General features: G+C 40.5%; 4 protein-coding genes across 8 annotated transcripts in view; 3 read left to right on the forward strand and 1 right to left on the reverse strand.

Annotated features, from left to right (window-relative positions):
• FBXO11 (F-box protein 11) overlaps positions 1–40,305 on the reverse strand; it is a 56,361-nt gene extending 16,056 nt beyond the window's left edge. The window contains exons 1-7 of one of the 2 annotated variants that reach the window (XM_067097106.1): positions 40,092–40,305; positions 17,728–18,147; positions 8,009–8,168; positions 7,508–7,685; positions 5,311–5,467; positions 4,935–5,150; positions 3,137–3,381 (exon numbers count right to left, since the gene is read on the reverse strand). In XM_067097106.1, the coding sequence (XP_066953207.1) occupies positions 3,137–3,381; positions 4,935–5,150; positions 5,311–5,467; positions 7,508–7,685; positions 8,009–8,168; positions 17,728–18,147; positions 40,092–40,197 (1,482 nt within the window). In that variant the 5' untranslated portion in view covers positions 40,198–40,305. Of the gene's footprint in view, positions 1–3,136; positions 3,382–4,934; positions 5,151–5,310; positions 5,468–7,507; positions 7,686–8,008; positions 8,169–17,727; positions 18,148–39,781; positions 40,054–40,091 lie in introns of those variants that run through there. The other variant, XM_067097112.1, reaches the window with a different exon arrangement.
• A 34,476-nt stretch (positions 40,306–74,781) lies between these two features.
• On the forward strand, positions 74,782–104,677 carry LOC136834525 (uncharacterized). 4 transcript variants are annotated; one of them, XM_067097118.1, is made up of 4 exons: positions 75,089–75,223; positions 92,951–93,070; positions 93,278–93,452; positions 102,772–104,677. In XM_067097118.1, exons 2-4 carry the CDS (start codon positions 93,053–93,055, stop codon positions 103,776–103,778), a joined length of 1,200 nt encoding a protein of 399 aa, XP_066953219.1. In that variant the 5' UTR covers positions 75,089–75,223; positions 92,951–93,052; the 3' UTR covers positions 103,779–104,677. The 4 variants fall into 4 exon arrangements, with proteins under 4 accessions (XP_066953226.1, XP_066953219.1, XP_066953236.1 ...); XM_067097135.1 differs by having other exon boundaries at positions 75,093–75,223; positions 92,951–93,144; XM_067097125.1 differs by lacking the exon at positions 92,951–93,070 and having other exon boundaries at positions 74,782–75,223.
• LOC136837691 (nucleolar and coiled-body phosphoprotein 1-like) lies at positions 104,677–108,055 on the forward strand. The gene is made up of 2 exons (XM_067102567.1): positions 104,677–107,002; positions 107,103–108,055. Exons 1-2 carry the CDS (start codon positions 104,677–104,679, stop codon positions 108,053–108,055), a joined length of 3,279 nt encoding a protein of 1,092 aa, XP_066958668.1.
• Positions 108,056–116,997: 8,942 nt separating this feature from the next.
• LOC136837695 (uncharacterized) lies at positions 116,998–117,588 on the forward strand. The gene has a single exon (XM_067102583.1). The coding sequence runs from the start codon at positions 116,998–117,000 to the stop codon at positions 117,586–117,588; it is 591 nt and encodes a 196-aa protein (XP_066958684.1).
• The last annotated feature ends 7,000 nt before the right edge of the window (positions 117,589–124,588 follow it).

The raw sequence follows: 124,588 nt of genomic DNA on the forward strand, positions 1-124,588 counted from the left end.
ACCATCACAGAAGGTCCCTTCTCACCTTTGCAGATAGAGCACTTGGAATAGAGGTGAATCCTTTGCAGGGGACCAGAACTCTTTCAGTCTCCATTGGAAAGATCAAAGGTGGAGACAGTGTGGGGAACGAGTTTTTCCAGTGACATTAAGAGGCCTAGAATTACCTGCCACTGATGTGCTGGCTGCTTCTGTTCGGATAGAAAGGACTGGCCCACTTTCCTGAACTTCTTGGTTCACTGGTCCAATGGAAATACCCTTGACAACACTACAGTCAACCCTCATTAAGACTAAGACAGACTAATTGGGGGCCAGGGTGTCCGTCTTAGCCGATAGTCCAGTGGCAGCTTAAATTTAGCTGTATATTTCCCTGATGATCTTTTATCCATACCAAATAAGGGTATAATGTAAAAATATATCAGTCCTATTCTACTTAATGTCATTTGTGCCATAACCTATGATAATTGTTTATTACCGTACGATGGTTGAAATACAGGTAAACGGGGCTGTTGTTATCCGATTCGGTTATAAGCAAAACAACAGTTTCTTGGTCGGTTGTTTATGGCTGTATGCATTTACCCAAGGGTATAACGTTACTAACAATACTTTTATAATTTTCTTTTACTTTTTTAACTAGAAGATGGGATAAAGAGATGGAGGAAAAGTTGTCTATTGTAATTTGGTCTCTCTCACTGCCTGATTACACTGCTGCCTGCGCCCTCTCGTAATTTAAAAATATTCTATAAATAATATTCTCCTATTGGTATTAATTGCTTACCCCATTGCAAAATCGAATTATCGTAAGGTGAATTATCGTAACTCGAGCATTACCTGAGTATTTTGATAGTTTCATCACAAAAAGTGCAGTCACGAAAATGAGATGAAAATACACCATTTTCCGCAAATAATGGGTAGATACATTCCAAAGAGAAATCCGTGAATATGAGAGTCCGCGAATTGTGAAAACACGAATACAGGGGGTTTACTGTAAATGACTTTTATCAATTAAAGAAAGATTTATGAAGAAAAAGACCTAACTGAAACAGGTATGTGAGACGCTGAACGGGAAGTACACTTTTAAGAAATGGTAACAAACCTAAGCAAAGACTGGAGTCTGTAATAAGGTTTCCTATTATAAACTGTCAATTATAAAATGCCCGTAATAATCGGCATAAAAATAAAAGGACTCGGGTCATGTGGCATATTTACAATAATGTCTTGCATTTTAAAGGATGCTTGCATAATATACAGATTTTAAAGGATGCTTGCATAATATACAGTATACTGTTTATTCAAAACAAGAAATTTTACATCAGATAAGTACAGACTGTCACACTGGGATAAAAGCAATAGCAGTTTACTTTCAGCTGAAGCTCTGAATCTGAAAGTTAGGTTAGAAAATTTCCTATGGCCCTCCTTCTCTGGTTGTTTGTATATGTTTAACAGTATCTCTCACTGGTACTTATTTTTTACACATTATTATGGCCCAGGTATATCTGTCGTAACTCCAAAGGGCATATTTATCCTTAAGTTATTTTTGTGCATTTTGTGTAATCCTGTGTCTTCCATTAAGTAAGTGCTTTGGTATAAATTCAAAGTCTATTTGTTTAAGTTTCAATAAGATGGAATTATGCCAATCAGCAGCCAATATCATTAGCAGTGTTGCCATGACAAACTGTTAATGACGACAATATTACAATAACAGATCAGCTGACACCAACTATACTTTCCCTTACTTAGGGGAAAAAAAGGTGTATCACCTGAGAATTTGGGATAACCATTTTGAAGTTTCTATATAGTTCGTATCACCTGAGAATTTAGGATAGCCATTTTGAAGTTTCTATAAAGTCCACCTAGAGATAATAAAATCTGCTTGTTGATGCTTTGAAAGTAACCTCATAAAACCCTTTGTTATTTTAAAGTATAAAATAAAAAGTGATTTGAGTGAACGGGAACTCATTCCTGAGCACTAATCAAATAATCACATGTTACTTATACAAAAAATATGGTATTTACCCTATTTTTGGAAAAAGTGCAAACTATGGTCAAAGCACCATGGACGAAGGTAAGGAGAAGCAAATACTTCAAAAATAAAAAAATAAAATTTTTCATAACAAGCCAGCTATTCACAGTATTTTCTGCTTACATCATCCATGAAAAGACAATGCCTTGACATAACAGTAGATGAAAAAATCACTTTTATCACATAAAAAACCAGATTTATATTTTCAATGAGAAAACATAGACAGTAGTCAGTGCTGGAGAACCAACCTGCAAAGGAAACACTTAAGGAATGTGAACAGAGCTATTAACAAAATTTGGTTGATATTTACATGACGATCAAGAGGGCTAGCAGTGCATCTACCTTATTCTTCTGGTGTCCAATAAAAAAAAAAAAGTAAAAAATGCACCCAAGAAACTTCAGACCATTGTGCTTTATAATGCTGTATGAAACTTTCAGCCACAGCCCATGAAACTTAGCCGCAGCCCAGTGGTGGCCTTATGTTGTTAGTAGCTATGGTGGTACCAGATGTATGATTGTGGCTAACTTGAACCTTAAATAAAATAAAAACTACTGAGCTTAGAGAGCTGCAATTTGGTATGTTTGATGGTTGGAGCTGGATTATCAACATAAAAATTTGCAGCCCTCTAGCCTCAGTAGTTTTTAAGATCTAAGGGCAGAAAGAAAAAGTGCAGACTGGCAGACAGAGCCATCTCAATAGTTTTCTCTTACAAAAAACTAAAAGTGACCCAGGGAACACTCACGACACAAATATAAACTCATGCACGATTAAAGGAGTCGAGATGGAACAAACAGCACTTAATACATCAGATGCATATTGTGCATAATTAATGCTCTTTATAAAATTAATAATTATACTACCATCAACAATAAATACCAATCACTTCTAAAGCAACAGGCTTCACTGATCTCCCTCATTTGCAAAAATATACATATTAAAATGAAGATCCACATACACTATCTTAGGACTTTTCCTATCATAATATAATTTAAATAGTCATTTTCTGAAGCATTTCCATTAAAGCTAATGTCTGCAAAATACCTGACAGCTGTTATTGAAGATCTTTGACAACTATGACTTAAAGGAATAAAGCATACAGGAGATATTGTACTTACTTGGCCCCCATCAAAACAGAAAATACCAACATCCTTCCCGTGATGGATATGGTTTCTTCTCATTATAGGATTGGCAAAATTCTTGACCCATATTCCAGCTAATGCATTCCGGCTAATTTCGTTGTCCTCATAGTGACCCTGTGCTCTGTCTGTGATGATCAGCCCAACATTTTCACAATCACTGATTTCACAATAACGAATTACTGGTTCTGCACCTGGACCACTAACACTTACAGCTGCTCCCACTGAAATGTGTGGAAAAATTAAGTGGATTTTATAAAACATAACATCTACTGAAAAGAGAATTCTGCTGAAGCATAACATTTCGACATACCTACATAGTATAATCTATACAAGTTATGACAAAATTTTATACATAAATGCAAGTTTAAACCCTTGTGAAAACCGCTGCAAAACTTACTGTATATATAAAGTGTACAAAAATCTAGCAACTAAGAATATGGCTGTTTTCTCAAGTTGCAATAACAGGTCTTCAATATTATGTCATTCAATGCTGAATTATAGCTCAGGAGTCAATTTCAAATGACAACAAAAATCAATTAGATAAAAAATCAAAATTACATAGAACAAAGGGAGAGAAAGAAATCCATATAAGCGTCATATATGTAAGAAGTTGAGGCATAATCTCCTCAGAAGCCCTCCAATGGGAAAGTCCTGATGTGAAACCAAGTGAGAAAGCCCCCTGAACCCCCCCTCATCAGGCAGACATGGAAGCCAACTTCATATTCTCCCCCACAACAAAACTCAACCCAGGGAAGCCCTCAGGAGATGTTTCAGAAGCCCAAATGTTCCCAGCTACTCAGATAAGCGAGGCCATCATGTGCACCCAGAATCCTCACAAACACACCCTACTCTTTCAGTTATTTTTCTGTCTTTCCTGTTTAACTTAAATCTGCAACAATACTACTGAAAAAGCAGTGACTTGAAAATTTTAACTAAAGCACTGGACCCAATCTGAAAGCTTCCTTCCCATTTTAATTCTAATCTGAATACCAATTTTCATCTATGAATTTGTCCCCCACATTGATTATGCAAAAAAAAAAAATGGAGCCACAGGTTTGCATTATTTTTTCTAAAACAGCCTCATAACAGCAAATCTAAGGCTGAAAACAAGGTTTAATCAACTGACTGTTATACCACTATACATAAATGTAAGATTATGAGCACCCACAAGAAGAACATGTCATAGCCCAAAATCAAGATCTCTCTGCTATATGATGTTACAATCTACCAATGACTGACCTTTGAAATGTACCTTTCAGTACACAACATTGCATTTGAAAATTCAAAACATTCCAGTAACTTTTACATATTTTCTTCAATCTTGAAAATGAACAAATTAAAATTTTATTTATATTTCTATAAGGAACACAGTACAGTACACTGAAAAATACAGTTATCAAATGGAAGTTTAGGAGGGTTTACATATTTCTTAATCAAAATGTCATTAATATGTGTAAGCTAGTTTCAAATTACCTTTGGGAAGATTTAATTGTACTGTACACTGTACAAAAATGAAGGACCCTGCACGGCTTATTCTGTAACAAACTCATCATACGGAAATCTAGTTTGCCAAATTCTTCACCATCCCATACTGTGGCCAACAACAAATGGCCTACCCACACATACCTAATTTGCTTCTATCAAGGTTTGAAGGAACACACACACACACACACACACAGAGAGAGAGAGAGAGAGAGAGAGAGAGAGAGAGAGAGAGAGAGAGAGAGAGAGAGAGAGAGAGAGAGAGAGAGTTTCTTAAAAAAATAATACTTACAGTGAGAGAAACTTCGAATAATGCAATGCTCTATGGTTGGTGAACAATTTTCTTGAATTTCTAACGCATAGTGTTTGTGGTGCTGCATAGTATCAGTGCAACTTGGTGGTGAAAACTTGATGGTTACATAGCCTAGATATGCCCGTTGAGCCCCTTCCATAAACATTACTGTAGATTCACATTCTCGTTCCAAAATTACATTTTCTGCCACATTTCCTGAAGAAATAGTTCTATTATATTTCTGAATACCTTTGGAAAATTAGCCGAATATTTTTTTTACACTGAACCTATAAAACACTGATATGTAATTTCATTATGACAAAAAATGTGAAGAAAAACAAATTCTCTACTCAGGTAGAAAGATAAATTAACATACCAGGCGCAGCTCCAATGAAGGCAATATTGGTTTCAATAACAATAAGTTCTCCACAATAAACACCTGAGTGAATTAAAACCAGAGGTCTCTCAGCATCATCACAATAATCAAAAGCAGACTGGATAGTGTCGAAGTACGCAACGGATCGACCGGCTTCCTGTGAAAACAAATATCTCAAAATATTACATCTACTGCTTGACATGCATGCAACACATGCACATACATACACAAATATGCAGTATCACTATAAATTTAATCCAAATTTCATTAAGAGTCCCTAACCTTAAAAAAATTTTCTGCCAGTTAAAAAATGAATTCTACAGTAACCCATCTCACAAACTATATTAACATATTCATTAACCCTTATACTCCAAAATGCTATGATCAAACCACTGCTGAAAGAAGCTGAATTGTCATGATCATGGTGAAGCTCAAACTTAGCACCTTTCACTTGAGTTTTACACCAGGAAAGTAAATGGGTGTGAGTTCCTTCGCAACTCAAGTCAACCAATAAAGTTTTAGTCATATTCTTTCCTAGAGAGGAGATATGTTTTGTTCATGAGAATTTTCCAACAAGGATGACAGAAAATGTTTTATGAAAAACCAGCTATAATTATGAAATTAACACAGTAAGAGTTATTTAATATGAAGAATAGAATGTATTAATTGTATTGTAATTTTATTTTTCATGTGCAATTTTTTTCAGCGCTAACCAAGGCTAAGGCAATCACATTTGCTAGTAGAAATGAAATGAACTCCGAAATTTAGCTTGTGATTCAATCATGTCCTCGCAAAAGGTAGGAATATATAATTACAATACTGTTTTTATGCTATTCAAAGTAAAAGTAATAGAATGAGCAGATCTTTGGCATTGTTTTTCCATTTATTTGTGTAACTTTCTTTCATTGTTAGCCTTGGCTATCAAGAGCATGTCTATTGTGGAAGAGAAATACAACTCTGGTAGCTTACATTTTTGTTGACAATATTTGAATTTCAATACTTTAATTAATTATAAAGATCATGTCTTTACCTTTATTCTGACTTGTAATTATACAAACTTACTGTATATAATAACTAAGCAAAACTAATAAATATTTTTGTTTACAGGATATTACCCCCTCCAGGCATAAGAGTTAATAATGACTAAAATCTTCAGCCCATATTCTGTGCTCCTCATAAAGTCATATTTTGTTATCACTCTAGCAGTATCCAAGGACTCAAAATACACATCCCCTGTGGATACTGTGACAGTGGGGTAGCACTTTTTATTCCAGAGTACCTTAACCCTTAAGGGACGGCATAATTTATCAATGTGCAGCACCCCAGACCGGGGAAACTTTGAGGTCGGCAAAATAAAAAAAAACAATCATATCAATGGAAAGAGAATGACACGTACATTCACACTGTATAAGTTAAAATATTCTAAAAAATTTTCCCCACCTTCCACAAGAAGTTGAAAATGACTATTTACAAACCCTTGTGGGGCCTCATTTACAAGACAATCATAAATTTTACCAACTTATATATGTTTTTCTAATAAATAAATTTTTTGTATTTTGTAAAATTATTATTACTGCTCACACAATATCAAAACAGATAAGAAATAAAAGCAGTAACAAATTTTTGGCATATTTGTTGTAAAATATTTACGTAAATTTACAAGAAGGAAGATTCAGTAACCTTTTTTTTTTACTTTTACTTGCTTTTTCTAATATTTACAACCGACATACTATTGTAAAAGACAAAAACATAAAACAACAGCAACCCCTTCGTATATTTACAAGCAAATTTACGAGAAAACTCATGTGAGAGAAAAATGCAGTACTTTCCACCTTGAAGTCACAAGCATTACTGATACTGGCCTAACTCTCACGTCTGTATAAAAGTTACCATTAGTGAATTTATAGCATATAGAAGTATTGGCACCTTTGTTTCAAATCATTATTACCATAACAGTGGTGCGTAATTCTGCTTCACACTGAAGCTCAATCCGTCCACCTCCCCAAACCTGTTTTACTTCACACTGAGGATCAATCCGTCCCTTAAGGGTTAATGGAGATATTTACCGTAAGTCTAACCTTTAAAATACTCTGCACTAAACAAAGGATGAAAAAGACATAAAAGACAAAAACTAAGAGTCCAGATCCACATGAAACATGTAATCAACTTCCAAAAAATAAAGTAATCAATTACAAACCTTGGCAACGTGTTTTTGATGTCCTGGCCGAACATGTACCCCATGATATAATTGCTTGAAGCTTTCTTTCCATGGGTTATCATAATCACAGTCCTCTGGCTGGACAAAGTCAAACTTGCAAGGGGCTGGGTTAAATAATGGTAGGTCATACTCATATAAACTCTGATATAGGTTTTTCCTGTAATGACAACAATAAAAATTATCAGACTAAATTTTCAGAGCTCAAAGAAATACAGCATGGTATTAAGTAATATGAAAAGCAATACGTTATTTATAATTTTGTTGGATGCATCAAACTTTAAAATTATACAGTTTGCTTGGAATTTATTGAAATTTTCATTATCATTCTATGAGTGACATGAATGTATCACACTCAAAGTCTATATCGCATTCTGAGAGAATTTTTTGTATTATGGGAAAAAGCTAAAGAAAAAAAATTTTTTTCATTAAGGATAATTTAGTCACTGTGGTCATTTACCAAACTTCACTGAAGACACTTACCAAAGTTCATTATCATTTGCTATTGTGTAGAAACGCTTGCATACTTGTGCTACATGACAGAGGTCCCTCTCATACAGGTAAGAAAATATAGTGAGTAGCACCTCGTCAGGAAGTTCATATAGAAGGTAATGCGCTGCTGTGGATAAAGTGCATCCCAACCCTATAGATCATAAAAGTGTACTGTATTAACATTTCTATGAAACAGTAGGCAAATGGAGAAAAATTTTTTTTTTTTTTAAATAATTTTCAAGTCTGCCATTATCAGAAGTTGTACTGTAACACTGGAGATCAGATTTTCCCTATTGCACAGTCAGCCAACCTAAGTGCTGTTATTAACATGCTAGCTAACAATATAGCTGTTTCCTTACACAATAAAACAGATCAAATGCTCTCATGAGTAAACAATACATACCTCACTAAGATAACCCGTTCCTTACTGCTGCAGTGAATGTTAACTACAGTAATTCTTACAATTTTAGGTGCTTTGTTATTGTATTAAGCTCCCAAGACTCTAATGACGAGAGGATACTGAAGCATGAGACTTCACGGTCACATAAAAGTTAAAATTATGGAATGTGGATGCTGGATTCACTAGAAAGATATCCAAATACAACTTGGGTATCTCAGCTAAATATTAAATGAAGAAAAAATATGGCATGTCCATCAGTTTTCCATTCCAAAGGACAACTTCTATTAGAAGCTACACACACAAAATCAAAATGAGACCAATAACTACACAGAGGCAAAAAATGCTCTAAAAAGCTAAGAAGATAACAAGCCCCTTTGCTTTTTGAGGTGGCTTGGCAACAAAACTTAGGGATCATCATCTCATCAGGTAAATAAACTAATGAAAGAAAAACTGCAGTCCACAAAGTTTTTGAACACTACATAATATACTTCTCAGCACGATATTTGTGCACAAATTAAACCCAAGTCTACTTTGTATCCCAACGAGTGCCTTAAAGGACTTGAAAATGCTTGACGAAAGTTAGGTATTGTTTGTAAGCCCTCATATATTTACAAGTGATAAAATTAGCGCAACCTGTTCAGGTCATTTGTACGTCCTTTACTGGAATACTGTTCTCTGGTGTCATGAATTAGACCATCGACAGATGGTCTCTTGTTTATCATCTTTTCATAAGTAGTATTTCAACAGAGATCTTTCACGTTCACAATTGATCCCTCATCCCCTTTATCTGGTGAGAGCACCCAGATTCGCTTAAAAATGTGCCTCGCTGTCGAAGTTCTCAGTTCTAGAGGTCCTTTATTTCTCACACTGTTGGACTGTGGAACAGCCTCCCTGAAGATGTCATGCAGTTGGAACTTCAGAAGTTCAAGCAAAAATGCAATGCATTACTTCCCTAATACTATTCTTTTTTAATAAGTGGGATCTCTTCTTTGTGTGTTTCCCTGTACTTCCTCTTACTTCTTCCTAATGAACACCATATTCTTTGGAAGCTTCAATTTCAAGTCAATAGTCCCAGTGGGCTTGTTTCATATGAATAGGTTTCATCTACTGAACAACAACAATAATAAAAATAATAATAATAATAATTACGGGAAAAAGCTACCAAAGGTTTTAAAAAAAGCAGACTGGTTAATTGTACTTTAGTGCCAAATCTTCCAGAAGAAACAAATTTCTGTGAGAATGAAAACATTATAATAATTTGATTGTAATGACTAAATCCCAAGGTACTGCATGGATGACATTACCTAGTTTTTAATTAATGGTTTAAAAACCAACTAACCTCAACAGTTATGAAAAACTGTTAGATCTAACTGAAGATTGAAATCTGTGCTATTGATCGAGTTATTCACTTTTGGAAAATAAATAAGATCTCAGAAAGACCCAAGGTGGCTGAATATTGTGATGTGAAAAGAAAAGGACCATAAGTTAGATGTCATGGAAATGACATGATACCAACCACTGGGTAGGCCTTAGAAATCAAAGGGAATTGTGTAGTTGAGGAACTCAGCCAGATGCAATTCTTCAAATAAAAAACAAATGATAAAAGAGATGGAATAAAATCCATCTGATATCTAACTTTTAAAGAGAAAACCCAATAAAAGAGCAAAACAATGCAGGTGAAGAAGTGCAGCACTGAACCAAACCTCACCATCTAGTTTTATTTAGTCATTATTGCACAACATTTATGACATGTATCCATAAAAATTAGAAATATATATTTATAACCATTAAAAGAAAATTATATATATATATATATATAAATAAATATATATATATATATATATATATATATATATATATATATATATATATATATATTTATCTATATGTAGTATAGTATATGGTGGAGTGCTGTTGCAGTGAAATTATGATAAATATAAAAAAACATTATACAAAAAATCAGCAAGTGTGACAGACAACCTCCAAGATTAACCTGAATTTAAATACCTAATGAAGGTCCTTTAAAATACAGCAATTGTGGTCTCTAAATGCAATTTTTTTTTTTTTGAGGTTATTATGTGTTCAAAGTGTAGTTCAGAATAGTCTGGGTAGTTGAACAATACTCTTGTCAATCAGAACTTTTAAACACAATGGCATAAGTTTATTGAACTTCTTACTGCTAGGTAAGCGACCTCAGTCCTCTATGAAAGAATGCTGTCATGGCTTTTACAATAATAGCTTTAATAATTCTCATTTTAACACTGTGAAACTTGGTATGTAACCCCCATAAGATTAATGAGACTTTACACAAACTGAAACCCTGGTATGTTACCCCCAAGATTAATGAGACTTTATACAAATTGAAACCCAAGCTGAATTTAAACAACTCTCCAATCAACAGTAGTGTTCTAATTTAACCTTATTTTTACTAAATTCTAGTATACCAATATATTTTATGGTTTACTGCTTTCTTTAACTGGGTGTAAATGTATATTACCAATTTTGACAGAACCTGAATATGGACAAGAAATGTTGTACAATATAGACCAAATAAAACAAAATGAAAATTTTGAGGCTTTGGAGCTGCGGTTCCTCACCCAAAACATGATTTTATCTGAATCTTACACAACTTCAATCAAAAACACAATGAAATGATGAGGGTGAAAAATGACATTTTTATAATAAAGTTTTATATATACTTACCCAGTAATTACATTACCTAAGAGTTTCTCTTGCCTCAGCAGCTTAAATTGAAAAATTCGCGGGTTAGCGCTTCAATTTAGTGCGGGTGACTGGTCTCGCCCACTAACGAGAGTATCAGGAACTACTGGTAAACATTCGCCATTTCGTTTATGCTTTATGTCCATGCGCGGGGAGGAGGGAGGGCTCTGTCCGTAATTACTGGGTAAGTATACATAAAACTTTATTTCATTAAAAAAATGTCATTTTTATATATGTAACTTACCCAGTAGTTACATTAGCTGATTCCACTTTGAAAGGTGGTGGGGAATCATGGACAAATTCTGTTCCCAACCATTAATTTATGTAATGATTTGAGATAATAGATAAGTTGCCAGCATTCTTTGTAGTTCCTTGTTAGTTAAGAGAGCCTGCAGTAAAGAACTGCCTCTGGTTGTTGCTGAACTTAACCTGTAGCAGCGTGGCAGTAAAGCCAGGAGTACTTCTACTTAAGTGGAACACTTTGCAGCGAAGGAATACTCCGATGGCTGACGAAGTATAAGATTAAGCTTTGCGACGAAGGTGTACACAAATGGCCGACAAAGCATAAATAATTGCCCTTGCCCTGGGTGCAGTACCAATAAAAACAACCAGATATGACTGTCACTTTCACTGAAAAACAGACCATGACCCATTCACTGACAGTGATGGGAGCTCCAGGTAAACTGTAGCCTCCGGCTCTCACTAGTCTCGGCACCTTGCTACAAGGTGAATAGATAGTAGGAGAGAATCCTATGCTTCCTTCTACGATGCCATGCCAGTTACTAATAATGATCACATGGTACTGCCAGAATCTAACACTGTTTAACTTTCTTCGAAAGGCGAGTAGTGAAGATCGATTACACTTCCCGAAGGACAATTGTCGAATGGACGTCAGGGGCAAAAGTTGCCTGAAAACTAAGGAGGTAGAAGCTGATCTGACATACTTAGCCTCCCTAAAAAGGAGCAAAATGCTTTCTTATTTCTCAGAGCATCTTGGAGAAGGTTGATTATTGACCGGACATCAGGGGCACACAGTGCCTGAAAGCTATGAGGGGAGGTTGTACTGATGTGTCTAGCTTCCACTAAAGGTAAGCCAATAGCTCTCCAGAAATGATGAGTGGCGCCAGAAAAAGCAAGTCCAATCACAAGAGAGGACCATATGTTCTTAGCCGGAGGGTGCTAGAACACTAAAGGTCATGAAAACCTCCTATGCTTCCAATCCTGCTTAGGTCATACCGTAAAACTCCAACAGAAAATGAGCTTCCAACTCTTCTCCAGAGCCAGGGATGCAGGAGAGTTGGCGTTAGACCACTGGAATGTGGTGCCGGGTGTACTGAGCTGGTGCCAGGCTGTGGGTGGGACCAGCAGAGCTGGTCGTCGGCTAACTAACTGGTCGGCAGCTGGTGGGCGCTCCTAGAAGCTCGGGGTAGAGCTGGCACCTGGCTGTAGCTGGCGCTAGGTGAGGTGAAAGTCAGGTGAAGAAAAAACAACTCGGGCTGATGGGTGCTCCTGGGAGCCTGGAGCCCAATCCCTGGGTGTCAAAACCTTCCTCTCTTCCATCAAGTTCTCGAGAGAGAGAGATAAAGAACGGATCCAGGTCATGGAAGGGTCTTCGATCTCAGCAAAAATTCCTTTATTTCTGAAGTTATTGGAAAGACATGGGTGTCCTGATGAACTTTCCGATCCCAACAAGCTCTTAAGTAAAACTGGAGAGATCTCATGTGAAGTCTCCCTAGTCTTACGAATTTCTCCAGAGAAGTCAGCGTTCCCAAGAGATTCATCCACTGGGTGGTGGAGCAAGAACGAAGCGATAGGAAGAGGTCTACCTTTCCTCAGACAGTCTTCCACTCTTCTGAGTGACGGAGAAGCCAGAAAACTCAGAACTTTCAGAACTCCCAAATAAAGAATCTTTTGAGTGGGATTCATTTGTGACTTATCAAAGTTCATTGTTAGTCCTAATTCCTGGGTCAAGAGAAGAGTTTTGTAAGCCCTTTGTGCACTGATTCTTCGTAGGTGATCAAATTAGCCAATTGTCCAGACATAGTGAGATCCTCACTCCCGCTAAATGTAGCCAACCCGCCACAGGATTCAACACTCGAGTGAAGACTTGTGGGGCCTTCGAGAAGCCGAAACAAAGTGCCCGAAATTGAAAGATCTGGTCCCCAAAAATGAAAAGTAGACATTTCCTCGAATCCGGGTGAGCCAGAACATGGAAATAAGCATCCTGCATGTCCAAGGATATCTGTACTTTTCACTAATTCTATTGCCTTTTTGTTCAGAAGAGAGGACACTTCCTTCGACAAGGCCGAATGCTTCTCCTAACCGATGGAGTAAGCTGTCAATACAACAGGAGTGTCGGTCAATGGTGGATTCTCCTTGAAGGGGATAGCGTATCCCTCTTTTAAAAACTTTGACTACCCACTGATCTGCTCCTCTTTTGCTCCATCTCTCCCAAAAGACATGAAGCCTGACCCCCACAGGAGCATGAAGGGCTAAATCCTCACTTGCGAGAGGAAGATCTTGTGGAAATAAAAGCTGTTTATCCAGAGGGGAAAGCACAAGGGCCGATTTCTGTGGGGTCGAAACCCTTCGCTGTAAACGAGATCCACAGTTCGCGCTTCTTCGGGACGCCCATGACATACAGGGCAGCTACTTCAAGCGATCCACCTCTGACGGCTCTACCTGCACAAGAGAGAAAATTCCCCAGGTCTGCGGCTTCAGCACACAAGAAAGAAGATTCTTGAAGCTTCTTGGCGACTGCTCCCAAACACCAGTCAAGAAAACTCAACACCTTGAAGGCCTTAAAAATACTCTTCAACAGGTGATCCATCTCCTGAGCTGAAAAGAACGTTTTGGTCGATGCGTGAGCCGATCTCTGTCCCGAGTCAATGAGCGCAGAAAAGTCCCCCTGGGAGGAGTCAGGCACTCCCAGGGAAGGAGCTTCTCCTGTTGAATACGACAAGTACCGCCTATGTGAGAGATGAGAGGGGGAAAACACTAAAACAAGCCCTTCCTTGATCATCTTGTCAGAAAGCCATTCCTCTAATAGGAGAAGAGCTTTCTTTGAAGATTTAGAAAGAACCATCTTAGGAAGACTAGTTGAATCCACAGGCTGATAGCTCATCATGCAAGACAAGCCTGGAGAAGAAGAGGAAGGAGTGAAAAAATTCAGGAACTGCTGAAGAAGGCACTTAAGGAGTGCTGCATACGGCGCAGCAGACGTATCCTTCTCCTTTTCTCCCTCAACAGAAGAAATTGGAGATGTCATCAAATCTGATCCAGGGGCAGTCTGCGCTGCAGGTTTCTGTAAAAGATGAAGGATATTATCCAGTTTTTTGTTGCCAAGGTTTGAGCGCTGGGTCCAAAGCAGAAGGCTTATCCGAAGCTGCAGGGCGCTTGGAAACCTGATGAAGTTCAAGTGTTATCAGAAGTTCAGCAGCTTCAGGGTGCTCCGACAAAAGAGAACACCTGACCCTCTCGGTGCGCCAGACTGCATCAGGGCGCTTGGCCGCATCAGGGCGCCTGGCTGCTACAGGACACTTGTCTGCTCCAAGGCGCTCAACATGACATCCCACCGAAACAGGATGTTCCGAGGAAACAGGGCGCTTCGTGAAACTTGGAGCTGCTCTCCCGAGAGGTGTAGGGAGCTAAAACCTCACTCCTGGTGCTGAAAGGAGAAAACACTCTGGAGTTGGACCCAACTTGCTGTACAAAGGTTGAGGACTGAAGGAGGGCTCCCTCATTCTCTTGTAAGGGAGATGTGGGGACTGATCTTTACCCGAGAAGCGTCTCTGAGTGGGCAAGAATCCTACGTAAAATGACGAAGATGGCTCCTATGAGGCGGCACTTCTTCAGAACTTGACAAAGTCGATGCACTTCTGAGACGCCTTTTCAGTGGCTGTCCCTGGTCACCTGGGATGTAACAGGTTGGACTAAGGCGATGACTGCCCATGGGCAGACCCCACTGACCTCCCTTGGGCTCCCGGTATGTCTCCTCCCAGGTAGAGGGGAGTATGGCAGTGAACTGCGCCTAGGAGAATCAGTCGATGCACTTCCGAGACGCCTTTCCAGTGGCTGTCTCTCGTCGCAACCTGGGATGCAACAGGTTGGACTGAGGAGACGACTGCCCATGGGCAGAACCCACTGACCTCCCTTGGGCTACCGGTATGTCTCCTCCCAGGTAGAGGGGAGTATGGCAGTGACCTGCGCCTAGGAGAATCAGCAGGATGAGCAGCCGCCCCTCCACTACACATCCAGAAAGACGCCTTCCCAGGCTGTCTGTTGATACCTGGGACAGGCAACAGGCTCAACTGAGGGGACGAATACCTGTGTGTAACCCCCCGACCTCCCTTGGACTTCTAGTATGTCTCCTCCCGGTGTATGGGAGTATGACAGGGACCTTCGTCTAAGAGATTTGAGGGACGAGTAGACACCTCCTCCACTGCACAATACTTCACTATCACAAGGTTAACATCTGTTAACCTAAAACAAGACTGGTAATGGCACGAGAAGGAAGCGAGGGAGCCAGGTGTGGAAGCAAGTGGATGAAATGGGCAGGAAGGTTAGCAGTAGGAGAGAGATGAATTAGATGGCGCCAGGGTACCAGTAACTGGTGCTGAGCGCCCGAGAGTGAATGCCGAGGCACCAGAGAGTGAGCCCCGAGCGCCCGAAAGCTGGCACTGAGCATTCTGCAGTTGGCGGCCGTGGAGCCAGTAGCTCGTGCCGGCACTGAGCGCTCCGCAGTTGGCAGCCGCCAAGCCAGTGGCTTGAGCAGGCGCCAAGGGTTCTGCAGTTGGCGGCCGTTGAGGCAGTAGCTCGAGCAGGCGCCAAACGCTCTGCAGTTGGCTGTCGTTGAGCCAGTAGCTCAAGCAGGCGCCGAGCGCTCTGCAGTTGCTGCCGTCGAGCCAGAAGCTCAAGCAGACACTGAGCGTTCTGCAGCTGGCAGCCGTCGAGCCAGTAGCTCAAGCAGACGCCGAGCGTTCTGCAGTTGGAGCAGGAGAGTGCTACTGGGCACTCGTAGAAGGAGCTAAGAAATGTGTAACTTTTCACGATTCCTGTCATACTCCGAAAGCATGTTGTAACCAAAACAATGAGCACAATTCTCTCCCACTGTATTCCTGCCCTTACACTTTTCAGTTCTCTGCAAAGGAAAGTGTAATATGTTCAATTAATTTTTTAAAGAACAAATTTATGAAGAACACAAAGTACCATTATACAGATATCTCAATTCCTTTAACATACATATCTCAATACTAATTAAACATTATTTGAGACTCGGTGCATTTCACTCTCAAAAAATCCGGATTACACTTCAGTTCTCTGCAAAGGAAAGTGTAATATGTTCAATTAATTTTTTTTTTTTTTCAAGAGCAAATTTATGAAGAACACAGAGTACCATTATACAGACATCTCAATTCCTTTAACATAGATATCTCAATATTCATTAAACATTATTTGAGACTCGCTGGTGCATTTCTTCTAAAAAAATCGGTCCGGAGCGAATAAAAGGTTACGTTTATTCCACTACTCGAAAAGGAAAGTTAACCTTTACGGACCAAGATGATATCTACGTCTCAATTCCTGTCAAACGTTTGAGATTTACAGTTATGCCTTTCAAAAACGAAAATATTGGTTGGGTAGATAACGCAACATTAATATTTTACGCTAAAGAAGAGGCAGCGAACTCAAAACTGTAATAATGTGTTTGGTAGCAAACACATTATATGCTATTCCAGACAAAGTACACACTGTATCATCGTACATACAAGTCTCAAATTCTAATTAAGACTGAGAATTGCAGATAAGAAACAAAATCATCTTACTGGTTTGGCAACAAGCACAATATTTACATTCAACGGTAAAGGTGAAATCGTTGGTTAAACTACGCTGTCGGTAGTTAACACTTGATTATGAGTTCACTACTGTTGTGAAATATGCCAAATTAAACAAAACAATCAAAAACTGTCCTGAATGCTGTAAGCTTGAAGGGTCCCGAAATCGGCAATAAGACATCACCAAAATCCGGTCTCTGACTGGCAAATTTAAGAACAAAGCTGACAAAGACGCTCTGTGTTGACTCGAGCATCAGCAGAAACGTAATGACGAATGTTTGCCGAGTAGTTCCTGATACTCTTGTTAGTGGGCGAGACCAGTCACCTGCACTAAATTGAAGTGCTAACCTGCGAATTTTTGAATTTAAGCTGCTGAGGCAAGAGAAACTCTTAGGTAATGCAATTACTGGGTAAGTTACATATATAAAACTAAACAATATTCTCTATTTAGAAGACATTATGTACTCATTTTTTAAAAATAACTAGAATAAATATGTAACTTAAATCTTCAATAAAATAGGAAACCGTATCTGATCAAAGTACTGTACATTAAGTGACTTCTGCGTTAGGTAGAGCAGTGCAGTGCATTTGTACATCAACTGTAATTTCCTACTTTTGTTAATTTCAATTTGCATTTGAAAATCAAGTACACTGGTTGTAAGTTGGGGATACTGTATGCTCATGTTCAAACAAGCTGATGATTCCTTGGAGACTCACTCCTGGACTTACTGTAATTCAACAGCAAGACAAAAACTCACCTGTGGAAGATTCCCCCGCAGAATACGTTCTTCGGGGTCTTTTGCGGGCAGGTAACATGGAAGGACAGTATGCAGTCGTTGCCGTTAATGCAACAGGAGGTGATAATACAGGTGTGTTACTTGTAGCAGCAGAAGGTAAACCAGCTGTCACTGCCGACGCTCCCGCTGAAGCGGCTGTGCTTGGAGTGTCCGTGACTGAGATGGCTCCTAAGGTAGTAGGGGGACTAACAGGGTGAGTGGGTGACTTTCTACGTAAGTGGTATGGAGGGTGGTGGTGTAACGATGAGGTGGTAGAGGAGGAGGAGGCAGTGGGAACGGAAGAGGGGCCTGCACCTGCCGCTGCAGCAGCCGCTCCCCCGCCCACCAGATCAAAAAGGGCCAGTGGTGGTCCACCTACTAAAGGAGCCTCACAGTCATCGTCTGAAATACAACAAAAATACAAAGTTAAAATCTTTATTATTGCCTTTTAAACTATGTAATTTATATATTATCTATCCTTCAGGGTAAGGTCACACACATCCCAATGTCACATCTTTATTGTTTTTCAATCCAGCTTAGCTATCAGAGGGCACTCATTACCTGTGTCACTGACCTTCAAATAAACCAGGAAAAGCCTTAGCTAAACTGTTATTAGCTGGCCTACACTTACCCTAAAAAAGTAGAATAAGACGGCTTGCACTTATATGTACAAGGTTTCTTTGTTATTTAAAGACAGAGCACAATAGAAAGAACATGCTTTCCTTCAAAACCAGTTTTTTTTATATCCACTGCACTTACAAAATATTGAAATGAGTGGCTAGTTTAAGGAACAATACCAAATGTGTAACAAAATCACATATAACCTATATATATCTTAATACTGTACAGTGTTGAAGAAACTGTTGAACATATATGGTATGAACAATACCTGTAGACAATTTCTGAGGGGAAACTTACCCTCTATCATTAACTCTGTCCGCAGCTACTTGGCATGGGGGAATTGAATTGGCAGCTAACGATAGAGGGTAAGTACCTTAAAAATTGATTTTATCATAAAAATAATTATTTTTAAGGTGAAATTTACCCACTATCATTAGCTGCCAATGGCCCAGTGCCAAGTAGCCACAGTTAAAGCTAATGATAGAGAGCAAGTACCAAAAAAATTGATTTTATCATACAAATCATTTTACCTGTAATTCCCAAAGACAAAACAGTCCACTACCTTGCAAAAGTACTTAGATAAATTTACAAATGGATGGCTTACCATAGTGATAAAACAGAATGTATCATATGTGCAGTAAATAAAACCATGAATGGCCTATCATCTGGTATATCTGAGTTGGTAAAAAGGATTAGATTAAATTCAATATTACCGAATTAACTTCCTTGCTGAATATTAAAATCTAATACTGTTCCTTTACAATATATTCTAATGCAATCACTCTGAAAATACTGTATAGTAGCTGTATTAATATATAATGCATCTTACGGACACGTATGCCATGTAATTACCTTAAAAGAACCACTGGCGATTCAATTATAACCACTGAGACAAGCATAACCTTACACCAGTTTTGGCAATACAAAAAATACTTGTATGGTTTGTTATAAGGTTACAGACGTGAGTGGCTTTCAAAGTACAGTATTTCTGGAATACAATTGTACTGTCAGTAAATATGTTAAGGCTGGATGGCGATCCACTAGAACTCCTTGGATGTCTAGAGCTGGAGGCCAAGAAATCAACTCCTTTGGTCTAAGAGCAAAAAAAGTACATTTTCTTTGGCATTTAGATACAGTGTTATGGAATATTCTTTCTGGTGTCTAAGCACTACGCAATGAATGCTCATATTATAGACTCCAAAGAAATGCAAACGAGTACACTATACTTTGCAACCCAATATGATCAAACAACCCTGCTTAAGTTCTGTGTAAGAAATCCTAGCCTCAACAACCTTCTGTATAAGGATGAAAAGGTCCCTACTGTGCAACTTCATGGAGTAAATTACTTCCTCCTTTAGCTCTCCCAGTTCTCCATTTCCAGGCTTTAACCATTGTATAACTTTTTAATTTTTCATTATCCACTTTTCTCTTTCCCAGTGCTCTATTCTTCACTGTTGCTCTCATTCTGTTAGGATGGGTGACTTTCTTGTAATTACTGTACAAGACCATTTCACTCCCCTTTCAATATCACAATAACACTATAAGGCAGTCCCTGCTCACCGGCAGCATCGGTTAATGGTGATCTGGTTTTACAGTGATTGTCTAGTGATGGTATTAACTGGATTTCTGGAACTGATCTCCCAGCAGCGTCGCCAATATCCAGTTACGGCGCCATTAAGAGGCCGGGAACAGAATCCCTGCCATTAACCGGGACTGCCTTGTTTGTTTTCCATTTTTTTTTTAATATTAGTATTACTGTAAGTTCTACTTTACAAATTAGGTTTAATGCACATTTTGTAATATTTTGGTAAACTTAAATTTTAATATTTTTCTGCATTACTCATGTCTGGCTAATGTATAGCAGCTGTGGACTACTCAAGTCTATAGTGTTTGGATCCAAAACTTCAGGTCCCTAGGCTATTGTTAACCATGTCTGTTCTGACCTGACTTCCTGCAATGTCTCTGAATACTTGTCTGCATTTACCCCCACCCTGACCTGTAACTCTTTCAATTCTTTTTTAAACAAGGACCGTCATCTGCTGTGTTTAACTTGCCAAGCCAATGGTGTCTGCTGCAACAAATATGTAATGACTGCAAAGACGGGACCATGGACCCATGGTTTCTTTTTCACTCATAAGCAAACATTTAAACAGAGCACTTCTAAAAGTACCTGTTGATGCTTCCTCTGACTCCCCTGTCAGCAACATCAAGGAATGTTTCTCTTCAGATGATGCTCTTGTGCTTATGATGCTACATCCCTTAGTGAAGCCTTAGGACTGTGCCACAGAGAAGAAATCAAAGTCTGCAAGACCTCTTTCCTATATCTTCCCAGCCTTTGAAGGCTCAGACCCCCATTAAAAGTCTGATGACCTTTCCAGTCCTTTGCCGCTAACTCTACATTGAGATATTCCTTCTTTGGCTGCTTAGCCTTTCTCTACCTCAGTGCTGCCTATGCCTCTTCCAATTTGCTCCAGTAAGTTTTCTTCCCATACTGAGATGTTTCCACAAACTGCAGACCTGACCTTTACAGATTCCCTCTAACAGCAAGTTTTTCACTGATTCAAAGCCAATTGTGGTCTATCCTTAGATCCTCTATTAAAATTCTAAACCAGCTGAGGACTTTGTCCCCCTCTCCCTCATTTCACTGGCACTCCACAACCCATCTTGTCTCTCCTGTGGTATATACTGAATGCCCAACAGCCCTCCTGATGGGGCTGTTCCTATGGTCTTGCTGCATCGTATGACATTCCTCTGGTAGTTCAGATTTCCCTTGTGTCTGTAGCCCATGTTGTGGTGGAAACTCATCCTCCACCTTCTGGGATTATAGAGGCATCTTAGGCCGATCATTCTTCTTTGCCAGACTGACATAATATATTTCATAAATGGTCAAACCAAGCCCCATGGCAATTTGGACTATTCAGCACTTAAGAAGGTAGAAAAAAAAGAGCACCAGAAAATAAGGATGAAGTACAAAGACCTCAAGGTGGAACTGGGAGAAATCCACACAGTTGCACTTAGAAGTAAATGAAAATAGTGAAACTTCTCACAAGCATTCATGCTCCTCTGCTAGGTCTGATCATTGGCATACATACAAAAGTGATTCAGGTGATTCTGATTGACAGTTGGCATTCCTGACTTTCAAGACCCTCTACATTGTTCCTCCTCGCAGACTGGTTGCCTGGTAACCCATGGTCACATGCTCGACTCACTCCTACAGCCATGGACCCTACAGAAATATGTATCTGTCTTGAAGGAGAAAATGATCTCCCTCTACTCTCCTAACCAGGCCAAAGTAGGTTCCTGATGGTGCTACTCCTAACCAGGTCAAAACAGGTTCTTGATGGTGTCAGTGTCCTTGTAACAGATGAGGAACACTCCCAGGAAGATGTTATCAAGGTATGGTGTATGATTCTGTCTTTCAGTACAGCTTCCATTCTTCACTAATTACTGTATTTTCATATTTTCATGACTAAATGCACTTTTTGTGATAAAACTATTAAAATACTCAGGTATAAGCATTTTTTGAGGGTTTTTCTTGTGTTTAAACTATCAAAATAGGCAGTTATAAGTGTTTTTAGAGGGGTTTAAAGTATTCGCGGGTTTTAGCTATTCACCGGGGGTGGGGTGCAGTATGCATCCCCGCAAAATATGGGGTCTACTGTATATCTGTATATTTCTTTTCTTTAATCACATTGGCATGGCATTTCTGGTCTTCTCTCTTTCATTGTTCTCATCTTGCATTCTTCATTCGTATTACTAGCTTCTCCTTAGTCTTACAACTACCGTCCCTTGCATTCTGCATCAGCTCTCATGACAAAACCTGCATAGGAGATTAGCAATTAAGCAAAGGGACACACTAGCTTTTGTTTGCATATTTTTTTCTTAATTACAATTAGGCTGTCCACTTTCTCCACATGCTGATTCAGGACATTAAATTATAAAATAGGCTTCAAAAGATATCTATCAAATACATGTTTCTGTTTCCCTCTGTCGCTGTAACATTCTTTATCATATGTTTTCTCCTCCCTTATTCGCTCCTTATGTCTGATATTTAACAGTTACATCAAACAACCATGTCCAACAACAGCAATATATACTGTACATCCTAGCTCAAGAAAAAGCCATTAAAACCACTTCGCAAACCAAGCCATAACTCAAAGCATACACAAGAAAGCAAATAAGGTAAACAAAATATGAAGCAAAACTCTACTCTGCCAAGGATACAGAAAAAAATAACAAGACCTACAATTTCAGAGAACATTTTACCTTATTTGAACTTATCAGCCTGATTATCAGTAATGTTTACTTTACATATCAACTGCTAGGCATATCTAATCAACTTGCAAATTTCACCCAAGAATTCCTTTGGCAACAAATTTAGTACTGTACATACATCGATGTACAGCAAGCTAACCTAAGCACTGCTGCTCTTATACCAGTTTCTTATCATACACGTACCTTTCTATAAAAAAAAAATGACTGCTCTTTCACTTCTTCAACATGTTTTCAATGCAAAACATTCATACTATTTACTGTCCTCCTTTTTAAATGCAAAGGTGTTGCCTAGGTCACTTATATAAACTGTTGAATCTATTTAGTAAACCCATTGCTTTCGCAAAATATAAATGTTTTGGTATAGTGTAAACATTCACTATACACTGTAAAAAATTTGCCAGCTAGGCAAGTAATTCCAAACAATGAAAGACTAATCATACAGTACTTCTACTACGACTCAACAGGCCTTTTATGATTTCCCAGAAGTCAAGTGTTGAAATTAAGGTCAGACACCAGGAATGCATCCCTTAAAAGTGTTCATCTGCATTTCCACCCTACATCAAAATGATTTCTGCAATGCAGTGTTGAACCACAAATTATTTTCACCCTGAACAATCCTACAACTGTTTGGGTGTGTAAACAGGTAAATACGACATTTTTATAATAAAATAAAGTTTTCTATATACTTAGCGCTTTAGATGGTATCACTTGGTAATTTTCTAAAGACTTTTACCATGCATCAGGGTAAACATTCCATATTTTGGAGGTACAAATTTGGAAACTGGTCATTTATCTAGGATGTGATGGCAGGTAATTTTAGAAGTTGGATAATTCATAGAGTGACTTTGCCAAATTTGATACTTGTTTCTGCAGGAAATGTCTGTTCAGCTCATTACATACAAACCCTATGACTATCAGTGAATTCAGCTTTAGTCAGGTTAGGTGGGGAGGAAGGAGCAGAGGATATCCATTTCCTTTTGACCTTTTGGTATACACTGTACAGCTATGCCTTGTATAACATCAGTAATTGGTTAAAAACTTGCGATAAAAAACATAAATTAACCACTTAAAAAAAACCTAGACCCCATATACACACCTCATATAACATCATTAACAGCATCATCATATATAATTAAAGAAAACTTTCAATAAATCAACCTTTACGTAATGTTTTTAGTAAAAGGATACACTTTCCCTCATACTAATATAAAGAATAATCAAAACAATTCAGCAACCAACGGCCAGAAGTAGCCTTAACAACCAATAATGATGCTGACTTGAATAAACCAATAGAATGCAACATTTATTTTTCTATCATTATTTAATGAAAACTGCTGTAAATTTGAAAATGACTTAACCTGAATCACCTTGAGGCGAAGTAGGATACGATTAAACTGACAATGATAACATAAGCAAGGTACTATTTATATTTACAACTGAACATTTTTCTAATTTCATGCTAATTGGGCCACGATAGCTGGAGGGTCCGAGGAGGTGAAAGTAAGCCTCACCCATCCAGACAGGATGCACTGTCCTAGGCTGGGCAGGATGCATACCAGATTCACTGTCCATGATTTATGGCACACTAGGTTAGATGGGTTATGTACCCCAAAATATTGTACCTCATTTCTCAGTTATTTCCCATTGCTGTATTGTTAGATCAGGTTGGTGTGTCCTTGGGTTTATTCAATACTATTTCTATTGCTTCATTCCAGTATGTGTGTACCGCTGGCTACAAACTTCACATTCTAATAAATTTCCTTATTTTGATGTACCAAAAGCACAACAAAGAAGTGCTCTTGTTCTCTAGTTTAAAACAATTAACATAGCCTACATATCTTTACAATATGACCTCTACTGCTGCATTTTCCAATCATATGGAAAATGATATTTTCATAATAAAATTAAGTTTCATATACTGTATACTTACCAAGTAATTACATAGCTATAGTTTCTAACTCACATGGCAGCCTTTGTTTTAAAATACTGCATAGCACTTCAATAGTTTAGTGCAGGTGAAAGGTCCCACCCAATAACAGGAGTACTGGAAACGACTTAGCAGAAACCCTCATTCTGTTTGTGCCCTTATGGCATGAGAGGGGAGGAGGGTGGGCTCCAATTCTGTTATTACTTGGTAAATATACATGAAACTTAATTATGAAAATATCATTTTCATGTAAGTAACTTAACAAGTAATTACATAGCCAAATCCCACACTGAATGGAGGTGGGATACATGGACATGTTCCACTCCAAAACATTAAGGCATGGTAATGACTTTGAAACAGAAAAAGTTGCTGGCATTGACACACTCTTCTTCTCTCTCACTGTTATCCCTATGCTAAGGGGTTGGTTGCCTGATGCGCCTTCTCCATTGCCTTCTATCAAAGGCATCATCCTCCACCAAACCTCTTCTCTCCATACCTTCCTTCACCTTATCTCGTAATCTAAATCTGTCTCCCTCTCGATCTTCTTCCTCTAACAGGTTCCCCCCCCAGCCCTCTTCACTCCCTCCTTGTCATCCATCCTTAACACATGCCCATACCATCTCAATCATGACTCTCTTATCACATCTGTTATCTTTACTAAGCCTGCTCTTCTTATTTCATAATTTTCCAATCTCTCAAGCAGTGATATTCCCATAATCCACCTCAGCATTCTCATCTCTGTTCTCTCAAGTTTTACTTCCTCTTTTCTTCTTAGAACCCATGTTTCTGCTCCAAACATTAACACTGGTCTTTTCACTGTGCTATAGATCTTGACTTTTAGCTTGATTGGCATTTTCTTATCGCATACAACTCCAGCCACCTCTCCACTTCCCCCACACTACTTTTATCCTACTGTCCACTTCAGCCTCACATCCTCCCTCTTGGCTTAAAGTAGATCCTAAATATTTAAACTTTTCCACCTGTTTTATAATCAAGCCTCTTTTTTCTTGTATTACTATTCTGTCTCTATCTTTCCTACTACTCACTAAAATCTCTGTGTTATTCACATTCACCCTTAAGCCACCCCTCTCTAAAGACTCCTGCCACTCTCCAACCATTTTCTTTAGGTCCTCCTCATCTTCAGCAGTAATCACCAGATCACCAGCATACAATAACTCCACAGCACTTCATTTCTGATCTCTTCACTCAACACATCCATAACCAGCACAAACAAAAATGCTGACCCCCAATGTAATCCAACACTAACTTTAAAGTTTTCTGTTTCCCCAACTTGTGTTATTACTTTTGTGCTCGTTCTCTAATATACCATCTTGACCAGCCTAACCAACTTTTCTGGGGTTTTCCTCTTCCTCAAACACCAAAACATCACTTCTCTTGGGATTCTATTGTATGCTTTCTCCAGATCTATAAATGCACATTAAAGCTCCTGGTTTCCCTCTAGCCTCTTACTATGAAGATGGCATCCACCATCCCTCTTCCTCTCATGAATCCACACTGCCGTTTCCCGATCTTTACAATTTCTCTTAATCTCTCATCCACTATCCTCTCTAAAACTTTCAATCCATGCTCTGTTAGTTCAATTCCTCTGTAGTTACCACAATCCATGACATCTCCCTTCTGCTTGTATATATATACCATCAGACTATTCTCCCAGTCCCTTGGCATTTCCTCCTCCTCCCATATAGCTTTTAATAAATCCAGCATCCATTTCTCCCCCTCTGTACCTAGTAATTAGATCATTTCAATTTGGAACTCCGATGGACCTGGTGTTTTACAATTCTTCATTTTACTTAATGCTCTCTTCACTTCTCTATCCAATATCTCCATCACTGGACCCTCCACCCTCTGTGCTTCCCCCATCTACTCTCTCTCATTTTCAGTGTTTAAAAGTTGTTCAAAATACCCTCTTCATCTCTTCTTAATGTCTTCATCCCTATACAATATATTTCCATCTCTATCCTTGATGACACCCAATTTACCCAAATCCTGTCTATGCCTTTTTCCTCAAGTTTGAAATCTTATAGATATCCTTTTCTCCTCTTCTTCCTAGTCTTTCATTCAACTGCTCTGTCACCCTTCCAATAGCCATACCTACCCTCCTACTTTTATCTCTTTCCCCTTCTCTGTACCATTCCTCTGCATTCTGCGCATGCCTTACTTTCCAGTCCTTAAATGCTTTTGATTTTCTTTTAACTGATTCTTGCACCTCTCCATTCCACCACCACTTTTCTCCTCTCGACACTCCATATCCGCTGGTTCTTCCCACCAGTTCCTCTGCTTCCCCCGCACATATTTCTCTCATGTCTGCCCACATATTTTCAACTCTGTTACCCTGTCCAACTACTATGTTCCCCATCTCCTGCCATCCCTCTCTCACAATCCTCCTAAATTGCTCCCCCTTTTCTCCTTAAGTTCCCAAATCTCAATTCCAGATCTTCTCTTCTTTTTGGGTTTCCTCTCTCTCATTTTCAAATCTATCACCACCAACCTATGTTGTTTACCACATGCTTCTCCCAAGATCACTTTGCAGTTCGTCACATTGCTTTTGTCGGCTCCTCTAACCAGGCTGTAATCTATTTGGCTTTGCACTCCTCCACTTTCATACATTATCAAGCACTTATCCAATTTCTGAAACCACGTGTTCATACACACCAATTCAAAACTCTGAGCCATCTCCAATATATAATCCCCATCTTCATTTCTAATTCCAAACCCATGGCCTCTGTGTACCTCCTCCTACCCATCTCTTCTCTTTCCCACCCTGCCATTTATATCAGCTCCTATTATTAGTTTCTCCTCCTTCCTCACTGTTCTAATGACAGCCTCAAACTCTTGTCTAAATAATTCTTTCTCTTGCTCTTGGCACCCAATCTGAAGTGCATACGCTGATATTATATTTACTACTTTGTCCCCTATTATTATTGGAATCTTTAAGCCTATCATTTTCTCTCTTTTTCCTTCCAGTTGTTACTTACTATAATTCCATTTCTTGACATAGACACAATGCTTGTTGTTTCCTTACGTGGTAAGAGAGCTAATGCAAGTGAATACTGCCTCTGGTTAGTGTTCATCTTAACCTGTAGTGGCGTAGGGGTTGAGCTGTGGGTCGCCCCTACCTAAGTGGGAGCCTTGCAGTGGAGGACAGGCCTGAACACTGACAAAGCATAAACAATTGCCCTTGCCCTGGTCACAGTACCAATATAAAAAATATAACCAGACAACACTGTCACCTACACTGAAAACACCACAACCCATCCACTTAGACTGGTGGGTACTCCAGCTAGGCTACATTGTACCCCCTGGCCCCCAAAAACTCGACATCTTATTCAAAGCGAAGAGATAGTAGGAGAAAAAGAGAGATTCCTATGCTTCATCCCTCAAATACTATGTCACCCACTGAAAATGGCCCCAATTTACTGCAATTTTCAAACACTGTTTCAACTTCTTTCAAATAGTGAGACACGAAGATCGGTTCGCACTTCCAAAAGGCGGACTGCAGAATGGAAGTGAGGGACATATTGTGCCTGAGAGTTAATGAGGTAGAGACTGCCCTGACCTCATGAGCTTTCACTTTAAAAGTATGCAAAATGTCTTCCTGAATCTGAGAGTGCGCCTTTCATGAACAAGGAAAATGCGTTCTTAGTCAGAGGGTGAGACGGGTTCTTGACAGAGCACCAGAGGTTACTGGATGGTCCTCTGATCTTCTCGGTCCTGCTCAGGTAATACCTTAAAGCCCTAATGGGACAAAGAACTTCCACAGAGCAAAGGTGTCTGTTAAGTTCTTAATGGAGGAAGAACGGGGCCAGGGCTCGGATGGGTTCTCATTCTTGGCTAAAAATCCAAGGGTAAAGTAGCAAACTGTGTCTCCTTGTGAAAACCTACCCTTTAATCAATGGCTTGGATCTCGCTAATATGTTATCGGTAGCCAAGGCCACGAGGAAGAGTGTCTTCTGAGTAAGGTTTCTCTGAGAAGAGAAATGTAGGGGTTCAAAAGAGGGATCTGTCAGCCACTTCAACACTACGTCCAGGTTCCAGGAGACCAGATCTTCCTTTCTTTGCTTGGATGTATCAAAGGACTTGATGACATTTGACGGAAGATCCAGGACCCCTGTGTTTAAACACTGAGCTAAGCACAGCTCGATACCTCTTAATGGTGGAGAGCGAGAGATTCCTAGATCTCCTCGGATTGAGGAGGAAATCCACAATTTGGGTCACAGATGTCTCAGAAGAAGAAACGTTGAGACTGAGACATCAGCTTCCGAAAAGCGCCCAATTAGCCTGGTAGATGCGGCTAGGAAATCGAAGACTGCATCTTGCAATAGCCTCTGCAGCACGTCTTGAAAACTCTTTTGTTCTGACAAGCTTCTGGAAGGTTTGAAGCCTGTTAGGGGAAGAGCAGACAGCCCTTTTGGTATCTCTTGAAGTGAGATTGTCAGAGTAGACACGGTTTTTGGGGATGGAGTCTCAGAAAGTCCACCCCGCCGTAGCGGGTCCTACAACCATTCTTTCATGGGCCAGAATGGGGCTGTGAGAGTAATTGTAACATTGTGATGAGCCCTGACCATGTTGAAAGGTGGAAAGGTGCAGAGGTCCAAGTTGGACCAATCTTGCAGCATGGTGTCTGTTGCCCATTTGTCCAGCTTGTTTCCCTGTCTCAGTTGTCCTTGGGGTAGAATTGCAAAACTCTTACATGAAGTTTGCCTAATTTGACAAACGTCTTGATGGACAAGAGTCCCCAGTAGGCTCATCCACTGAAGGGCCAAGCAAGACGAAAGGGGTAGAAACTTGTGGACTGTCTGAAGGTAGCTGGTGATTCTCTTGGCAGACAGAAAAGCCCAAAAAGTTTGAGAGTTGAGACTCATCCTGAAAAAAGAATCTCTTGCAAAGGGGCCAACTGGGATTTCTGAAGGTTGATGATATATCCCAGTTCCTGAGTGAGGAGATGTTTAAGTCCTTTGTGCACTTTTCCCATAAAGGAGATCGAAGAGGCCAGTCATCCAGATATAGACTGACATTTACACCTTAGAAATGAAGTAATTTGCTAGAGGAGTGGGGACTCAAGTGGACACTTGAGGTGCTGTAGAGAAGCCGAAGCAGAGCCTCAAAACTGGAAGATTTAGCTGGTACCGGGCACTCCAAAAGGAGACAGGTGTTTAGACGCTGACGTGGGACATCTGAGAGTGTCCTGGGGGACGAACCTTAGATACCTCCTGGAGTCCAGATGGATGGGGACGTGGAAGTATGCGTCCTGCACATCCAAAGTTATAATCCAATTGCCCTGGTGAATCGATGAAAAGACTGACCGGTTCATCACCATCTTGAACTTCGTCTTCCAGGCGAAGAGACTGAGTTCACTTACGCTGAGGACTGGTATCCAATCCTGGATGATTTGGGGACCACAAACAGATGGTTGTAGAAGCCCTCTGAGTTGCTGTCCTCGACTTCTATGGCTCTCTTTCCAAGGAGAGAGGAGACCTCCTCCAAAATGGCAGAATGTTTCTCCGAGCCTCTTGAGTGGGCCATCAAAATGATGGGAAAAGTGATTAAAAGGGGGGGGGGCCTCTCCATGAATGGAATGGAGTAGCCCTCCCTAAGAGCCTTGACATTCCACTGTTCTGTGCCTATGACACTCCACTTCTCCCAACTCGAGAAGTCTGGCTCCCACCTGTGCACGGAGGACTTCTTCCTCATATCTTGGGCAAGGATTTAAGCTCCTCTTGATAGTTCTGGCCAAGAAGCGGACATTGAGGCGGGTCCTAGACTGTGACTAGGGCTTACTCCCACAACAGGGATGTTGCTGGATAATAAAGACCGTATTAGGAACAAACTCACATGAATCCTAGGGGCATTTGGAAGAATGAGCCAGAAAATCCTAAGTTGACTTCTTTAGGAGGCCCGACTCTTGGGTCAGAGTGACTCCTTTAGTGGGAAGGGAGCACCATAATTCTCTTTTCTTCTAAACCCCCAGAGAATAGAGCAGCAAGCTCAAGTGAGCCATCCTTGATGGTCCTGTCTGCACAAGAAAGGACTCCTAGTCATTCTGGGATAAAGTCTTCAGTTAAATCATCGCAATCTTCTTGGATAGCGCTCCCAACGTCCAGTCCAAAAAACTGAAAACTTCAAACACCTCACAGAGGTCTTGACAAGGTGGTCAAGTTCTGCTGGCGAAAACATAGTTTTCACTGATGAAAACACCAAATGTCGAAAAAAGCTTCCCTGGTGGCGTAGGAGATACCTCCTATGGACTAAGCATGAGGGAGGAATGGCGAAGGAAGCCTTACCTTGTTCCCTCTTAGCAGAAAGCCAATCTTCAATTTCCTATGGTGCCTTCCTAGAAGATGACAAAGCACCATTGTGGGGAGCCTGGATCTGTCATTTGGATGGCTCCTCATCAGGAAGGTCAAGACAGGCAAGACTGGGGCTCGCTGGAGCCAAAAAAAGTAGGAAAGCTCGCCAGCAAATATTGAGGGTGAGCTGCATAGGCTAGGAGACCCGCAGTCGGAAGCAGGTGCTTGGTGCTTCGAGCAGGAGACTGATACTGAGGAGTTGGCGGCGGGTGCTTGGGAGTTGGTGGTGGGAGCTCGGAAGCAGGCAGCAGGCGTTAGGCAACTGGTGTCAGGCGCTCATGAGGAGATGGCAGCGGGTGCTGGGGAGCTGGCGTCAGGCGCTTGGACAAAGACGACGGGCATCTGAAAGGGATGATGGAGTGTTTGGGAGCCAAAGACTGGTGCCCAACAGCAGGACACTCAAGAGAGAAAAACTCCGGACTGTCCCATGCGCTGCAAGAAGGATGAGGTTTGTGACTCGGCTCCTTAAACCACTTACTGGGCAGCAGAGAAGAGTGGCCAGCATTGTCTGCATGCCTCTTCAGTGGACAAGATGAGCCTAGAAATAGCTTTCTGTGTTTACAGACCGGGCTGGAGTCCTGAGAGTTGGACGATACTGGTGCACAACCAAGACACCCAGCGGCTGTCTGTCAAAACCTGGGATATGAGTGCAAACGGCTTGACTGAGGGGGCAGCTACCCGTAGGCAAACCTCACCAGCTTCCCTTGGACTTCCATCCAGGTTCAGGGAAGCAGGACAGAGACCTTTGTCTAGGAGAACCGGCGGACGAGAAGCCACTTCCTCCACTTGCATAACACTGTCTCGTGTCAAGATGCCTTTCCAGTGGCTGTCTGCCAATACCTAAGAATGCGCAACAGGTTCGACTGAGGGGGCAGCTACCCGTGGGCCAACCCCACCCGCCTCCACTGGACTTCAGGTATGTCTTCTCCCAGGTTCAGGGAAGCAGGACCGTGACCTTCGTCTAGGAGAACTGGCAGGATGAGTAGCCACCTCCTCCACTGTTTTCACTTCTAGGTTAAGTTTCTTGTTAAACCTAGACTCGAGACTAGCAATGGCAAGGGTTGGAAGCAAGGGAGCCAGACGTGGGAGTAGGTGGATTAAAAGTAAGAGGGCTAGCAGCAGGAGAAAAAGCAGGAAGGGGGGAAGAAGCAACAGCAGGTATCTTCTAACCTTGGCTTAGGTATAGATTTTAGGCTAAGAGAAGCATATTTCTCGGCACTAGAGGTTGCATTCTTCTTCCTGTCACTTACTTGTCTAGGTGAGACGTAAGTACCTTCCACTTATGCTCATTTGCCGCCAGGTGCTTGAGAGCTGGTGCTGGCTGCTCGGGACAATCATTACATTCAGCACAACTTCTCTCCTTACTACATTACTGTTCCCTACACTTGCTGCAAATTATATGAGGATATGATCAATCTGGTTTTGCAACCAGTGAAAACTAGATGAACTTAAATCAGACATAATAATAACACTAGAAAAACTGAAAGCTATCGAAGCTTGAAGGCTACTCAAAATAAGTGATAATCCTTCACTAGAATCCAGCTATTCAACCAAAAACCCATGAACAAAAGCTGCTGCACACCCCCCTATGTTTACTCGAGAGCTGGCAGAAACAGAATGAAGTTTCCCGCTAAGTCGTTTCCTGTACTCCTGTTAGTGGGCAGGGCCTGTCACCTACACTAAACTATTGAAGTACCACCACAATTTTTTATGTGAAAGGCTGCCGTGCAAGTCAGAAACTATAGCTATGTAATTACTGGTAAGTTACTTACAGTAGGACCTTGATTCGCAAACACATTAACCCATGAACAAGAACTCATTTTTGAAACACGAACATGGTCCAATAGCCAAAATTTGAAAGATGCAGGCAATCACTCATCTCACATGGGTGCCACTATGGGGGCCACCATCTTGTTATTGTAGGGTACCATACATCTATGAACCTCCCATGCATCTCCACCCACACTCAGTCTGTTTTGAATAGGCGCACGTTCAATACCTTCAAACTCTGTACTTTTTGCGTAAACTTGATGAAGAGGACGACAGGGTGGAAGCTACAGATGCCGGCAGTGAATTGATTAAATCCACAATGGTAAAGTAGAGTGATGTGCAGAGTTTCCTGAGTTGTACCATCCAAACAAAATTGTTACGAACAGGATTGTGAACATGGTCCATGAAAATTTAATGAATCATTTTAGAAGAGTTATGCAAGGAAGGAAAAGGCAACAGACATTGGATAACTTTGTGATTTAAAAAAAAAAAAAAAAAAAAAATCTCCGGAACGAGATCTCCCCAACCTGGATACAGGGGATCTCCTCCCCAACCACCCTCCTCTTCTCTCGTCTGTCAAGCCAGAGGTTGCGTCAGCCAACGTAAGTGTTCACTTTTTAAATGTTGTTTGAGTTTTAATTTACTATTATATATGTATTATATTATTAGATATATTACAGTTTTTCACACTTTAATAGTGTAAAATAAAACAAAATAGATGATTTATAGTGGTTCGTTGCAGTCATGAACAAATTAATCATATTCCCATTAAGCCTCATGGGGAAATTAACTTTAGGTCACGAACATATTGGAACACGAACAAAGTTTAGGAATGAATTGTGTTCATGAATCAAGGTACTAATGTATATGAAAATGATATTTTAATGATAAAATAAAGTTTGTTCATACTTACCTGGCAGATATATATATAGCTGAATATATATATCTGCCAGGTAAGTCTCATGAACAAAATGATATTTTAATGATAAAATAAAGTTTGTTCATACTTACCTGGCAGATATATATATTCAGCTATATATATATCTGGCAGGTAAGTCTCATGAACAAAATATGGTTTCCTCCCAACAATAATTTAAACTTGTCAGCTCCAAATAAAAGCAACATTTTCCATGTTGAATGCACTTCTAGCTCATGCATGATTTATATTTTTATGCCCAACCTAGAGTTTTTTAATCAATTCGTACTTCATAACTTCCCATGATCATGTTCAAGGGTATTTTCAGAGTGCTCCCAGTCTTCACCAACCACCAGATACTTCATTCAACAATGACTACCTTAACAATGAAAGCCATCATTAACAAATCTAATGACTAAAGAGAGGAAATATGACTTCTGAACATGGACTTATCCATGTGGTCACATACTGACCTAAAAAGCCATCAAATTTCATTTTTGACCTCAAGTAAATTGGTGGCCTAGTGATTCTGTAAATAAAAGTTCTCAACTAGGCAAAATATCATACATATTATTTTTCCCTAATTGTATGCAGCCTAAGAGAACTCTTATGGAAAATAGAAAAAGTACAAGAGGGAAGACTGGCTGCATTAACTTCTCATGAAAGTCATCAAACTATGTCATCTAAATAGCCCTCATTCACCCAAACTTAACCCTTTGAGTTTCTTAAGAAGTCATAAGGTTTCAAGTAAATTTCATTCCTGAGATTCTATTTATGCAAAAACAAAATAATTCAATATAATGTCTACTAAAACAGTTCAATAACATCTTTTTTATCTTTTTCTTATTATTCTATGAGCAATTATAAGTTTAATAGCAGCTAATGTATGTATTATTAGATGGAAAATTTATCCAATTTTCCAAGGCACAAGAATGATAGATTTTCATCAAATGTTTTAACCTATTATGGCAATACAGGCTTTTTTTTTTGTTAGCATTAACTCGTAATGAAAGTGTTTGTTGATTTTATTTCCCATGCACAAAATTATTTCCCTTAAAATAAGACCAAAACCAACATTAAATCATCATGAAAAATAAACTTATAACATGCAACTGCCTCCTTACCCAAGAATTAAAAGAAAGGATGGGGGGGAGGGGGTTTAAAGCCTCATGGTCAGGTAGAACAAGCACCATAGATTGGTTAGGATGCATCACACTTTGATCCAAGGTCATGTGGGTTTAGGGGGTTCACCTCCTGCCTTGTAAAACAAGGTCCCTCTAGGTTTGGTTAAGGAAGGTCAGGGTAGGATTCATTTCTGTAACTGTACTTGCCAAATCTTCACGCTTTATAATGAACTATCTTGGACTCTCTGATTACACACATGCCCACATCTTACTTATTTTCCTTGACTGCTTATCTTGCGATTTATGCATTTTAGCCATTTATGTTGCAGCAATTCACTTATCTCTGGTTTTACCGACCCAAAAATCTGTTTCCCAATGGGGTCCTAAAATATTTTTTTGATAGCCTATGCTTTAGGGGTAGAGAAGCAGAGAAAACACAATAATGACAGTACTCACAAAACACAGTAAAGGCTAAACTGTTGAAAAAATATATGGGTTATGTATACAGCATGAAATTGAGCTATGATTCTATCCTATACCATGCTGGTTTGTCCTCATGGTAGCTCCAATATATTAAATGACAAAAAATTATGTAGGATATGAATGTGTTGAGTAGTATCATAAGAAATTCACATAAGGTACGTATTTTCCGAAGGCATCAATCATGAGGGATAAAACTGAGCTGCATGACAAATTACAAATCAAAATGCAAGAATTGGTGTGCCTTAAAAACTCATATCTTTTGAAGAAAACTGACTCACTGAAAGCTGAAAAGCTATTCAAGAGAACGGTGACAGGTTATGTACTGACTTGCTTTTCCTGTCACATTTGGTCACACTGAGGATGACAGGACAGCTCACCACCATTTACATATGGTCAACAGACCATCATATCTTCTGCCTCAAGGGGATGAGGCATTGGTAAGGAGTATGAATATATAGGTAGTAGACCCTCTTTTATACAAGCGGCACTGAAGGTGATAGCTGCATCAGCAGCATTCAGTCTGTATAGTTTTCTCTATTTTTCTAATAATTGATTTTTGTAGGTTACTGCATTCTGCCAGTAACATCCCAATATTTGTCATATATTTGGAAAGGAAAGCAGGTTGCAGAAATGACATTTTTATAATAAAATAAAGTTTTATATATACTTACCAAGTAATTATTTAGCTAACGATTATGCCCGCCATGCGAGCATAATCGTTAGCTAAGTAATTACTTGGTAAGTGACTGTACTGTACATGTATTAAATTGGATAGTTTTTTTCCAATGAATACAGTACAGGTAGCCTATATCAGTAATGGAATACTGAAATCAAGAGTTCATTCTCCAAAAAGTTGTCCTTCAGTAGAAAGTCTTCAGGAGATGAAGGACAGTCTTCTTTAGTGTTAATCAAGGCCACGTTTCACTCAGGCTCCACTGACCCTGTTCATGCCAAAAGACGGGAATACACTGACATTCAATGTGAATCTTGCTTGTTAGGCCTATACATGAGAAGGTCAACGGGGGATAAAATTAGGCTGCCTGCTTATTGGCTGTGGAGAAAAATTCATGCTGGGACTGGCTGGCAAGATTTTTCGCTAGCCCTTATTAAATACCACCCAAGAGGTATTTCCTCCTGCCTACCAGCAAGTGGCTTATTGCTCCTGTAGCTGACAGACCAGTGCAGACACCTCAAAAAGCGACAATCCTGAACGAGAAACTCACAATAATGTTGGAGATCCTGCAAGCCACCCGGCATGCAATCAGAATATTCATTGGGAAATACCAGAGAATGACGTCACACACCAGCCCCACCCCTCAGCAAGGCTCCAGCAGAGACCATCAGCGATAAATTTTTGACTTGCGAGGAAATCTAGACAGCCAATCCCAGCATGAATTTTTCTCCTCAGCCAATCAGCGGGCAGCTTAATTTGACCCCCTGCTAACCTTCTCATATATAACGAGCAAGACTTACATCAAATGTTAGTCTACTCCCATCTTTTGGTGTGAACATGCCTGAGCGAAATGTGCCCTCGATTAACACTACAGAAGACTTTCTCCTGAAATACAACTCAACAGAAGACTTTCTCCTGAAGGACAACTCTACAGAGGATGAACTCCCGGTTTCAGTATTCTGTTACTGATATAGGTTACAGTATTCACTGGAAATAAACTATCCAATTCTGGAACCTGCTTTCCTCTCCAAATATACCAAATATCGGCATGTTACTGGCAGAATACAGTAACCTACAAAAACCAATTATTAGAAAAATAGAAAAAACTCTAAACAAACTAATTGCCGTTGAAGCAGCTATCACCTTCAACACCACGAGTATGAATATAGTAATCTCTACTGCAGCATTAAGTTACCTTATAGGCTATCTAACAAGCTGAAATAGTCAGAAGTCGACCTCACTACTGAACACAAAACTCAAAATGATAATGCAAAAGTCACTAAAATTTTTGTGATTGCAATTCTTAAAAAGACTAGGCCTAATTTATTTTGCTTTACTTTATACAGGCAGTCCCCGGTTCTGTTTCTGAGGGTGTGATGATAACCGAAAATCGGCGCTAACCGAAAATCAGCGATTTCGGGGGTTATCGGCGCCTCTGTTAGATATGTATCGGCGCCAATACCCAATTAGGCTACTGGTGCCAATAAGCGGAAATCGGCGATTTTCGGCGAAAATTGCCAATTTTCGTCGCTAAACAAGCCCCATAAAACCAGATCGCTGTTAACTGGGGACTGCCTGTAGCAAATCAATGTTTTTAGGTAATGAAGAGAGAAATCCAATCTGCATCTAAATGTATTTTCAACGGTTAATATTCATTTTATATACAGTAATCATTATCAGAATGGTATTCAGTAAGATGCAATAGTGTATGCATGGTACAAGACTGGGCTCTGGGAAGGGCAAATTAACTATGCAGCTGTGTGACCTAACCGGAGTAATGACAATTGGAAATACATTTGATCTTAATTCTATATTTAAAGTTATAGTTGCTGATTTTAGAACCGTACTAATATCTACCTTAGGGTAAGATGCACGTCACCCAGGCTTTCCCAACCACCCACACTATGCCAGTAATTGGCCATGATAGTAAGCTAATGATTTTCGCAACCCTGGGGGAGGAACAAACCCTTCATCTTCAAGTAGAAGTCCAAGACACTCACCCCTACACTATAGAAAAGCATGAAATAAAAATATCTCAAGATACTATTTTTGGTAAATTTTTACCTAAGACCAAGCCCACTCACAGGAACACCATGTTTACCACCAGCCCCAAGGGTATGAACACTGAAACAAACAAATGATGGTATATATCTCAGTAAATTGTAACAAACCTTAGTATGCTTTTAGTATTAAGCATATGAAGGAGTTACCAAAAAGTAAACAACTCTCAAGAAATTATATTAAAAGTAATAAAATACAGTACCTACTTTTTCAACAGTATGATGTTTACAATATATGAATGAATGCAATACCACGTGTTACTGTTTATTCATATAATCTCTCAATATCACAGAATGGAATAAATACAGTACCAAGTTTTTACTACTCATTGAATGTTCATACAGCACTTAGAACCAGTTCATAGAATGATAGTGCCAACAGTCAATGTCAGTACCTTGTTTACGCTTTTGCCCAACAGGTCTTGAATACAACAGAATGTCACTACTTTAATACTCATGAAAAAATTGCATTTATTTATATAGAGAAGCATCCTCTAGGTAATCTAACATCCAGCCAGAGATCCCATAACTTCTCACTGCCTATTTGAGGCCTGCCCTGGGGCAAAGTTGACTACATGTATGTATAGAAGGTGGTGTGTTGATTAGGGCAGCGAGTCATCTAGACCTGACACTGAGAAAGAATGAATGTTAAAAAATTACGAAGTTCTTGGTAATTGGGATGGTAACCATGTAACAAAAGAACATACTACATATTTTGCTAAATGTAGGCCTATCACCTTTATTAAAGAGAAAACAAGAAGAAAAGATACTAAGGTATTATTTCACTTATGGACATTAATTGCTTTCAACATAAAATATAGGTTTTTCTGTTATATTATGATGTGATTTGAATGATTTTGAGGTTTATTTCCAAATGATATACCAAATGCAAAATGTAATCTTATCCAGTTTTCCCGGCAAATGATGCGTAATTTTATTAATTTTGTATACAGTATATCATTTGGGAAGGATAAGTATTCATTTGCGATGGAAATAAACCTCAAAATCATTCAAATCACATCATAATACAACAGAAAAACCTATATTTTATGTTGAAAGCAATTAATGTCCATAAGTGAAATAATACCGATACTAAACATAGGGTAACCTTGAGATGCTGCTAAGTTTTGGATGCAGGAATAGCCTAGTGTAACCACAAACACTGATCAGGAATAGGCTATGTTGAATGTACTAGGGCTCAACCAGGCTTAGAGCAGCATTATTGTTGAATATTGAGATACAGGAGTATTGTCAATTTAAGCTGTACAGATTATGCAACGCAATTCAGTGGCTGAAAATAGTCTATGTGTAGCCTATATGAAAGTAAGAGTGAAGGTCTTCCAAAGAGCATTCAGCAGCGGAGATCTGACAAGAAATCTGGCGAAGGGTAAACAGCATGCTAAGCTACCAATAACCCTGTGCTCAAGATGGCTGGAGATGTCCCTAATCTACAGTGGCATAGGTTTAGACTTACATTAGATCAAGCCATCTGTACTGTACCTAGGTTAGGCCTATTCACAGATAGACTAGGCTATTCTACTTGGGCATTTATTCAAGGCCTGGGCATAAAATAGCTGGCTTGATAAAACACTTTATGCTTAACAGCTTAGCAGTGGGTTATTTGAGCCTCTAGGCATTGCGTAAAGGCCCCCCTTGCCCAATGCATCACCCCACCACAAGCCAGGCCAGGCTATTGACCACTGCAGCCAACCCTGGCATTAGGCACGATACTTTGTATATAACGTGTACGGCGGGTTATCCCTGAAAACATTAGACTAAAACGAATCACCAAATCAATTAGTCAGGTGCTTTAACATACAGGTAAAAGGCAGAGGGGTGAAACTCCATAATACACTACAACGAATTCCAGGAATTTCTTCTGATGCATCGTCGTACAAGTCACTGTAAACACACTTCCATTTTTTTAATGTTTATATTTATCTTGACCTGTAACAGATCCCTTAGACTCCGAATCAAATATTCCGTAGATGAAACCATGTATGTGGTAAGAGTTGAGCCGCCTACAGCATATCTAAATGAAATGAAATAACGAAAAACATCTGAACGATTGCTCAACACAAATTCGATAGCAATGAAAACAATTGGCCATCACAAGAGGCGCTGCTCACCATTATTTCGTCGATTTATAGGATTCCCTCGTCTCACTATTTTCTTTTTGGTTAGTTTTCGTTTTCTCAGTTGTGATATACGTGTTCTGAATGTGGGATTTGACATTTTAAGCTCTAAATTAGGTCCAAATTCGCAAGCACAAAGACAAAGACCATGGCACCTCACTCCTCACACTGAGCCACTGATCCAGCCATTTTGTTGGGCCTATATTATGCTGCGTTCCAACATCTGGTCCTCGCGGTACGTTTCAGTCGGTAAAGGTGCGTTTTTTATGAAAAAATAAACATAAAAGTAAATATTATCGTTATTTTGTAGTTATAAAGACCTTATATCGTTGAAACATCCTTTATGTCATCAAATTTTAAAATAATTAATATAAATATCAAATTTGTTACGAAATCTTACATTTTACGAAAATACCTATCAGCGCACATAGGTAAATTGCTAAAAATTCCTGAGCCTTGGTAATCACTAGAGAATATTTACAATTAATTGAAATGATATGTTTTTCGTATTTAATGATAATATGACTGCTAATTTATGACTATTTTCATGGAATAATGGTTTATTTACAAATTTTCCTCTCAAAATGAACGACTCTTTGCCTTCTATTCACTCCTACGTGAGCACTCCGAGCATACAAAGATTATTGTTAGAGGCGGAAGAGCAATTCACCAATCAGATGCCGTCTTTAGATCACGTGACAATGTTAGGCGAGCCCGAACGCGAAACATATGATTTCAAATACAGTTTTTAGGCTCCTAACATTAACTTTATCATAAGAAAATGTATTTATATCTATAAAATATAATTAAATTTGATAAATAAATGTATATGATAGTCAACTATTACAAATTTTTATTATGTTTACGAATCAAAATGCATTACTGGAACATAACCTTGATTTCAGATATCAGATAATTTGCATTTCTCCAATCTATACTATTGAATGTGTTAGGAGCTTCAAGAAATATACATCATCAGCACATGGGTCAGACTATTTAGAGGTGTTTGGTGAGATTCCTATTATATATCATCCTACAGAGACTGGCTATATATTGATCATATTTTAATCCATAGAAAACGTCAAGAACACATGTAAACAAAGAAGCAATTTTCTTTCGGTGTTCTGCTGGCGAGGAGGAAACAAGAAAAATAAACCTATAAACGTCTACGTTAGAACTTTAGAACGAATACATAATGGAAATGAGCTTTTAACCAGTTGAAGCTTAAATTCGTCAGACTTGGCTCTGTATTAAAATACAAGATAATTAAAAGTAGCGAAGCCTTCCTGTAGGCGGGGCTTTAATGATCAGCTGAGCGGCAGAAGAACTCTGATAATGAAGCAAACATACTGAATGCACTTAACATTGCCGCCAGACTTAAAACCCATATTTTCATTTGTTACATTACCAGATAATGACATCACTACGTCGTAATATAAAAATATACAAAAGTAGACAAACATATCGCTAAATAACAAAAAAACTAAACACAGGCTTCTAAATGTCTAGTGAGATTCTGGCCGTGAGCGGATGTAGAGTGCTCAGGCATCGTGGGAAGCTTGTGACGAACTTGGAAAACAACAAAATATATGATTATTTATAGACTGATATGGAAAATGTCAATGGCAAATTTATGTATAAAAACTGTTAGAAAAATGGATCGAACTTGTAGGTGGTGACTGTAATATGGTAAAATGGATCTTGCGTCAAACTGAACCAAAAACGACACACACACACACACATACACACACAAGTAAAAAGTGTAGTGAAAATGCTTGATAGAGATAGATAACACAGGAGTGAAGAACAATATGAAACCTTGATATGAAGAACCATAAAATAGATTTTCTCAAGAAATACACATTGTAGTATGGGCAGAAAAACTACTGTGTATGATGTAAAGCATGATGAAGGTAAAACAAAAAGTAATTTGACTTTGTTTGGACACTCCATCAATTCACTCTGTAGAAGTGGCTTCATGTGTATTAACTATATTGATTTAAGTTTTTGACGAGCTTTGCATCCTTATTTTTCGTGTAATAGGATAGCATCCAACGTCCTCTTCCCGGTTAGCTAAAACACCCTATGTGTGGCAGCAAATTCGTTCCCGTGTCCTAATATGGTTACAAATTTGAGAGCTATAAGAGCACAGCAGCATTTAATAATTAAACTAGGTTGCTCGTTGCATCTCGAATGCAATGGATGAAAGAAGCAACAGCTAGTGCCAGAGAGAAACCAACGAAAATACAAATGAAAAACAAGTTGTCTTCCTATTAGCTGAGTCCATAACCAAAGAAAATGAACATAACAAAAACATGTCAGCGACTCCAGGGATTCCAACTGAGTGACTATAACTGGCTCAAGACGGTCACATTCTTATGAAATCTGCAAACTGTTAAGAGCAAGATTCATGATCAAAAGATGAGATTATGATTACTGTTAACGAAAAGAGAACAAAAAACCCTTGCGAATTGACAACAAATGTCCAGGGTAGTGATGATGATGATGAAAACATCACTTGATATCTAAAAGACAGGAATCTCCGGCACAAAAGTCTTATCAGTAATGGAAAGGATTTTACGACAGCTTCATTATCAAAACTAGAGATCCTAAGTATTGCTAACATGATCGTGGGTAAGTAGTGATAGAAAAGATAAATAGAAAACAATGAAATGATGCCAGCTACCCGTGAATTTTGCATGAAACCTAATTATTGAAGCCCCTAAGGTCCTAAAATCTACATGAAGTAACAAAGCACATTCGTGACCGAGAACTTTCTCGAAAGCTTATTCTAACACGGCACACTTGGTCGTGGTAAATGTAACTTTGCTCTGAAATGACGCTCTTTGTCAGAGATCTGGAACTTATTTCCGATTACTTCGCTCGTCTAGGAAGGGAGAGAATTTCAATCTTTGTTCATTCCATTCAACCTTCATGTAAATTCTTTGAGTCAAACCCAATCAGAGGACAAGTTTTCTCTGGTATTTTCTCAGGAGTAGACTTACCTATTACCATGTGAAGTGAAAGATACAGAGCCTGTGTGAGGTTTTATTGACCATATTTCAACGTTCGGTATCTGAAAGAGAAAGATAAATGTTGCGACAAAATTTTATCAATAACGAAATTCTACATAATATTATGGTGTTGTACATATTTACATTTACAGATAACTCATTGCATTCATCACTCCTTACGGCATAAATGTAACAATGCAAATAGACTGCGGAGGGCGGGGGGGTGGGGGGAGTTCACAACTAAGGCCGCACATTACAGAAAGGGTAGTGAGCAATGAGTACTTATCAGGTGTCAGTGTGAGTTTGTCATCTTCATTAGCTTACAGAGAGGGACGGATGGTAGCCGTCAGTCGCTGAACTAGTATTATTCGTCGCGCTGTCCAACGAAATGAGACTGTCATCAATTCCCTCTTCAAGTTTACTGTGCATCATCTCGTAATTTCTAGTTGGCTGGCAAGTCTTAAATGAAAAATGACATATTGAGACAGTCATTTCGTGTCTGTCTGCGAGAAGAACGTGTCATAATCTGAATTAGTGGGGAGGAGTTCTACATCATCTACCATTGGAACATATTTGTTCTTTTGGGCAATTCTCGTAAGGAGAGTCTGGCCAACTATAGTCAACCAGGTTAGTATTGCTAGACCACTGGTGACTTTTCTTGCAGGTAAACATCCTTTTATAAAGGGAATAATTAGTTGATGTGCACAGTCAGACCAACTTAAATACAAGACTTCAGGGAGACCCGCCTACCGTTGAGTTTTGTCACGTTCTTTGGTCTTTATGACAAAATTTATTGTCTTTCATTTAATTCCATTATAGCATTCCACACTGCCATTTCATCGAGGATATAGGGTGCAGCAGGACCGGAGGAAATGCCCCTCTGATAGAGTATGGAAGGACAAAGCGGGCTAGCCATGATACTCCAGGATGACACAGATAGTGTAGAGAATGCAGTTCAGTATTGAGGATAACACACACTCAAGACAGGATATCAACTACTTAATTTTACTTTTCTCGGAGATATTCATTATTATGGTATAGGTAGGCTAACTGTGGTCACGACCATATTATTTTCTAGATTTTATATTACTAGCAGGTTTTATACCAAACATGAAGGCAACCAACTCTTGATCTGTGATAAGTTTGAACTGACGACCTTGTAAAAAGTCATTCCATTTTCTGAGTGCTTCATCAAAAACTTACACCTTCTGAATTGAGGAGTGTCTCTATTCATTAACTAATAGTGTAGCGGAAAAGAAGGTAACAGGACACCCAAGCTGGCTGAGTGTCGCACAAATAGTGAAATTAAAATTTTCTTGTCTCAGCAATGTGGAGGACTCATGGATGGACTTCTGCTGTAATAAGAGATTCAGTACCTTCATTTTTTATATTGATGTAGGCCTCCATAGCAGCAGGTGAGAGACGCCAAGAAGTAAATTATTGTCGAAGCACTCAGAAAATGACGTCACTTCTTAATGGATAGACAGTTCAAAAGTAACATAGATCAAGAGTTGGTTACCTTCATGTTTGTCACAAAACATGCAAGTAATGAGTGAGTGGATGTCTTTTAAGAAGTCAGAAATTCGCTGAGAATAATGAACAAACATTCCCATAGCTTAACGCAATTAAGTTCGATTTAGTGGAGATTTGTGGATCTGACTGAGAACACAGGGTTTTCTGTGCTTGGGGCAAGATTAACATTCTCATGGCTTCCATGAATCACTCTAGGTTTTTTTTTATCACACTCCTCTTGGTTGGAGATCCACATCATCAGTATATACATGAGTCTTTTCTGACCCCAGATAGGATTTGCAATTTGGTGTATAGATGTCCACAGGCTTCAAGCACCGCCACTTCTTTTCATCATCTCTAATCGGTATTTAGATAATACTCAAATTAATTGTACTGAAAACTTTGTTTCAGGCAACTTTTGTCATACCGTTGCCAATTATCAGTTATAGGTAATAGGCAACTAGTCTATTTAATTCCAACTGTCAACTCACTAACGTAGGTTTTTAGTTAGATGTAGCAGTACGCTTAGCTAAGTCGCGATTTCCGATATCGTAGTCTTACTGTGATAAAGATGTAAATTATTTCTTCAGTAATTCATCTGAATTCTCATATATGCGAAGAACCATCACACCTTCTAATATATATCGATTAATGTAATATAACAATACAAGCACACGAAAAATGAATGTGTATCATATAGTCTACGCAGATCAAACAAGAGCGATGGGCTTTCAATAATTATGCTTTACCTCACTGTAGTAAATAAAAAAGACGCCTGGCTATACGAGTGTGAATAAATGGCGTTTTAACAATTTCTTTGCCCGTAAATTACATGGGTAGGGAAATATTCGAAATAATACGCAATATTGTTGTCTGAGGTTGTCTGGGGAAGGTAAAAAGAACAGGAACTGCAACATTGGTTAGGAGGCAGAAAATTTAAAATAATGCACGGCAAGGTTGTTACAGTTATTTTCTCAGAATACTTTGGTTATTTGTATAATTATTTTCTTGAGCATACAGATCATTATAATAATCCACTGATGGGCAATTTCATGAGTATTTTGCCAACTAATTTATCGAGAAAAAGTTGGAAATCTCATTGAGTTCCCCTCAACCTTTGTGTGTTGATGACAAATACGGCATAAAAGGTTACCCTATACTTATTTTTTTAAAGCATTGGAACGATACTCAAATAGAATAAATAAAGGTTACCATAAAAAAGTAATTTCGACTTGTATGAAATGAAAATGTGCCTAAAAGAAGATCAGTAAAATAAAATATCTGGTGAATCAATAGTATAGCCCTATCTAACGCTTGCCAGAGCTTCGTGTTCTAGCAGTCAACATCTTTAAAGATTATTTTTCCAGTTTACTTACGGGGATATAACTTTGGTATCGTAATGAAGTTATTTTCATATTCATGCAATGAAACTGTACAAGAATAAAGTTTGAATGATAAGGAAATCTTGTGATCTGAACAGTTTGTGGTTATATGTCATGTGTAGCCTGGGCTGTACCAGTGAGATAAAGCATAATTATTGAAAGCACATCCGTCGTTTGTGTTTGACTGAATAGACTGTTTGATAAAAGCTCGCCTGTCTTGTGCTTGTATATGTATATTATCGATAAAAATGTGTGGGTATGTTTAAGATTTGTAAAAGGTGTCAGGGTTGTTGTGCATATAAACATTCAAATATTTTACTGAAGAAAGTTTTCATATGTCACAATGGGCCAACGAAAACCGGCTGTAGCAATGTAAAACAGTTTATGGTTTGAGTTAGTCGAGAACAGTGAATCACTAAACTTCTATTATGGCCCTCATTCCCTGTCACCAGGGCCTGGACTCCCCAGGGTCATTTACTAGGCTCAATAATACCCTCTTTCAACAGGCCTGTAAAGTGGCTGCGGATTGGAGAAACATTGCGGGGGATACATAATCATGACAGAGAAGTCACAAACAAACAGGTGGATATGGCCCCCGAGAGAGATCTCAACACTGGTATGATGCTTAAGGAAATTGTGGCAAGGATAATATCAAGAATAATATCACGGCATAAATCACCAAGCACAAACATCCGGACGTTTGTATAATGATCATTATTTAAGTTTGATTATGGCTACCAAAAATGGCGTGACAGCATCTAGGTTATTGACGCCGTCATTATTTAGGTCAGCCTCAACAAAGCAAGGGCCCAATTGTTGTCATGAGCAAACTGGATCTGGCAAAACCTTCCAAGCTTCTTGTGCTGATGAGAGTCTTTACTGAGAATTTATTTTGGTATCAACTGTAGCCCTTGCCAAGTATCCTTGAGAAAACTGCAGTCGTTGCATCAGGAGTGGAGATAGAGAAAGCACAAGATGAATCAGGATGCGCCTGTGGGATTGGCAGATCTCGGCTTAATGATCTTCCTTTTTGTGACACTTGTAGTATACATTATTAGCAGGATAATGTTTATTGAACCGGCAGAAGAAAAGAGGACCTGAAGTTGATGTAGTAACTAGACCTCGAGTATGCCAGCCACATGATGACCCTAGAGATGGAGATGTTTCAGTGTACATGGTTGCATTTATCATTGGCATGAATTGTGTTTAAGAGTCAACTTGTTTCTGAGCCATTTCGAGAGAGAAAGCTTGATCATCAGCTGTTTGAAGAAGAGACACAGTATTATCCAGCAATTATTGATGTATGAGAGAATGTAATGCCATTAATAAATGAATCCAGTATGAACACTTATGAGCCTCTTCATCTGTAACTGCTATAAAATTACGATCCTTACTCGAATTTCAGATCTTGAAGTTATTGGTCAAGGGTTCCCCAAAATGCCTGCCATTGTGTGGTGATCAAATACCTTGTAAACACCTTGTTTTTCTTCTTGATTAAAAGTGCTTCGGGAATGCTGATGATATAACAGGATGAACATTCTGCTATGCACCTCGGATGGAGGGACTAACATTAGGTAAAAAGAAGGTTGAGTACGTTAACATAAGATCCTCTATCAGCAGGAGCAATATCTGAGAGGAAGGGGTAGACTGTTCTGTGACAGTGAATCCATTGTTTCATTGCAGATAATGAACTAAGATCAGTGTTAAACAATTCTGGTTTCAGGGTCTTCTTCGTGATGATTGAAGTAAGTATTCAATAAATTGAAGTAAGGAATAAAGAACCTGTGTAAGGTTTCAATGTAAGCAATCTATCACAAAGTACCTGAGACTGAAAAAATATATAGCATAGAACTTCATTAACAAGAATGTTTCACACATTTTTTTTCGACAGCCTGAATTTCATAAACCAGATCGATGCGAAATGCAGATATTTCATAAGACCGATCTCGGTTAAGCTCTATGCAAGGATATAGCGTGCAAAATGCCAGCAATCTCTTAATATCAAACTTAGTGGCTTCTTGCTCGTCCTTAGCTTGGATATTGCAACAGGCATTTAAAGAATGACTAGAATACCAGCATTTGCTATTTGATCTTTTGAATAATCACTTCGATTTTCCACCATAGTTAGATAATATATATTTCTATTTTAGTAAGGAAGTATATTAAAAGCAAGATCTAGACAGAGATTTGGTGTTAATAGGCAACTTTATTATTGAATAATTAGGACCACATTTTACGATAATGACTGATAGAAAAACAGACATCATCATTGTGATCTATGCACACACAAAGGCACACACACACACACACACACACACACACACACACACACACACACACACACACACACACACACACACATATATATATATATATATATATATATATATATATATATATATACATATACGTGTATGCGTGTGTGTACCGGTGCATTGCAAGCGATTGGGAAGAAACGTGGAATCTATGTCAAAGTATAATGTACTAGATGATCAGTTTCCTTTGTTTAGCTCTCCCTTTAATACTGTTTTCTATTTTGACGTTAGAGAGCAGACGGCATCTAATTCTCTGTAGGCTATCATTCTGGAACGATTATCAAAAGTTGTTCATTTAATTTAGTTGCTTATTCTTTTTGAACTGAATGTTAGTAAGATGTTAGCGAGATTTCGCCAAGTTTATTGATGTTAAAACCACTTTCATTACGATGATTTTAGAGGTTTTGCATTTTTTTCTTTAAGATGTTTCCAGACCGCCCGAGTCGGTCAGAATTACGTAACTACTGCTTTGTGTGCGTAGCAGAGCGTGAACCAGATTATCCGAGGGAGAACTGCGGACGGCAGTATATATTTAGCTAAGGAGCAGAAAAGACCGACAAGCAGACAACAGAGCAGACAAAATGAAGGCAACTTAATCACAACTTTAAGAAGAATTTACTCTAGCGACAGCTGAGAGTGAGGAGCCGTTGTATGGACAAGGTGTGATACATTTCATACTTACTGTAAAACTTTCCTAAGTGTTTTGATCACAACATTATAAACCCAAAAGGACACTTCTTCCACAACGCCTCTCTCACACAAATCGTGGCGCAAGGGAATCAAAGGTTAAACGAAATCGGACAATTTCAAAGATATCTTATTGTCTAGCAATGGTTCCTGAACATCCGTTCAACTTCATTCAAAACTGTAAGAAATGAGATGAAAACCATTAGGATTTACCTCGTTTTAATGTGATGCCAATCAAAAATCCTTCTGTAGCGAATTTTGGTTCAGTGATTTTTTCTATCCAGGATTAATAGTGTACTCTATTAATCCTGGTTCTGTCGACGTTGGAGCGATGGTGGTTGCTTCAGCACGGACCCCCCTTCTATGTTAGTTTCAGGTACTTCACCTTCCATGTCAGGTTCATCTACTTCTGCTTCTGTGCCAAGCTCATCTACTGCAACATATATGTCATTTTCATTCTCTGGAATTTTATGGTCAGGTTACTTCATCACCATACGAAGCTGAATCCCGGCTAGTATCAGCCATTAGGATCTCCATAAACTGACGATTTTTTTCGCGTTCATTCATAAATCATGAGAAGATTGTGTGTGTGTGTATGTATGTATATATATATATATATATATATATATATATATATATATATATATATATAATCTCATGATTTATTGATTTATTGAATGCTATATATATATATATATATATATATATATATATATATATATATATATATATATATATATATATATATATATATATGTTTATACACGTGTGTGTGCATGGAGCCTGTATACTGTAGAATTTCATTATTAAAGGCGTTTGAAATGTCATCCCTGAAAACCATTCAAAATTTTGTGGTATTTATTTTACATCAAAGCAAACACAATCTCAAACAACCGTAAGTGTAACTATCAAATCAGTGGCTGTGAATGTTAAATCCCAGCTTGGAAAATATCGTGCAAATTAGTACCTACTAGTGCGCACGCTTACGTTTACATGAATGTACATATTCTCTCACACTTGCATACTATCAATGTTCGGTGCAAAGTAAATGATCAGGTGCGTTGTGCACAAGCGCTAATAAACATGAAAGAAGCCAGACATTCGCGCGCATGCGCTCACTCATACGGCTGAGAAATAAATTGCAGCCCACTTCACTTTACTGCATTTTGAAACACGAATCTGTTTTCAAAATATAAACAAGCAATATTTGGACACGCACTTAACTGTGGATGGAAATGTGTGAAGATTTACGCCACAGCAGAGATTACCCTTTTATACAAAACAGTAACTTACGGATTTTTTACTCTACGGGAAAGGATGCCTTTTTTATTTTGTTTTTTGTACTTCCAGTTTTTTACTCCTCGCCACAGGTTGCCTTTTTTATGTACTATGGCTCAAACTTACTGGGTTTCACGCCACGACACAGGATACCAAAAAGAACCTGTCTGATTACAAAAAGATCACTTACTTGGCATCGGAAACACCAAGCGAGTTGCTTCTGTCTGTAACCAGAAGCCCACTCATCTGGCTTAGAGAACTCCGTAAAGATTGAATCCATTAACTAGAAGCTCACTAACTCGGCTCTGGGACCCCAAAATAGATTGTTTCTAGTTGTATCTGGAAATTCACTTGCCAGACCAAGGAACAACGATAAGATTATTTGTGGTTTAAAGTAGAAGCCTACTTACCTGGCTCAAAAACACCTAAATGATTTCTTCTGGGTATAACCAGAACTATTTTCCTAGTCAGGGTCACCACAAAAAGATTGCTTCCGGTTGTAACTAGAAGTCCACTTACCTGGACAGGGGTCACCAAACAGATCGCTTCTGGTTGTAACCAGAAGTCTACTCACCTGGCTCAAGAAACACCAAAAAGATTGCTACTGGTTGTAACTAGAAATCTTCTTACCTGGATCAGGGAGCATCAAACAGGTTGCTTCTGTGTAACCAGAAGTCTACCTACCTGGGTCAGAGAACACCAAACAGATTGCTTCTGGTTGTAACCAGAAGTCTACTTACCTGGCTCTGGGAACACCAGATTGCTTCTGATTATAACTGGAAGTCTACTTACCTGGCTCAGGGAACACTAAACAGATTGCTTCTGTTTGTAATCAGAAGTCTACTTACCTGGCAAAGGGAACACCAAAAAGATTGCTTCTGGTTATAACCAGAAGTTTACTTATCTGGCTCAGGGAATACCAAAAAGATTGCTTCTGGTTATAACCAGATGCCTACTTACCTGGGTCAGGGAACACCAATAAGATTGCTTCTGATTGTAACCAGAAGTCTACTAACCTGGCTCAGGGAATACCAAAAAGATTGCTTCTGGTTATAACCAGAAGCCTACTTACTTGGCTTAGGGAACACCACAACGATTGCTTCTGGTTATAACCAGAAGTCTACTTACCTGGCTCAGGGAATACCAAAAAGATTGCTTCTGGTTGTAAACAGAGGTCTACTTACCTGGCTTAGGGAACACCAAACAGATTGTTTCTGGTTATAACCAGAAGTCTACTTACCTGGGTCAGAGAACACCAAACAGACTGCTTCTGGTTGTAATGAGAAGCCCACTTACCTGGCTCAGGGAACACCATAAAGATTCTGGGTTTTACCAGAAGTCTACTTACCTGACCAAGGGAACACCAAAAAAGATTGCCTCTGGCTGTTGCCAAAGTCTACTTACCTGACCAAGGGAACACCAAAAACGATTGCCTCTGGTTATAGCCAAAGTCTACTTACCTGACCAAGGGAACACCAAAAAAGATTGCTTCTGGTTGTAGCCAAAGTCTACTTACCTGGCTCAGGGAACATAAAAAAAGATTGCTTCTGGTTGTAACCAGAAGACTACTGACCTGGCAAAGGGAACACCAAAAAGATTGCTTCTGGTTGTAACCAAAGTCTACTTACATGGCTCAGGGAATACCAAAAAGATTGCTTTTGTTTATAACCAGAAGCCTACTTACCTTGCTCAGGGAACATCAAAAAAGATTGCCTCTGGTTGTGGTCAAAGTCTACTTACCGGCTCAAGGAACACCAAAAAGACTGCTTCTGGTTATGACCGGAAGCCTACTTACCTGGCTCAGGGAACACCAAAAAAGATTGCTTCTAGCTGTAGTCAAAGTCTACTTACCTGGCTCAAGGAACACCAAAAAGACTGTTTCTGGTTATAACCAGAAGCCTACTTACCTGGCTCAGGGATCACCTAACAGATCGCTTCTGGTTGTGACTAGAAGCCTACTTACCTGGCTAAGGGAACACCAAACAAATTGCTTCTGGCTGTAAAATTTTATTCTTGACTAGACAGAACTACTTTTGTCTAACTTTATTTTGGCCCTTCATATTCCTTTCCACTGACAAACTAGGTAATGGGTTCACTCAGTTTTATTGTCCTAAATTTCGTTTGTAGAGGAAGGGTCATAACACTTTACCATCTCTTTCCACTTATTTGATTATTATTTCTTACTCCATTCTTGCTGTTTCTTTTTCTTCTTGGCTTAATCAGTAGTCGATGTCTCTCTTTTTAGTGAGCCTCAGCTAACTGTTTCTACCCTGAACTTTTCATTTCGAAATTGGTTTGCTAGATATTTTATGGACGGATGCCCCTCCTGACTTCAATCCTCCCAATTTATCCAGGCTTGGGAATGGCAGTGAGTTATAATAATTCCTATTTTCGTCTTACAATCTCTTCTTCTGCGGATTCTAAGTTTTTTTTTTATTTCCCCTCCCGAATCTCATATTTCAGTCTCTCGATCTTTTTCCTTCTAGAAGATCCTATTTTCATTATATTTCTTGTCTTCTAAATATTCCTTCGTCTTTTCCTTTTCTTTCTCAAAAATGTCCATCTTCTTTCCAGTTCATCTGACTCTCTTCCCTTTCCTTTGTTTTCTTTTTGTACCAATTCAAAATCTTCTGATATCTTGAATGTTTTTTCTTGCGTATTCCTGTCTTACTAATATGTAGCCTTGCAGATGCCTGCAGTCTAGGATTTCCATCTACATCTCACATCTGTTCTTCAGGTCTTCGGCTTATTTCGCATAGCAACCCTTTGAAACAGCAGATTCGTCGTCGCCCTCTTCTGTTGTTCTTTTCTCTGAACTCGCCTTTACTCTGGATTTCGAGTCAGACACATACCATCTGTGAAGGCTTCTAGTTGCCCTCTAAGGATCTCGAAGCTAATATCTGGAGCCATTGGATGTACTGGCAAAGGATTCAAAGAGAAGTCCATTTATAACTAACTCTCTTTCATCCGTCTATTAATCAATCAGTGTTAATCTTATTTCCTTAGACTTTCTTGGGTCAGGCCAACTGGGTACCTAGAGTCGGAGCCGAAAGATTTCTAAAATGACATCAGGGAAAACCCTCCGAAGGCATGAGATGAATTCTAATTATTTTTGTTGCATTCAGTTCTTTTGCATAGTGTCTCCTTAAAGAGAGCAAGTCCAGGAGATTTTTATGACTAAAATAATACAAGAAAAGCAGAACGACTGAACACTAGATAATACCTAGTGTTGAATATATTAAAAAAATTCATAGAAAAATGTTTTTGTTTGCTAGGTGGTGGTTGATTACTGTTCTCTGCCATCTTTGCTGTCTTACATTTGAAGCTCACCTGACACAGCTGGATGAGAAGAAGAGCAATGAAATGAACCTTTTGGTCAGCAACAAGAATGAACTTTTGGGAACATATGCCGGAAGCATGATGATGCTGTGTTGGTCATAAGTACGTTAGAATAGTGTGACAGGATTAACAGTGAAGTGTTGGTATTGAATTCAAATGAAAGATAGGATGTGGAAGGTGTATGGAGGATGTGTTTTGAGTAATAATTGTGGTATAATAAGATCTGAAAGGGTGGGAAATGTGAAGATCCTTAGGAGTGGTAAACAGGTTAACCCAGGTTAAAGTAGCTTTTGTGCGGGTAGGACGTGTCTGTGAAGTGCTCTGTGAAAAGTGACTGATTTGCGTGATGTTCAAAGTGAATATGAAGAACAGGAAGGGAAAAGAGAAAATAAATACGGTAGAAATTAAATCAAGTAAAGGGAAGATCAAATTATCATACGAACATTATCTCATAATTACCGAAGCAGCGCATAAAGATGGAACACTAAAGAAAATACTGGAGGAGGATGAGTCAACCTAAATCGAGAGAGAGTCAGCAACCTGCTGACATTGCTCTGGGGAAGTTGATGAGGAAGGAACTTGCTGTGAAATGTGTGACATATGGTTCCGTTATGTATGTTCAGATATCGAGTTCAGATACACACCCATACTTCATAGTGATAGCATATTGTACATCTGTAATAATTGAAAAAGGCCTGAACAAAGAACACACAAAAAACTCATTGAAGATGAACTTGAAGAAATAGAAGAAAACACAGGGATATTAACAAAGTTGATTCAGGATTCGGCTCAGAAAACTAGTGACGTAATGATTAACATAGATGAAATCCAAAACAAAATTGATGATGTTGATAAAGATATAAAGACCATGACAAACATGGACAAAACTTATGCTGAATCACTAAAGAAAAAAAATGCTTCTGATCAAATCTACAAACGAAGAGAGCACCACTGCTAATGAAAAGAGACAAATTATGAGTAAAATAACAGCGCCAGTTGAACAGGTCAAAACAACAAGAGATGGACACTTATTTGTAAGATTTCCAGACAGGAAAAACTTAGAAAAATGGAGATTCAGGAAATCAACAATATATCAGTAAATGAGAAGGGTAAACTTAAACCAAAAATAAAAGTAGTCTATGTCCCTAAGGATGAAGATGACATTGTCAATAACATTGTAAAGAAAAATCCACGGATAGGTAACCTCATTTCTGAAAATGACGAACACCACAGATACGAAAGGCTATGATAGATGTGACAAATTGTGCACTGTATAGCTGTTGCAAAGTATATGACTGTTACATGCCCTATGATGTAAATGTCAGGAATTTGGTCACAGCGCAAAAAATTGTAGAAATGACCAAGCTTGACCTAGATGTGGTGAAAATTACAAGTCAAATGAATGTGCTAGTAACATCTTCAATTGTAAAAATTGTGTAAAGAAAGGTCATAGTGATACTAAACATAAAACAAACGATGGTAATAAGTGCACAGTATATAAACAATGTGTCAAAGGTGAAAAATAATACGGATCAAGGCACTGACTAATAATCTGCTATGCAATTTAATATTAGAAGAAAGCAAATTTGAAAAAGAACTAAAGACTCTCCTATTCTGCAGGAGCTACGATACTGACGAGAAAACACTGAAAGAAAATTATAAAATATAAGAAGCACCTTGTTTTGAAAATGTACAAGGGCCCGCCAGGGAGGGAATTATCCCTGTGGAGGGCTGTACATAAAACCAAACAAAGTGAAACAAAGTGAAAGTGAAATGATGGGTAAGTCCTTTTCAATGTTTTGATCAGGTGGAAAGAAAGGGGATGTTAGGTGCGTGAAACGAATATGCAATTCGGAAGTGTCAGGAGGAGGGGAAGGCTTGAAAAGGGATTGAAAGATGGCATTCAAAAAGTATTGGACAGGAGAGGCTTTCAACACTAAGAAATGACAGTGTGTGTGTGTGTTTGAAAGATAATTTGAACTTCAAATTGGGGCTTGTTGTGTATTGTGTGTGTATTAACTGGCTGCTGTTGTAGAAGTTTTCTGCACAAGGTCGTCATCCACAATTCAGCTTAGATGAGAATGTGGCAGCAATCACTGTCTTTTCTTTCTTGGGAGCCACTCCCTGTTAGGGAAAAATGGCTTGATGGTATATATATTATTATAATATGATTTTGAGATGCTGTTTTTTCTTTCTTACAGATGACATATGTATTATGTATTCTGATGTAATTTTTCTTTCAGCTGTTTCATATGTTGTGAGATATAATGAGGTGGCTTTGTAATACATGTAATTGTTTCATGGGAGTTAAAAGGTAGAGCGAGATATATTTTGGAACCATTATCAGATAACCACATCCTGTGTTGACACAGCTGCATGGGACCAAAGGGAAGGCATATAGGAAGGGCCACTTTGCCTATCTTTGACAAGTGACAGTTCTTGGTCCGAGTCCTTATTACATGATTATCATGTACATCTGTTCTGTAATTATTATTTTTCTCTATTCCTTATTATGTATTCCATAATCTAAGTAGAAGGATAAGGGAGGGGAGATAAGGTCTGACATGTTGACAGGGCTCTTAGCCAAAGCGCTTGCAAATTTATTTCTGTTTACCCTGCTGGTTAACTAAGAACAGGAAGTGTCAATCATTCAAGATAGGCACCCATACTCTTTTCCAAGTTTGTGTATACTCTGTGTGTATGTTTCATGTATATACTGTGTGTATACCCTATGAGTATACTTTGTGTATTCTGTATTCTAGGAGGTGTTCTAAAATGTAGAATGAAGGGGCTCAGGTTGTTCTAAGATTTGAAGTGACTAATTGGCAACTTAATTTGAGGATAAAAACAGGATTACTGGACTAACAGAGTTAGTCTGTTAAGAGGTCACAAAGACACAGGAAGTTCTCTCTCTCTCTCTCTCTCTCTCTCTCTCTCTCTCTCTCTCTCAATTAACATAGAAGGTTATAAATTGGTTGCTCTCCTGAAATATTCTATATGTTTTGTAAAACTTTCCCACAAAATGTAATATTTTGTGTATGGTTCCAAAATATTTGTGTTCTTCAACCATTGTGTTATATATTACAAAAGGAGTAAGGTAATGTGCTTATTTGCTTGTATTGTAATTATGTTGAAAACTGAAGTGTTGTCGTTGAGGAAGTTGTAGAAAGACGTGAATTTAGCCTTTTTAAAAAGTGAAGGTAATCTTTTGAGAGACTGATACAACCTTTAATCATATTTTGTCTTAGTGAAATTGCTGTTGGTATATTTCCATTTTTGCATATTTTGTTCTTATATGTCTGTGTTTTCATATTACTCTCACAAGATTATGTGTTTATAATTTCAGTGTTACCCAAAGTTTTGCGTTGGTGATTACTTAGTGTTTTGTGGATGTTAGTTTGCATTATTGAGATTTCAGTGAATACCTGTATTGATTCCATTTATTAATGTTTTGATGAACACTTGGGGTAATTGCAGATGTTCAGATTTATATTTAAAACTTGAGCGAGAGTTAATGGTTTGAATTTTACTTAATTAAAATTGATTCCATGATAAATTAAAGTTTTGTGAATTAATTTTGGTTAAGAAATACTTAAATCTTACACTGTTGTCAAGTAATAGTAAATCTTTTTGAGATTGTGAACTCAGCTTATAATTTTGAACTTAGAAATAAATTTGTATGTTTAAAATTTTAAAAGCACAGTGTTTCATTTTGACCACCAGTGATTAGAAATATTGGTGTGTATGTTCAAGGTAAGTCGTATGTCTGTCTAGTTCTCTTTTATCAAAGTGAGGTAGAACAAGGGATAACAATTACAGTATTTGTTGGAGTGATGCCCTTTTTCCCTAGTCTGTTTATAGATTATCAGTTGTTACCTCACCCATAACTTGATAAATTTAGATTAAATTTTCAAGTGTTAAGAAAGTTTTAAGGGATCACTGTACCCTTTAGAGTATTCAGTCTTAATATTTTTGTTATGAGGTTTCAAGTGTCTGGCTGAAGTGAGGTAAACTTTTTGGTCTTATTATTTGTAATAATAACCAGGTACAATATATATATTGATCACTATATATAACAATATATATATATATATATATATATATATATATATATAGTGTGTGTGTATGTACTTACCTACTACGACTTAATCGGTATGCTCATACTTTCATGCTTGTGTTTGCTATGCCTATTTTAGTACTAGCTTCCCTTAAAAGACTGAAGAATTAACACTGAATTCATGTTTATTTCCATAAGTTTTGGATTACAAAGGGAATTATAGATTAATGGGAGATTCGTTTTAATAATCATGTCAACTCCCTTATCATTTTTTTTAAAGAGAATTTTATAAATTTTATCAAACATTTTTGCAACACCATTTATATGTGCCTGCACAAACTTCTTATATATAATGAATACTATAGGGGTTCACCTTATCTAACTGTTTATTGTAATAGGTATTTTTATTTTCTGTAAATTTATGGTGGAAAGAAAGGCACATAACGTCAGAAAATCAACATTATTGCTCAAGTGTATAAACACTACAGCAGACAGAATTAATGTTTTTATTTCTACATATAGTACACATTGTCCTCGCTAAATGCTGCAAAGATCATTTACTAATCTTTAAAGACTACTGAGAAAATTGGCTGTCAATGCAGCATGATCATAATGTTGTGACATCACCATATGGCTTAACTGTAGAAAAAATATACCAGCAAAATTAAATGTTTTTATTTCTGCATACAGTACATATTGTATTTAGTAATTGGTGCATAAATCATTTGACAGTCTTGAAGGATGAGAAAACACATTAGAGAGGATAGTGTTTCACACTAGGTTGCTTAAGTTGCGTCATTGTTTACATAATAATCCACACATTGCAATGGCGCCAGGCAGTGCACGTCCCAAATGGTTTGGCTATTGTAGGCTGTCCAATCTCCCTCCATATCTATGCTCGGAACCTCCGCCAGAGGTTATATGAGGCTTCAGTGAAAATCAGTACATCAGGAAACTTGAAGCAAAGGATTCTTGCTCGATAATGAAGGCTAAGATGAATATGTCAGACTTGAATGCTGACTTACGGGGAAAATACAAGAGAAGTTTGTGATTTCTGCCGAAAGGAGGAGGACAACTCTGTAGTGTATGTGTTCCTTAATGTTTGAAAAGGAACAGTTTTCTGTAATGTGTTGTATCCGTAACTCTTGGGAACATTCAGGCTTCAGCATGTTGCCACCTTTTTGTTGGTTTGGTCGTAGGCCGTAGCTGCCGAGTCGCAGACTTGCACAGAGAGAAGCGGGATACTTGAGGGATAACAGTTGTCCAGAAAAATGTAAGTAGTTTCATCTCAGCCATCCTCCATAACCTTGCCGAGTCAAGGTACAAATCCTATAATGGCGAAGAGGATATATCACCAGGATATATTTTTTGAGGTGACAAGAACCTGTTAAACCAGAAAACGGAAGAACTGTAGGCGCCGGCAAGAGCAGACAGCATAGGCTAACGTGAGTAACTTAACGGTAGACGACTCGAGTTAGGCTAAGGGAAGCCATGGCTACGCCACCCCAGGTAACGCCCCTAGCAGCATATTCCCCCGAAGAGACGTCAAATGTGGCACAGAAATGGTCAGACTGGAAGGCGTCTATTATCTACTAAATAGAAGGTAGTAGAGTCACTGAAGATGGCCAAAAGAAGGCTATATTGCTCCACCAAGTAGGTATGGAGGTACAACGTAATTTTAGAACCCTGACTGTGGCTGGAGATAGTTTTGATGATGCAGTTACAGCGTGATAATCATTTTATGCCTAAAAAGAGTGTAACATATGAGAGGCATGTTTTCAGGCAGGCTTGCCAGGGTCCGTCGGAAAATATAGATTCTTACCTGACTAGGCTAAGAAATTTGATTAAATCTTATGAGTATCCCACAGCTGAAGTGAATTCTAATCTTAGATATCAGATAATTGAAAAGTGTTGTTCTGAGAAGTTAAGACTTAGATTTTTGAGAGAGAGAAACTTGACATTAGATAACAAAGTAGAAATGGCAAGGGCTCATGAAATGGCTGAGAGCCAGGCAAGGCAAATTGAAGAAGATTCTGTGAGATCTAGGCAAGATAATAATCTCAGAGTAAATAGGTAACGTTACCAGCCCCAAGGCAGTAGAACTGTTCATGCAAAAAGGGGAGGAGGTACAGGCAATTTGGTGCATTCTAATTGGCCAAGAAGTAATTCGGGTAGGCCTGGTATGAATCAAAGTTGTTGGCATTGTGGTCTACAAGGTCATTGGCAGAGTGATTTGAGTATTTCAAAAAATAAAACGTGCAGGAAATGTGTTAAGATAGGTCATTTAGCTCGTGTTTGTAGGTACAACATAGTTTCTTATCCTACCAGTAACTTCACTTTGTTTGGTTTTATGTACACCCCTCTACAGGGATAATTCCCTCTCTGGCGGGCCCTTGCACGTTTTCGAAATAAGGGGCTTCTTGTATTTTATAATCGTCTTTCAGTGTTTTCTCGTTAGTATCGTAGCTCCAGCAGAATAGAGAGTCTTTAGTTACTTTTTAAATTTGCATTCTTCTTGTATGCTCTCCACTTTCGGCGGTATTTTGTTGTATAGTCTTGGTGCGTAGTGTTCAAATGCTCTCTCGCTTGACTTACAATTTGTTCTAGGTTCAAATAGCCTATAAGCTTCACTTGCATGTCTGATTACAATATTCATTTCGGATCTAAAGAAGCTTAAGCAATTTATCAGGTATGTTGGTTCATCATATTTTAGTGTTTTAAAAACTGTAAGTAGTATTTTATACTTTATTCTAGCTTTTACTGGTAGCCAGTGTAGCTCAATTAGTGCTGGGGTTATTCTGCCACGGGAACGTAGTCCTTTTATTACCCTGGCGGCTCTATTTTGCACTCCTTGCAATTTTCTTAGTAGGTAGTAAGGGAAACCGTAGTATATAACGTTGCAGTAGTCAAGCCTCGAAAGTATTTGGTTGCAAATTGCTGTTTTCAGAGTATCTTCGTTTAGGTATTTTCTAATAAATGCAACGTTTCTAATATAATAGTTACAGGTTTTTATAATATGCAATATATGGTTCTTCATCGACAGTTTATTATCAGTAAATACGCCTAAGTTCCTCACTGTTGCTACAATATTTATTGTTGACGAACAAATAGTTATTCTTTTGAAGTGTTCATATTTTCGTAGTGCTCTGTCAGATTCAAATAGCATACACTCAGTTTTGTCTTCATTAAGTTTCAATTTCTTCGCCGACATCCATTTTTTTATATCTTTCATTATTGCATCAGTTTTACTAATGGTGTGTTCTACCGTTTCGACAGGAAAATAGAACTGGGTATCATCAGCATACAGTTTATACTTTACCTTGTACTTATTTAGAATTCTAGATAATTCGATTGTGTAAATGCCAAATAGCAGTGGACCCAGAACGCTGCCTTGGGGCACTCCTTTTGTAAGGCTTTTCTTTTCTGATTTCACATTTGATATAACCACTGTAACCTTCCTATTTTCTAAGTAACTTTTGTACCATTTGTGTACGCCATCTTCGATGCCTACTGCTCTCAGGTCTTCAAGCAGTAGATTATGGTCAACTGTGTCAAATGCTGCACTTAGGTCAAGCATAACCAGGATGCCACATTTTCCATTTGCTATAATTTCTACCATATTATTTATAATTGCACACAGTGAAGCCTCTGTCGAGTGGTTTTTTCTGTATGCTGACTGATCATCAGGTATGATATTGAGTTGTTTCAAGTGTTTCCATGTTTGTTTGTGAACTTCAGCTTCTATAAGTTTTGATAAGTACGATAGGTTCGATATTGGTCTATAGAAGCTTAGATTTTCTTTATCACCTTTTCCTTTATAGGCCGGCTTTATACAAGCAAGCTTCTCACTGTTTGGGAAAGATGCATGTGCTAGACTCATGTTGACAATATAAAAATGTAGCTCCCGCAACTAATCAAAGTTTTTTGCCTCTTTAATATCACTCATGGGAGACGGGTCATTTTCACAGTAGGTGTTTTTTTACTTTTCTTATCATTTTGTCAAAGTCATTCATGTTCAGTTCTTTAAGCTTACTGAATTTGCTATTTCTCATTACGATCCCGGGAGATCAGGAGGAATCCCCTTATCTAAACTATGACAGATTCTTTCAATTTTGTCTTCAAAGTAGTTCTGTCGGTCAGGTTTTTGTAGTCACTAGTCACGTCAGGTAGAACTTTTTCTTTTTCGAGTCCCAATATTCCGGCTAAATTGTCATGGATTTTTTGGGGATTTTTCTCTGCACTAAACATTTTATTGTAATATGTTTTCTTGGTTTTCGTAATCAAGTCGTTGTAATGATTTCTAGCTGTTTTATACAGTGACCAGTTTTCACTGCTTCTTGATTCTTTCGATCTTTTCTATAGATCTTCCATTTTTCTTTTCTTTTTCTTAGCTTCGCGTAATCCACTGTTGAACCATTTGGCATTTTCTTTAACTGTTATTTGCCTTGTTACTTCTGGACATTTATCGTTGTAGCTTGACGCCAATTTACTTTTGCTATAGAATGTAAAACAGGTTACACATACTTGGTTGCCTGTCAAGGTATTCCCTAAATTAGACCTGCACTTCTGGTTCTTTTCTCTTATTTTCTTTAAGCTCTCATCAATAAATTCATCAGCTTTAAAGTTGGTTTTGTTTCTGTAAATGATAGTTTTTTTCAGTGTATAAGCTTTCCAGATATTTATACTAAATATAACTAGTTTATGTACTGGAGATATCACGCATTCAGGCTCAACCTGTATGTCATTCACAATCTCATTGTTTTTGTTTTGTATCACTAGGTCAGTTGCATGGTTCCATACTGATGTAGGTTTGTTCACAACATTTTCGAGGTCGTGGCTTTCAAGTAGCTCTATAGAGTCTTTGACATATTTGTCATCATTATCATCCAGATCAGAAAGTGCAACCTGGTATGAAAATGTCCATGGGAGGAAGTGTCGGTACTAGGACTTATACCAGGGACCAATGAAGTCAACCTAGGCATAATCAGCATGTTAATGTAGTAAAAGATTTACAGGCTGATACACAAAACGTTGGTCATTATGAGGATCATTATCTATTTTATGTCAAAAATGTAAATAAAATATCTACTATATTTAGATTTAATATCAATGTATCTGTTGAATTTTCTAATTGATTCTGGTGCTTCCTGTAATATTACTGCAAATGATTTTGAAAAGTTAAGTGTGTCTGTAATTTTGACAGACTGTAAAAAGCATTTATATCCTTATGGTGTGAAGACCCCATTAAAGATAAGAGGGGAATTTAGGGCAAAGATTGAGCTCCCATCTGGGAGAGCATGTGTTGAAACAGATTTCATTGTTGTTGAGAAAAGTGATGTCATTGATAATAACTTACTTGGCACAGATACAGCCATAGCATTAAATATGTTAAGAATTGGTAAGGATGTTAACCAAATTAAAACAAGTATTGTATGTGATGAATATACAAATTTAAAGGTGGAGTATGAATCTTGTTTTTCAGGTCTGGGTAAATTGACTGATTTCCAATTGAAGTTGCATGTAAACCCTAATGTGAAACCTGTAGCACAATCTGTGAGGAGAATCCCTTTTAATATAAGGGAAGGGGTTGAGAAAACTGTTCCTTTTAAAACTATAAGATTTTGATTCTAGTGTCACATACTTCCCTAGTAATTCAAGACCATTACACTTCCTTTTAAACGATACCACTTAAGATTAATTCTTTGTAACCAAACATATTGCTAATCTCATGAACCTGATCAACTCCCAAATAAAAATAATAGATTTACTACACTGTTTATCTTTTTTACCGAAAACTGATGTGTAGCTGCTTTGCTCACTTTTAAACTGAAAGCCATTCTGTTACTTCCTTGCCTAATTTCTAATTGACTTCCAGGAAAATATGTGTTCAGTAATGTCTTATTCAGTTATGACATTTCCCCCTGAAGTTCACCTTCAGGTCGAGCATATTGAGTTTCATGTTTCGTATGTTTCATCGTAGTGCCAGCATCCTTGGCTTCATGATATATAATGTATTGATTCTTATTGAATTCTTCCATGAACCCCAGTGGTTCATTTCATTCCCCCTTCTCTCCAAGGTCTTATTATTCTCCCTAATATGTCCTTTTTCAGTGCTTCCTTTATTTCCTGTGAGGGGGGGGGCTAAAATTTGCTCTGACATCTCACAAATATACTCATCAGCTCCACCTCCCACCAACCCAAGGCCTTGACTACCTTTTGGACATTTATGTTCCCAATATATTAATTTTCCCTTGCTTATGTCCGAAACCTTTGCATTTGATTATTATTATTATTATATATATATATATATATATATATATATATATATATATATATATATATATATATATATATAATATTAAGCGTATGAGGTTCAAGAAATGTCAGGTGTGAAGGACTGATTTTTATTATTCTCGACAGGTGTTTATAAGACAAAAAGCGGACGGAAAGGTAGCCGGCGACCCGAGGCCCCCCTCTGCGTCAATACACGATTTGTGTTTTCTGGCAAGCATAAAAATACGTACAATATTCGTTACATGGCATATAAAAGGTAGATATACATATCTGCGGAAAGGCCGTACAATGATACATAAGATGAGGTACCTAAAGCTCTGAAATAAAGACAGGTAAAATACATGACGTGATTAATGTACATCTGAAAGGAGAAACACAAGGAAGGAGAGGCGTGATTTGTCGCCCTTACAAATACTCCCCCCCCAAGACAATAATTAGATGAGCAATTATTGGATGAAGCAATATTAATCATGGAGGTGCTGGGGCAGTCAGAATGGGGCCCTGCTTCTGGAGAACTGTGGCCGTGGGATGGAGCTGATGCCTGGGGTTGGCTGGATGCATTTCCTGGGCTGTCCCAGGCCCTGCCTTGGTGGGGAAGCGGGTGCGTCTGCAGGCAGGTATTGTGGGGAAACTCTTGGGGCGCCTGCCTACTTCTTCGCAAACTTCGCTGTCCAACAGGAATGCGGGTTTCAGTCTGTAGATGGTGATCCAGTCCTCCTGGCCTTGGATGTCGAGGAGGAATGCTTTACTGGCCTGCCTGATGACTCGGTGGGGCCCCCTGTAGGACCTGGTTAAGGGCGGGCGGTGAGCGTCCACCCTGACGAAGACGTAGGCACAGGAGTGTAAGGCGGGTGGGCTGTAGGCGATGGTTCTGTCAGTGAAGGTCTTGTGGCAGGGCGCGAACTTTTGTGTGAGTTCCCTCAACCTCGGGAGCGGGGTGTCATTGCCAATGGCGGGAAGAATTCTCCGGGTACGGCCATTGTTTCTCCGTAGACTTTCTCAGCAGGGGAAGTGTCACCATTTGCTTTCGGTGTGGTTGTAAAGTCACCACATCGGCGCCAGCGTAGTGTTTCGGCGGCGCCGTTAAGTAAGTCTCCGCTGAGCATGTTTTCTTTGGTGACTTCCCATTTTCTTCAAACTCAATTAGTCACGCCTAAAACGTGCCAGGTCACGCATTTTAACCATTTTTTACTTTATACGTATTTATACAAATGTCACACATTGTGTATCACATGTTTCTTCATTCACAGACATCAAGACTGTATCCATATTGTAGTTCTGTATGTTTTGTATTGTAATTTGTACTTGTTCACTGCATATTATTGTTTATTGTTTCGACCTCAGGTCACAGTCAATTCCATTGTCTTTCGCGGGCCGGCGTCAGTCGGCCGCTATATAAACTGCCTGGATCTGTAATAAAGTAGCAGTAACTTTTACCTGCTCGTTTCTTTGGCACCTTACATGGTGTGGAGACCCAGCAGGACCCAGGGCAGCTGTTCCTTCCACCTTCCGTCGGTGCAGCGTGCCATGAGAGCTGCTTTAAGAGAGCGGTGCTCCCTCTCGACCATGCCATTCGCTGCGGAGTTGTATGCCGTTGTGCTGTGTAGAGTTGTGCCCATCAGGCGTGCCAGGGAGACCCAGAGCTCTGACAGGAAGGCAGGTTCCCTGTCCATAGTGGTGCTGTCTGGTACTCTGAAGCGGCTTATCCAACTGGAGAGGAGGGCCTCTGCGCATGATGTTGTTGACGCTTCATCCATGGGGGTTGATTGGGCCAGCGAATGGAGCAGTCTATGACCGTCAGGAGGTATCTGGCTTTCCCCGACTGCAGAAGGGCCCGACGATGTCGATGTGGATGTGGCTGAACCGCCAACAAGGCTGGGAAAAATCACCGACCCCAGACTCTGTGTACCGGGATGTTTTGCTCATCTGGCACGAGATGCAGCTCCTTGCCCACTGGCGGATGTCCTTGTTGATGCCGTGCCAGACAAATTTGTTAGTCATGAGGCGTGCTGTTGTGCGCCCCGATGGATGGGAGAGACTGTGGACTATGTTGAACACTTGTTTTCTCCTCCATGCGGGCACCAGGAGGCGTGGGCGGCCTGTGTTGGTGTTGCAGAGGAGAGTTGTGTCCGAGTTTGCTAAGGGCACGTCTTCCCATTTGAGAGCTGGTCCTGTAGCCTGCCATCTCTGGGTCCGCTGCTTGTTCTCTCGCGAGGTCTTCGTAGTTGATGCCGAGGTGAAGGGAATTGATCTCTATTCTTGACAGAGCATTGGCCACTGGGTTTTTCTTGCCAGGGACGTAGTTGATGGTGCAACCGAACTTGGAGATGGTGGTTAGGTGCCGCTGTTGCCTTGCAGACATGCGTCCCCCTGTTTTGCAAATGCGTGAACCAAGGGTTAGTGATCTGTTAGGATTGTGAATTCGGTTCCCTCCAGCAGGTACTTGAAGTGCCTCACAGCCTGGTGGATAGCCAGCAGCTCTCTGTCGAAGGCACTGTAGTGGGTCTCCGCTGGCGAAAACTTGCGGCTGAAGAAGGCCAAGGGCTTGGGATTGCTGTTCACCAGCTGCTCAAGTACTGCATCGCAGGCGATATTGCTGGCGTCCGTTGTCAGCCTGAGGGCAGCGGCAGGGTTGTGGTGAGTTAAGGTGGTGGCACTGGAGAGGGCCCTTTTTGTCTGAATGATTACCTGCTGCTGCGGAGCTTCCCACATTAGTGTTTTTGGTTTCCCCTTCGGGATTGACGTCAGGGGTACATGATGTGGGCGACATCTGGGATGAAGCGCCGGTAGTAGTTTATTATCCCAAGAAACTCCTGAACAGCCTTGATGATTTGTGGTTCCGGGAAATTTTCTATAGCTTTTACTTTAGAGGCTGTGGGGCGCACTCCTGCTGGGGAAATCTCGTGGCCAAGGAAGTCTACTTTTTCTTTCCCGAAAATGCACTTGTCGAACCTGTTCTGCAGGCGTTTCACAATGGTGCGGACGTGGCGAAGGTGTTCCTCTGGGGACATGGAAAAAATGAGGATGTTGCCGATGTAGCAGATGCAGAAGGGCAGATCTCCCAAGATGGTATCCATCAGGCGCTGGAAAGTGGCGCCTGCATTCCTGAGACCAAAAGTGGAATAGGAAAATATGTAGCTTCCGAAGGGCGTGATGATGGCGGTCTTTGGGGCATCGTCGGGATGTGCAGGGACTTGGAAGTATGACTTCAGTAGGTCCATCTTGGAGAAAATTTTGGCTCCATGGAGGGCACCTGTCAGGTCTTGCAAGTTAGGGAGGGGGTAGTGGTCTGGTGTTGTTACCAAGTTCAGGCGCTGATAGTCCCCACAGGGCCTCCATGAACAATCGGATTTCTTTACCATGTCGAGGGGGGACGCCCACCCACGGGCTTGATGCCTTTTCACAGATGCCCGTGCGTTCCATTTCTGCGAAGGCCATTTTGTTGTCTTGTAACTTCTGGGGGGACAGATGTCGGAACTTGGCATGGGTTGGTGGGCCCGTTGTGGTGATGTGGTGGAAGATGCCGTGCTTTGCTGAAGCCCCAGGTGACTGGTGTAGTTCTGGTTTGAACATGTCTGGGAACTCCTGTAGGAGGGACGTGTAGCTGTTGGGAGCTGTGGAGCAGATGGAGGGCACACCGGGTCCGGTGGAGAGCTGACGGGAATGGCACATCCCTGTGTCGAGGAGGCGTTGTCTGGTGACGTTGACTAGAAGTCCATGGTGTCATAGGAAGTCCGCGCCCAGCAGAGGGAACTTAACATCCGCTATGACGAAAGGCCAGTGGTATCTGCACCCCAGGATTGAGATAGCCCGGGTCGTTGTGCCATAAGTGTGGATGGGAGTTCTGTTTGCTGCTATGAGGGAGAGTAGTGAGTCAGGTATTTTTTCTAAACCTTCCCTGGATGGCGGGAAAACCGACTGCATTACCCCCGTATCAACCAGCAGGTGGCGTTTGGAAATCTCGTCTGTGATGAAAAACCCTGCTGGGTGCGGGGGGGAGGGGGCGGAGTTGGGTTTTGCGGCCACAGCTGTTACTTGTGGCTGCCTATGTCATTTTTTGTGAAAGAACACGGAGGCCTGCAGGTTCTGGCCTTGGTCCCAAACTTTCTATGGTAGAAACTCCACGCTGGGTTTGGCCACGTCTTGTGCTCTCTGAGTGGTGGTCTCTTCTTATAAACGGCATTGATGTCTCCGTCGTCGTCGCTGTCTTCCTTAGACAGGTTGTAGGCTCCCAGGGCGGCGGCTGTGAGGGCGGTGGCATGTGTCGAGGCCTTGGTGGCCTCATATAGTTTCTGGGTGTTGTCAACTAAGCCATCCATGTTCAGGTTCTCTGCATCCCTTATCTGATGCCGAACTTCCCGCGGGAGGCGCCAAAGGAAAATTGCTTTTCTTAGGTCTATTGTCCTTTTCCTCCCATTCTCTTCGCAACCTGGGAGGGTTATCAACCCCCGCAGCTGGTCCCAGGCTTCCCTGGGTGATGCATCTCTGAGGGGCTGGGATAACAGGTCAAATGCACGCTGCACTCTCTCAGACACGGGCATGGAGTAGGAATTCAACAGTTTGTTCTTTAAGTCCGTGTATGTGACTTTGTCTGGTTGCGCGTCCAGCCAGGGGGAGATTCTGTTGGATACTTCTTCTGGGAGCGCCGTCATGACTATGTCTGATTTTGTAGCATCGTCTGAGATGCGTGCCATGCGAAAATGCACGTCTGCTCGCCGTAATCATGATGCCATGTTTTGCTGCGAGAACGGGGGAAGTTTGACTGTGTCTGGCTTTGTTGGTGAGAGAGGCTTCCAGACAATGCTCACGGGTTCGCATTGAGGTTCTGCTTCTGACATTTTTACTTCTCACGCACCAAAACACAGGAAAATGCTTTGTATTGAGTCCATTAATGGCGCTGATTTGTTTGAGAGTTGAACAAAGTGCCAGAACGTGCCCTTTTGGCTACGCTGTATTTAGTCTGTTAATGGCACAGTTTCCGCCAGGGAGGGTGCTATCAGAGGCCTAAACTTTACGCTGTAGTTAGTCCGCTAAAGGCTTTCTGATGGTAGGGTGTGGCCGTAGTTAGTCCGTTAATGGCTGGGCCAAAACCGCGCTACCTGTCCCTGACCCGGGGTCAGCAGAGTGACATTCAAGAAATATCAGGAGTGAAAGACTGATTCTTTATCACTTTTGACAGGTGTTTATAAGACAAAAAGAATTTGTGTTTTCTGGCAAGCATAAAAATACTTACAATGTTCGTCACATGGCATATAAAAGTAGATATACATATCGGCAGAAAGGCTGTACAATGATACATAAGATGAGGTACATAAAGAATCTGAAATAAAGGCAGGTAAAATACATGACGTGATTAATGTACATCTGAAAGGAGAAACACAAGGAAGGAGAGGCGTGATTTGTCGCCCTTACAACCGCACACACAAAATTTTTTATAACATTGTATTTCATACTACAGTTGAGCAAAATAACAGCAGAAGAGAAGAGAGATTAATTATTGGTGATGACATGAATGGACATGTAGGAAAGACCAGAGAGGGTATTGAGAGGGTGCATGGTGGCTGACCAGTTGGAGAGAGAAATGACGAGGGAGAGAGGGTTGTGGAGTGCGCATGTCACTTGATTTGGCTATTGTCAACACCTGGTTTGAAAAGAAAGAAAATCAATATATCACATACAAGAGTGGAGCAAGAGAAAGCCAAATTGACTTCCTTATGTGCAGAAGATCACATCTGAGAGAGGTGAGAAATTGTAAAATTTTAAATGGAGGGTGTGTGTGGCAGCACAGCACAGGATGGTGGTAATGGACTTGGAAATAAAGGACACAGTAAAAGGTAAGCCTGCACATGTCCCATCAACAGTCAAGTGGTGGAAGCTGACGCAAGAGGAGGAAGCGAGGCAGGACTTTAAGGAGAGTGTATTGAGGGAAGTTAGATTCCTAGAGGGAGTGCAAGAATGTGGAATCTCAACAGTATGGTGATAAAGAGAGTGGGTGGAGAGGTGTTGGGAAAGACATCTGGAAAGAAACCTTGTGACGATAAGTAAACCTGGTGGTGGAATGATGAAGTGAAAGAGGTGGTGAAAGCCAAAAAAGATTTGAGAAAAGTATGGACAGCAAGAGGATAAGGAGAGGTACCAAAGGCATAAGAAACAAGTAAAGAAGGCAGTTGTAAAAGAAAAGGCACGAGCATTAGGTGACATGTACAAAGAGCTGGAAACACCTGAAGGGGAGAGAAAAATTCACAGAATTGCAAAGTCGAGGGAAAGAACATCGAAGACTACTCCCATATAAGTTAAGTTAAGTATACCTTAGTTTTACCAGACCACTGAGCTGATTAACAGCTCTCCTAGGGCTGGCCCGAAGGATTAGACTTATTTTACATGGCTAAGAACCAATTGGTTACTTAGCAACGGGACCTACAGTTTATTGTGGAATCCGAACCACATTATAGCGAGAAATGAATTTCTATCAACAGAAATAAATTCCTCTAACTCTTCATCAGCTGGAAGCGGGAATTGAACTCCAGCCCATCGAGTGACAGTCAAGCTCAACCGAGTCGGCCAACAAAGGGCTTACTCCCATATAAAACAGGTTAAGGGTGGGTGGGAATGGAGTGGTTTTATGCAACGAGGATAAGATAGAGAAGAGATGGTAGGAATATTATGAACACCTGTTAAATGAAGAAAATCCTAGAAAATTATTTGAAAAATAGATTCCAGAACCTTGGTATGACACATATTATTAGCAGGAAGGAAGTAAAGAATGCACTAAAGACGATGAAAAATGGTAAATCCATAGGACCAGATGGAATTCCTGCAGAGGTGTGGAAGAGCCTGGGAGAAAAAGGAATAGATTTGCTGTGGGATCTAGCAAAGAAAATATACAGTCAGGAAAAGATACCAAAGGAATGGAGAGAAAGCTTAATTGTTCCTATCTATAAAGAGAAGGGTGACATCCAGGACTGTGCAAACTACAGAGGAATAAAGTTATTGTCTCACACCATGAAAGTCTGGGAAAGAATAATGGATCAAAGAATTCGAGAAGAAACATCTGTAGTGAAGAACAGTTTGGTTTCATGCCAGGAAGAGGAACGGCAGATGCAGTGTTTGCCCTCCGACGGATGATGGAAAAACAGGGAAAAGCAGAAAGGACTGCACATAGTATTCATAAATTTGGAAAAGGCATACGACAGAATGCCACGCCAAGAGGTTTAGAGCAAAGTCTAATAAAAGATAAGTGTTCGCGCGCAGGTGGTGACGTCACGGAGGCCCGAGTATCGTAACTTATAGAAAACGGAGTGATTGATGGGGGACTTATGTTTATCTGTTATTTTGTCCACTTCTCAGTCACACTATTTAACTTTATTAATTTCAAGTATGTCATTCGTATTTCAAGAAAAAAAAATAATATAAATAGTATGATTAAAATATATACGTAATGTTTCTGTCTATTCTTGTTATAGCTTACTTACAATTAATAATATTGGTGAGGAGTGGCCAGTTTACATTGTACTCTACCAGTAAATTACTGTGTAACCGTATAAATGACTGTGTATTATTATTATTATTTTTAGACTGAAGTAATTACTTAGTAATTTATAAGAAGTTACTGCAGTAAATGAGTAGAAATAAGAGAGAGAAATGAACAAAGCATCTTACACATTATAATGTAGGCCTAATTTGGCATTTAATTAGATAATTAACCTTTAAACTGTAAGCTTCTATCCTCATGTCTTTTTTTGTAGATTTTCCAGCTTACCTTCTGTAGTGGAATAATTGGCATTGATATGGCTACATAACTTGTGAAGTTGATGCAGAAAGGGATGAAATAACACCGAGTATATATAATGTGTAAGTGGGCATTATGTTAAATAAGAGTAACAGTGAGACTTTGACATCTTTCATCATAAAATTAGCAGCAAACTATTATAATGTTCATAGTGAAGAATTCAGTCAGGTTTAAAGTTGTTGAAGACAGAATGAAACCAGACGAGTAGGACAGGGATTGAAGACATAGATTATTTTCGTAATTGGATGTGCAGGCACTAACAGCACAATTGCTATGCATGTTTGATTGCCGCTGCCAGAGTTCTACACACAACACCGGCTGGTTGGTGACTGACTCAGTTTCATGTAACGGACCCAGCATTTTGGGACTAGATGACGTCATTGCGCGGCTCGTGCTACTTTTTCGCAGCAAGTGAACAAACTTATCTTTTATTAGACTTTGGTTTGGAGGTGCATGCGAGTAAAGGGAACACCGGAGAAGTATGTGAGGTTGGTCCAAGATATGTATGAAGGAGCAAAAACGCAGGTTAGAAGCAGTGTTGGGTTAACTGAATGGATACCAGTAGGAGTTGGTTTACATATGGGATCTGCTGTAAGTCCATATCTTTTTGACCTGATAACGGATGTACTATCTCAAGGAATAAGAGATCAATCCCCCTGGTGCATGTTGTTTGCTGATGACATCGTGTTATGCAGCACCAACAGAGGGGTAGTGGAGTCAAAACTAGAGCAATGGAGGAAGGTACTGGAAGACAGAGGTTTAAAGATCAGTAGGAAGAAGACTGAATACCTAAGTTTTAATGAATATCAAGACTCCGAGATTAATATGGAAGGGACAAGGTTGAACCGAGTAGAGAATTTTAAGAATCTTGGTTCAACAGTGGCTGATGATGGAAATTTGGATGTAGAAATAACACACACAGTGCAGGCTGAATGGAAAAATTTGGAGAAAGATGTCAGGTGTCTTTGATGTGTGGACCAGAAACATGGCCGACAAAGAGATTGCAAGAGAATAAATTGGTTGCGGTAGAGATGAAAAATGCTCAGTTGGATGTGTGGAGTAACAAAAATGGACAGGATAAAAAATGAAAGAACAAGAAGAATTACTAAAGTCGTAGAACTATCAAAGAAGGCCCTGGAAAGAAGACTGCAGTGGTATGGCCATGTGATGAGAAGGGATGAGACATATGTAGAGAGGAGAGTGATGCAGCTGGAGGTGCCTGGTGGGAGAGCAAGAGGAAGACCAAAGCGAAGGTTGATGGATGTAGTTAGAGAATATCTGAGAGACAAACAATTGTCTGAGGACGATGTGTTTGACCGAGCCAGGTGGAGGAAAGCTGTCAGAGACATCGACCCCACATAGAGGTGGGAAAAGATGCAGAGAAAGAAGAAGAAGATTTCGTACTATTGGTCTTTGAATTCCAAGTTGTATCTCCCATGGATGGCCATCCTCATCATTCGCTCAGATCACTGAGCTAAGGATTCTTGTCTTATAGCATTTGTGATGATGTGTCCTTCATTATCATTTGGAGCATCTGCTAACATAATCCGAATGGTATTTTTACATCCACATCTATACTTATTTTGATTTTTGCATTCACTTGCACTCAAGCTCAATTAGAATTATTCAAATCACTGAAATAATGCTTTTCTTGTCAGCACAGGTCAAGCTACGGGGGGATGCTGATTTGAACTAAGGTGCCCTCCGTCTTCAATTTGTTTGTATTACCAACTGCTTGCAGTTTTTGATGTTTTCTTACTATTTGTTCATTCATCCTATTATAGCTTACACACTGTTAGAGTTAGACATCGTCTTTCTGATTTCACCCACCACATTCAAGAGTCAGCGCAACCCTGTTGAATGTTTAGTGTTTGTTGACCTTTTATAACCTTAAGTTTCTCAACAAGCAAGGTAATCAAACGCATATTTTTTATGTATTTATTTATTTTGTACTTCATCAGAATTCCATAATTAAATGCATTCCTGCACTTCTATTGCAAGGTGGTTCCACAGATCTAAAAGATCACACTAGATCGTGATGATATCTTGTTTTGCGCGGGCTGATCAAGTTTTAAGTCCCAGACTCCTCATAGCTTCCCAGGATCCTGTAGCTACCTACACTCACGTTACTTTGCCGTTTATCTCTTTCAGACTTTAAAGAAAGTTTAACCCTTTCCGGGTATACATATAATTTCTGTTTTTTTTTTATTTATCAGAAAATTTGCACGTTAGCTTGTTTCATGTCGAGAAAAAATACAAATTTCGTGATTGAGCAACGCTACATCTAAAATGTGTAAATCACAAATTCTACAAGCTTTCATTTGAATTACTGGTTCGAAGCCTCCAATTATAAAGTTTTTATTGTCGAATTTCCATCAGTATCAATTTTTTTTTATCATTTTACTAGTTGTAGTGAATCTAACTCGTCCATTTTCTTGTTTAAGTGGAAATCATGATAACTTATCATTATTAATCATTCGTTTATTAATTTCCAAATAAAGCTTTCGATGGAAAAATGTAGCCATAAGGGTCGTGTAATAAGAAACAGAAAAGACAAATCTTAGACGGAACTAGAGAAAGGGTGTTGACATTAATCAACACAAATGGCAGTGAATCCCACCCATGGTGAGAAATCAACCGTAAAATATACTACACACTATATATAAATATTTAATAGAAAACAAACAGGAATACTTGTATCAATCTGTGTGGATGAGAACGGTCATCCAATTAATATTTATATAAATATGTCCGTGCCCTCCATCTAACTTGTACGAGCCGCCCGACACTTGGAACCTCAAATCATTGGCACGTTCTATTGACAGTTCTATGTTAAAATGATTTCTTAGCCAACGTCTTATGAATTATGATAAATGCAGCGTTTTTTCTTTAGTGTGCAAATATTCTTAGTTTTTACAACTTCTCTTTCCGTCTAAATGAAATATGTTAAAATACCCCACATAATAATTAGGATCCAATAATCCCGAATCACATTTGAATTCCACAATTTTCAGGACAGCAACGAAGCGGGCAATATTTATGCTTGCATTCACCTCACGGCAAGCTGGCTTCAAACTACCTATAAGAACTGTAATACACTATTTAATCGGTGGAATGGGTCGCATCGGATCTAAAATATTTATATTTCCATTCACCTCACCGTAAACTGGCTTTAAAGCAATATATAACAACTATAATGCAAATTTTTATCAGAAGGATGGGTCACTGGAATTTATTTTTCATGGCATAGTATTATGGCGAGTAAGGTGTACCGTGTCATGCTATCTAATGTTTATACTTCTGATTCGTAGATTATTCCCCTACATCCGAAGTCGTAGTTTGCTGTAGGTGTAAACAAGTGTTCAAAATTGCCCAGGATAACGATAACTACAGTTTTGTAGTCAACATTCGTTTCCTCGAGTGATTCATTTCTTTAATGTGTCCGACGTAGTAGTAACGGTATGGAGCATCTCTTATTATACGCTTTAGTAGTTTTATAGATGCTACTCTGGTAAAATGGTCTGTAATAGGCCTAGGCCTTGGCGTAACTTAGTAGGTAGAACTATATGTCTACATTGTTCCTACACAACATACAAACCTTTCGGTCTTTAAATAGGATTTACCTTCAGCGAAGCTGGAACCGACCGTTAAACTTTTAACAAGGTGGTAAGTTAGTTAACTACCTAGGCTAACGCCCGGATGGGCGAACGTCACTTTAGGCTACTTTCGGCGGTAATTCTATATATGACCTTTTCAACTAGTTTTGTTCTACACTTTTAGGGGTTCTGATACTGGCGGTGTATCTGTTTGTTGTCGGCCAAATGGAATGTCCCTTCGCTGTGTTTAGTACTGGCTGGGCCGGGGGGGGGGAGCATTAGTGCATTACCCATACGTTAACAAGTTATTGCACTTGCCGGACGGGATATGAACCGTTCGTAACAGACGTAGCCGTGCTCTGTCTTGTGAAGATTGCGAATGGAAACCCCTTGTTGGATGGACTTCATGGGTTAATTACACTTGAGCCCCAAAAATTAAAGGTAAATTCATAATTAGCAACCAAAAAACTGTAGAAAAAGTTGTTAGAAGGCAGTCGCCGCCGCGGCGAGCTACTATATAGTTCTACCCTTTCGGCCGTCATTGTTAGTACTCAGGTTTGTTTAGGAAAAATACAAATTTCGGTAGAACTATAGGGTAGCTCCGTGTCGCTGACGGCACTATAACTTGACTTTTTCTACAGTTTTTTGGTTGCTAATTATAAAATTACCTTTCATTTTTGGTGCTTGAGTCTAATTAACCTGTAATTAACCCCCGAAGTCCATCCAACAAGGGTTTTCCATACACGATCTTCACAAGACAGAGCACAGGTACGTCTGTTTCGAACGGTTCATATCCCGTCCGGCAAGTGCAATAACTTGTTAACATATGGGTACCCAACCGCCCCCGGCCAGTACTAAACACAGCGAAGGGACATTCGATTTGGCTGACAACAAACAGATGCATTGCCAGTATCAGAACCCCTAAAAGTGTAGAAAAAACAATTGAAAAGGTGAAAACAGGCGCAGAGCTAATATATAGAATTAGCCAAATTTCTTATAAAATTTACATCATCATTGAGTGGTAGGTTTGCCCATGTTTGTAGAAATTGAAAGTTTTGACCCCCAGTAGGCAGCTTGTCTAACTAGCCTATATTCAGGAGAATATATCTTAGCATAGCCTCAAAATTGGAGAGGGAATGTTAAAGTTAGCCTAATGTACTAGGTCAGTATTAGGCCTGATCCAGGAACTAACCTTAGTTAGGTTAGGCTGTTTGAACTTGTGGAAGTACAGACCATCGCCAAGTTGTTTGCAGAACAAAGGGACTACCTCTGAACAGAAGCTAAGTCCATTGTCTGCTGTGTTTGGTGTCATGGTAAATCTAACATCTAAGTAACAGCTCTGCCATGGACTATTACCTTGGAAATTGATTTTTCCTATACTTTTAGCGTTGCTGATGAAGGAGGTGGTGGTGTTTATTGTCGGTCAATTATTATTAACCTCATATCTACCCCACATGGTTGGGAACTCCTTGGGAACAATGTTGGGTTTTGGGTGGCGGAAAACATTGGGAGAAAGACCAGACTGCCATGTTGTTGTTATGGAATGGTTCCGCGCATGTACAAGTGATTAGGGAGCCATATGTTAAAGAAGGGATTGGCTAAGGAAACCTATTATAAAAGGAACTATACTAACCTAACGTACCCTAACCTAACCTAACCTAGCAGGCCGTGTTACCTAGCAGGGGCATGTGCGATAGCAATAGAGGATGGACAGCATACAACTTCTAAGGTTAATTACAGGTTAATATCAGTCGACCGACAAAAAATAACGGCAAATTATTGATAAGCAACCAAAATACTATGGGAAAACTTAATTTCCAAAGTCATACCCCATGCGGAGCTATTGCTTAGTTCTACCAGTGTTACTTGAGGGGGAGGGTTCCAGGGAGGGCAAAGCCCCCCCATCCAGGTCAGGGCATGGCAAGGTAATGTCTGGTTAGGTCAGGACCTGGCATTCTAGGAAAGGTTAGGTTTGCTTACATCTCTGGAACATGTCCTGTTGTCCCCCCCCCCATTCCAACCCCTTGACGAGGTTGGGGGTTGGGCTTAGGCGTCCACTAAAGGACTAGTATGCTCTTTTACGCCAACTCTCTCTGCTGTAGATTCAACCAGACATTGAGACCTGTATAACCTTTTTACTCATCCTCATATTAATTTTCCCCTTCCCTTCTTCCTCTTTTGTTGATGACTTTGGCATGCCATTGGATAACGGAATTCACTGCTCTTTTAACTTGATGGAGAGTGGAGTTGGAAGGCATGCTGCTCCACCCGTAAAACTAGAGTACCTGACATGGACGAGCGAGTGGAAATTTTTATGCCAATCCGTGCCATCAGTGCTGGGTCTGATCTCGACAGACTGCCAACCCTCAAGGCACTGTGGGTATGGTGTATATCCAGGTGAGGATACCAGGACAGTTACCATTGTGAGTAACAGTATTGCTCCTCCCCCAGTTGGGCCTCCTTGGTGAGAGGGACCTCATCCTGGACGAAATTTATATTTTTCTCTTCATGGCGAACTCCTCAAACCTCCCTACAACTTTGGCACGGATATGGACTGTTATAAGGAAAACTCAAATCACAAAAGTCAGAGGGATATTAAAACATTAATACCATTTAGTAGACCCAAAAAACCTAAGTACCGTCACGACCCAACCTTGACTCACTTTGGCTCTCTCTTTGGAAGTGGAAGCTGGTCAAGGTTTCTAACCATGGAAGCTAACCAAAATATTTCGGCTTTAAAATTAGAAAATGATTTATTAAATAGGCATCCAACGATAGAAATGTTGTTCAGACAAATAAAGGAGAAGACTTGGCTTATAGGAGCCACAACAAAAAGTCAGTCCAAAGACTATTTGTCTCTGAAAAATATAGAAAATATTAATGTAAAAGTGGGAAAACACGATACTATGAACAGCATTCGGGGTACCATTGTACTTCCTAAAAACAACAATGAACCAGTCGATAAGAAAATGCTATTAGACTCTCAAATACAGATAACCCAAGGTCCAGGATTGTGAGTGTATGTTGTACCAAGTAAAAAAAGCAGTAAACAAATATTAAAAATAGCAAAAATAAAATTTGAAGGTGAAGATTACCTCAAAAAATTAAAATTTGAGGCCAAAACAGAGAGTTAAGACCCTATGTCCCAAAGCCACTGCAGTTTCAAAATTGGAGTAAGTATGAGCACAAAAAGAAAAATTGTCGTAATGAACTGGAATGTGCTTATTATGGATCTACTGAACATACCACACTGTGGAAGTGCAGTGAACCTAAGTGTGTAAACTGTGGGTAGAATCATCATGCAAGATCCAAAGAATGGATGTATTACATATACAATACGGAATTGAAAATGTTACAGGAAAGAACAGGGATGTCAATAAAAGAGGCTCTGAAAGTGAGAGGAGTTCAAGATCCTGGTAAGAAACTTAAATATTCCTCGATAACAAGAACCAATAATGAAACAAAAACACATGCAGATAGAAGTAACAAAACACAGCAAAATAAACCTCGAGGAGAAATTAATGATATACAAAAAAAAACTAAAATAGTAAAGAATGCAAATAGAAGAACAAGAAAATACTACCACAGAGGTAGAAGAAGAAAGATGTGATGGACCGGAAATTAAAGATAAAAAGGACCTTTGGAGAGAACTTCACCCAAAGTGAAAAAACCAATTATTATTAGAGAAACAGAGGTTAAAGCAAAGACAAAGAATAAGAAGAAAGAACAGAAAGAAAAACAAGCTAAGAATATACCTTTATCTCCTAAAATAATAGTAAAACCTATAGATGTAGATATCCAAAACACTGAAGAAGTGAAAGGAAACCATACCATAGATGAGAATGATTATGTCAAGGGAGAAGAGATTACTCCATCACCAATAGGCTAATTGGTACAAGAAGAGAATTGAAACAAGAAATGCACATAAAACACATGTGGATGCAATGATTGTTCATTGAAATATGCAGTAATAACAAAAACAACAAGAGATGGTTTAACAAACATTATAAGAAATTTTATAAGATATAGAAAAAAAGAAACTACAGCAGCTCGTCGAAATAACGGATTAAAGCATCCGAGCCTACCCTGCTATAAAAGAAACTCTGATATTTTGTTGTATATGTACTTGAATGTGTGTTTTTGCTATAAAGTACTGGTATATTTATACCCTGTACCCCATAAACTACTGTAAAATGCTATAACTGCCAATTTTAACAGTTCACTGCCTAATTTGATAGTTCAAACATAAATATACCATAAATTATCATACTAAAACAATTTAGAATCATTTAAAACAAAATTACACCCAAAACCATCCAAAAACACCCAAGTCATCGTATATTAGCAGCTAATTAAGTTACCCCTTTATACATAAGCATAGGTGTTTTTGCTCATAGTACTGTTTCGTTTTCTTTTTTGCGATAAAGTGTATACTATTTGTATAAACAAATAGTACCCGTAAATTGAGATAAAAGCTTTGTTGTTAATGTAAATTGCAGGACAGTAAAAGCTTTAGCATAAATTTTAGAATTGAAAGCAATGTAAATTAATAAAGAAACCGTAACAATAACAAATTTTACCTAGCTATACAATAAACATGGAAAATATTGGAGTAAAATAACAAATAAAAATTACTGTATATCGTGATTTTACCATGTATCTCATGTACTGACCTCTTTTCCTCCATCTCTTTATCCCATCTTCTAGTTAAATAAGTTAAAAAGGTATAAGAGAATGGTAACAGTATTGTTAGTAGCATTATGCTCGTTGCGTAAACACGTACAGCCATAAACAACTGAAGGAGAAACAGCAGCTATGCTAAGAACAAATGAATTGGATAACAACAGCTGTTTTACGTGCATTTCAGCCATCTTACAATAGTAAACAATTACCACAGTTGTGTTACAAATGACGTTAAGTAGAATAGGACTGATATATTTTTACGTTTTACCCTTAATTTCTATGGAGAAAGATTGGCAAGGAAATATGCAGGCATTCCCTGGATATCGGTGGGCTTGGTTATCGGTGATTCAGTTTTACGGCGCTTTTCTAGCGATGAAAATCGCCAATTTTTGGCGCCAATTTGCGCCGATAATCGGATATTGGCTCCAATATATACCTACCAGAGGTGCCGATCTCTGACTGTCTATAAGCCCAAAAATTGTCGATTTTTGGCTATTGGCAGTTTTCGCTTATCGTCACGCCGTCAGAACGGAACCCCTGCTGATAAATGGGGACTGCCTGTACGTGTCTACAAAATTAAGCTGCAAGTTGTAGCTGAAGCTGAGAAAACAATGTTCAAGCTGCCAATGACTACAAATTATCATGCATTGGCAATATGGGTGAAATAAAAATTACAGGGCATGAAAGAACACATTTTACTGTTATTTTCACGCCGATAAAAGATAAATACGTAAAGCTCGTTATTATGATGAAGTCAAATGAAAACAGCAATGGGACTCTGTTGATATATTTACACAATTACCCTCAGCTGATTTAAAACCAAAACATTGATTGCTATGTTTGTATTTTATAATACGATACTAATATAATAATGGGAAAACTATAGAAATATGTTGGATCCCTGTCCAAGTAGGGGTTAAGGGAAATGAAGAAGCTGATAAAGCAGCTAAAGACAAGATCGAATGTAAATATCCCGTTAACGATCATATAACACACATAAAAGTAGGTATTATAAACAAAGGGCAAAATAAATGGAATGAAGAATCTGAAAATAAGTTGAAGCAAAGAAAACCTGGAGTTAAAAAATGAAGTTCATCATACCAAAGAGAGAGTCATATGCAAATAACTCTGACATGTCTGCGAATAGGCCATACTTGTCTGACACATGGACACTTAACGATCAGCCCACATGAACCAGCTCCTGAATGCTCAGAATGCAAAGTGATGATAACGGTTAAACGTGTTATGGAAGTGTCCAAAGTATAACCAACATGGGTTATCAACTTTTGGAAATGGATCGATTGGTGAAGTTTCATCAGAGTCACCAACATTTTCAGTTGACCCAATTTTAATATTCATGAGGAAATGAAAATTAATTGATAAAGTATAAAAAGTAATTTATGGAAATACAAAAGCCCATAGGGCAACTAATATAAAAAAATGGAGTTTTCAAAGTCTTAAGTTATTCTGATTTTTATCATTACTCAGTTTTATTTATTACTTTTTATTGTGCAGATGGAAACTTGATAAATGTATTTGATGTGTCCATGTGCTCTAGTGTGGGAACATATGCCTTTTTGCATATTTTTAGTCCTTGTGCTTGCTTAGCCTATGGCTTAGACCTGGTACTACATTTCATTTTAATCCTTCAGGCCAGCCCTGTGAGAGCTGTTAATCAGCGCAGTGGTCTGGTTAAACTATTTTAATAGTAATAGTAATCTACACTGGCCTCCCCCCATTGCCTTTTATTTAGCCGTGGTCATTGGAATGGGCTGGGAACGATCATTGAAGCAGTTGCATGGACTACTACTGTGGCTTGGTACCTGCCAGTCACCAATCAGAATGTTTACTGCCTTTTATTTATGCTTTTCATTATGTATGTCTTCACTTCTGTCCATTGAAGCTTGGTAACAAGGTGGTTAACCTAATTGCTGGGTGTATCCTATGCTTCTTAACTACTAGGCTAGGCTATAACCTGGGCTTGATGTTGCAGCTATAAGGGAGAGGAAACATGTAGGCTAGCCTAGCTTAGTGGGTTAGTAAAAGGCTAGATGTAAGGATGATCAATGCATAGGAGACAGACACAAATATATTCATTTATATAATTTTTTGGGTAAACGTTATAGAAAATGGTGTACATAATGCAGTAAGGCGAGATAATTTGAGAAATCCACTGAGATAATGAGACAGCCACCCTGTTTAGTACCAGGCCCTTGGGGATGGAAGTAATGTCTCATTATCTCAGTGGATTTCTCAAATTATCTCACCTTTACTTTTATTTCCAAGGGGCTGGTACTAAACATGGCTGTCCTGTTGGGGGGGTAGTGCTGTCGGTACACCTCATGCGGTGCACTATAGGCATTACTTTAGGTTCTTTGCAGCATCCCTTTGGCCCCTAGCTGCAACCCTATTCAGTCCTTTTACTGTACCTCGGTTCATATTCTCTCTTTTCCATCTTTCCCACCTCTCCTTGCAATTGATTTATTGTGCAACTGCAAGGTTTTCTTCCTGTTACACCCTTAAAACTTTTTTACTCTCAGTTTCCTTTAAGTGCTGAATGACCTCGCTGGTCCAAGTACTTGGCCTTTTAGCCTGAATTTTATATTCCATTCCATTCCTAAACATGGCAGAAACTCTGCAGGGTGCCATGTTTAGTACCAACTCCTCGGGGATGAACCTGAAAATATAAACATAAGACAGTAAATACTCTATATCAGTAGATTTCTGATCTGTGGATCCCCAAAGTTTTGTTTGTTATGCAGGGTAGGTCCTGCAGCACTAACTTCCTCTATAAGAAATGTGCCAGTTAATCTCCATCATCATTTAAAAGGTTAGGCAGTGAGCAGAGGAAGGCCAAAGGATGTTCACTGGTGTCTTTAGGGGAACGGGAATACCCCACTTTTGATACCTCTAAATCTTTTTATCTTCTTCACTCAAGATTTCCTTCCCTTTCTCCCTGTCCCTTCTCATTCTTCTCTGGATTGCCCAAACTCAGATGAATTTAAAAATATTGAAGTTTAAGTGACAGTGCCAGTATGCCACAAAGTACATTTATTGATATAAATTTGAGTACAATACTTCTAAAAGGAACTCGATTGATATGAGCAAGCATCTACATGCAGAAGGTAAAAAGATGAAAGCACATGCTCTCCATTATTATTGACCCAGGTGTGTGTACCAAATTCTCTCCAGTGAGACCATGGTTTTTGGCACATGGTTCATCACTGCCTACTCTGGTTTCATTACCTGCTCTTCATATTTGTTTTGCTGGAGTATTTGCAGATGTGGCTGTTTGTTGGTATTCCAGGCAAATTGTCCTTTACTGTGCTCTTGGCCACTTTGGTTTCAGTCTCTTGTTGATTGCATAGCAACTCTGAAAGCTTGGTTTAGTCAGTCATCACTACCCTTAGTGCTGTAGCTACTTCATATAAAACATATAAAACAGTAGTATGTAGCTTGTATAAATATGCAACTGTTCCTACAAGACATACAAACCATCGGCTCTTTACATTAGGAATTACTTAAAGCGCAGCTGGAAACGGCCACTGAACTTTCAAACAAGGTGGTTAGGCAGTTAACTACCGTCTGGTAGGCGGGAGTCCCGCCTGCCCGGATGTGAACATTCCAATTTGCTTTTAACCATTGTGTGGTGCAGACTTGTTTCTTCCCTCTCTGCCCTGACTGTCGTTGTGCTGTTTTTTCCCAGTGGGATCTTCCTTTCTTTGTTTTGTTTGTTGGATATATGTGTGTTTGTGATTTATAAGATGCAAACCCATGAATCAGACAAGCCTATTTGCAAGGCCACCTTCCCTCAGTGTGTGTCCTGGGGTTGGTGGTAAGAAATTTGGGAGTTTCCGCTCATATGTTGATGTTGATCCTCACACCCTCTGTTTCTTCTGCAGGGGGCATGTGTGCTCACATAACTCTACTTGTGCTGGGTGTTGTTCCTGGTCGGCTGAGCAGTGGGTGGAGTTTGAAGGGAGGAAACGGTATTGGAGGAAGGCTGCCAAGCTGTCTTCTGAGGGTTATACACCCCCTACTATGCCCTTGCTGGCTAACCCTTCTTCCTCATTTCTCTCTCCCATCCAGGTTCCCCTTCTGGCTAACTCTCCTTTGTCTTCTTCGCTCGCTTCATTGAGCATGGAATGGCAGAGGGGAGCGGATGATCAAGACAACCTCCTCTCTGGGGCCTTCCCTAACCCGACCTTTTCTTCTTCCAGTATGGCTGTCGAGTCTTTCCTTGGTTAGCAAGAGAGTGATCTGAAGGCAGCCTGGTTCTCCCTGGGTCTTGCAGGCACTCCATCCCTGCAGGGCCTCCTGTCCCACCTGTTTGAGCGCTTCAGTGGTAACCCACGCTGCCACTACCACTACGACATCCACGGTTACTGTCTCTTCTCACTTTGATACTCAAGTGACTGCTGTCCTGGCATCTCAGCACGCAGTGCCCCTGCCTCCAGGTTTTGCCATGGCCCCGCCATCCCAGGCTGCACTGTCGATGATGGTAACCTCCACTGTGCTCCATATGATGGTTCCTGCCCTTGTTGCTCCTGTGGTCTCTTGATGTCTGGGCTGCTGTTGCTACTCCACTTGCCATGGCTGTCCCGGCTGCTCCCGTTGCTGCTCCGGTTACCTATGTTCCTGCTGCTCATGTTGCTCTGGCTGCCCCGGCTGCTCTTGTGATGTCTGCTGGTCCCTCTTGGATGGGGGACTTGACCACCATCCTGAAGAAGATGACAAAGAAGTCGAGGAAGAGGTCCCGTAGTGTAGTCATCGTCTTCGTCTTCATCTTTGCCATCTGTTACCTCCTCCCCTTCCTCTTCCAAGGCTCATCAGCCGAAGAAGAAGAAGGCTGTCTTTCTGCCCCAAGAAGCCCTGCTCTGGGACTTGTAAGGGGCTGTGTCCCTCCATAGGGGAAGCTGTGGGATCTCATGTCGGCTCTTCCCGTCCCTTGGGTTCAGGAACTGGATCGCTTACCTCTCCTGGGTCTAGCATTTCGGGAGCCATGGGCGCCACAGACCTTGGTTTGCTCTCCTGTCGCCAGTCCTCAGAAGTCCACTTGGAAGGCTGGTGCTGTGTTGGGTGCTTGTTCATGAGTCACTCTGAGTACTCAAGTCTCTAAGGAGGCTCGAGTATCCCGAACCGGTGCTGGAGAGACCTCTCACCATCCCGCTTTAGGCACAGGGTGAGAGAAAGAGTTGATACATGCAAGTGTCTCGTCTCTTCCTGCTGGCACTTCCACTAGTGCTTGGCCAGGTTCCCAACCTCGTGCCTCAGTCCTTAGAGTCTGAACACCTGGAGAGACAGAGAGGAGGTCCCCTGTTCAGTCTTCTTCTCGAGGTCTTGGCCTCGAAGAAGAGTGGGGCATGTCGAAAGGACAACGCAAGTTCTTGCCAGCCAGCTGTGTGTCCGACTCCCCAGCCCCTGATCGCGTTCACACGATCGGCCTGCCTTGGTCTAGTCGATCGCTCAGCTCAGCTCACTGCTGGTTCTGCTCGCAGGACTTGTGGGAGTGCCCGATACTCCTCACCTGTTCCCTCAACCTCCTGGGGTTTTATTGGGAGGCACGTGATGGACAAGGCGAGCTCTGGAGAGTCCTCTCCCCAGAGTTCAACTGTGAAGGCATGCATTCATGGCTCAGTCCTCGGATCGACTCGGTTGTATGCCTGAGTAGTGCAGGATGGGTCGAAGGGGTTTGCCAAGGTTCTCCCTCCTGCTGGGAGAGTAGATCGGTAGGACCGTACCCTGGAAGGACTTGAGGGTCCTCTTCCTTAGGATGCAGACCCCCTGAGATACAGAGGGCCTCTGCAGAGATCATCATGCTGATTTGTCAGCACAGTGATCTCGTGGAAGGGACCACGGCCTCTTCTGTGGGTCATCTTTCATGCCTCGAGTCCTTTTGGGGCCCTAAGAAGGAACCAAAGGTTTCGGTGGGGCTGCCGTGGTCCTCGCTTGCTGAGGGGGTGCTCAAGCAGGTGAATAAAATTGTTTCTTGGCAGGAGAATTCACTTTGGTTGAACTGCTCAGACAAGCTTCTTCTCCCTCCTCTGCCTTGGCAGAAGTGGTTTCACATGCCCTCAGAAGGGTCCTTGCCAACAAGCAGGTTGACCTGGACATGGTTCGCCTGGGTCCAGGTCTCTCACTACAGCAACTTGTTTCAGAAGGGGTCTCCCTTTCGTAGCAAGAGGCAGTGAACCTGGAGGCTATGGCCATGGTGGCCCTCCAAGCAGTCTCCTAGCTGGGTCTGTGGTCGTTCACAGTATCCAAAGGACTGCCTCCTCAGGTGCTATTATTCCTGGGGAGGACTCTGCCTTCAGGAGACTGTGCCAGTTTGGAGGTAGAGCCTTCTCCTAACTTGCCCACCGGATGGCAAACCTGTGGGCAAACCTGGTGCTGAAGAGAAGGGATGCTGTCCTGTCTTGGATCGCCAGGTCTGTTGGTCCTAAGTTGGTAACGACCCTAAGGAATGGACCATTGCTTGGTTCTGCCGCTCTCTCCCCTAGGGAGTTGGTGGATGCTATGGTGGACAAGTGTTGGGCTGAAGACAGCGACTGCCTTGTCCACCAGGCAGTGGCCAAGACCTCCATGTCTTTGTGTGCCACTGCAGTCCGACCTTCGGGTCAGGCTAGCACTTCTTTGGCCCCTAAGAAGACCCAAACTTCAAAGGGTGCCCACAGGAATACCCAGCCTTCTTCTTCTGCTAGAAAGGGCGCGCATTCGCTCCCCTTTCAGCCCACTTTCCAGTCTGGAAAATGCGGCAAGGGGAAGAATAAGAAGGGGAAACGCTAGGGCCGGCGTTCCCCTCCAGCTGCTGCCATTGGTGGGGGTTGCCTATTGAACCATTGGGCAACATGGCAGTGATACGGAGCCAAGACCTGGGTAGTGGATGTCCTTCGGTAGGGATATCTATTCCCCATCAAGTCTTGACCACTCCTCACCAACTCTCCAGTCCGTCTCCTTACCTACGTTCCTGGTTCGCTGAAGGATCTTGCACTCAGGCAAGAAGTGCAAGCCATGCTGAGTAAGGGTGCTGTGGAAGTCATGTCGGATTGGTCCCCCAGGCTTTTACAGCCTTGTCTTTCTTGTAGAGAAAGCTTCGGGCGGTTGGAGACCGGTCATAGACCTCTCGTCCTTGAACTGATTTGTTCGCCAGACTCGGTTCACGATGGAGATAGTGCACTCCGTTCCCACCTCTGCAGGGAGAACGATGTCATGCTTTCGGTGGACTTGAAGGGTGCCTATTTCCAAATATACCCATTCATCCATACTCCCGCAAGTACCTTCGCTTTATCCTCAGGGAGATGGTGTTCCAGTTCAGGGCACTGTGTTTCGGGCCCTCGACCGCTCCTCAGGTGTTCATTCGAGTGTTCGCCCTGGTGTCAGCTTGGGCCCATTCGCACAGGATACATCTGTTGAAGTATCTCGATGATTGGCTTGTTCTGGCGAGCTCCCGCTCGCAGTTGCTTCAGGACAGGGATTGACTGAGTTTTGAGTTTTGCCACAATCTAGGGTTTGTGATAAATCTCGAGAAGTCCAATCTCACCCCAAAGCATGCTGATAGATACCGTAGCAACAAGAGTCTTTCCCTCAGACTCTCGTATCAGCAGGTTCAGGAAGGCAGCACAGCTGTTCGTCTTAATGGGAGCAGCCAGCTTGACAATGGCAAGTCGTCATCGGTCACCTGTTGTCGTTGGAGAAGCTGGTCCCTCATGGGCGACTTCACCTTCGTTCCCTTCAGTGGAGACTGAAGGAGTACTGGTCACAGTCTCGAGACCCTCAATCCTTTCTCATTCCTTTCTTGGGGGAAGTAAGGGAAGATCTAGACTGGTGGCTGGATGACAGGAACCTCTTAATTGGAGTATGCTTGCACACTCCCCCTCCGGACATGCTTCTGTTCTCAGACGCATCGACCGAGGGATGGGGCGCACACCTGGAGGAGTTGCTGGCTTTGGGAGTGTGGAACTGAGATGACAAGCACCTTCACATCAACATCCTGGAATTCAAGGCAGCCTTCCTGGCCCTCCAGGAGTTTCAGGATTGAGTGATGGGACACTCGGTGGTGTTGATGAGCGATAACACCAAAGTAGTAGCATGTCAACAAGCGGGCGGGGGTCTTGCATCCGTTTCGCTTCACGAGTTAACTATGCAGGTGCATAAGTGGTCAGTGGCTCACTCGGTAGAGCTTTCAGCCAGATACATTCCAGGCAAGAGGAATGTAGTGGCAGACAAGCTCAGCCACCAGAATCAAGTGATAGGGACAGAGTGGTCCCTTCACTTGGGCATCACGGAGAGGTTGTTCGATCTGTGGGGGCATCTTGTCATAGATCTGTTCACCACCCGGCGCAACAGGAAACTTCAGGTCTTCTGTACAGTTGTGCCAGACCCATGGACCGCTGCAGAGGACACCTTTCAACACCCGTGGGACAACCTTGATGTCTACACCTTCCCTCCTTTTTGTCTAATCAGCAGGGTGATCAGCCAAGGGTTGGTCACCCTGAATCTCAGGATGATCCTGGTGGCTCCCAAATGGCCACAGGCGAATTTACCGACAGCAATTCACCGACAACAATTTACCAACAGTTCATCGACAACAGTTCATCGACATGCTCAGTTTATCGAGTGCACAATTCACCGACAACAATTGATAGAAAATAAAAAAAAAGTCTTAAACAAAATTCAATCAGACTAGTGGAAAATAAAATATTTTCATTGCCTTATAATTGGTGACAAATTCAGATTGCAGCCTTAGTTAATGTTTCATTACTTATTGGTTGTTTCGGCATTTAACCTTTTATCTTTGATATATGAAATAATTACTTGCTAGTCTTTATTTAGGATATTAGAAAACAATGTAGATTTTTTTAGTATTTATTAAACATGTTTAAAATATACAGTAAATAAAGCAACTGTACAGTCATGGGCAAAATATTTAAGAAACAAAATATTTCAGAAATAAATAGATGTATAAAAAACCACAAATTGTTTTATTTAAAATCAGAAAGCTAGATTATGGGCTATTGCCCGTAGATAATCAATGACATCGCTATATGAAGAGTATTTTTCAACAATCCGTTTTATTTGTTCAGAACAATCACGGTATTTCTTTCTTGATGGTTGAGATGAAGTACCAGCTAAGAATTGGTCAACTTTTACATCATTATAATTTTGTTCCTTCTTCAAGAAGTCGGAAAATTTCCATATATTAGGGTGGTGCCCAGCAACTTGTGTTTCAAAAGTTCGGTGCCAGCCTTCTACTGCATTATTTGTCTTCGGTAGGGATAGTAAAGCAGATTCATAAACATTCCACATCTCGATCTCAAATTTGGGAGGTCACGACGGTTTCTTCTGTCAGGACGGCCTATCCACGTATCTTCAAAATAGTCCACTACGGCTTCTGCTTCACTCGGCAGGATATCAGCATCACATAGCAATTCAAATGCACTGACTACCGAATCAACAGGCACATATGCTATGGCGGGCAAATAACGGAGATTTAGAGCAAATTCTGCATCCTCTTCATATCTTCTTTTCAGTCCATTAGCCTGGATGGCACGAAAGATACACTGCGAAAAATGGAAGAAACATCCTTTTAATACCACGCTTGGGAATTCTTTTTTGCATGCCTTTATCATTGCGTGTTCAAAATCAATAGTTATCGAGGAAGGAGACGAAAAATGTGTATTGATCTTAATCTTCTCTAGTAGCGTATTGTAAGATGCTTCTGACTTATCTGGAAGTAATGCATAGACAAGCGGAATTGCTCTATTTTCTTGAAATCCATGGAATGTATATAGCTGATAAAATAACAATGGAACGGTTTTGAATGTTCCGTCCCCATACCAATGATCACTATTTGCTAGAAGATGAGTGTTACGTGAAGTAGCAAAAATTAATATGCGATTTTCAGTTGGTCCAGAGTCGAAAATTAACAATTTTTCACCTCGAAACGTTTTCGTATACTGGCTAGTAAGAGTCAATTCACTTTGGCACTGTGGAAGTGGTGGCAGGCAATTATTCTCAAATCTGATACTTCTTATTGTCCTTTTCATCGTCTGTGTTTTCGGAAGCCTACAAGCAGCTGCTTCGCTGCAATTCTTAAGCTCGTTTGATATTAGTGCATGAGGTGCTTCTGTGGAAGATTTGGCTTTTTTACGTATGTTTTCCACAATTTTTTGTGCTTCACTCTCAGCTGCATCACAAACATGATTATGCTCAGTCACTTCTGCTACAATTTCACCGTCACACGTAGTTACTCGCGCTTTGCACCTTATTTTGTGATATTTGTCACATTTCCAGTATATCTTATCTTCATGCTCCTTGTCTTTATAAAAGAAATAGCCATGAACAACAAGCTTCTTCTTTCCTTTTTCAGATTCTATAAAATGGAGAGGCATGATGGGCTATGTAGTGAAAATCCTTGTTAACTAGACCATTTATATTTCTTACTGAAGTAAGAAAATACACTGTTATTATTTTGAAACTCAAGCTAATTTGGTAATTTAGTGCATCGGCTGTTTCTAAACTACCTGTTTAGTATTAAAACCTTATTTGGTGATTTATTGCCTCGGTTATTTCATAACTACCAGTTTAGTATTCAAACCTTTATTTTATATGTGGCTGGTACAGTCTTGTCAATGATCTTTCCTTTTTATCTTAGCTTAATTGTTGTCGGTGAATTGATCAATCACAATGTCGGTGAATTGTGCAGTCGATAAATTGAGCATGTCAATGAACTGTTGTCGGTAAATTATTGTCGGTGAATTGTTGTTGGTAAATTCGCGGGATCCCCTCTGTGGCACCGAGAGAGATTCCTCCCTGGTCCAACCTGTTGTGTCAGCCCCATGCAGAGTGGCACCACTAGGCAGTGCAGTCCCCATGTCGTCACGGCTGGTGGTTATCCAGCATCTCTTGTGAGCAAGAGGCTTCTCGTGCCATGGAGTCTCTGGATACCTCAGTCAGTGCTCTGTAGTGGTATACCAGGGAAAGTGGGCTGTCTTCTGTGGTTGGTGTCGTAGATGGGGTCTCTCTCAAGTCGGAGTCTCTATTCAGCAGGTCGCAGACTTCTTTGCTGAGAGAAGCTTCTCTCAGTTTCAGCTGTAAAAGGCTATGGGGCCACAGTCGGTCTAGTCTTGTGGTTGAAAGAAGTAGACATCTCTTCCTCCTCCGAGATTTCACTACTGATGAGAAGCTTTGAAAGGTCTTGCCCACCCAGGGACTTCAGGCCCCCTGCGTGGGATGTGACTCTCATTCTGAGGAGCCTGACTCGTTCAACGCATGAGCCTTTGTGAGAGTCGTCAGACAGGGATCTGACCCTCAAGACTGTCTTCCTGCTTGCCCTGGCATTGGCAAAGAGAGTACGAGAACTGCATGGACTTTCCTTCAACATTAAACACTCAAGGGGATGGGGATTGGTTAAGCTCGATTTTGTCCTGGATTTCGTAGCTAAGACTCAGAACCCATTGGTCCATGATGCTAGGTTCAAGTCCTCCACGATCCCCTTCCTAGAGGACTTTGTAGATAATGACCCAGACAAGATGCTACTTTGTCCCGTTAGAGTGCTGTGGCGCTATCTGAAGAGGACTTGTCATCTCCAGCCTGAGTGTCGATGACTCTTCAGTAGCACTGGTCGCCCAAGAAAGAAGTTTCTAAGAACACGATTTCTCTCTGGCTTCGTGAGACAATCAGGAGAGCATATTCTGCTGCTGGTGAAGGCCACACCGGTGCCTTCTGCCCAAGAGCTCATGAAGTCAGGGGCATTGGCCCAACCCTTGCATTCTGGAAGAACCTGTTGGTTCCTCAGGGAAAGTGGGGATGTGGTCTCGACAGACCAGTTTCACCTCTTTCTACCTTTGGGACATTGCCCACAAGTCCTTGGACACTTTTTCCTCTGGACCCGTGTGGCTGCTCAACAAGTTGTGTAGCTTACCTGGCTCCTCTTAACAGGACAGGGGTGCATCACGCCTAAGATGTTCTGTTGTAGATGCAAGAGTGAATGCGGGAGTGACTGGCCTCTCCTTTTCCACCCTCTCATCCTTTGTTTCTTCCTTTGGGCGGAGAGCGGACTTGAGCCGTTACATGCTTGATCTGTCGGTCGATGCAGGTAAGCTTATACTTTGAGCTTCTGTTCTGTTTTTCCTTTCAGGATTATAGGAGCAAACCCACTCTTTCCCCCAGCTAGGGGAAGAAGGAGATCCTGACAATAAGACAAACCCAGTGCTTGTATTTGCCTTACTGTCTCCGATTTTTAAAGGTTCATCCTAGCCTATTTTTTGTATGAGGTTACATTTTCCTCCCTCATACAATTTACATTTTCCTCCCTCATACAAAAAGGCCCAGAAGTCTGACAGTTGAGGGTGCGTTTCCACACCCGATCAGTTCGTCAGAGGCAGGTTTCCCTTCCTTGCTCTGTCAACCAGAAAGAGAATCCCAGGTGTGGCAAACTCCAGTCAGTTCAAAGAGACTCACTCAGATTCCTCTCTCCAACCAGTGAGTCTTCCTAATGTAAAGGACTGATGGTTTGTATATCGTGTAGGAACGAATCACAATTTTTTAAAAGTCAATTATATTTCTCTTAACTGTACAAACCTGAGGTCCTTTACATAACATTTATGCCCACCTCATGCCACCCCTCAGTCTGACACCTGGGCTGAAAGGCAAAGTGGAATGTTTACATCTGGGCAGGTAGGACTCCCGCCTACTGGATAGTAGTTAACTGCCTAACCACCTTGTTTGAAAGTTCAACAGCTGTTTCCAGCTCTTCTGTAAGTTATTCTTAATGTAAAGGACCTCAGGTTTGTGTAGTTAGGAAAAATACAATTTACTTTAAAAATTTGTGAATTTTAAAATCTGTTTCAGTTGTATAAAAATGATCTAATTAGTTGTTGTTTCTTTCTTGGATGACGAACTTTAGACTGAGGCAGAATCAGCATGATCATTTCTTTTCCAACACCACAGAAATCATTCAGTCAGTGAGCATACAGCCTTCAACTTCTCACACATTGAGCTGACTTTGATGAGCATCAGTTACAAAGTGAGCATTATTGGACAAGCACCTCTTGTTCTGAAACAAGGGCAAAACTCACAATAGTGTGCTGTATAGCTGAGGTACTGTAATAGAACTGGTTATGCTGGATTTGGCCCCTGATAGTCTGTGTACTGTAATCCATTCATACACAAATAATTTGGATTAAATTACATTAGTAGTTTTTTAATCTGAATGTTGGTTTCTCATCCACAGACAATGGATTCCTTTCAAAAGCAACTGGAAGAGGTTACACCAAAGACAGCACTCAGACGTGATCTCCTGGTACTGGATCCTCAGGAGACACCAGCTGTTCTAACCCAACAAAGCCGTTCACTACGATCACGTGGGAAGCAAAGAGACAAAGAAATATTAAAACGATTGGATCAAGGTATGTAGTGAATATCTTTGATGAATGTCACTTTTGGCTTTTGATATCAGTTTAAATGCCGCCCAACAAATTTTAAGACTTACACTCACCAAAATTGTAATTTATGTTTTTGTACATGCAACTGACCCGTCAGATATATACTTAGCTATAGTCTTGCGTTCCCGACAGAATTTCAAAAGTGGACGCACAGGTAGGTCAGGTGATCTACCATACCCGCCGCTGGGTGGCAGGAATAGGAACCATTCCGTTTTCTAATCAGATTTTCTCTGTCGCTGGTTCCGGCAACATCTGTTGTTGGTTCCTCCTGCTTTGATTTTCGTTTTCGCTTGCTGAGGATCTGTTTTGGCCTGATTTTGGTGACGTATTGGATCTTTGGTTTGGCATACGCTATTGTGGACTGTTTTTGGATTTGTTTTTGGATTGTTCATTAAGATGTCTGATGTTAATGGCCTGTGCTGTGTGTGCTAGGCAAGAGTGTAAGGTGAGGTTGCCAATCCCTTTCTTAGACCCTCACACTGTATGTATGAGGTGTAGGGGAATGATTGTTTTGACAATAGGTGCAAGGAGTGTGAGAAGTTGTCTGATCAAGAATGGAAGGTTTTGACTTCTTATTTGAAGAAGCTTGAAAAGGATAGAGTTAGAAGGCTTCCTCCAGAAGCTCGAGTAGGGTCTCGCTCTGCTGAGCAGAAGTAGAGATTAACACAGTAGACTCTCCTAATCCTTTGGTTTCAGCCCCTTCTCCCTTCATCGAACCTGTGGATTCTTCCTTTGAAATGGCTGCGATGAAAGCGGAACTTCTTCAGATGAAATCGCATCCCTGCATGGATGAAGGAAGGTAAGAGTGATAGTGATCTGTGCAGTGTCCCCAGTGCAGTGGAGGGGGCGTCTGATGGCCCGCATTGCTCCTAGGCCTAGACCTCTTCCAAACTCCCAGGACCAGTGGAGGAGGAATGTCGAAGCCGCAGGGAGGATGTAGAGCATCCCCAACGATCAGGCCCTTCGGCAGATCCTGTAGTTGCGTCCCAGGCTGCCTTGGATCGCCATAGAAAAGGCATCCTGAAGAAGTGTTTCGTTCTGACGCGTCTTCTCCGAGGCGCGGTTGGAGTTCGGCTGAGGAGTCGCGCCCTCTGAAGAGATCCTGGAAGGCTCCTAGAGTAGAGCTTTTGGACTTCGATCCCTGAGCGCTTCCTGGAGGATTCTCCTATAGTCAGGAAGAGAGCTCAGATCCCCTCCTCCTCTCCAGCAGGAGTTAAGGATCCGAGAAGAAGATTTTGATCGGCCTCCAGGAGCAGTTATCAGCACTTGTTGGATCTCTTGCAAAGGATGGCGCCTCAAGGAAGGATGACTTTCTTCCTATTAAGAGTTCCAGGAAGCTCTCTTCTTCAACTCGCGCTCTTCTTTGCCAAGCTTCCTTCTACTAGCAAGTTTTCTTCGCCTCAAGGACTCTTCGCCGAGCAGGAACTCCCAGCAGGCGACTTCTTCCAGGCGCTCATCATCGGAGGGAAGCGCCCTCCTTCCAGGCGCAAGGCGAGCAGTAATCTCCTTTGGACAAGGCGCTAACAGCCTTCCAAGCTCCCTCCTTCCAGCAGACACCGCTCTCCTGCCAGCTTCCCTCGCTTTAGGGCCTCCTCTCCTGGAAGGCTCTCATCAGTGGACAGGACCCCTCTCCTGTCAGGCGCAAGTTGGTGTCAGGCGCCATTCTCCTGGCAGGCGCTCTCTGTTGACAGGAGTGCTTCTCCATCCAGGCTCGCTTCTCCTGATAGGTGCTCTTCTTCTTTTAAGCCTTCCTCTCCGCCTGCTGCATTGGAGGAAGTATCAGAGGAGGAACTCCTTCAAGGACGCTGGAGTTTCAGATTACAAACGGTTGGCTTTTGGTTCTGATTCAGGAGTTTGGAGATTCTCTTTGTCATGCTGCCCCTCCTTCTCCGGGATCTTTGTGGGACAGCACCAAGTCAGCAAGACCCTCTTCATTCGTCAAGAAGACACGATCAAATCAGTGAAGAAAGCCTTTAAAGGAGTCGGAGAATGGATGCAGTCTAAGAAGGATGCAAGCAAGACGGTTTTTCTTTCCCCCTTTGAAACTTTTGGGAAAGTCAGAATGTGGTATGAGACCAAGGAGCCTATGGGGTTGGGGCTCCCCACATCAGCAGACGAGATTTTTCTAATCTGGTAGACTCCTCCAGGAGACTTTCTCTTTCATCAGCCAAGGTTCTTGGGGAATGAGCGAAATGGACCATCTCCTCAAGGGTCTTTTAGAGTTGTGGAGGTATTCAACTTTATGGATTGGTATCTTGAGCTTTGGCCAACAGGACTCGGGATCAGAATTCCTGTGTATGGATGACTTTGTGAGTGTTTTGTCTTGTTTGGACAAAGCTGTGAGGGACGGTTCTATGGAAGTCGCTGCCTTATTCGGAGCTGGTATACTCAAGAAGAGGTCAGTATTCAGCTCTTCCTCACGAAGTCCGTGTCTCCTCTTCAGAGATCTCTCTTCTGTTTGCTCCTTTCTCTCCCACCTTTTCCCTCAAAATTTGGTGAAGGAGATTTCGCTCTTTATCAGAAAAGATCTGATCACACAGGATCTTTTGGCCCAGGAAGAGGATCAGACCTGCTGTCCCTTTTAGCCAAGAAGGAGAAGGCTCCCTTTCAGGAGCCCTTTCGAGGTGGTCCTTCGTGGGAGATCCTCCTTCAGGAAGCAAAAGACCCTGAGAGAAGAGGAAGGTCTTCCTCTCGTCCGATCAAAAGGAAATGAGGAACAAAAGTACTCCAGACACAGTGGGTGCCAGACTGTTACTTTTGGCCAAGTCTGGGGCACAGAGGGGGCGGACGACTGGTCCCTCTCCATTCTAAGAAGAGGCTACCTTATCCCCTTCAGGGAAAGTCCTCTTTAACATCAACTCCCAGGGAGTTATCCGCCAGCTACAGGGATCCCACAAGAACCAGGCTCTTCTTCAGCAGTGAGCAAATGCTAGAAAAGCAGCAATAGAAGGTTCAAGACCTCCATTCCCGGGTTTTACAATCGGACTTTTTCTGGTACCCAAAACTCGGGGGTTGGAGACCAGTTCTGGATGTAAGTCCACTGAATTTCTTCGTGATCAAGACAAGTTCAAGATGGAAACTACCTCTTCAGTTCTTTCAGCTCTTCAGTCCAGGGGATTGATGGTCTCCCTGGACCTGCAGGACGCTTATTTTCCACATTCCCATTCATCCTCGTCAAGAAAATTCCTGAGGTTGTGATTCAGGGAAAAGTTTTTCAGTTCAGGTCCCTGTGTTTTGGACTTTCGACGGCCCCACAAGTGTTCACGGGCATTTTAAGGAATGTGGCATGCTGGCTTCACTTAGAGGGAGTGAGGATATCAATGTATTTGACGATTGGCTGATCCGAGCTCAATCGAAGGAAAGTTGTCTGGAGGACTTGTCGATCACCCTAAAACTGACACAGTCCCTTGGACTATTAGTAAATCTACAGAAATCCCAGGTTGTTCCTTCAGCAGAGCATTGTTTACCTGGGGATTCTGATGGATTCTCAGTGGATTTTCTAGCCTTTTCCATCCCAGGAGAGAATAGATCGCTGCATAGAAAAGGTGACAGTCTTTCTAAGGAGAGAACATTGTTCGGCGAGGGAGTGGATGAGTCTGCTGGGGACCATTTCCTCGCTGGAACAGTTCATCTCCTGGGAAAACTTCATCTGAGACCGCTTCAGTTCTTCCTCAGAGATGGGACCAGAAGTCTCAGGACTTAGCAACTTTGTTCCTAATTCTGGACAAGGTCAAAAGAGGATCTCAGCTGGTGGTTAGACCTCGAAAATTAAGCAAAGGACTGTCTCTTCAGTTAAAGAGCCCTACCTTAGTGTTGTTCTCAGACGCGTGGAGTCGGGATGGGGGGCAACACTAGGAAGAGAGAGATGTCAGGCACCTGGGAAGGAGACTCAGGTGAACTGGCACATCAACAAGAAAGAGCTGACACTGGTGGCCATTCATTTGGCTCTCATCAAGTTCGAAGTTCCAGTCTCAGGACAAGTAGTCCAAGTGAACTCAGACAACACCACTGCCCTGGCTTATATATCAAAAACAGGGTGGAACACATTCCTTCTCCCTTTACATGAAACGGCAAAAGATCTGCTGTTATGGGCGCAGGAGAGGAAGATCAGACTCCTCACCAGATTTGTACAGGGGAGAAAGGAACGTGAGAGCGGATCTTCTCAGCAGGAAGGATCAGGTCCTTCCGACAGAGTGGACTCTCCATTCAGAAGTGTGCGAAAGCTGTGGAACCTGTGGGGAAGGCCGAATATTGACCTATTTGCAACCCACTGGAATGCAAGACTGGAAAACTACTGCTCTCCAGTCCCAGACCAGGAGAGCAGTTGCACAGACAGTCTTCTCCTAGAATGGACAGGATTAGACGGGTATGCTTTTCCCCATTCAAGATCCTGGGAGAAGTGGTGAAGAAGTTCAGAGAGTCATCGATGCGCGAGACTGACCCTGGTAGCTCCATTTTGGCCAGCTCAAGATTGGTTCACAGAGGTACTGGAATGGATAGTAGATTTTCCCAGATCGTTCCACACAGTCGGAACGATCTTCTCAGACAGCCACCACTTCAACAGATTCCACAAGAATCTCCCCGCTCTCAGTCTAACTGCCTTCAGACTATCGAAGGTCTGGTCAGAGCGAAAGGTTTTTTCACAAAGCTGCAAGAGCCATTGCAAGAGCCAGGAGATCCTCAACCCTCAAGGTCTACCAGTCAAGTGGGAGGTCTTTAGAAGATGGTGCAGGACCAATAAGATATCCTCTTCCAGTACCTCTGTGACAAACATTGCTGATGGTCAGATTATCTTCTGATTTGGGAACAATGCAACCTCGCTGTATCCACAATTAAAGGTTACAGGAGTATGTTATCATCAGTCTTCCAGACACAGAGATCTGAATATCTCTGAAAATAAAGACCTTCATGATCTTATAAGGTCTTTTGAAACGTTAAATTCAAGACTTCGAAACCTCCCAGTTGGAATCTAGACATAGTCTTGAAATTTTTAATGTCTAAGGTTTGAACCTCCTCATCAAGCTTCCTTCAAGGATCTCACTAAGAAGTCACTTTTCCTCTTTGCCCTTGCCTCAGCTAAGAGAATAAGTGAAATACAAGCCTTAGAGCAAGAAAGTTGGTTTTAAATGGGGAAAATGCAGTATGCTCCTTTAAACCATTCTTCCTGGCTAAGAATGAAAACCCTTCTAAACCATGGCCAAGAACTTTTGAATTAAAAGGTCTTTCATTTAGTAGGACATGAGTTGGAGAGGGCTCTTTGCCCTGTCAGGAGCCTTAAATTCTACATAGAAAGGAAGAAATTACTGGGAGGATCAGACAGAAAGTCTTTGGTGCTCTGTCAGGATCCTTCACGAGCGATCTCAAAGAATGCGCTCCTTCTTTATTAAGGACTTCATCAGGGAAGCTCATATCTCGAATGTGAGGATGAGCACTTTAAGCTCCTTAGAGTGAAAGCACACGAAGTGAGAGCCATTGCTACATCCTTGGCTTTTCACAAGACGTTGTCGATTCTCCAGTCTATTATAGAGGCAACTTATTGGAGGTGTAACCCAACGTTGCTGATCTCATTACTGCCTACGAGATATTAGAGTAACTGCCTCTATGATAACCTTTTTTCTTTCTTTGAGCATACGTATCTTTTTCTTGATTTCAGGTTGCTGGGACAGGGAGCTGAATCCAATCTATTTAGTTTAGTTAATTCAGTTGTTTTTAAGGATTTTTTGGTGATGTGTGTTTTTATGGTTGGTTGGAAGAGGTGGTGGTGTCATGTTATGCTTCCCCTTTCAATTCTTATCACTAACAAGGTTAGGATTGGAATGCAGGTGGTCAGGATTGGTTGTCATGTTTACAGCTAATATTTAGTGTTTGTATTTTTTATGGACACTTAAGCTCTGTCAATAAGAGGATAGCCCCATTGATATTTAAAATGGTATTTTCATTATAAAATAAGGTGTAGGCTCGGTCATGTAAGTGGGTCAGCCCCCTCTGACAGGGGCATCCGAATTTCTGAGGACAATTGGGAAGGCTCTGCCATGTTAGTGGGTCATCCCCATTGGCACTGATCCAGAAGGGCTGTCAGTCATAGGTCACATCCTCGCTGAAGCTCCTGAGGCAAGCAGACTCATAGACAGTATCCATTTAAAAAAGTCTTCTGCCCATTTTCAGGTAAGAACCATGGTTTTTTTTGTTTATCCTAACAACATATGTTGTTTCTTGGATGTTTTTAGTTATTTGCATGTCATTTCTTTTCCAACACCACAGAAATCTCCAGGGTGCCATTCAGCATTCTAACTTCTCACACATTATATCTGATGGGAGCAGTTGCATGTACAAAAATGATATGTTTATGATAAAACTCACAAAGTTTTGTACATACTGTAATAGAACTGGCAGATATTTGGCTCTGATAGTCTGTGTACTGCCCAGCCATTCCTCAGGAGACAGGTGGAAGAGAAAATCTGATTAGTAGTTTTTTAAACAGGAATGGTTTCTCATCCCAGACAATGGACCCAGCAACTGGAATGGTAGATCACCTGACGTGATACCTGGTACTGGATCCTCAGGAGACACCAGCTGTTGTGCCGAGTTTTGAAAATTAAAACTGTTGGAACAAGGTATGTAGAGACTACAGCTAAATGTATATATCTGGCTTTTGATATCAGTTTATGTACAACAAATTTTATTTTATCATAAAAATATAATTTTGTAAACTAATTTCACAATTTCAATTTACAGGAATGTATACTTTATGTATTGTAATTAAAATCTTGCATTGTGCAAAATAGTCAGCTCAGTGGTTGTGGTTAAACTATTTTGATAATAATGCATTGTGCACAGGCTGTGATTTACCTGTAATTCTGTGTTTTATATAAGTAATTGACCCAGTAATTACATAGCTATTAGTTTATTTTAACCGGCAGCTCAAAATTTTGAAATTGCTGGTCCGCTAGTTTGTTATGGTTATGGCGACATGCCCTGCCCACTTTCAGGTGTAAGAGAAGGTACAACATAGCAAAGAGCTTTAATTTGTTTTTGCCGGCTGTGGTTGAAGGACTGTGGTTGGCAGCAGCTCGAATTTTGGAATTTACACTTTGCTGGTTGTTTGACTTATCGTCAATTGGTGAAGTGTTTAATTTCATAGCCTCTCAGCATAATTAACATAGTGTTAGGCGAATTTTGATCATTGATGACGACTCTGCCTGTTTTTTGGACTTGTATTAGACTTTTCTAGGATGCCTGACACTAATAGTGCTAGCATTAAGTATTGCAACAAAGGCCTGCAATACTAGACTAACTAAAGAATCTTACAACTCGCACACTGTTTTTATTCCATGTAGTGGACAAACATGTTCAGTAAATTTACGTTGTGGGGAGTGTAATGACTGGGATATTGAGAAGTGGAAGACTTTAGATGCACATCAAGAAACTAGCTATAGATAGGAAGAGGAAAGCTATGGCTAGGGAATCTAGTAAAGTTTTAGCTAGTCAGGATTCATCCACTAAGTAGGATGCAATTGCTCTTGTAATTTCTTTCGATCCCATTCCATCTCCACCTGTGCAAACCCCTCCTTTACCTGGCTGTCACGTTTCTGACCCCAACACCATTGTAAGTCTGGAGTCTAAAATCGACACTCGCTTCAAGTTAATAGGCACCCCGTGGCCCCCAGTGCAGGTGCAGTGGTAGTGGAGGAGGTGGCTGCTCGGCCTACCAATTCTCCTAGTCCGAGGTCCCTGACATACTCCCCAGCACCTGGGAGGAGTCAAACTGACAACCTAAGGGAGGTCGATGGGGTCTGCTTCTACCTCACTAGCTTTCAGGCACCACTTGTCCCTTACATCCATTCTACAATCATCCTTCTGGAAGTGTAATCTTCGCTTCTCACTGTTTTCAGGGGGTGAAGCAGTGTTAAAATTTGCCAGTACCTTGCATTTATTAGTAACTGGCATGGTGTCATGGAAGGAAGCATAGGATGTTCTCCTACTATCTCTTTACCTTGTAGTAAGGTGCCGAGTTTTAGGGAGCTGAGGGGGTACAAGGTACCTGGAGCACCCAGCGCTCTCAGTGGATGGGTTGTGGTTTTTATTTCAGTGTAGGTGACAGTGTTATCTGGTTGTTTTTTATTGCAGTACTGTGCCCAGGGCAAGGACACTTGTTTTTTATTTTGTAATGCTTTGGCAGCCCTCGGAGAACTCCTCGGCTGCAAAGCTCCCACTGAAGTAGAGGTGACCCTTGGCTTTACTGCTGTGCCATTACAGGTCAAGTTGAGCACCAACCAGAGACAGTTTCTACTGCAGACTCTCTTAACTAACCAGGAATGACAAGCGTTGTACTCAATGCTAGCAACAATTTTAATTCTAATTCATTACATGACTTAATGTTTTGGAATAAAATATGTCCATCTATCCCACCTCCTGTCAATGTGAGATTCAGCCATGTAATTGCTTGGTAAGTTACTTATATAAAAATGACATTTTTGTGATAAAATAAAGTTTTATATATACTTAGCAAGTAATTACATGATCAGAGCCCTCTCTCCTCCCCTCTGATGGATGTAGCGTAAACAGAATGAGGTTATCTGCTAAGTTGTTCCTAGTATTGCCGTTAGTGGGGGTTACTGATCACTTGCAGTAAACAACTGAAGCGTTACCGCAAATTTTGAATTTAAGCTGTTGTACTAGTTAGAAACTATAGCTTGTAATTATTTGGTAAGTATATATAAAACTTTATTTTATTATAAGAATATCATTTTTATTTTTACTGGTATCCAGCTAGCGCCAGAAGATTTATCCAATGTTAAGACTACAGGTTTGTTAGCTATGAAAAATACAAATTAATTTAAATATGTCATTTTTTATATTTTGTATACTTTTTCCCTTTTACAACTTCTCCGTGTTTCCCCAGTCATTTGCTATACATAACAGTTTCTTGTGTGTCTTTCTGCTGTGGTGAGATTCTGATTCAGTTCCTCTTAATTGTGCTTTTATGGCCATGCAACTTGCCCGTTAGCCATATCCCCCTTTTCCTTGTGTGGCTTTCTATTGTCTTTCTTGCCTGTCCTTTGTCTGAGCTTGAATTTCTCCCTTTTTTTCTTTATTTTCCCATTGTATATTGTTATTCAGCCATCATGTCTTTCTCTATAACCTTTCCTTGGAGTAACCTTGTATACTTCTGCTGCATCTGTCATTAAATATCAACAATGGTAATTGTAAAATACCAGTGATTGAGAACACCACTTCACTTTTATATTCTCCTTGAGTGCTTATGAGGTTTTTTTCTTTTCAGGAAAAACAAAGAAGTCAAAAGAGGAGCAGCAGAAAACATATGAAGCTGTAGAGAAGATCTCACTTTCCATGCTTGAATCAGACATCAGTAACATCAGAGGTTTGGATCAGACATATGCAGATGTAAGCATAAGTGATGAGTCATCTCTTAGTGAACTTAACTTACAGGCAGTGACAAAATTTCACAGAAAGAAAGATAAGCCTAGGAGGGGGTTTTCCCAGATGTCAGAGACCAAATTAGCTCATGTTGGTAGAAGACGGTCTTCCATTTTACCAGAGAAGAAAGATGTCAGTGTCTTGAAAGATCAGACATATGGAAATATCACATATATTGAAGACACTTCTGAAAATGATAGTCTCAATCAGGAGGTTCTTGAAAAATTAAAGAAGCTTAGAAGCAAACATCGTAAGGCTCTCTCCAAAACAGATTTAACAACAAAGGAATGGGTTGAGTCAGGTAAAAGGTTGAAGTCCAAGAAGGGCATAGAAGAAGCCTTGTCTTCTTATAAAAATGTTAGAAGAGGTAGAAGTATTGTGGTTGCTGAGGACACTTACGGTGACTTGAGTAACGCAGACACGTCTTCAGACAGCATATCTGTAGGAAAGGTAAAGGTATTTGCAGGAAAGAAAGGTCAGCGCCAGCGTAAAGCTATATCTAATCAAGTAGATTTAGCCACACTTGCAAATCCAGAAATAGAGGCTGCAGACATTTCAGTTCAGAATATGCCATCAAACATGTCTTTAATACATAAAAAATTGGGGGCCTCTTCTACAAGAAAAGCTTCAGACTCTGTGAAGCCTAATATTGAAAGTTCACCAGATTCACTAAAAGGGAATCTTTCAAATGCCTCTACATATTCTTCACCTGTGAAAGACCAGAATGAAAATAATACAGGGAAGCTTTCAGATGTATCTCACAGAAGGGGATCTGAAGGGAATGCGAGGAGAGTTACACCTCAAGTACACTTGAAAATAGTTTGGGAAGCATTCAGACCCCAAAGAAGCTAAAATTATCTCAAAAAGCCCCACCAATTCAGCTAAGTTTTTCATCTATTTGGTCAAAACTTAAAGACAAGAGTGTTCTTGAAACTGCCACAGAGGAAAATACAGTTGATGAGCAGCAGAAGCATGAAGATGGGAATGAAGTAGCTGGAAGCCCAACAAATATAATTGGGCAACCACGACTGAGAGACTTGCATGTGGTATTACAACGTTTAGAGGAAACTTTTAATGAACAGTTGCCACCCTATAAGAATGAAAAACCTGTAACTCCTCCAAAGAGTTTCAGGGATGATGATCAGCCTGAGGCTGGGGATGAAGTTACTTCTAAGGGCAATGAATCTACTTCAGCTGGGTTATACATCCCCATTTTTTCTAGTGATAGCAGTGACAGTGAAGTAAGTAGTAACATATCTGCAGCTCTTGGTACGCTATATGAAGATTACAGTTATGTACTTAGAAGAAAATCAGGTATAAGTAGTTCAGATGTAGATGGCTCTTTTGAAAAGGGGGCAAGCAACACTTTAAAAGAGAATGTTGGAAGATCGTTATTAAGGAGAAGTCCCCAGAAAAGCACTCATGACCTAAAAGAACTAAGCACAAAAATGAGATTAAGAAGTTCTCCATTGAAAGATGCTTCCCAAGAGTCTCCAATGAATACTACTTTTCAGAAGAGGTCAGACCAGTCACCAAAGAAGGGTAACCAACAAAACAGAGAAAGAATGCCAATTAAATCAGTTAGCCCTCAGCAGGGGAGCAATGTGATAATGAAACCCAGTCCTGTTAAGAGAGCTAGGAATTCTTTCATGGGTGTCAGTCTTCAAGAGAAAATGAGTGATTCACCAAAAAAGAAGGTCAAGAAAAAAGAAGTAATGATTTCCCTAAGGAAACTAGTCCACAAAAGAAAATGAGAGTTACACCCTTAAAAGTTAACCCCCAAAATGAAATTCATTTTCCAGCAAAAGAAATTAGTATTTCACCAAGGAAAACCAGCTCCCAAAAGAAAATTAGCAATTCACCACAGAAGGTCAGCCCTCAGAAGAGAATGGGTGTTTCACCAAAGAAAGTCAGCCCCCAAAAGAGAATGATTGTTTCACCAAAGAAGGCCAGCCCTCAAAAGAGAATGAGTGTTTCACCAAAGAAGGCCAGCCCTCAAAAGAGAATGATTGTTTCACCAAAGAAGGCCAGCCCTCAAAAGAGAATGAGTGTTTCACCAAAGAAGGCCAGTCCTCAAAAGAGCATGAGTGTTTCACCAAAGAAGGCCAGCCCTCAGAAGAGAATGAGTGTTTCACCACAGAAGGCCAGCCCTCAAAAGAGATTGAGTGTTTCACCAAAGAAGGCCAGCCCTCAAAAGAGAATGAATGTTTCACCAAAGAAGGCCAGCCCTCAAAAGAGAATGAGTGTTTCACCAAAGAAAGCCAGTCATCAAAAGAGAATGAGTGTTTCATCAAGGAAAGCCAGCCCTCAACAGAGAATGAGCGTTTCACCAAGGAAAGTCAGTCCTCAAAAGAGAATGAGTGTTTCACCGAGGAAAGTCAACCCTCAAAATAAATTAATTGTTTCACCAAATAAAGCCAACTCCCAAAAGAGAATAAGTGTTTCAGCAAAGAAAGCTACACCCCAGAAGAGGATAAATGTTACACCAGAGAAATCTAGTCCCAAGAAGAAAATGAGTGATTTCCCAAAAGGAACCAGTTCGCAAATGGAATTCATTGAGTCACCATTAAAAGGTACTCCTCAGAATAGAAAACATGATTTCCTAGAAGCAGGTAGTACACATACAGCATCAGCAAAAATAGCCAGTCCACAAAAAAGAAGGAAAATCCATTCCCAGCAAGAATTTAGCCCTGCCAGTGATGGTAGTCCACCTAGGAAATTGAGAAATTCTTCAAGAGAAGTGAGGGTTCTTGAAAAAACAGAAAAGTCATATGCAAGTGCGGTATCTGGGGCAAAAGGTGATGATGAAAGTGTTTTAGAAAATGGAGGCTTTGAGATGGGGGTTAATCTAGAGATGCCTTCCTCAGATAGTACTAGCACACATAAAGATACATTAGAGTCTTCAGAGAAGACACTTGTAGAAAATACTGAAGAGTCATTAGAGAGACAAGGTCTTCTTGAAGAATTTACTGAAACACCCAGGAAATTAAATCTGTCAGAAAATATCTCAAAAAATGAAGGCTTAGAGAGGGAGGGAAATCCTGATAATGCCTCCTTAGTACAGATTACCTCACAGGAGGATACACAGGCGTCTGTGGAGAAGACGGATGTGGAAAATAGTGTAGAGTCACCAGGGAAGCCAAGCCTTCATAAAAGATATAGTGGTATATCCATGAAATTATCAATGTCAGAAAGTAGGTCAGACACTTCCCTGGGAATAGATGAAGAGATTAGTATTAGCAGTGAAAGGAGGTCATCATCAAGAAAGAGAAATTCTAAGAAATATTTTGGAACTGACGATATCACTTCCTCAGTTAGAGATGTTTCCCTAAAGAAGAGTGACAAGGATAATATTAATATAAGTACAAGCAAGAAGAAATCAAGTGAAGGTATTGCATTAAAGCGAAAAATTTCTGATACATCATTTGTTCATGGAGAATTGTTCTTAGGTGACAAGAATGAACAAGGTAGTGGGAAGAGGAGGAGGAGGAATTCGCTGAAGAGAAGGCGTAGTTCATCACGAGAAGATGAAAGGGGTTTGAAGAGTATTGTGCATGAAGTGCTGGTTCATCCTGAGGAAGCAATCAAGGCAATGAGGAAATCCAATTATTTGCTTGGGGATAAAAATGCAAATGAAGATTTGGGGTCTGAACATGCTATTGAATTACAAGAGGAGGATGTTGGTAAAGCTAGAGGTAGTAATACTGGAACTGAGAGGACTGTTAAAAATAACAGTTCAACCGTTAACAATAGTGTTGTGACGCAAAAACATGTTGAAGACCAGAGAGAAAGGAGTGACAAATTAAACAGTGTGCCTCAAAGTGATAATTCTGGTGCAGTAATTGCTGATACACAAGAGGACAACGGAGAGACTGAAGGGGACACCACATCTAGTGATAAGTATATAGAAGACACCCCTGTTACAAGAAGTGTTGAGGTGGAAGGAGGCAAAGATCAAAGAGAAGAAAACATTGACAGAGAAACTCTAGAGGTAGAAGAAGAAACTGGAAAAGATACTCAATCTGATAACACAGTCATTGGTGATGTTTTTTTGGATGGTAGAAGTACTAAGGAAGGTGAGAACAAAAACCAAGAAAAAGATGCACCAGTGTCACCAAGTGCAACAGTCCAAGGGGAGGAACAAGGAAATTGATGATGATGATGATAAACTTACAGATATAAATGAAGAAAGCTATGCAGCAAGTTCTGATTCAAAGGATCAGAAATCAAATTCTCATGTGAATGATAACGTAGTTCCTGGTGTGACAGTATCTGGTGGTTTATCATCCTCAGTAGAAGCTGAAGGTGTTCGTCAAGTAGGTAATGAAAATGAGATTGACATAACTTCAAGTCAAGATGATGAGCTGTCAGAATTTCAAGTAAGAAAATTAGCCATTGATGTTGAAGGAGGTGAATCCAGTGGAGATGAGGAGTTATCAATGAACTTGATTCCTATTTCTTTTCAAAGAAGAAATGAGAAGGCACGCATTCAAAAGGAAAACATAACTTTGACACAGCAGGAAGAGAAAGTTATGTCACCAGAAAGAGAGACAAGTGAAAGAAGTAGTGCTGGTTCTGACCCAAAACAACCATCAGAGACTCCTAAGCTAATACAAATGACCATGACAAATTTTTTAACAAAATTAGCTGCCAATCCACCTAGACAGTCAGCTCTATATGATGTAAAAGAATCAAAAGATTTTGTGGAAGCCATGTTTAGAGGAATAGAGAGGCCCCAGGCAAACCAGACAAAAAGACTTAATATAAAAACAAAACAGGCTAGAAAAGAGAAACTGCCCTTGAGTGTGCCTGAAAGTATGACAAAAGAAATATTTGAGCATTATGCAAAATGTAAAGTTGATAAGAATGCTCTTAAAACCATTGTTAAAATTAGTGAAAAATTCTGGGGAAACTGTGCTGAGGATTTGATGAGCATAGCAAAAAGTCGAGGAGAAAGGTTTGTCATTACAAAGGAAGATGTGATCAGATTAATGACAAGAGAGGGTACAATCAGTGAAAGCACTCCTCTCACAAGTTTAATTATGGAATATCTTCCTTCAGAAGAGTGGGATATTCTTATTCCTACTGAATATGGCCATAACCGAATCTATCCACCCCCTGAAAAGTAATGACAGTGGAACTGAAGTTTCATTATAATGCTCCCATGTCTATCATTTGCAAGATTTATATTCAATACTTTTTGCTTTTATTAATTTTATCTTCATTAAATGATTGATAAGTACACGAAAAATGAAACAAAAAAATTAGTGACAGCACTAGTTAAAAAACACTAAAATGCTCAAAGAAGTAACGGCTGAGAAAAAATGATGAAATACAGACAGCAGAATGGTGGAGAAGAACTGTAATGCAGACATCACAAACAGCAGTTTGTTGACCATCTTTCCCTGACTGCTAAAAAAATATTCTGAAAGCGTTGGTAGGAACCTTAGACACCAGAGTTTAGGCAGTATGTAGGAGTTGTAAGTTTGCCAAGGAGGAAGCTAAACCCATAAATTGTCATTCATTCCTTACTGGCTCCAAACTAGCTTAAAAATAATGAAAATGTTATAATGAAAAATAACTCGCTACCTTGGTAAGTTTAGTTTACACAGTATGCATTTTTTAGTTAACTTATTGTGTAAAGTAGCTGTCAGGTAGTTTGTGCACAGTGAAAGCAAAGGTGTCCATACAGTATATCGTATATTAGACAAGCCTGTTATTGTACATGTAATAATACTCAAAATGTGGAAGAATGAAGTTCCAGTGTTCAACCTACAGATGAAATGAAGAGGTGTCTGTGATCCAGCTGAGACCTCTTCAGTATTAAACCAACCTCTATCTGACATGTCTGTCACTTCTCATGGATATTATGGCCCTTCTGTTTCAACACCACATACACCCTGTCTAGCCAATATTTTCTTGGTCTTCTTCCTCCTTCCTCCCACATCTTCTGACCCATCATCCACCTTTTCTTGTCACGTGGCCAAACCTCTTTTAAACACTCATTCATCGTATGTTATGTGATTCACCTTGTCCCTCATCGTCCATCCTATAGTCATACTTTCATATATTCCACTGACTCCCAAGTACCACCATTCTTATTAAAATTCATTGCTCCATTGCCCTGGCTTTCACTTACCTCCATATTGTAACTCATTGCTTTGAACATAGTTCACTTTCAAACACTAGTGCCTGAATTATCTTTTCAATATCAACATCTAACAGACATCGGGCACTTCTCATTACATTACTTGTATTTTCTGTATTTTCTCTCAACACATGATTTTTAAAGATACTGAAAAGCCATAGTGAACACACCCTTGTATCAGGCAAACTTTTATGCCAGACCAATTATTTTCCAGGCTACTTATTCTAACAGCTAATTCTCTTTAATCACAAAAACTTCAGTAGCTCTCAGAAAATTATCTTCTATACGTGCTGTAGCCATATTATGTTCTTAAAATTCATTCACATATACCACCATTTCCACATGCAAAGGAACAGTTATATCCCTTCCATTTCGTATGGAACCTTTCCCTCCTCCAGACTTGCCTTACCCACCATCACTGGGTTATATGATGCATTATTATAACACAGTACTTCAGTTGTAATCTTATCAACTTGGGATGACTTCATTTGTAATTGCCCTCATTACAGACCAGACAGTTATATCCACAATTTATCAGAAATTTATATTAACTTATTTGACTCTTGCATCATGGAGATCTGCCTTACAGGTTTCCTCTTCATTCAGATTCAGTCCATCATTGCAAAACAGTATTCTCTAGAGACAACTGCCCTGCATGTTTATCTTTTTTGCAAGGCTCATTTACTCAATATCTGCATTTACACCCTTTAGTACTGTGCAATTATTCATTATACGATTATTACTCAGATTTACCCCTAAAATTTTAACATATCCCACCTTGTTTTGCCACTTGATCATTTACTACACTACTCATTCTCTTGTAGACCACTTTGCAGTTATGCTATTTTGCCTTTCAACTGCACTTCAAAAAAAAAAAGTCTTTTCTCACTGGCAAAGCTATCATTTCACTATACCACCACTTACAGCTTTTGTTCCTTGTCACAGGCATATACAGTACTTAAAAGCTTCTCACCCAGTGACTCCCCTGGGTTTGCACACACAAACTTCCACTTTATGTCAGCAATATCTCACAGTTCATTCGCTATCAGATTTGACCTGCTCATTTGTCATAATTAAGTTTCATTATCATTCGGAACTCCTTCATTCAAACTAAAACTGTAGTACCTTCCAGTTTCACTCTTGCCACAGTTGGATTATGACCATCCGTATCGTCGGCTACTCCCCTTACATCTGTATCTTGTTTGTTTATTTACTCTGAACAAACATTCCAATATACATACAGTACTGCATTCTGTCTTGACAAGTTTTTTTTTTTTTCTTATATAATGTTTATTTCTTATTTCTTTTTCTACTTAGTACACATATTGAACATAATTAAAATATTACATTCATGTATTTTTTGAGCCACTAAGTTAGAGGATTAAAAATGATTAATGCCGTAGTTACACAATATTTTTCATGATAGACTTTGTGTGTGCAAGTTAATTTTAAGATTAAGCTGACCAAGCCAGGTGAATATAGTAAACAGTACATGGCAGTTTCATAGTAATAATTTTTCATTAAATCAGTATATTTAAAGAATAAGATATGATAGTGGTATATATTAGAAAGCGGATGTCATTGCGCGATTGATTAGTTCAGGTCCCTCATTGTTTTCGGCTTTCCTGTAGTATCCATAAATAACCCTTGGTTCAAGAAGGTCAATAAACATAGCGTATCTTAACCCATTCTGGTGTTACATCTCTATCTGTATGTAGTTATACTGCTTGTGTGTATGTGTGTGTGAGATATTTTTAATTTTCAGGGTCAGATTTTTATGTATATTTTTATTATAAAAGGTATTTCCTTCAGTTTCTGTATGTTGTAGGTTTAATTAGTTTTAAAATTTTTATCTTTTTTTTTTTTTTGTAATGTTGAAGCATTTATTTTTGGTTTTAATAAGCTTTAGTCTTACTATTCTTTAAATTTTTTTCTGTGTACAATTATGATATACAGTATGCCATTTTTTTAAATATTGATAAAGCATTTATTTATTTTTTGAAGAGTTTTAATTTTACTATTCTTTTAACATTTTTTATTTACATTTAGGATATATGCCATTTACAACTTCTGTCTTTCTCTAAACATTGTATGTTTGTGATAAAAAATTTATGTCTTATGCAACAGAGTAAGCTATCATATTTTTCTATTTTATTTTAGTACTTGTCAATAATTACTGTACATTAGTTGTTAAACATATTAACATAGTTAAGGATATCTGAGTAAGTGATACTAATGCAGTGAATGCTGCTCCCAATTTGTATGGTATAATATTAGAGCTCCAAGCTCTAGATGAAATTATATAATATTACCAAAAAACTTTTGTACTTGTGAAATAAATGGAACTTCAACTTGTCAAAACTAATTTTTTTCATGATTTTCAAAAAAATATACATAAAGCAGGTAGAATCCAAATATTGTTAAAAGACTGAACAGCTTTGCCTTTGAAAAAAAAAAAAATTAGCTAGAATGTCAAGATTAATGTCTTTTTTATTGTACAGTACAAACAGCCTGTTTCTTTGCTGTTAAGGGATGGCATTTCTTTGCTGTCAGTAAGTAAGGACCTATATGGCAGTGACCATTGACCCATACATCTGAAACGTAATCATAATAATCCATCCCCATGCCTCCTTAAGTGGAAAATAGATGAAGGAGATTGGAGTTCATATGAAAGATTAACACATATTGAAAAAAATTCAAAGGACTTCCCTTCTCCGATTCAAATTTATCAGCATATTACTGAAGCGGTACTAGATAGTTCAGAGAAATGTATACCTAGAACTACAGGCCTGCCACGGCTGTTCCTTGGTAGAATAAGAAATGTGCAGTTGCTAGGAAAGTCACTAAAAAATGCTTTTGTAGATAGTTAAGATCTCCCTGTGAGGCAAACAAAATAGTGCATGCCAGAGCTTGTGCAAAGCAGGAAAAAACTATAAAAAGGCTAATAGACAATCATGAACAAAGTACATCTTGGAGGTCTTTGCAAAAATGCCATCTAGCCAGGTCTGGAATAAGATCAGGAAATTGCAAGGTAAATACATTCCAGACCCACTACCTATACTAAAGGTGGAGAATTAGATCATTTATATATCTGTTCCTAAAGAAGTGGCAGAGATGTTTGGCAAGCACTTTGCCCAAAGTACTCAGTGCAACACTGTACTCTGAATTTCAGCTGTACGAAACGGTACATCGATAGTTCCACCACAGTCCAATAATACAGAGGCTTTCAATATGCCTTTCACCATGGACGAGATGCTGAATGCTTTTGCTAACTCATCATCAACTATGAAATGTTAAAGCACCTTCCAGAGACCAGTAGGGGTTTCCTCTTGGATACACTTAATGACTTTTGTAAACTTCATACCTCTCCAAAGTCATGGAAGACGTCAGTTGTAGTCTCCAGTCTTAAGCCTGGTAAGAACCCAGAACTAACTCAAAGTTACAGGCCTATAGCTCTCACAAGTTGTGTATGTAAGTTGTTTGAAAGAATGATGAATGACAGATTGGTGTAGTGTTTAGAAACAAAAAAGCTTTCATCCAATAGGCAAGGGAGATCCAAAATGCTTTTGCCATCCAGAATCAAGTTGGACCCTTCTTTGATATGGAGAAAGCTTACGATACCACTTGGAGGGATGGTATTCTGAAGCAGTTGGCTTCTTGGGGCATTGAAGGTAATATGTATTATTTCATTAAGGATTTTATATTGGATCACTGCCTAAAAGTTCGCATTGGATCTGCATTTTCATCTTCCTACATACAAGAAGAAGGTGTCCCTCAAGGTAGCATGCTAAGTGTTACCTTATTTGCAATAGCAATCAATAGTCTGATGGACCACCTATCAACTGGGGTTCAAGGATCATTAATTGTAGATGACTTTGCTATCTACTGCTGCATAAGTCTGCAGGAAGGTTCAGACTGCAATAAATGCAGCTTCAAAGTGGCCAGATGCTACTGGATTTATGTTTTCATTCAAAACTAAAGCCATCAGATTCACACGAACTAGAAAACGAGAGGAGATGCCAACCCTCTTCTTAAAAGACAATATCTTACCATATGAAGATGAAGTTAAATTTCTTGGGGTGGTCCTCACAAAATGACCTCGCCAACAGTTAAACAATCACTAAATATATTGAAGGTGATGATTGGGGAGCAGACCGAAAGACTCTGCTTAAGCTTTATATATCTTTATGCTTAAGCAAGATGGATTATGTCTGTCAAATCTATGGATCTTCTTGTAAAACTAACCTAGAAAAAATAGATGTAGTACATAACTTGGGATTACGGATATGTACAGGGGCATACAGCACTTCCCCTATAGCTAGTATATATGTGGACTTGGGCTTACCCACTCTTTCAATCTGCAGGGAAGAACTAAGCTTAAGGTACATATCCAAATCCTTAACCTCTAACAGCAATCCAAATTATAAGTATGTGAAAGCCCCAGTAGATCGGGCAGCAAATAGACACCTACCCAAACCTCTGGAGGTATGACTTGAAAGAGAAAGTAGAGATGTTGGCATATTGACAACACCAATAACACAGGTTGCATTCCCTAAATCACCTTGGTGCAAATCACCTGTTAATATATGCCCACTTGTTAAAGGGAAGAAACAAATTTCCAGTGAAGAAATTAGAATGGAATTCCTGCAGCACTCCTGTAAGGGCGACAAATCGCGCATCTCTTTCCTTGTGTTTCTCCTTTCAGATGTACATTAATCACGTCATGTATTTTACCTGTCTTTATTTCAGATTCCATGTGTACCTCATCTTACGCATCATTGTATGGCCTTTCTGCCAATATGTATATCTACCTTTTATATGCCATGTAACAAATGTTGTGCGTATTTTTATGCTTGCCAGAAAAAACAATTTGTGTATGGACGCAGTGGGGCCTTGAGTTGCCCGCTACCTTTCCATCCGCTTTTTGCCTTATAAACACCTGTCAAGAATAATAAAGAATCAGTCTTTCACTCCTGACTTTTCTTGAAGCTTCACACTAGTGACCTCAGGTCAGGGACAGGTAGTGCGGATTTGGCACAGCCATTAACGGACTAACTACGGCTGCACCCTACCATCAGAAAGCCTTTAGCTGACTAACTACGGCGTAAACTTTAGGCCTCTGATAGCACCCTACCTGGCGGAAACCGTGCCATTAATGGACTAAATACGGCATACTCAAAAGTGCTTGGTTTGGCACTTCGTTCGACCTCTCGAACAAATCGGCACCATTAACGGACTCAATACGGCGCATTTTCCCGTGTTTTGGCGTGTGAGAAGTCAAGATGTCAGAAGTAGAACCTCAATGCGAACCTGCGAGCATCGTCTGCATGCCTCTCTCACCAACAAAGCCAGACACGGTCAAACTTCACCCGTTCTCTCACCAAAACACGGCATCATGGTTCTGGCATGCAGACGCGCATTTTCGCATGGCGTGCATCTCAGATGATGCTACAAAATCAGACACAGTCATGACGGCGCTCCCAGAAGTATTCAATAGAATCTCCCCCTGGCTGGATGCGCAACTGTACAAAGTCACATACACAGACTTAAAAAACAAACTGTTGAATTCCTACTCCATGCCCGTGACCGAGAGAGCGCAGCGCACGTTCGACCTGTTATCCCAGCCCCTCGGAGATGCATCACCTGGGGAAGCCTGGGACCAGCTGCGAGGGTCAGTAACACTCCCAGGTCGCGACAAGAGCGGGAGGAAAAGAACAATAGACCTGACAAAAGCAACCTTCCTTCGGCGCCTCCCACAGGAAGTTCAGCATCAGATAAGGGATGCAGAGAACCTGGACATGGATGCCTTAGTCGATGACGCCCAGAAACTATATTAGGCCACCAAGACCTCGACACACACCACCGCCCTGGGAGCCTGCAACCTGTAGGAGGAAGACGGCGATGACGACGGAGATATCGACGCCGTTTATAAGAAGAAAATGCCATTCAGAGAGCACAAGGCATGGCCAAACCCAGCGTGGTGTTTCTACCATAGAAAGTTCAGGACCAACGCCAGAAACTGCAGGCCTCCATGTTCTTTCACAAAAATGACAAAGGTGGCCACAAGTAACAGCTGTGGCCGTGAAACCCGACTTCCCCCACCCAGCAGGGTTTTTCATCACAGTTGAGATCTCCAAATGCCGCCTGTTGGTTGATACGGGGGCAATGCAGTCAGGTTTCCCGCCATCCAGGGAAGGTTTAGAAAAAATACCTGACTCACTACCCACCCTCATAGCAGCAAATGGAACTCCCATCCGCACTTATGGCACAACGACCTGGGCTATCTCAATCCTGGGGCGCAGTTACCACTGGCCTTTCGTCATAGTGGATGTTAAGTTCCCTCTGCTGGGCGCGGATTTCCTAGGGTACCACGGACTTCTAGTTGACATCGCCAGACAACGCCTCCTCGACACGGACGTGCCATTCCCGTCAGCTCTCCACCGGACCCGGATGCCCTCCATCTGCTCCACAGTCCCTATAGTTGACAACATCCTCATTTTTTCCAGGTCCCCAGAGGAACACCTTCGCCACATCCGCGCCGTCCTGAATCACTTGCAGGACAGCGGATTTGTTGTCAGGTTTGACAAGTGCATTTTCGGGAAAGAAAAAGTAGACTTCCTTGACCACAAGAATTTCCCAACAGGAGTGCGCCCCATGACTTCTAAAGTAAAAGCTATAGAAAATTTCCTGGAGCCACAAACCATCAAGGCCCTTCAGGAGTTTCTCGGGATGATAAACTACTACCGGCGCTTCATCCCAGATGTCGCCCTCATCATGTACTTCCTGACGTCAGTTCTGAAGGAGAAACCAAAAACACTAACGTGGGAAGCTCCACAGCAGCAGGCAATCATTCAGACGAAAAGGCCGCTCTCCAGTGCCAACACCTTAACTCAACACAACCCTGCCACTGCCCTCAGATTAACAATGGACGCCAGCAACATCGCCTGTGGTGCAGTACTCAAGCAACTGGTGAATTGCATGCCCCAGCCCTTGGCCTTCTTCAGCTGCAAGTTTTTGCCAGCGGAGACCTGCTACAGCACCTTTGACAGAGAGCTGCTGGCTATCTACCAGGCTGTGAGGCACTTCAAGTACCTGCTGGAGGGAACCGAATTCACAGTCCTAACAGACCACAAAACAGGGGGACGCCTGGTTTGCAAGGCAACAGTGGCACCTGACCACCATCTCCGAATTCGGCTGCACCATCAACTACGTCCCTGGCAAGAAAAACCCAGTGGCTGACGCTCTGTCAAGAATAGAGATCAATTCCCTTCACCTCAGCATCGACTACGAAGACCTCGCTAGGGAACAAGCAGAGGATCCAGAGATGGCAGACCACAGGACAGCAGTGACGGCTCACAAGTGGGAAGACGTGCCCCTAGCAAATTCGGACACAACTCTCCTCTGCGACACCAACACAGGCCACCCACGCCCCCTGGTGCCCGCATCGAGGAGAAAACAAGTGTTTGACATCGTCCACCGTCTCTCCCATCCATCGGGATGCACAACGGCATGCCTCATGACTGACAAGTTTGTCCAGGACGGCATCAACAAGGACGTCTGCCAGTGGGCAAGGAGCTGCATCCCGTGCCAGACGAGCAAAACATCCCAGCACACTGAATCTGGGATCGGCGATTTTCCCCAGCCTCGTCGGCGGTTCGGCCACATCCACATCGACGTCGTCGGGCCCCTTCTGCAGTCAGGGGGAACCAGATACCTCCTGATGATCATAGACCGCTCCACCCGCTGACCCGAAGTAACCCCATGGATGAAGCATCAACAACATCATGCGCAGAGGTCCTCCTCTCCAGTTGGATAAGCCACTTTGGAGTGCCAGACAGCATCACTACGGACAGGGGACCTGCCTTCCTGTCAGAGCTCTGAGTCTCCTTGGCACGCCTGATGGGTACAACTCTACACAGCACAATGGCATACAACCTCACAGCGAATGGCATGGTCGAGAGGGCGCACCGCTCTCTTAAAGCAGCTCTCATGGCACACTGCACCGACGAGAGGTGGAAAGAACAGTTGCTCTGGGTCCTACTGGGTCTCCGCACCGCTCAAAAGCAAATGGCGACGCTTCCCCTGCTGAGAAAGCCTACGAGGAAACACTGGCTGTACCCGGAGAATTCTTCCCACGGCGCCGACACCTCCCTCCCGAGGTTGAGGGAACTCGCACAAAGGTTCTTGTCCTGCCACAAGACCTTCACCGACAGAACCATCACCTACAGCTCACCCGCCTTACACTCCTGCGCCTGCGTCTTTGTCAGGGCGGACACTCGCCGTCCGCCCTTAACCAGGCCCTACAGGTGGCCCCACCGAGTCATCAAGCAGGCCAGCAAAGCATTCCTCCTCGACACCCACAGGCGGGAGGACTGGATCACCATTGACAGACTGAAACCCTCATTCCTGTTAGACAGCGAAGTTTGCGAAGAAGTAGGCAGGCGCCCCAGCTTCCCCACCAAAGCGGGGCCCGGGGCGGCCCAGAAAATGCATCCAGCCATCCCCAGGTGTTAGCTCCACCCCATGCCCACAGTTCTCCAGAAGCAGGAGCCCACTTCGACTGCCTCAGCGCCTCCATGATTAATATTAATTCATCCAATAATTGCTCCTCTTAATTATTGTCTTGTTGGGGGGAGTATTTGTAAGGGCGACAAATTGCGCTTCTCTTTCCACGTGTTTCTCCTTTCAGATGTACATTAATCTCGTCATGTACTGTATTTTACCTGTCTTTATTTCGGGTACCTCATCTTATGCGTCATTGTACAGCCTTTCTGCCGATATGTACATCTACCTTTTATATGCCATGTAACAAATGTTGTACGTATTTTTATGCTTGCCAGAAAACACAATTTGTGTATGGACGCAGCGGGGGGCCTTGGGTCGCCCGCTACCTTTCCGTCCGCTTTTTGTCTTATAAACGCCTGTTGAGAATAATAAAGAATCACCCCCACCAAAATCACTTTCATGTATCATAATATAGTTTTCATTAACCTACCCATCTCACAGACTCATCATCAACATAGAGTTACGGGCTGCTCTAGGAGCAAGAGCCCGTGCTGGCACAAGGCCAGCTAAATCTAAAACAACAACAACATAATAAAGAATCAGTCTTTCACTCCAGACTTTTCTTGAAGCCTCACACTTCCCTCAACACAGCACAGAGGGCAGAGCATGTTTACTAGTGGCTCTAAGTCGGAGGATGGAGTTGGCTTTGCAGTAGTGGTAGGAAATTATATAATCAAGAGAAATTACCCCCTTCCTGCTCGATATTCATGGCTGAATTATGACATTCTTGAAGCTGTAAAATATGTTTTTAGTAAAGGAAAGAATGATGAAAGTTTTATCATATATTCTGACTCGATTGGTCTTTTATCGTCATTGAAACAGGTTCCCTTCCACCACCTAGTGCAAGTACTGGAAGGCTGGCCGCCTTTACTTCCCCAAGTGTATCAGGGTGAGCTTTTGTTGGGTACCTGCTCACGTGGGTATAGATGGGAATGAGAGAGCCGATAAGGCAGCTAAAGAATTGATGTTTACATAATCAGGCACTCATAAACCACCCATACTCCGATTTTAAGCAAGTTATTCTTATCTATATAAGTAGGAAGTGGCAAACTGGTTGGGAAAACATAATTGATAATATGAAGTTGAAAGCCATTCGGCCTTCAGTTAAGAGATGGCAGTCGTCAGATCATCCAGATCGGATGGCTGGCATTATTTTGACGAGGCTGCGCATAGATACTTAATGCAAAGTGGAGAAGGGAAACAGACGCCAATCTGCAGTTCCTGTCAAAAATTTTTAACAGTAAAACATTTATTATTTGATTGCCCAATTTTTACCCGAGAAAGGAGTTACCTCACTCTATGGCAGGTCCTTGAGCAAGGTATTTGATGATAATTGTGATGCAAAACAATGTTATTTTTAAAGAAAATTAATTTTTATTTCAGAATTTATCTTTTTTAACATTTAATTTGTATTATAAGACTATATTTTTTCTGGAAAATGTTCTCTCGTAATTTATCGTTTTAATGAATATTAGCTAAATATATATTTTTTTAAAATTTTTTATCATAATTTATAGTTTTGATGAATTTTAGCTAAATTAATGTTTGATTTTCAGTGCTGAATGGCCATAGTTACCCCGGTGCCTGGCAAGTATGGCTAAAATCTATAAATCAATCAATCAACCTGTAAGTGGAGTTGCAGGTCAACACCAACAGTTAAGCATTTTTTATGTGACTGACCAAATTCAAACCAAGAGTGAATGCCCAGTTTGGAAGCAAATCAAATTAGGAATTTTTTCAGAATCTTCTTCAGTTTATCCTAATACTAACTTTGTAGAGAACTGCATTTCATCAAATAAAGCTTATCACCAAAACAAATAATTCAGGTCAGGCCAGTGAGAGTCAGGAGTTGTAATTCCACGATCTGGTTAAACTACCTAGTAATGGTAATCATCATCACTGTCATCTTGAACATTTTACATCAAATTTTTGTTGTATGAGGTTCAACACGATACTGGTTCTCATAGTTCTCTATTGAGGTGTGCGCTCTCTGGTGGAGTATAGTCTGACCTAGATTCTCAAGTGGGAATTCATGGAGATGTTAATGAATAACAAACTGGGTGAACTCTAACTAGAAATATCTATAAACCACTAAAGTCAAATGTATGGTTGACTGAAGAAATGTTTTCCGAACACCATATAAATAATTGATATATGACTTTCACCAACAAAATGTAACTCGCTCACGTGCAAGGAAGGGTAATGCTATGTTCATTTGGGAGGGTAGAAATTACCCCAAAAATGCATTAGAATCTTGAAAGTTAAAAGTTTGGTAGCATTCGTAATCATGAGATATGTCAAATTTTGATTAAAAAAAGATTATGACAAAAGATGAAATTCACTGGATTTATAAAACTTGCCAAAAAATATAAGTTTTTAGCCAAAGTAGGTCATGTTTTAGTAATAAATACATTATGTTGAAGGTTAGACCAACTAAGGCGACCGTTTCAAGTTTTGGCCACACCAGTTCTGTCTGTGCTGCGTACATCCTATCAGTAGGGCTTGCTTAGCAGTTATTTCCTTTAAGCAGTTATTGTAATGTTATTTCTTACGATATATAATCTGCTCTGGCTGGGCCTTCCCAAGACAAGCAGTGTATGTCATTCAAATGATGCCATGTGCACAAAGTTTATGTAATTAAGTTTCCAGTTTTATTATAGATGACATAATCTGGAATCTCAATGGATCTCATTTTATGTTATCAGAATCGGGAAAGGTTCATAAAAGATTGTAAACTTTTCATGAGATACAGTCATTCAATAGAGTTTACTGAAATTCATGTTTATCATTATACATGACGAAGACATGTTTGTGCCTGGTGGCACAACAAAGGCACGAACAGTGATAGAATAAAGTACTGTAATCCCAAACACTGGTTATGGGGTAAAGAAGCAGGAAGGGTAAGGTGACTGAAACTCTATGATGATAGTGTCATTGATTGACTTGTATGGAGATGGGGGTCTTGATCATTGTTGATATGTTTTGGTTAAGTTTTCTTTACTATTTTTCTGTCCTCTGCTCTTCTGTTTATGTTTACACATCTTGCCTAGGTTTTCAGCTATCCACGACTCCCCTGTCCACTGGTGATTTTTCACCCCCTTCAAATGGCATGTCCAAACCATCTTGGTCTATTTTCAAGCTTCTGAAAACAGTATATCTCAACTATTTCCACATTTGTAATATGATCTCCCCAGTGCAATTGAGCCATGAATAATAAAAATTTTTAGTTCATATATCGAAGGTTATTTTTTTTAAGTGCTCAAGTGTTTGCTGTGAAGAGTAATACTAAAGGGATGCTTTTTATTTGTCATCTGGCAATCTTCCTTCACTGCATCCATGCTCTTGCTATTTTTGTTACATCCTTTTTATTACCAATTTTGCAGTCCAGTGTTTCCCCAGGGTAACAAAAATGTTTTGTCATTTAATAGGCATGTCCTTTACCAGGAAATGAAGATGCTGCTCCTTACTTTCTCGTTTATTCTTAACACATTTCAGCGTTGAAAATTCCTCACTGCATTTATATCCTAAATATCTCTTGTGACTGGCTGTTACATGTGATACATCATACTGAGTTCACCCTTCCCACAACATCCCAATGACCACCTATTCCTGTGTGTCCTTCCAGTCACCATAAGCTTTTGTAATGCTTATGTAGATTTCCATTCTTATCCCATTCATTCAAATGTTAACGACAATTTATCCCCTTGCAGCTACTCCCAAGTATCTCCCATTCTTTACTCCTTTGCATCTTTCTCTAATACTGTACTATGATCACTAGGACTCGGAGTTGATCCCTAACTGCTAACTCAGCTTGCAGCAGTCATTGTTGTGTTAGCATCCCTTACATATATTAACAGTGTGATCCTTTTCTTTGATGTTGTCTGTGCTCCTCTGTATAGTGAAATAAATCTTTGTTTAGGAAGCTCTCTAGTTGTCTTAAAAATTATGATTTTCAGCTTCATCCTACTGTAGGTTCTGGGGAAATTCCACGAGAAAAAACATGGAGAAGCATGAATTTTCTCACCAAAGATTACAAGTTGTGTTGCGTTTTATTCAGACTACACAGTTCTTCCTTCAGGTGCAAACTGAACTGTGGTTGTTAAATATATTAATTTGTTAATGCAAGCTGAAATAACCAGACGAGATTTACTTCACAGACTTCATTAGTATGTTCTAGGTCTTTTATAACACCAACACTGAAAGTAGGCAGAAGGTCGCATATACCTTATGATTAGTGAGGAATGTAACCTTGTAAGGGATCGTAGAAGATCCTCTGAACCTTATCATGCAAGATAACTCAAGAGATTGAAAGACGGCTATAAAAAAAATAAAGTGCATCATCTCACCATTCCATCCTAGTATTTCTCTGAAACCTTTTGCTTCCACATGAATACATGTACTTTAAAATGAGACCTCTTAAAGGAGTATGGATCTGATGCTGTTTGAAATGAAAAGCTATCATGGATTCAAGAGGCTCATGAGCTATCATTGACTTCAGAGGCACATGTACCCATGATCAAAAATTTAAATTTCCGTGTGAAGTAGAGCTTAAGGAAAATGGGCAAGCGTGAAATTTCCCGAGTGCTCCAAACAGATGCTTGGAAATAGGAAACTGCCAACAGAGCAGTTCTGGATGAGAAGATTAAAGTCGCAGGATGCTGCATGGCAACGTATTTGTAAGTAATGCAAAATGCAATCTTGGATTCAAAAGTAGCATCAAGTATTTTCAACTACTGAGGACAGTAATCGTAAGAGTAATGATCTCAATGCTCGATGAGATGTAGAATGGCAGCGTGATACAATATTTGTCATATAATGAGATTTTGTTTTGCCTAAAGTTGACTCATTCCATGCTAGCATAAAACAACAAGATTTAATCCATCTGCATCCTGTAGTGTCGTCGAATGAAGTAAAACAGCTACAGTATTTCACTGTTAGGCCAAAAACACCAGAGGTCTAAAACACTACCTATAGAACACCAGACATGATTTAAGGCAAGTCTTCTACCAGTTTACTTTAAAAGTTAGGTAGACTGAGCACATAACCTGCTGCACTTTAGTTGCAAAATGTGTAGGTGACAGCTTTAGCAAGAGCTAGCAAACACTAAAATATATGTGAACATGCTTAGACTTGATTCCCATATTTGTATGCATATTTGTTATCTTTCTCTGAATCTGATCCTCATGGAATTAACCTCTCATGTGCATAAAATCCATGGTATGAAATGTTAATGAAGACAAGTTTTTGCGTGTTGACTTAGTACCCTTTCCTTTAAAACGTAAACCATAAACTCACACTCGGCCTTCCATCAGAAATAGTTATATCACTTTCAGAGCTTCCACTCCAGTTCACCTAAGACTTGAAGGGAATGAAAGTACGTGTGTTCCCTCTTACCTTGCCAGAACATCAGTTATCTTCATCTGCTTGTAAAGATACAAAAATTTATGCTGACCTTCTAACTTCACTGTCATATTGATCTGGCTGTTTTTCCTCCTGATATCACCTTCAAGTTTTTGGAAAATTCATTGCCTTTTGCATAAACTAATCATAAGCGCAATTATCATTCTACATCTAAGCACAGATACTCCACGTTGCCTCTCGCCCGGGTCCCTATCCCCTCTCTTCTTTCCTTACCGTGGTAAGATTTGCGTTTGTTCTACACAGAGGACGGCACTGAGGTAAATTGTGAACATCCCTCTAGTCACATTATTGTAGGCATTAATAAATGGTGTTTTCAGTTTCCCCTTGACCCCTATCTGCATCCACTTCCTAGCCTTTACTTTATCCCCATTCCTACTACCTTCCATTTTGCTGTCCAACCTCTAAATGATGCCTGTTACTGCAACTGGGGGTTTCTCCCAGTTTCACCTTTAGATCCTTATACTTCATCTCTCTTACTTTCTAGATCTGTCTGTCTTGTTGTCCATTCACTCCAACTCCCTCTTTTCACTGTCTTAAAAGCGGAATGGTTGAAAGTACCCCAGTATTTGGCTTGTAACCTAAATTTCATGATTCATTAATTCATTCTAGTCAAATTGTGACTCATTACTAATGCAACCCCAACCACTAAAAAGACAAATATCATTAGTGAGAGATACAAAATTGTCATGATGAGAACCCCATACAGGCATTATTATCAAGATTATTTGAGGCCAGTTCTCGTCCAATGGAACCAGAGAAGTGGTTCTGTTCATCACCTACGTACCTACCAACAAGCTGAACGACAACCCTATACTGGAGTGCCAATGGGATGCTTATAATCGGAATAAAATTAAGCCTCTTGAGAAGGTAATGGAGATTTTACATCAACTTCATGTGGAGTACAGGTGCTTCTGGAAAAAGGCTTCTGTTCCCCATCCTTTCAACGTTCAGTGTGGTCTAAGGCAGCTAAGAAAATCGGTTGGTCTTCCTCAGTTTTTTTTTTGGGGGGTGGGGGCGAATTTGCCCTTCTACGACATGAAGTTTATTCAGTTGCCGCCAAACTGATTCCTCGCCCCTGTACTGGTGAAAATACTTCAAATTATCCATAGCTGAGAAGACACCTCATGATGGTCCACAGAGCTTTTTACTGATACTTTTCAAACAGAAACAGAGTAAGGATAGCCTTAATTCAAGTCAGAGGAGTGTCTGTTGCAGGTATGGAGAAGTTTGAGAAAGACAGTCTCGCATTTAGCTAGGTTACACAATTCTTATTCTATTCCACTTTGTTGTCTCCTTCCCAAAATTTGATAAATATTTGTCAAGGGTCTTGAGAATTGCTCTTTCACCGAACGAGCTTTTCTTCTGTTCTACCTCACCGTGAGTCACATTCTCAAAAGGAAAGACGACTTGCTGGATCTGAATACAAGGCAACTACATCAAACAGATTTCTGCAAGTACTGATCTTTACCTCACACTTACTCACACACGAATACATATAAATTGGAACCTGTGGTACGTTGGTCACAAC

This window comes from Macrobrachium rosenbergii, chromosome 4 (genome assembly GCF_040412425.1).
Source record: "Macrobrachium rosenbergii isolate ZJJX-2024 chromosome 4, ASM4041242v1, whole genome shotgun sequence".
Taxonomy (NCBI): Eukaryota; Metazoa; Arthropoda; class Malacostraca; order Decapoda; family Palaemonidae; genus Macrobrachium; species Macrobrachium rosenbergii.

What these genes read in the sequence shown, in the direction of transcription:
- LOC136834525 (XM_067097118.1), top strand. An exon ending in ATTAAAACGATTGGATCAAG is followed by an intron (nt 93,453 to 102,771) that starts GTATGTAGTGAA and finishes TTTTCTTTTCAG; the next exon opens with GAAAAACAAAGAAGTCAAAA.
- LOC136837691 (XM_067102567.1), top strand. Translation starts at nt 104,677, where the DNA reads ATGAGAGTTACACCCTTAAAAGTTAACCCCCAAAATGAAATTCATTTT. An exon ending in TGGTAGAAGTACTAAGGAAG is followed by an intron (nt 107,003 to 107,102) that starts GTGAGAACAAAA and finishes ATAAACTTACAG; the next exon opens with ATATAAATGAAGAAAGCTAT.
- LOC136837695 (XM_067102583.1), top strand. Translation starts at nt 116,998, where the DNA reads ATGGCATACAACCTCACAGCGAATGGCATGGTCGAGAGGGCGCACCGC.